The sequence below is a fragment of the Grampus griseus genome (assembly GCF_964374135.1).
Source record: "Grampus griseus genome assembly, chromosome: 12".
NCBI lineage: Eukaryota > Metazoa > Chordata > Mammalia > Artiodactyla > Delphinidae > Grampus > Grampus griseus.
This window is the reverse complement of record NC_139006.1, coordinates 66,333,693-66,477,871: the sequence shown is the minus strand read 5'-3', so window position 1 is coordinate 66,477,871 and position 144,179 is coordinate 66,333,693. Positions and strand designations below refer to the sequence as shown.

Genomic DNA, 144,179 nt, shown 5'->3' with positions numbered 1-144,179 from the left:
TTAAAAATCTTCCAACAAACAAAAGCCCAGTACCAGATGGCTTCACAGGCGAATTCTATCAAACATTTAGAGAAGAGCTAACACCGATCCTTCTCAAACTCTTCCAAAATATAGCAGAGGGAGGAACACTCCCAAACTCATTCTACAAGGCCACCATCACTCTGATACCAAAACCAGACAAGGATGTCACAAAGAAAGAAAACTATAGGCCAATATCACTGCTGAACATAGATGCAAAAATCCTCATCAAAATACTAGCAAACAGAATCCAACAGCACATTAAAAGGATCATACACCATGATCAAGTGGGGTTTATTCCAGGAATGCAAGGATTCTTCAATATACACAAATCAATCAACATAATACACCATATTAACAAACTGAAGGAGAAAAACAATATGATCATCTCAATAGATGCAGTGAAAGCTTTTGACAAAATTCAACACCCATTTATGATAACAACCCTGCAGAAAGTAGGCATAGAGGGAACTTTCCTCAACATAATAAAGGCCATATATGACAAACCCACAGCCAACATCGTCCTCAATGGTGAAAAACTGAAAGCATTTCCACTAAGATCAGGAAAAAGACAAGGTTGCCCACTCTCACCACTCTTATTCAACATAGTTTTGGAAGTTTTAGCCACAGAAGTCAGAGAAGAAAAGGAAATAAAAGGAATCCAAATCAGAAAAGAAGAAGTAAAGCTGTCACTGTTTGCAGATGACATGATACTATACATAGAGAATTCTAAAGATGCTACCAGAAAACTACTAGAGCTAATCAATGAATTTGGTAAAGTAGCAGGACACAAAATTAATGCACAGAAATCTCTGGCATTCCTATACACTAATGATGAAAAATCTGAAAGTGAAATCAAGAAAACACTCCCATTTACCATTGCAACAAAAAGAATAAAATATCTAGGAATAAACCTACCTAAGGAGACAAAAGACCTGTATGCAGAAAATTATAAGACATGGATGAAAGAAATTAAAGATGATACAAATAGATGGAGAGATATACCACGTTCTTGGATTGGAAAAATCAACATTGTGAAAATGACTCTACTACTAAAAGCAATCTACAGATTCAATGCAATCCCTATCAAACTACCACTGGCATTTTTCACAGGACTATAACAAAAAATTTCACAATTTGTATGGAAACACAAAAGACCCCGAATAGCCAAAGCAATCTTGAGAACGAAAAACGGAGCTGGAGGAATCAGGCTCCCTGACTTCAGACTATACTACAAAACTACAGTAATCAAGACAGTATGGTACTGGCACAAACACAGAAAGATAGATCAATGGAACAGGATAGAAAGCCCAGAGATAAACCCAACGCACATATGGTCACCTTATCTTTGATAAAGGAAGCAGGGGTGTACAGTGGAGAAAAGACAGCCTCTTCAATAAGTGGTGCTGGGAAAACTGGACAGGTACATATAGAAGTATGAGATTAGATCACTCCCTAACACCATACACAAAAATAAGCTCAAAATGGATTAAAGACCTAAACGTAAGGCCAGAAACTATCAAACTCTTAGGAAAACATAGGCAGAACACTCTATGGCATAAATCACAGCAAGATCCTTTTTGACCCACCTCCTAGAGAAATAAAAACAAAAATAAACAAATGGGACCTAATGAATCTTCAAAGCTTTTGCACAGCAAAGGAAACCATAAATAAGACCAAAAGACAACCCTCAGAATGGAAGAAAATATTTGCAAGTGAAGCAACTGACAAAGGATTAATCTCCAAAATTTATAAGCAGCTCATGCAGCTCAATAACAAAAAAACAAACAACCCAATCCAAAAATGGGCAGAAGACCTAAATAGACATTTCTCCAAAGAAGATATACAGATTGCCAACAAACACATGAAAGAATGCTCAACATCATTAATCATTAGAAAAATGCAAATCAAAACTACAGTGAGGTATCACCTCACACCAGACAGAATGGCCATCATCTAAAAATCTAGAAACAATAAATGCTGGAGAGGGTGTGGAGAAAAGGGAACACTCTTGCACTGCTGGTGGGAATGTGAACTGGTACAGCCACTATGGAGAACAGTATGGAGGTTCCTTAAAAAACTACAAATAGAATTACCATATGACCCAGCAATCCCACTACTGGGCATATACCCTGAGAAAACCATAATTCAAAAAGAGTCATGTACCAAAACGTTCATTGCAGCTCTATTTACAATAGCCCGGAGATGGAAACAATCTAAATGTCTATCATCAGATGAATGGATAAAGAAGATGTGGCACATATATACAATGGAATATTACTCAGCCATAAAAAGAAACGAAATTGAGTTATTTGTAGTGAGGTGGAGGGACCTAGAGTCTGTCATACAGAGTGAAGTAAGTCAGAAAGAGAAAGACAAATACCATATGCTAACACATATATATGGAATTTAAGAAAAAAAAATGTCATGAAGAACCTAGGGGTAAGAGAGGAATAAAGACAGAGACCTACTAGAGAATGGACTTGAGGATATGGGGAGAGGGAAGGGTAAGCTGTGACAAAGCGAGAGAGATGCATGGACATATATACACTACCAAACGTAAGGTAGATAGCTAGTGGGAAGCAGCTCCATAGCACAGGGAGATTAGCTCAGTGCTTTGTGACCGCCTGGAGGGGTGGGATAGGGAGGGTGGGAGGGAGGGAGACGCAAGAGGGAAGAGATATGGGAACATATGTATATGTATAACTGATTCACTTTGTTATAAAGCAGAAACTAACACACCATTGTAAAGCAATTATACTCCAATAAAGATGTAAAAAAAAAAAAAGAAATTGCCTTCCACTGTTTGTTTATATTTGATAATTCAAATATGTAAGTAAATATTATTTCCTTTCCAATCTGTGTATCTTTTATCTCTTCTTCTTGCTTTATTCCTCTAGTTAAAACTCCTAGTACTATTGTCAAATAAGAGTGGTAAGAGTGAACATCTTTGCCTTGTTCTTGATTTTAGGGGAAAAGTATTCAGTCTTTTACTATTAATTATGATAGTAAAGGCTTTTTGTAGATTTTATCAAGGTGAGGAAGTTCCCCTTTATTCTTCATTTTCTGAGAGTTTTTATCATGAATGGGTATGGGATTTTGTGACATGTTTTGTGTCACATGTTTCTGAGAGTTTTTATCATGAATGGGTATGGGATTTTGTGACATGTTTCTCTGCATCAATTGATAGGATAATATTATTTTTCTTTAGACTGTTGATATGGTAGATTATATTGATTGGCTTTTTAAGATATAATTAGCATACAATATAATTTACACATTTAAAGTATATAATTCCATGGTTTGTAATACATTTACAAAGTTTCAAACCATCACCATTAATCCCAGAACATTTTAATTACTCCAAAAATAATTCCATACTCTTCAACACTCACTCTCTTTCTCCTCACTCCCTAGTCCCTGGCAGCCACTAATCTGCTTTGTGATTTTTTGTATTTGCCTATTCTGAATATTTATATAAATAGAATTATACAATATGTGGCCTTTTGTGACTTACTTCTTTAAATTAACATAACGTTTTCAAGGTTCATCTGTGTTGTAGCATATCTCAGTACTTCATTCTTTTTATGGCTGAATAATATTCCATTATATGGATATACCACATTTTGTTTATCCATCCATCAGTTGAGAATATTTGGGTTGTCTCCACTATTTGGCCATTGTAAATAATGCTGCAATGAAGATTCCTGTCCAAGGTTTTGTGTGAACATATGTTTACCACTGATGGACTATTAAATACTAGAACAGCCTTAAATATATAAAAGAAATGCCACTTGGTGGTGGTGTATGATTCTTATTATGTGTTGCTAGATTTGATTTGATTATATTTTGTTGAGATTTTTGTGTCTATGTTCATGAGAGATTTTGTCTGTAGGTTTGTTTTCTTTGTATTGTCTTTGTCTGGTTTTAGCATCTTTACTGACCTCATAAAATGATTGCAAAGTATTCCCTCCTCTTCTATTTTCTGGAGGACACTGTATAACACTGGTCTTAAACTCCTCTTTAAATATTTAGTAGAATTCACCAGTGAATCCATCAGGTCCTGGAGATTTCCTTTTCAGGAGCTTTTCCTTATCTTTTCACGAGTTCAATTTTCTTAATCATTATGGGACTATTAAGATTGTCTTGGTTGAATTTTGATAGTTTGTGGGTTTTGAGGAATTGGCCCACTTCTTCCAAGTTGTCAAATTTATGAATGTAAAATTGTTTGTAGTATTCTCCTTTTATCCTTTTAATTGCTGCAGGATCTGTAGTGCTATACTCTCTGTTTCATTGCTGATATTGGTGATTTGTGTCTTCTCTCATATTTGTCACTCTTGTTAAAGATTTATCAATGTTATTGATTTGTTTTAGAAGAATCAGTTTCTTGCATTGATTTTCTCTACTGTTTTCCTATTTTCAATGTAACTGATTTCTGCTATTTATTAGTTCCTTCCTTCTGCTTTTTTGGGTTTATTTTGCACTTCTTTTTTTTTTTCTTTAAGATAGGAACTTAGATTATTGATTTGAGACCTTTCCTCTTTTCTCTCTTTTTTTTTTTAACATTTTTATAATGTTTTTATTTATTTATTTATTTATTTTTATTTGGTCATGCCGGGTCTTAGTTGCAGCAGTTGGGCTCCTTAGTTGCAGCTCGTGGGCTCCTTAGATGCAGCTTTTCAGCTCCTTAGTTGAGGCTTTTGGGCTCCTTTTAGTTGCAGCAGTCAGGCTCCTTAGTTGTGGCTTATGGGTTCCTTAGTTGTGACTCACAGGCTCCTTAGTTGCAGCTCGGCAGCTTCTTAGTTGAGGCTTGGAGGCTCCTTAGTTGCGGCTCGCTGGCTCCTCAGTTGTGGCATGCGAACTCTTAGTTGTGGCATGCATGTGGGATCTAGTTCCAAGGCCAGGGATCGAAACTGGGCCCCCTGCATTGGGAGCGCAGAGTCTTAACCACTGCACCACCTCTTTTCTAATATAAACATTTAGTGCCATAAATTACTCTGTCAGCTTTGCTTTAGCTGTGTCCCACAAATTTTGGTATGTTGTATTTTCATTTTCATTCAGTTCAATGTATTTTTTTATTTCCCTTGAGACTTCCTCATTGACCTCATGAATTTTTTTTCTTTCCTTTTTTTTGGCCATGCCCCACAGCATGTGAGATCTTAGTTCCCTGATCAGGGATCAAACCAACACCCCCCACATTAGAAGCGCAGAGTCTTAACCACTGGACCACCAGGGAAGTCCCAACCCATGAATTATTTAGAAGTGTATAATTTCCAGGTATTTAGATACTTTCTTGTTTTATTTCTGCTATTGATTTCTAGTTTGATTCTATTATTGTCAGAGAGCATACTGTATATGATTTCAATTCTTCTAGATCTACTTACAGCCTAGGTGTACGTATGTGAATGCTGCATGGGCACTTGAAAACAATATGTATTGTGCTGTTGTATGCAGCAATCTATAAATATCAATTAGATCCTGTTGGCTGACGCTGTTACTCTGTCCCTCTATGTTTTTGCTGATTTTCTAACAGCTAACAGCTCCATCAATTGCTGGAAAGGGATGTTGAAGGCCCCAACTACAATTGCGAATTTGTCTATTTCTCCTTTCAGCTTTATCAGGTTTTTTGGTTTTGTTTATTCATTTGTTTTCCATGTATTTTGAAGCTGTGCTGTTTAGTACACACACATTTAGGATTGCTATTTCACCTTGGTGGATTGACAATAAATACTATCAGGCTCTACGCTACAAATTGGGAGAGTCCCAGGCAGTCTGTGATCAGAGCAAATAAGTAGTACAAACTACATATCATAAATGTGTAAAACATTTATATGTTTTTGTGTATTTTTTTTCCTAAGTTAGAATTAGTTTTAGGGTCACAGCAAAACTGAGCAAAAAGTACAAAGAGTTCCATACATGCCCTGGCTTCAAATGACATAGCCTCCCCACCATCAACAACCTGTACCAGAATGTACATTTGTTACAATCCACAGCCTACATTGATACACATTAACACCCAAAGCCAACAGTTCATGATAGTCTTCTTTCTTGGTACTGGGTATTTTATGAGTTTTGCCAAAAGTATTATGACATGTATCCATCATTATAATTGCATACAGAATAGTTTCACTGCCTTGAAAATCCTCAGTGCACCACCTTTTATCCCCCCTTCCCCCTTAACCACTGATCATTTTACTTTTTCTTTACAAACCAGAGGTTTGTTTTTGGTTTTTTTTTTGCAGTACGCGGGCCTCTCACTGTTGTGGCCTCTCCCGTTGCCGAGCACAGGCTCCGGACGCACAGCCTCAGCGGCCATGGCTCACGGGCCCAGCTGCTCCGTGGCATGTGGGATCTTCCCGGACCGGGGCACGAACCCGTGTCCCGTGCATCGGCAGGTGGACCCTCAACCACTGCGCCACCAGGGAAGCCCCAAACCAGAGGTTTTTAACCCAGCATTTTTTTTTAATTTTTATTTTATATTGGAGTACAGTTGATTAACAATGGTGTGTTAGTTACAGGTGTACACCAAAGTGATTCAGTTATACCCATACAAGTAGCCATTCTTTTTCAGATTCTTTTCCCATTTAGGTTATTACAAAATATTGAGCCAAATTCCCTGTTAACCCAGCATTTTATATTAGTTAAGATATGTTAACTGCTGTAACAAATGTACACAAAAATATATAATACTTCAAACTCAATAAAAATATGTTTTTCTTTCACATAAAGTCTGATAAAACACCTATATCTAATTGGAGGGCACCTTTCTTCCATGTGGTGATGCACCTTTCATCTTGTGGCTCTGCCATTTTTAACATGTGGTCATCATACTCATCTACATCACAGATGGGAAAAGAATGTGGAAGATAATGTGTGAGGGATTTTTCAGGTCTAGATCTGTAATTGGTATACACTTGGTAAAACTCAGTCTATGGCTGCTCGCAACTGCAATAGTGGCCAGGAAATATAGTCTGGCTGTGTGCTCAGGAAGAAGAGGAAGTGAGTTAGTGAACATCTAGCCAGTCTGAGTCAGAGGTTTATGGAACCCAGAAAGATCCGTGGATAGACTTCTAAAGGGAGCTGTTTAAGCATTCAGAAGATATATACAAAATGTTGCCTTCGTGTGCATTTTCCTGGGGAGAGGGAGGGAAGGACTAGCCCTGATTGTACTGATTAGGAAAATATGTTGAAAGAAGTCAACTTTTTAAGCTGGGGCCTTAAAACAGGTAGAGATGGGGAGGGTAGGGATAAAAGGTGAGAGCAACCTGGGCAGAAAAATAGCACAAGAAAAGGCCCAAATATGGGAGACTACAATGCATGTTTGAAAAATGGTCAAAAGCTCAGACCAGCTGAAGTATTAAGTTTATTTGGAAGAATATTGAATTAGTCAGTAAGTACATACTGGCCTCTCTTAACCTGCCAGGGACTATGTAGGTACTGTCTTCACTGGAATGAAAATAGAAGAGAGACAATTAAACAAGGTATGTAGCTTGTGGCTAGGGACATGCAGGATGCAATTGGCTCCTACTACAAGGCCACGTAACCTTACCTAGAAGGTTAGGGAGGACATCCTAGAGGAAGTGATACATAAACTGAGCTCTGAAAGACAAGTAGGAGTTAGCTTAGCTAAGCTAAGAGTGGGCAAAGGAGAGCCATATTCCAAGCCTAGAGGCAGAATAGGAGTATGTAGAATACATGAATGGCTCCTAGAATGTCTCTATGGCTGAGGCCAAGAATGCAAGAGGAAGAATGGCATGAAATGAGGTTAAAGAGGTAAACGGCCCAGATGTAGAAGACCTTCTAAGTGATGTTAAGAAACTGGGATGTTACCCTAAGGACAACAACAAAGGTTTCAAGCAGGGAAGTGGGTGGAGTAAATTTGAATTAAAATCATTCCAGCTGCAGCATGGAAAATGAATTGGAGGAAAGCAAGGCTGGATGTAAGAATATTGTTTGGGGGACTACTGTAATAGATCATGGTCTAAATGATAGTGGCCTAGACCATGGTAATAGTGGTAAAAATGGACAAAGACAGATGGATTTGACAGTTGAGAGGTATGAGTCACAGGATTTGGCCTTGACTGGCTATGGAGGTTGAAGGAAAAGTCAAGAATGGCCACCAGGCTCAAGGCCAGAGGAACTGAATAGATAGTGGTGCTATCTAATACTAAGCTAAAAAGCATTTTAACTGAGATTTCGGTTTGGGAAGTTGAGGTTGAATTTTAATTGCCAAGTGGAGACATCCGTAGAACAGTGGATTTCTGGGTCTGGCGCTCATTGGAGAGATCAGGAATGACAATATAGGTCTGGAACTTGTCAACAAGGTAGCAGAAATCTTAGGAAAGGATAGGATGTTTAGGTGGAGAGTACAGAGTAAGCAGAAAGCAGGCCCAAGACAAATCCTAGATAAATAACCCAAGAGTGATAGGAACACTAAGCGGGCGAAGGAGACTGAGGCAGGACTATGGAATAGGAAAGAAAGCAGAAGGAAGGCAAAGGAAGACAGTGCTCTGAGGAGCAGTCATTAGTGTCAGTCCTGCCATGGAAAGGCTAAGCGGAATAAGTATAAAAAGTGCTCATTGGATACAAGGACGAGATGAAGATAATTTCAGTGACGCGGCAAGAGCCCGCAGGCGCTCTGCAGTGTGCAGCAAAGGAGAGCAGGCAGCTGTTGGAGAAGTTGATTTGGCGTAGAGAAGAGTGGCCCCAAGAGGTGGATGTAGCATCAAGGAAGAGTTCCTATTTGTTAATATAGGAGAGATTTGAGTGTGTTTATGTAACAGTTTCGAGCACTTGGAAGAATGTCCCAGAGTGTGGAAGGCCTGGAATTCCAGGTAGGAAACTTTATTCCTAGACAACTGGGAGCCATTGCAAGCAGGAGGATGACATGTTCATTGAGGAAGACTTATGGAGCTGGGTATTGCTGTTCCCAAGGGACATTCTACCATAAAGAAATCCATCCTGCCTTAAAACAAAGCAGATGTTTCTTTTGGGGTTCTAGGTGAGGGTGTCAGCCAAATCTTTCACCATGCTTTTGTGGCTGTCTTTACAGCATTGCTTCAAAGTTAGTATCTAATTTTCCCGGTTTTCTTACTAGGACAAACATCTTTGTTAATGTCCGTTTAGGTTGCAAGTGGTCCAACCTTAATATCATTACAGTTCCAGTTTTAAACTAGCCTTAAGGCTAGTTTAGCAGTCAGCCTGCTAGTTGTTAAAATGTAGCCACTTCCGTAGTTTCCTTTTTGTCCTAAGATCTTCAAAGCAACTGTTCTACAGCAGTGTTATCAACCTATGTCATAACAGCATAGGAATGAAAGAGAAAACTAATGCAGGTGCAAATTAATATGCTGTGTGGTTGGGGGAGGGTGAAGGGGATTACTGTGTTTAATGGATTTAAATGAAAGAATCCCAGTCATATATTTAGAGCAAAAGAAAATCTTAAATTTGCTTCATAAGCAAGATTTAATACAAGACAATAAATTTAGACCCAAACGAGAAGGTCTTCAAGCTTCAATAACTCCTAGGTTGTTCATAAATCACAGTATTGATCAAATCTAAATTAATGCATGAATGTATACATTTGTGTATGGGAACTTATGAAACCTCATTTACTATATGAGAATGAAGCAGAAAGCAATTTTTATATTATGAACACATAAATTAAACCACTTGGCATTTTAAAAAATCTTAGCCAAATGGACCTTATCTACAGGAATCTATTCTTTACATCTCTCCCTCTCAAAAGGAAAATGTATGGGGAACTATCACTCCTGCTACAGCTTTTGCTTTGAGTCCTTGGGAAGAGAACATAAGACCAGGGGTGAGCATTAAATGACAACTCATGAAAAGAGGTAGAGAAAGGAACATCTGAGTTTCATTTGTAATTCTGCTATGCATTTCCTCCTGACAAAAATATCCTGGGAGTGCCGCTTTGTGTTTTAGTTTACTTTCTCCCTTGAAATGAGATTTGCTTTGCTAGAGAAATCTACCCTTCAAATAATGATTATTGTTTAAACAGAAATATCAGACGGCAAGCATATTTGCATATTATATAAGTAAATGTCTAGTTATACAAGCTATTCACTGGTAAATATAAAAAAAAATCAGTACCTTTATTAAGCTGCCATGAAACATTATGTCCTTGGGGTATATCACGAAAGGGATGTAGATATAGTAAATCAGTGAAAATTGTACCTAATTGGGAAGGTAGGGGAAAAAAAGATCACTTTTCAGTAAATAGCAAGATTACTCCTGTAAACCCCAAAACTCACACCCTGGATCAGTGTTCTCAACTCTGGGTGAGCTTCAGAACAGCCTGTGTAGTTCTCTAAAAACATGTCCAGGTTCCCACTCTAGATCCAGTTAATCCCAACATCCAGGGTTTGCTTCTTCCTGCTCTGCATTTACCATTTTTAAAAGCTCTTCTTGACTTTGTTGTACAGCCAGGGTTGAAATCACTGCTCCAGAGGCTACTGCTACAAATGAGTTGTTAGAGAAGCAACATACAGGGTTATAGAAGGACTAGGGAAACAGTGGAGTAACAGGAAAGGTTAATGTTAGCTAAAATTCTCTATGCCTTTGGAAGGGTGGATAAACTGAAGTAGAATTGTGCACATGGCCATAGGGGCACAAAACTGAGAAATAGAAGGCATAGTTTCAGCCTTCTCTTGGACTCTCTCAGGGTGTCTTTGTAACACCCTAGACAATTTAGAAAAGTCGGTGCTCATTCAAGCTCACACATAAGAAACGATTTTGAGGGAGAAAGATATAATAAATCCAAAATAGAAAGGATCTCAATTTATAATTCAAAAATCAAGGTCTAGAGCTACTAGTAGTACTTGAAACATGGCTAATGTGAGGCGAACATACATTGAGATATCCTAGTGTAAAATACACACCATTTTCAAAGACTTAGCGCGAAAAAACTATAAAATATATCAATAATTTTATATCGATTGCATGTTGAAATGATAATGTTTAATATACAGAGCTCAGTATATTTATTAAAACTGTTTCCTCTTACTTTTTATAATGGGGACACTAGAAACCTTAAAATTACATTATGTTGTTCACATTCTACCTCTGTAAGACAACGCAGGTGATTAAGACTAACCTGGGGAGACCACCTGGTACTAAAGGGGCGGAGGTAAAGGGGAGCGGGGTGGGGCGGGCGGACGGTCAGAGCCTAAGGTGAAGTAAGGTAATAAGATTTGTTTTTAACACGCCATTTAAAAATAAACCCCTATAAAAGGTAGCCACTGTGTGGGATCACCCGGACAATACTGTGGGAAGAACGTCTTGGAGGAGGAAAAGATTATTTAATTTCCTTGAAAAGCCCCGAAGAACTCAAGTCCAGCATTTAAGGTTCCTGATGTAACCAACCGGCCTCGTATTGGAAGCCGGGCCAGCTGGGCGTGGGAGGGCCCTGCCCGGCGGGAGGAGCATTCCGGAGCGGTGCAGGGAAGGCCCAGGAGCCACGCGGCTCAGGAAACCACCCCCGCGGCTGGATAGGAGAACACTTCACTGGCCCCTCCTTTGATGACTCTCCCTAGGCCCTTACCCTGCAAGTGGGAAATCACTTCTTCAACAACGCCCTCTGGGCCCATGCCTACGCCACGCTCCAAGGCCGCTCTCACTGTGGGCTAAAAGACCCCACCCAGGTGGGCCAGAGGGATGCGGGGAACCGAGAAAACCCAGATGCCTGCTTCGACTGCACGCGCCTGCGCGAAAACCCCTACTGGCTCCTAGTTTCAGCCTCTGCTGCCTTGCCTTCGTCCCGCCTCCCTTTCCCCGCCTCCACCTGGTACGTCACAAAGAGTGACGTGTAAAGCGAACAACCACAGTCCCTCTCCTCGACAGCCAGTAGGGAAAGGGGAGGGAGGAGTGGGGGGAGGGCAGAGGACGGAAGGAGAAGGCTTGGCGGGGCTGGCTCATCTCGGTCACCCAATCAGAGCTCTGGGGAGGGGCGGGGCGGGGCACGAGAAGAGGGTGGGGGTGGGGCTAGGTCTAGGAGTTAGAAGGCTGCGGGGAGGAGAGGGCGGGCTCCCAGCAATTAAAAGCGGCCAATCAGGGCGTGCCGGCTTCATTCGGAGAGCGGCGTGGGGCGTCGCTGCCGCCGCCGCGCGCGCCGGGGGCTGGCTGAGGCCATGAAACAAAAGAAACCCTGAGAGGGGAGCCGCTGCCACCTCCACCAGCCCGCCCCGCTGCCGTCCCCACCCACCCACCTAGTTACCTACCTCTGCCACCTTCCCCTGCTCCTCCACCCCGCCCTCTCCGGTCTCCGGGCGGCCCTGGCGCTGCTCGGCCCGGGTCGCCAGCCCCGCCGCCTCCCCAGAGGAAAGGTGTTTGCGCGCTGAGCAGGGCCGGAGCCCTGTCCGCCATGGGGCTCGCCGCCTGCCGCGCCTGACCCGGCCGCCGCCGCCGCCGCCGCCGCCGCCATTGACAGCGCGCCGCCGCGATGCCGAGCGGCAGCTCCGCGGCCCTGGCCCTGGCGGCGGCCCCGGCTCCCCTGCCGCAGCCGCCCCCGCCGCCCCCGCCGCCGCCGCTGCCACCGCCCGCGGGTGGCCCGGAGCTCGAGGGGGACGGGCTCCTGCTGAGGGAGCGCCTGGCCGCGCTAGGCCTCGACGACCCCAGCCCGGCAGAGTCCGGCGCCCCGGCGCTCCGGGCTGCGGCGGCGCAGGGCCAGGCCCGGCGGGCGGCGGGGCTGTCTCCGGAGGAGCGGACTCCTTCTGGCCGGCCCGGGGTCTCGGAGGCGGCCGAGCTGGAGCTGGAGGAGGACGAAGAGGAGGGGGAGGAAGCGGAGCTGGACGGAGACCTGCTGGAGGAGGAGGAGCTGGAGGAGGCAGAGGAAGAGGACCGGCCGTCTCTGCTGCTGCTGTCGCCGCCAGCGGCCGCCGCCTCTCAGACCCAGCCGATCCCGGGCGGGTCCCTGGGGTCGGTCCTGCTGCCCGCCGCCGGCTTCGATGCCCGGGAGGCGGCCGCGGCGGCGGGGGTGCTATACGGAGGGGACGATGCCCAGGGCATGATGGCGGCGATGCTGTCCCACGCCTACGGCCCAGGCGGCTGCGGGGCGGCGGCGGCCGCCCTGAACGGGGAGCAGGCGGCCTTGCTCCGGAGGAAGAGCGTCAACACCACCGAGTGCGTCCCGGTGCCCAGCTCCGAGCATGTCGCCGAGATTGTCGGTCGCCAGGGTGAGTGCGGGTGTGGGGGGTGTCCAGCTGGGCTTGGCCCCCGGGCGTGGGTGGGGAGACGAAAGAAAGGAGCTTGGGGCAGAAAAGGCGAACCCGGAGAGTCCTCCAGGTCCACCGGGAAGGGGTCTGGGAGGAGCTGAGGGTCGACGAGATGAGAAGATGGGTCACCTTGCGAATACCCCACGGTGTTCCTCTCATCTTGCGTGATAAAAGGAGCTAAGTTTCTCGGGCCACCCTATCCGGCGGTGTTCACTTTACTCGGGCTGTATTCCTGGAACACCCAGCTGGCGTGGCACCAAAAACCTCAGTGAGGTGGTAAAAGGTCGGGTCGGTTGTGGATTCGGTGTTGTGCATGGAAAGCTTTGAGATTGCAAGTTTGCGCAGCCGACCGTCTTTGTAAAAGCGCTCAGCTTGCCTTAGGATGGCTTGTTGGGAAGAAGAAATGGAGGCTTGTAGAAAGAGCTCGTTCGAGAGGGACGGGGATGTTCAAGTGGTCGTTCTTACCGCCCGCCCCTTCGCTGTTCAAAAACTTAGGTTTTTTGCTAACTCTCTGTTGATCTTACTGTATTCGTTTCGATACAGTTTAACTCTCGAAAAGGCACATTGGGTACCTTTTAGAGCACTTTAGGGTGCACGATGAAGAAAAATTGGACAGTAAAGTAATTGAGTTAAGGAACTTCATGCGTTTATACAGTTTTCAGTAAATTCTCTTCACTTGCCAGCACACCAGTACTGCAGACAGACTCCTCCCACATTGCTCAGACAAAGGACCTAGGTCTCAGATTCCAGGAGTAGATTTGTGGAGGTGGGGGAAGGGATGCCCAGAGTACCTCTGTATCCGACATTTTTAGGGAAGGTCTTATGCTCTTTAGCGTAGCTCTTTTCCCCTTTATTGAAGGAGTAAATACTACCTGCCGCTGCCTTATTACAGTATGATTTAACCTGGTTGATGCATGTCTTTCTCCTGTTAGGTTGAGAGCATTGTCGGGGTCAAATAAAGAGAAGTGATGGCGCTGCTGCTTAAATGATCTCATCTTTCCCAAGTGGTCTAGAGTACATAAATAAGAGGTCTGTCGAAATGGTGGTTTCAAGTATCAGAGTTGGCTCATCTCTTACCTCTAGGATTTTAATAAGAAAAATCCATCTGAAGTCTGGTTAGAGGAAATAGCGTATTTCAGACTGCCTGGTGACTGGTACTTAAAGGCAGTGTTCAAAGCTGATGCCCTTCAATTAAGAGTTTATTTCCGTAGTTTGGTAGATAAATTTTGCATGCCTTTTTTTGTTTTTTGGTTTGTTTGTGTTGTTTCGTTTTTGCAATACTGAAGATACTAATCCAGGAAAGAACTGTTTCACCTCACATAGAATAAAATTATAACATCTCAAATTATAGACTCAGAATGAGTTGGTTATTCGGATAACAACATCGGGGAATTGCTATGTATCAGGTTTGTATTTTGCCAGGCCTTGAGTTTATGGCAGTTGGGAATGTGAGGTTAATTCAGACTAACTCGGCTGCCCTTAAGAAGCTAACAGTCTAATAAACAGTGGAATGGCGCTAATCTAATCTGTAGTTAATGGCATTAACTATAGTGTGTGACAAAGTGGTACGTATAAGAACATCAACCCTGGAGGGCCTTGGAGAACGGATAGGACTTTAACAAATGGAGATGGAAGAAAGAATGAGGGACAGTGTGAGGAAAGGTGTGGAGAAATAATCTCTAGGTATGGTTGGAAAGTTGCTGCTGGGGGGGAGGGGAAGTTTTTTTTTTGATACTTAGGGTCTGATACTTAGGAGAGTGGTGAAAAGGGGCTGGGAAAGTGTCTGTTCAGGCCCTACTACAGTGACACTTCCTCAGCACAAGTTGCTTCAGTGTGCTTATGGTGACAGTTTAGGATAATGAAGGAAAAGAACACTTACAGAACAGTTTTACTAGGGGACAAGATACTGATACCTTTTGTATATTTAGTTTAATACAAATTTTTGTCTTCTGTATTATACCCTTTAAAGCATGATTAAATGTTCCTTAATTATGCAGACTGTTACCTTTATGCAGATCCATTATTTAAAAGTAAACTGAATTCATCCCAAGTTTGTATTTTTTACCAAGTTATAGCAATGAAATGGTCTTTAGTTTTTCTTTTTTAGGGCCGAGCTTACTGGTTAATAAGGAAATGTGAATCTATTTATGTCTTAGAGCATGGAGACAAATTGCTGACTATTCCTTTTACGCTTAATATTTTCCCAGAGTTGACAGCACTGTTAAAAGTATGTCATCATCCTCTATCTTATCTTAAGAACAAAAAGTCTTATCCTTTTCCTGTTCTGAACCATTCAACTAGTGGATCATTGACTCCCTTTGCCACGAACACCTCTCAGCAGCACCATGATAAAACCTGTAAAGTTATTGTCGCACTCCTGCAGGCAACTTCTAATGTTTGCGTCCTTTTACAGTGTGATAATTTCCCCTTTCCTTAAGTGAATAAACAGGGCAAATCATTTAGTTTACTTTTTGCTTTGAATGAACAAAATTTTCCTCCTTAAGAATTATTCCTTCCTGCCATTTTATTCATTACCTGAAGTCATAATTTTCTGTTTGACATCTCTTAATTGGTTTTGGAAATAATTATGTCACAGATGGAGACATCTGTGACCAGCTCTGAAGCAAAGAGTAGGACAAATTGAATTCTGAGTCATATAGACTAGCAACTCATGTAGATGGCCTCTGGCTCCATTGTCTTTCAGAAAAACAAACCGCTGCTTTTGATTGTGATGAAAGTTTGCAGAGCGTTGACCTCATATTTATACTCCCCAGCAGCATATGGTCATTTGTGAATGTTCAATTGGCCCCCTTTTTTAAGTGTGCATCTCATTTTGAAACCAACAACACTGTACAACAAAGCCAGGAACTGAAAAGAGGCTAAAGACTTGTAATCCAAGGTTTTATATTACTGTTTAAGATTAATGTACTTCTTCAACTATTTTCATTAGTTATTTACTTGATGGTCTATGTGTGTTCTCTAGCCTCCTAGTCAAGAAGGGCTATTTCTGGCTTTTTTTAATTGTATACTGTCAAAAAACATTTAAACTAATACTCTCAGTATCTGGATATTTATGAATAATACATATGCTGATATACTGTACATTATAAAACATGTAAACAATTTTAAAAGGAAGAGGTAAAGATGGAAATTGGAGTGTTTTGATTTTTTTTTTTTCTGCACTCCAGTGAATTTTCTTGCACCCTACTTTGGCTATCACTGAGCTAGACCTTCTTAGAAATTTTTTTCTTCTTTATTGAGCTGCTCTCTTTCCACTGATCCCCAGTGATTGTGTATATTGTCACTTTTTAAACAGTTAATATGTTACATTGCTTGAAGTTGTCTTAAATACACCCTTGTGAAAAAATTTTCCCAGTTTCCTAGGGTGGAACCACTCTTCCAAGTTCTAAAAAGAGAAAGCTTGGTCTTGTACATAAATTCCCTGTTTAAGAAAAAATATACATTTCATGAGGAGAAATAGTTTCAGAATAATGCTAAAGCCCGGTGTCTCTTTTGTGGAAGAGGGGGGATTGTTGGCATTCTCTCTGCCAGTTCCTATATTACATGCCATTTAACTCTGCTAGGTGTTTATCCCCATTTTAGACATAGAAACTGAGGTGCTGATAGGTATCTTGCTCAGATAGTGGAACTTGGGGTTAGACCAGTTTGTTTGCTAGTAAAGATAAAGTTCTCATTCTACATTGCTGCCTCAGTATTGAAGCATCTTGCTCAGAAAGGCTAGTAATATTTTGGGTTAATTTCTGCCCTAATCATGGGTTGGGGTACTGTATTTCTAATATGCACAACTTAAAATATCACTGTCCAAATTAATTTACTTAATAAAATTTTGGTGTCTACTACACAGAAGGCACAGGTCATTCTAACATTCTAGTTCTAATGTGTCTAACTAGAAATTCACTCTCATTTATAATTCAGAAAGTTAATTTGTGTGTATATATATGCTAGCTTTAAAAATTAAATGTTGTCATTATTCTAGGCTTTAAAATCTAAATAATAGTTTGTATTAGCTCTGGGACCATTGGGGAAGGTTCGATTATTATAATTGTTTTGCAAATGGGTGGGGAATCTACTGCCTTTTCTTCCTGCCTTACTCAGCTAATGAACTATTTGATTCACTAGGGAGGAAATGGAAAATAAAGTGGTAATTCAAGGGTGTATTTTCTGCCCCCTGTTAGAAATGCCAGTGGCCAAAATGATCCAGGGAATCAAGTATTTGAGAACTATTAATCTGTTAGAGATTTCCATTGAGGAAAATTTCCAACAATGTCTGTGGGTTGGAATTCTAGATAGTTCTTACATTTTAAGTTTTCAAGGAAAGGTGGAATTTAGTTATAAGACAGTGCTTAATATTTTATGGATTTGGTTTTGAATGAATTTAATATTTGTACAGATTGAAGAATTTATTGCTTTTGTCTTAAACTGAATACAAAAATGTTTTAGAATGTATGTTTTAATATAAAAATATTTGTTGCAAATTGTCCCAATTTGCCTTTAACAGTCTCTGCTCAGCTGTGATATATTGGAAAGAGCCAGCAATCAGAAATTAAAATTCCTAAATTCTGATTACTCTGTGCCAGTAACTCACTTTGTGGTCTTGGACAAATCACTTAAACTTCCTAGGCTTCAGATTCTTCTTCAGCTGGGTATAATCATGTCTACAACACCTCTGGGGACTATGAATTGTACACAAATAAATTGACATATATGAAACTGTAAGTGATAAGCACATACTACTTGTGTTAAGTTAAATCTGAAATTAATTCGAACCACTCTGTTAATCTCGTTCACCTTTCCTCAGCTTGAGCAGACAGTTTTCACACATTACTATATTCGTCTAAGGTGATAGAACTAGAATGAACTGATGTCTAAATGCCTGTTAGGCAAATGGCACCTCTATCCAGATAGGCTTAAATGATGCTGTGATAACAAAGAACCCCAGCATCTCAGTATTGAAACAACAGTGGTTTATTTCTTATTCACAGGGACTGTGCTCATTTTAGTCATTCAGAGTCTTAGACCAGTGAAGCAGCCACCATCTCAAGTGTTAGCTGGTCTTCCCCTGTGCCAGAAGGATGAGAGACAGTGGCACAGCACACCCTGGTCTTTAAATGTTAAACCCAGAAGTACTAATGATCACATCCACTCATATTTCATTAATCAGAGCAAGTCATCTGGACACACCTAACTTCAAGTGGGCGAGTAATTACATTACAATCATGTGCCTACAGGAGAGAGCCAAAATATTCATGATGTTTACCACAGTATTATTTTAAAATCTATGGGATTGTGACAATTTTTTAAATGTAATTTATGCCCTATAGGATTTGTAATTTAAACTCAAAATGAAAAAATTATAGATAAAAGTGGTCATAACGGGAATAAAGACACAGACCTACTAGAGAATGAACTTGAGGATATGGGGAGGGGGAAGGGTAAGCTGTGACAAAGTGAGAGAGTGGCATGGACATATATACACTACCAAACGTAAAATAGATAGCTAGTGGGAAGCAGCCGCATAGCACAGGGAGATCAGCTCGGTGCTTTGTGACCACCTAGAGGGGTGGGAGGGAGAGAGATGCAAGAGGGAAGAGATATGGGAACATATGTATATGTATAACTGATTCACTTTGTTATAAAGCAGAAACTAACACACCATTGTAAAGCAATTATACTCCAATAAAGATGTTAAAAAAAAAAGTGGCCATAAGATACTAAATAGGAAAGTGTATTCGCAGTTTAAAAACTCCTTTAGGGACTTTCCTGGCAGTCCAGTGGTTAAGACTGCAGGGGGCAAGATTCGATCCCTGGTCGATCAGGGAGCTAAGATCCCACATGCTGCGCAGCGCAGGCAAAAAGAAAAAAAAAACTCCTTTAGGAAACTCCAAACAGATTATGGATAATCTGTTTTAAAATCCCATTGATCTTCAGGTGATTCTAAAGTGATATATTTATTAAACTGCATCTTAATCCTTCTCAAATGGCTTATATACCATAATGCATATTTACTTTTAACTTTTTCCCCGTACTACCATTAGGTACCATATAGACATTTATAAGGATTACATCTGATATTTAAGCTTTTAAAATGATATTCTAATACTAGTGATACCAAGCCAAACTATGCTAAATTGAATATGCACAGCATAATGTTATTTGAATACTTTGAGGCTTTATTCCATGACTGATTTTGAGAATTTTAAGTTACGCTGCATAATTATAGCACCTCTTTCATGCCAGTGTTCGAGATTTAAGAACAATTCGTGTGGGCATGGTTTGTTGCCTGTGTCCAGTAAGCAAAAACTGCAGTTCATTGTGTGCAGGGGAGCCTGATTTGACCACAAGTAAAGTGGTATCCTGAAATAATGAGACTAGGCCTTAAAATAATAAAATTTTTTCATGAGCTGCAGATGTAGTTGAAGGTAAGCATAAAGTAGTTTCATCTTAAACGTAGTTAGAGGAGAGTGGGGAGGTAATAGTTCCAAACTACTAGAAGGTTACCAGTGTAAAATGTTTGCCCTTTGGGCTGACCTTTTTATTACTGTCCCCCTTTCTATACCACTCTCCCCTCCCCTTTGGCTTATCTTCTACCTTTCCAGCAGTACCTGCAGGAAAGGACATTGAACTTGGAGTTAGGAGACTTGTTAGAGAGCTGGCTTTACCATGGACAAATCGCTTAACCTCACTGAGTCTCGGTTTCCTCTGCTGGGGGGAAGCTAGTCCATCCAGCTGTTCTTCCCAGCCCTCCCCCACCCGCTCTCCGTTGTGAGGATCAGGTATGAGAAGATGTCATTAGTACAGATTCACTGTACAGTGGAAAGTATAAAGGTAATAAATTATATATGAGGCAGGGTGAAGTTTATAATTTTTTTTACTGCTAGATTTGTACGCTGAGCAAATGCTAGTTGAAACCAAAAATTGTCATTTTAGTAAGTTTTTCATAGGACATATATACCACTAGTTAGTGATATATATTATATTTTTTAAAGTTTACAGTGTCTTAAAATTTTATTTAAAATCAGCACTTTTGAAATGTATTTCCTGGTAAAGACCTAAGCTAGTCTATAGTCTGGAAGAGAATCATTTACGAATGAATCTGATTCCATTATATGATTCCCATACAGAGGTAATTCTCAGCTTTCTATTAACATCCTCCAAAGGGCATGAATGTAATTTTAAAATCCCCAGTTAGGAAAAGTGTTCTGCCTTTCATCTCTAATTTACACCCTCTTCTGGGTGTCACAGCTTTTGTGAAAGGCCAAATATGAGCCCTTCTTTTGTTAAGTATGTCGATCCTCTTGTCTAAACTACGTGAAAAAGGAGGGGGTTTTTAAATTTAGTTTAACCTCTGTTTTTAAAAATACCTTTATGTATGCAGGGAATTCTCCACTTCTAAGAATCAAGTAGGAAAATAAGTCAGGTTGAGAGAATGGTGTATTTAGGGAATTGGGAATTTTAGGAATCATTAGTTTATAACTTTGGGCAATTCTCAGCTTCAGTTTTCTTCACATATGAGATTGAACTAGATTATCTCTTGTAGCTCTTATATTCTTATTTTTTTCCAAAAAGAGTTCCTAAAATCATGTAAAAGTAAACCAGGTTTCAAATTACCAATTAGATTGACTTCAACATATCTCCTCCCAGTTTTGTAAAGTTTATAATACCTTAACATGCTTTTCACAATCTAAATATAAGTTTTATCTTCAGGATTTAAATTTTTTTAATGTTTTTAAACTTTCAATAGAAAATTGATTCATCTGATTTAAAAAAAATAACAACAAACATTTAAATGTGTCAGGTAGTATATCATCTCATTTGATCCATTCTTATTTCCACCATACAGATAAGGAAACAGATCTATGGGGATACAAATAACTTACTCAGGGTCTCAAGCTAATAGAATTAGAGACTTGAACACTCCGACTCAGTAAGTGGTAGAACAAGCAGACAAAGCAGCGAGGATATAAGAGGCTTGAACACCACCAGTAGCCAACAGTATAAGAAAAGAAAATGACAGATCAATATCTGTACTTGAACACATGTAGACACCAAATCAGTTTGGTACAAGTCAGTGAGGGCAGAACTGAATCTCAGTCATCTTAATGTCAGTTAAAGTACCTGAAACATAGCAGATACTTGCTGTTTATTTTATTGAACTGAATAGTTGGATTAGAAACTTGCCATTTTATTATTTATCATTTTAGTTTTCATGTTGTGGCGTTTTCTTCCCTCTTGCCTTTACTTGAGGAGCCAGTCAACCTAAAGTTGTTTGGATCTGTTTGTTTTAGATGCTACTTGATTTAGGGCATTAGATGTCCATATGAATACTGGTAATCAAAACTAAGATCACATAAATGAAGCCGTTTGAAGTGTTGACATAGTGATGTCTAAAGTGAAACAGTATTCTTAACAGAAAATTTCAGAAAATTTTGACTAGAGCTACAAGAAGGGCCCGTGAACCCAGGAAAGGAAAGCTGTTTCTATATTGTGCGTTTAGGAATCCATTGCATTGCTAATCTAAACAATTTATTTAAATGTTGGATTAAGTTGTGTGCATAAGAAACACTCTCTTACTGGGATTTAGCTGATGTTCATCAGTCTGTGAAGCTCTTAATACTGAAAAATTGAGTCCTTGTAAAATTATAGGTGTTTTGAATAGTCTTGTCTAGACTCTTCCAAGAGGAAAGGGATCTTATTTATATATAAAATCATTAAAGAATATGATCCCCTCATTAATTCTAATATATCATGAAATGTACATATAAAATAACATGTTTCTCTAATGCTTTTAGAGAAAAATAGTATGGAGTAGTGAGAGGAGTATGGAATTATTAAGGCAACTTGTGTTTGAGATCTGACTTTCCAGCTGGGAGATGTCTCTAAGCTCTTTCAGTTTAGTTCTTTCCTATCCCTATCCTTCCTAAAGCTATTAAGCCAATCATTACTCTGTTATGATTAAATGAAAATATAGGAGAGTTTGGAAAACTGAAAAGTGCTACGAATTTTACTATTTCAAAGCCAAGCCTATTGGCTCAGTTTACTCATGAAATACTTGAAATGGTGGGGGGGAGGGGGGTTAGGTAGCCTAAAAAAGCTGTCCTTTACTGAACACAGGCATTGTAATAAGTATTTTTAATACATTATTTCATTTAGTCCTTGCAACAACCAAATGAGAGAAGTAACTTTAATTATAGTTCCTCACCCATGCAGGGAGAGATGGAGGTTTGGTGGCCTGTTAGAGCTCCCAAAGATGGTTTGTGATGGTCTGTTCAAAGTCTTATGTTCCCAGGTATAATTCAACCTACTTTTCTTGAGGAAAGGAAGAATAGATGTACGCATGTGGGATATGGTAGTATCTGATTTCCCAAGTGCTTTTTAGACTTCAGAAGTGATTTTGTATTTCCTAGGAGAAAAGGGACTAGGTCAAAAGATAAAAGCATTGGAAAGGAGCTAGAGGTTGAATGACCTAACATTAAAACCACAAGCAAACTCTGGTGGTAGATTAGAACCCAGTCCTGCAGATAATCAGGTTTTTTTCCTTACATTATTTCCTTTAAACTAGACCTCGGAATAGTATTAGTAAGTGGTAGCTGTGATAAAGTCATATCTATATTTGTATTATTCTTGAGTTCATAGAGCCTTTCACACACACAGTCTTCATCTTTTCCAAATGACTGTGTTTATTACTCAGAAGAGTTTGTTACTCAGAATATTTGGGGGGGGGGCGGGGAGGGGAAGTACTAGGAGGGTTTTCCAGGTTATTTAGGGAAATATCTGGGTAGAGATAAGGAAGAATAAGGCATGTTTAGGAGATGATAAAATCTGGGAGAAGGTAAGTCATGGCCACTTAATTAGGAGATGGATGGGGTGGGAGCTGGGGGTAATTTAAATATCAAGCCCAGAGTTCTAATTTTCTTGAAGGTAAAAAGAACTACTCAAGGAGTTTCACTCCCCCTCTTCATTGTTATTAAAGTGTGTTTCTGTATGTGTGTGTATACTGATTTCCCTTTTAAAATAAAACCTCTTGGAGAGAATTTCTGAAGAAAGATATACCCCAAGGATGACCCAAAGTGAAAATACTCGCAGTTTTGGTGTGTGTTTATAAGGGTTTTAGCTTTCTTAATCACCTTATATTTGTAGCTGATTGATGAAATGAATGGGAAATACAGTGAATTTAATTTCTGGAAAACAAAATCCTCTGTCGAAAATCTGCAACACTTCACATAACCTTTGGGACTTCTTTAAAAAAAAACAAAAGTTCTTTGCACCTACAAGATAGACTTTAAACTCCCTTGCCTCATGTTAAAGACTGAATCATCCCCCATCTGACCTGCTCTCCTGCCATTCTACCCTCCAGTCACTTAAAGCTCCCACAACACTGAGCCAGGTGTGGCCATCTTGTGCTCTTGATTCCTGCTTTGGCACTTGCAGTTCCCTCTACTTTGCTTCCCACCTGGCAGAACTACTTTCTTCAAGCTTAAGTTCAAATGCCTTTGAAGTCTTCTTTCATTTTCTGTAAGCAACAAAGCCCTCTCCTTTTCTGTGCTCCCACTGCTTTGTATGCCTGTTTTCATTAAAGCAGTTATCTTATATCAGTATTATCTTATATATCAGTATTATATCCATATTGTTCTCATTACTGAGCTCCTTTCCTTTCTATACTGTGAGCTCCTTGAGAGCAGAAATTATGGTAGTTCCTGTATATCACCTGGAATTAGCACCAGCACCTTTATAGGGAACTTAATATTTGAATGGGTAAGTTTAAGCATCAGGCTTGTGAATGTTTTGGGCCAAAGAAGGAGTGGTTTAGCTAGGAACACCTAGCTAAATCCCTTAGGACAAGTGGAGGCCAGGTTTTACTTGTGCATCTCTTACCAAATCACTTATGTCTCAACATAAACACCCTGTCTTTGTCAGCACCCTGGCTTATCTATTTCTTTTCTACCTATTTTGATTTTTATCAATAGTTTATCCCTTCACACTACTCCAGTGCCTGTGATCCCCAGACTTTTCTTGTATTTATATCTAGCTACTTATATCTGGCGACTGCCCTGGACATTGGGTCTCTCTTCTTGGGTTAGGGTTTAAATTTTTTCTGAACCAAATACTTTCCTTTGTTCAAAAGCCAGGGACCTGGAAGAATGGAGGAAATAATTGGAGAAAGGGAAAAATGGTAATGCAGTAGGCAGAATAAACCCCCTTTCCCTGAAGATGCCTACACCCTACATCCCTGGAAACTCTGAATATGTATATGGAGTATGGACCTTGAGATGGAGAGGTTGTCTGAGATCATCTGGGTGGGCCCAGTGTAAACACAGGAGTCCTTAAAAGCAGAAGAACTTTCCCATCTGGGTCAGATACAAGAAGAGGAGAGATCTTAAATATGAGAAGGATTCAACCTCCATTGCTGGTTCTGAAGATGGAGAGACAGGGCCACAAGCCATGTCGGTGGCCTCTAGAAGCTGGGAATGGCCTTCAGCAGACAGTCGGCAAGAAAGCAGGGAGCTCAGTCCTATGATGGTAAGCAACTAAATTCTGCCAATAACCTGAATGAGCAAGGAAATAGATTCTTCCCTGGAGCTTCCAGAAACACAGCCCTGCAAACACGTTGATTTTAGCCCTGTTGAGACCCATGTCAGACTTCTGACCTACAGAATTGTAAACTAAAAAATTTGTGACATTGAAGCCACTATGTGGGGTAACACTAAAAAACTAAAGCAGGTAATAAGCAAAATTAAAGGACAGGGCTTCCCGGTGGCGCAGTGGTTGGGAGTCCGCCTGCCGATGCAGGGGACACGGGTTTGTGCCCCGGTCGGGAAAGATCCCACATGCCGCGGAGCGGCTGGGCCCGTGAGCCATGGCCGCTGAGCCTGCGCGTCCGGGTGCTCCGCAACGGGAGAGGCCACAACAGTGAGAGGCCCGCATACCACAAAAAAAAAAAAAAAAAAGGACAGAACAAGATTTCTGGATTGAGGCCTCCATTTTCCTTCTAGCTCTCAGCTCCTACAGGCCACCTGTAGTTCCTTGCCACGAGGTCTCCATGGGCAGATCAAGCACAGATAGTCTGCTTGCTTCCGGGCTAGCCAGAGCACAGCTGACTACTTCTGAAGCCAGCTGGAGAAAACTCTTTTAAAGGACTCGTGATTAGGTCAGGGCCACCCATGTAATCTGGATAATCTTCCTATTTTAAGGTGAATTAATTTGGACTGGAATCATATCTACATTACAGACTGTAATTCTACATCTGGTTCTTCTAAGTATGTCATTCCACGTGTTTCATGGAATTAAAAAGTGGCCTTAAAGATCTAGTCTAGTGCTTTTAAGCTTTTCTGACTGTGACCCGTCCCCCCACACCCCCCCCACCCCTTGCAAAGGAACATTTTATGTTGCAGCCCATTGTACACATATTTACTGAAACATTTGGAACCTATTCAATTGATATGGCAAACCATGGTTTCATCAACACTGAAGATATCATTTCAATTCCATTTCTTCAACTCCTCTCCCAGCAACAGAGGACCTCTCCCTCTTAACTGCTCAGGCAGCTGGTGGAAGAGGCTCTCTTTACCCGGGAGAAGCAAGACCCAATCTTTGCTACTCTACCAGGGAGTGAGAGGACCAGAATTCTGGCTGCAGCTGAAGAGTTTTAAGGTGAAGCACAGTCCCAGCCACAGTGATAGAGAAAGGGGAAATGGGTTCCTACAGGAGGGAGGTAAGTTGGAGACTTTCTTTTGGGAGAATTTACTTCCAAATCAAAATAAAATTGCAGCTATGCAAGTCATTAGTGCTATTCTAGTTCTTAATCTCTACGCAGTCTGGTATAGAGCTTGCCATATGTCGGATTTTATTTGTAGCTGTAAGAAAACAATTATTAGTCCTTACTTCTTGGACTTATTCAGCTTCGAGGTTATGAAATCGTTTACTCTGCTGTTCATAAATTTTTTTTAAATCTCAGAACTAGCCAAAAGTCTGATTGATATGCTTAGTGTAATAAAACGTATCATTTCTTCATAACTAATTTAAATTTTTTTCTAATTTAATATTTCTTTGGAAAAAAAACTAATGCATTTGTATGGTTCAAATTTTGTAAGAAATAAAAGTGTACAAGGAAAATTGTCACCCTCCTACCCTGTCTCCCTAAGTCAACCAGTTTTATGACAGCAGAGTATTCCCTTATATAGCTATACCAGCCTCACACTAATACAAACAGTAATATAATGCAAAGATCATTTGCTCCTGTGCAAGTATTCCTACAGACTCAATTCTATGAGTGGGATTGTAGGGGCAAAAGGATACTTGACTTGTAATATTGATGGATATTGCAAACTGCCCTTGAGGAGTTTATACTCTCAGCAGCTAAATATGAGGGTTTTTTTTTCCCATTCTTACTAGCACTGTTTATTTGTTTTTGATATTTGACAGTCTTATAGATGGAAAATGATACCTCAGTTCACATGAAAATGGGAATTTTCATGTTTGGAGCCATTTATATATTTCCTTTTCTGTGAGCTATTTCTTTCACCTATTTTTTCTGTTGGGTTTTGGTGTTTTGATATATAAGGGTAGGTATATGGGTACCTGTGTAAGAGAGAAATTAGCCATTTGTGATGTGAGTTGTAAATAATTTTTTTACGTTGTATTTGGTGAGTTTTGCCATGCAGCAATTTTTTTTAAAGTGCAGTCTAATTTTTCAGTACCTTTATGGCTTATGAGTTTTGTGACACTCTGAGATTATAAACTTTTCAATGGTTTTTAAAAATACCATTGCACTTTCAAATAGAAACTCAATCTAAAATACTCCAAAAAGCTTTTTTACCATCTCTACCTGCAAAATAGTAAAACAAATTGGTTTTTTCTCCTTAGTCTGTGCCATCTGTTTAGAGCTCTGCCTATTCAAATTGTCCCAAACTTTATAACGTGTATATATATTCTAGAAACCATGTGGTGGTTGTTGGGAGCTCAGAATATGCATGTTCTCATAGAAACAATAATGTGATTGATGAGGTTTCCTATGGGTTTCCTGATCTGAGTTAAGGCTACTGTGTTAAAACTGTCTTATAAAATTTAGGAGCGAAAAGAAATACTTCTGTTTCTCTTGGCAGTGGCGTATAAGGGATTGGCTTTGCTATCTTTCTGTTCCCTCTTTCCCCTGATGTGCAAAACCTAAGCACATGACCCTTTTGGGCAGGGTAGGCCTATCTTACGGCCCTATCTGAGAGATGGTCCACACTCCAACCATCTGTCTTCTCTGTCTTCCTAATGAGCCATGTATTAAACATCTATTTATTTGTACCATCCATAGGCCCAATAGTGTCTGTGTACCTTTAGGCATATTTTCTTAGTTAATATACCTACTAGGTATTAAAGTATTCTACTAAGGTGCACCTGACAGTTGCTTATAGTCTCAGAAGCATTTAGAGAAGTTTCTTAATGCAGCTTTCTAATGTTCACTACAGTAAGGGTTGAGAGGGGCCAACCCTAGACTCTCAAGCTAACTCTCCCTTTGTCCTTAATAGAAGTGTCCCAGTGTTTTTCTGCAAGATGATCAGGACCCTCTTTGTTAGAAATGTGTGATTCTAGCAGACTGCCTTCTTGTTGAGTTGTAGCTCAGAGAAGAAACTCATGTGTCCAGGTAATGATATTAACTCCCGTGCGTGTGTAGTATGAAGAATTAGGCGTTCATTCCACCCTTTCAGACTTTCTTAGGCATCTCTCCATCAGTCACGTATTGGCCAATGGAAAATGATTGCAGTTCTCAACCTCAAGCAGCACCTACTGTGCTGACTGAGGGAGTTTCCTAGAGATTTAGCCTGTATAAATGATAAGTAGACGTAGAAGTTTTATTGTTCTGATCTTCCAGTTCACTTTCTTTTGTGGAGCAAAAGCAGATATATTTTCCTATGCTCAGAAGTTACACTATCAAATTAACCTTGTAGTTCATTGTCGATATAAACTTACAGCAGCACTCTATAATAAAAACTTTCATGTTTTACAGTAGTGTAAATTAGACTGATTGCACTCGGCCCTTCTTACCTCCTCCAGTTAATGCACTAAGTGCTTTCTTTGCAATTTTGCTTTTAGCTACACCACCCATCCACCCCCACCCCCTAGTCTTGAATATAACCTTCAGGTTAGAGAAAACCTGACTCTGAAAGTGTTTTCATGATAGGTACCTAAGATCCAGCAGTGAGAAAGTGGCCGTTTCTAAGTTCTACAATTTGTTGGAAGGAGAAACAGGATCTTCATTTGTGGTTCAGATCCAAAAGTTCAGTGCTAGGTTGAGTGAAGTTGTTATTGAATAACATATTCAGTAGCTTCATAGCATAAAGTTAGCATAATCAACTCCCTTCAACAGGGTTGGACTAGCATTATGGGGCCAGAATATGAAAGGCCGGGAAAGCGCAACAAAAATGCTTAGATGCAAAGCAATGTGTATAAGAAGGGCCCAGTGTTCTTATATAGAAAAATGATCTTTGTTTCAACAAATGTTATATGGCCACCCTGTGGCATATACTTATAGCCAACCACCCAGTGCTTTGAGAATGCTTAGGGAGCGCACACAAACCAGTCCTGAGGGAGAGGAAGCTCCATAGAGGATGAGGCATCTAAACTAAAATCTGAAGGGCTACCAGGAGTTAAGCAGAGCTGGTAGTAAAGGGGCAAGAATAAAGGAACATTCTGATCATGGAAGCAAGGGAGCATGCATAGGAGCTTAATATGGTGGAAGCACACCCACAGAGTTTAAGAAGTGAGGAGGGGGAAAGGAGAGGAGTACAGAGATAAGGCTAGAGAGAAGTAATCAGGTACCAGGTACAGAGGAACTTTGTGTGTGCCATACTATTGACTTTATCCTTATGGTAAACAGAAGCCATTAAAGCACTTTATGCAAAGAAGTGAGTATGTGATAGGTGCTTTGTTTAGAAGGCATCATCTGCCTAAAGTGACTATAGAGAATGGATGGGAGTGAGGCAAGAATGGAGGCAAGGAGATCTATTTGGTCGGGGGTGGAGGGTACTTCTGGCAAGCTTCACGTTAAGACCTTTGAAAAGTATAACCCCAGAGTTTTATGCCTTAGTTGTATATTTGACATCTTTGTTACCGTTCGAAACCCTCTAATCTTATGCAGTTGGCACTGGTAATGGGCGATTACTCCAAAAAGTAATCATGGGTAGTTATGCATAGGTGTCTTAGATATTTTACTTATTTAACTTAAACATACTCAGGATTTAGGGCCAAAGCCTTTTATTTGAGAATGGGGCTGCCAACCAGCATAGTCCTTTGATAAAACCACATTCAATGACCATATTGCATACAATTTCCAATATGTTTCTTTTGAATTTAGCAAAGTTATTCTGTGTTAGTTTTTTTACCCCAGGATTTTACAGTTGTCTCACCCATAGTTCAACAACATCTTTTTTTTTTTCTTTAAGGTACTCGTCTTTATTGAAATTTTAAAAAATAATCAATTTTCATACAAGTTCAGCATCTTCTCACATTTATATGTTACTGCTTTATGTAATTGTTAATTTAGTTAATGCATGAGTGCAGCTAGTATAAACAGATTGGAATCAAAACAACTGATTCTTAGTGAAGCCTGAAATCCAACTGATGGAACAGAAAAGAGATGATGTACTAGCCTTGAGCATTTTGCCATTGTCATCAGTTGAGTTTTACAGAGGAAAGAGTAATGTTAAGGTAAAATAATAAGACAGTTAAATGGATGTCAGTTGAAGAGTTTTTATCGCAGTATAGTTGTGTGGAATTTGAAGTTCTGGGAAGAGCAAAAAGACTATATAGATTATGAAGTCAGACTAGGTTTAACTCTGGCTCTGCCTCTTACTTGCTGTGTGAACTTGGACATGTTATACAATTTTTCTGTGGTTTATATTCCTTAGGAATAAAAGGAGTATAATAGTCTCATCCTTAGGGTTGTTATGTAGATTAAATAAGATGATAGATGTTAAATGTCTCACATGTACATTAATGGTTTTTCTTTGCCACCAACACCCTGCACGGTAGTAAACTATTAGTGTTCTGAAAGTCAGACCCATTTATAGTGTAGCTGGCCTATTTCATGCATCATTTGCAATGACTGATAACAAGAGGAAGAGACGATAAGCCTGACCTCTGAGTTAAAGACCTCCAATAGAGGTGTCACCTCCTCCCTGAGAATGAGAGATCACCAGGAAAGTATGCCTCAGGATCTAGGAATTAGGAAGGCTTTATCATCATCTAGTGATAAGTTTTTGTGATAAAGAAAAAACTCTAAAACTTAAAGAGGGAAGAAAAACTGCCCAGACGCAGACTTTTAGCTTGAAAGGAGCTTTCTGTGATTTGTCTTTATCAATATTATTGAAGCAGATGTTGATACTTACGAAATATTTCTTTCTAACAGGTTGTAAAATTAAAGCGCTGAGAGCCAAGACGAACACGTATATCAAGACACCTGTTCGTGGTGAAGAGCCCATTTTTGTTGTCACTGGACGGAAAGAAGATGTTGCCATGGCCAAAAGAGAAATCCTCTCAGCTGCAGAGCACTTCTCCATGATTCGTGCATCTCGAAACAAAAATGGCCCTGCCCTGGGAGGGTTGTCGTGCAGTCCTAATCTGCCTGGTCAGACCACCGTTCAAGTCAGGGTCCCCTATCGTGTGGTAGGATTAGTTGTTGGACCCAAAGGAGCAACAATTAAAAGAATTCAGCAGCAGACCCACACATACATAGTAACTCCAAGCAGAGATAAGGAGCCCGTCTTTGAAGTGACAGGGATGCCCGAGAATGTTGACCGAGCACGAGAAGAAATAGAAATGCATATTGCCATGCGTACAGGAAACTACATTGAGCTCAATGAAGAGAATGATTTCCATTACAACGGTACTGATGTAAGCTTTGAAGGTGGCACGCTCGGCTCTGCGTGGCTCTCCTCCAATCCAGTTCCTCCTAGCCGTGCCAGAATGATCTCCAATTATCGAAATGATAGTTCCAGTTCTCTGGGAAGTGGTTCCACAGATTCCTACTTTGGAAGCAATAGGCTGGCAGACTTTAGTCCAACAAGCCCTTTTAGCACAGGAAACTTTTGGTTTGGAGATACACTACCTTCTGTAGGCTCAGAAGATCTTGCGGTTGATTCTCCTGCCTTTGACTCTTTACCAACATCCGCTCAAACTATCTGGACTCCGTTTGAACCAGTTAACCCGCTCTCTGGCTTTGGGAGTGATCCTCCTGCTAACATGAAGACTCAGCGCAGAGGAAGTCAGCCGTCTACTCCTCGTCTGTCTCCTACATTTCCGGAGAGCATTGAACACCCACTTGCTCGGAGGGTTAGGAGCGACCCACCTAGTACAGGCAGCCATGTTGGCCTTCCAATATACATCCCTGCTTTTTCTAATGGTACCAATAGTTACTCCTCTTCCAATGGTGGTTCCACCTCTAGCTCACCACCAGAATCAAGACGAAAGCACGACTGTGTGATTTGCTTTGAGAATGAAGTTATTGCTGCCCTAGTTCCATGTGGACACAACCTCTTCTGCATGGAATGTGCCAACAAGATCTGTGAAAAGAGAACGCCATCATGTCCAGTTTGCCAGACAGCTGTTACTCAGGCAATCCAAATTCACTCTTAACTATATATATATATACATAAATACTATATCTCTATATGGACTCATAAAGGCATGGGTATAATGGTACCCCCAGTAAACTTCCTAATGAATTCTTATGACTGTTATCAGGCTTTATTGGGATTAGGCTAAAGTTGTTAGTAAACTTATAAAAGGCTGCTGTGGTAACACTAAACCTAAGTGGTCTCTTGTCTATTAGTTTGGTTTGAATTATTAATACTATCCTGTAGACTCAGAGACATAGCTTGTGTAAGAATTGCTAAAGCTGACGTTCAACTCGTGGCTGAGTGAAGATAATCATAGGTTGTGTGAACCTATGAGAAAAGCGTATACGTCTAAGATTTCAAAACGATGGGTCCCAAAGCCTAACCACATTAAGAGTTTATGGAGGGTACTTGGCATTACAGATGATTCAGACACTTCCAGTGCTGCCTTCTTTACACTGCCAGTTTTCACAAAATAGGTTTGTTTGTTTTTTATTTCACAACAACTTATGCCTAATTCTGCAGGATTGCAAGTAACTTTCTAATGCATTGTGATGACTTACTGGTAATGATAGGGGCTGATGGCGCTTTACTCGATCACTGGTTATAATTTGGGACAAAAACTGCTACATTGACCTTCATCTCGCCCAGAGTGCTCACGGCTGGTATGATCAGTGGATCAGGAATGCATTTGTGTCGATTGTGAATTCATACCCATTGCCTCCCTTGGTGAGTGTGGAAACGGCCACCTGGGTTTTTCCATTTCAGGAAGGGCTTTGGGATGCACCTATATTGGCTAATAATTGAGGATACGAACATTCCATTCATTAGTCTGATCAAGCTATTGATTAATTTTTAGACTATAGATCAAAATGTGAAACATTTTATGTTCAATCCATATTCGTCTTGCACATTATAAATATATTTTTATTTTTTAGTAATTTAGGGGAGGGGGGAGGGAGAGAGGGATAATAACACCCTTAGCATAATTCACAAAAGCAGCTGTGATGACCTCCAATCAGTTTACTTCATTTCAAAACTTATTTCCAATCAAAAGGAAAGATTTCTTTAAGATACACTTTTTACATTTCACCTGTGGATGTCTGTGACTTCATCCTCAGTATGTTCCCAAACCTGTGCTGGCATTGAACGGACAGAACATTATACTGGTGGGGTTTTCTACTAATTATTTTTTGAAGCGTTATTTTCCCAACACAAAGAGCTTTTTTTCTCAGTATAACAAAAATTGAAATCCTATGTGTATTGAATAGTAAATAGACAAAATTTTATTTTTTATTTCCACTTGAAGAGTTACATTTCGTATAAAAGTTTACAAATAACGGTTTTTATTTTGATTTTTTCAGTATAAAAAATTGCCTTGATGGCATATTATGATGTAATGCTGATTGCTTGTAGGATAGTTATATGTCAGTATTGAAACCTAATCTTTAGCTGCCGTCTTGTAGATACAAACGAATGTTCACCAAGCATGTATTTTGTATTTTGTTGCATTGTACACTGCAACTAATAAGCCAAGGAATCGACATATATTAGGTGCGTGTACTGTTTCTAAAAACCACAAACTAAGAATGATAAATTATCAATATAGTTTAGTATTTGCTAATTTTACTACACTCTTTTGTTATGTATATGTAGGGAAGTCATAGGGATTATAAATTCAATTTGAGTAAAGTTTAAAACCATATATTTTATGATAAAGGGCCTTTAACTTAAGATGGCCAAAGCACTGATATTATATATTTGCTGTAAAGAGAATTATAAGAGTTTTATTTTTCTGATATTAAAAGTTACTTAATAAAGACTTGTTTCCATTAACTTGAATGTATTCTCCTTGGTGTTTTTCATGTGATCATTAGTTTAGACTGGGAGACTGCTGTTTGCCAGAATTGAAAATTTCCTTTTACAGTGTTTCCCCTCCTCAGCCAGTGACCCTGTTGCTTATGCTCCTATCCGAATTTAGCTTTTTTCTTTAAATAAGTGTCACATTAGGTAAAACTAGAGATTTGGCTAGTGTCAGATTGTATAGTTAGTTGCATGTTTATATAGTTGACCACAAATAACCACTATTAACCTAATTGTAAATAAAATAGTGAATGATTTATACATATTAATGTTAACTAAAATCCTGAACCCAACTTAGACTTTACTGTTTCAATCCTTTGTTACAGATTTTTGTCTTTCTATCACTAAAACTATAAAACTAATGTTTTTCTAATATGAAGGTACAAGTTTTTAATTTTTAGTTCCTAAGTACCTTCGGAAAGGTTTTGCGGTTGATAAAAATATTACTCCGTTAATGAAATTGACTTGATGCTGACTGGAATAAATTGTTGCCGTTTGTTAAAAAGCAAGAATAAAGGCAGTTCTAGATTATTTTAATAAAACCAAAATTCTGTTCTTAATACTTAGAGGTGTTAGCCACAGGAAGTCTTTTCATCATAAGTTTTGGACAAATTCTCAGGCTGTGCTAGACGACTCTGGAATATATAGATTTGATGGGCAGGATCGTTGCCCTGTAGAATCATTTTACTAGTTTTAGGATTAGCCTTCAGAAGTTTGAAAGTTAAATTATTTGAGTGTGTTTTAGTATTTATACAATTCCAGCATAGATTGAATGAACGGTGAATATGAATTTAACCTTTACCTAATATAAGGTCAGAATCTTTGAGGGGACCTTGAAAAACAATCTACTTTGGAGGCTTTCCTTGCCAGAAGAAGCCAAAACTTTGTCTGAAAGTAATGTTAGCAAAACTGATAAGCACTTATCCAAGGTCTCCGTCTGAATCTGCCTTTCCTCACATGCCCACATTCATTTTCTTGTTTAAGGACATACTGTGGGAGAGGCTCCAGGAACCCCATGGACCTGTGTTACCAGGGAGTTGCTGCACCACACTGGATAATCTGCAGTGTGGATAATCCAGAATTGGACAGGCCTATTGAGAAGAACTTGACATTCCATTCACACAAACTTGGAGGCTAGATGCTAAACTGAAAACATTTGGATCAGCTAGCAGCTTAGTTACTATAATGATACGTGATTCTTTCTGTACAGGATTTTATCAAAAGAATCCCCTTGCAAAGTAGGTTTTTAGCAAGAGTGAAAAAGGCTAGAATAATTAGGTTTAGAAAATAGATACAGAATATTGCTCAGCCATAAAAAGGAACAAAATTGTGCCATTTGCAGAGACGTGGATGGACCTAGAGACTGTCATACAGAATGAAGTAAAGTCAGAAAAAGAAAAATATCATATTAATGCCTATATGTGGAATCTAGAACAATGGTATAGATGAACTTACTTGCAAAGGAGAAATAGAGACAGAGAGAACAAACGTATGGATACCAAGGGGTGAAGGGGGGGTGGGATAGATTGGGATTGACATATATACACTACTGTGTATAAAACAGATAACTAATGAGAACCGACTGTATAGCACAGGGAACTCTACTCACTGCTCTGTAGCGACCTAAATGGAAAGGAAATCCAAGGAAGAGGGAACGTATGTATACGTGTAGCTGATTCACTTTGCTGTACAGCAGAAACTAACACGTTATAAAGCAACTATCCTCCGATGTAAAAAAAAAAAAAAAAGGTACAGGAATGTTATTATACTTCAGATTATTCTTACCAGTGGATGTGTTAGCATAAAAACAAGACACTGGTTCTCACTCTGCTACCAACCTCCCCTCCCTTAAATTTCTGCTTTTCTCATTCCAAAACTTTTTATAAATAATGCAGGTTAGGAATATTTATAATACAGGCATACCTCGGAAATGTGAGTTCAGTTCAAGACCACCACATATAAGTTATGTTTACACTGTACTGTTGTCTGTTAAGTGTGCAATAGCATTGTGTCAAAGAAACAATGTACATACCTTAATTTTAAAATACTTCATTGCTAAAAAATGCTAATCATCATCTGAGCCTTCAGTGGGTCCTAATCTTTTTGCTGGTGCTGGAGGGTCTTGCCTCTGTTGATGGCTGCTGACTGATCAAGGTGGTGGTTACTGAAGATTGGGGCAGCTGTGGCAATTTCTTAAAATAACAGAGTTTGCCACATCAATTGACTCTTCCTTTCAGGCAAGATTTCTCTGTAGCGTGCAATGCTGTATGATAGCATTTTACCCACAGTAGGACTTCATTCAGATTTGGAGTCAGTCCTCTCAAACCCCATGCTGCTTTATCAACTAAGTTTATGTCATATTCTAAATCCTTTGTTGTCATTTCAGCAGTCTTCACAACATCTTCACCAGGAGTAGATTCCATCTCAGGAGACCTTTTTATTTGCTCATCCGTAAGAAGCAACTGCAACATTACAGTTTTATCATGAGATGGCAGCCATTCAGTCACATCTTCAGGCTCCACTTCTAATTCTACCTCTCTTGCTCTTTCCACCACGTCTGCAGGTACTTCCTCCGCTAAAGTCTTGAACCCCTCAGAGTCATCCGTGAGGGTTGGAATCAACTTCTCCCAGACTCTTGTTAATGTTGGTATTTTGACCTCTTCCCATGAATCATGAATGTTTTTAATGGCATCTAGAACCCTTTCCAGGTTTTCAATCGACTTTGCCCAGATCCATCAGAGGAACCACTATCCATGGCAGCTATAGCCTTAACAAAATGTTTATTAAAACATAAGACTTGAAAGTTGAAACTACTTGATCCATGGGCTGCAGAAAGAATGTTGTGTTAAACTCATTATACATCTCCATCAGAGCTCCTGGGTGACCAAGTGCATTGTCAATGAGCAGTAATATTTTGAAAGGAATCTTTTTTTTTTTTTTTTTCCTGAGCTGTAGATCTCAATGGTGGGCTTAAAATATTCAGTAAACCATGCTGTAAATAGATGTGCTACCATCCAAGCTCTGTTCTGTTTAAAGAGCACAGGCAGAATAGATTTAGCATAATTCTTAAGGGCCCTAGGATTTTTGGAATGGTAAATGAGCATTGCTTTCAACTTAAGGTCACTGGCTGCCATTAGCCCCTAGCAAGAGAGTCAGCTTGTCCTTTGAAACTTTGAGGCCAGGCATTGACTTCTCTTTAGCTATGAAAGTCCTAGATGACATCTTCCAATATAGGGCTGTTTCATCTACATTGAAAATCTGTGTTTAATATAGCCACCCACATTCGTTACCTCAGCTAGATCTTCTGGATAATCTGCTGCAGCTTCTACATCAGCACTTGCTGCTTCGCCTTGCACTTTGATGTTATGGAGACAGCTTCTTCCCTTAAACCTCATGGACCAACCTCTGCTAGCTTCAAACTTTTCTTCTGCTGCTTCCTCGCCTCTCTCAGCCTTCATAGAATTGAAGAGAGTTAGGGCCTTGCTCTGGATTAGGCTTTGGCTTAAGGGAATGTTGTGGCTGGTTGGATTTCCTTCAAGAACTCTTCCCTCGAATTCACAACTTGGCTAACTGGCACAAGAGAACCAGCTTTCGGCCTGTTTCTGCTTTTGACATGCCTTCCTCACTAAATGGCATTTCTAGCTTTTGATTTCAAGTGAGAGACATGTGACTTCCTTTCACTTGAACACTTAGAGGTTATTAATTGGTCCAATTTCAAAATTGTTGTGTCTCAGGGAATAGGGAGGCCCAAGGAGTGGGAGAGATGGGAGAACAGCCCATTGGTGGAGCGGTCAGAACACACAACATTTATGAATTTAAGTTTGCCATCATATATGGGCGTGGCTCATGGCACCCCAAAACAATTACAACAGTAACATCAAGGATCACAGATCACTATAACAAAATAATGAAAAAGTTACAAGTACTGCGAGAACTACCAAAATGTGACACACAAAGTAAGCAAATTCTATTGGAAAAATTGCACTGATAGACTTGTTCCATGCAGGGTTGCCACCAACCCTGAATTTGTAAAAGTGTGCAATAAAGCAAAGCGCAGTAAAACAAGGTATGCCTGATATATTGTGAGCATCTTTTCCAGGTCAGTATACTTCCACAGTATGATTTAGTGGTTGCAGTAATAATCTGCTTTATGGCTCTTCCATACCTTAGCCATTTTCTATTAGTGGTTAAGTAACTGTAGGCAGTGGAGCATTGATGGAATAGGGAAGGACATTGAGAAACGTAATAAGGAGATTCCATTTAATAAAGATTAAGAAGAGCTGTTCTCTTTAAGCTGCCATACCTTCCGACTTGAGTGTCTGAGTAATTATTCCTAGTGTCTTCAGCTGACCATGTGAAATAATTGAAAGTTATGAATGTTAAATTTTCTTGCCATCTGGGGATTTTCTATGCTGTATCCATATTCATGTTTATCTGGTTTTATAAGTATCATTTGTACAGCAGTGCAAGACAGCTTCCACAGGGAGAAGTGGTTAGATATCTTAAACAGAAAATAGAGTTCAGTGATCAGAGACGGGGATTGGAAGGCAAAAGAGGAAAACAGCTGAAGAGAAACCACATTTCTAGGCCCTCGGGGTGTTTTTTAGAGGGCTTGTGGGAAATGGCGATGTTTGTCACCTGACACCTAAATGAGTTCCTGCTGCCTTTGTGTTTAAAATGATAAATCTTCAATCTTTGTAAGAGCGTATGGAAAAATACCCTTTTAAGTGTGAAAGTCTTAGGAAGGAGCTACAACATTCAACTGAATGCACAACAATAAAAAACTGAAAAGAATTAGCTTAATAATAAGAAGCTTGCTCATTTAAGAAGAAAGTAAATTAACATAATAAATCAAGTATACTTCAATAAAATAAATTTTTAAAAAAAGAACAGTCAGTGAAGGCCAAGATTATATAAATCTGTTTAATGCCTACCAGCAACATCTCAATGTTCACCTAAAGCCTCTAGCAGTGTCATGCATAATTTACTGCATATATTAATTTTGAACACCAAGATGGGAAAAATCAGTCCCACCAACTTAAAGCCTGTATAAAACCTCAAAATATAGAGATGACCTATGCCAGAGACAGTCAGATGGAGTTCTGTTAAAGTGGAATGTTCTTGGATAAGTCAACAATAGTTAGCCTCTATTCAAAATGAAAATTGGAGGGGTTTTTTAAAATGTGATCCTGGAACTATAAGAATGTAATGATTATTTAAAATGAAATTAATTATACGTATTTCTCTATTTTAAAGCACCGAGGTTCATATCTATTCCGTGACATTACAGTGGAATTTTTTACACGATCTGGTGCTGCAAATTCAAGGAAATTACCAAGGCATTTTAACAAGAGACTTGAATGGGGTAGTGGTTTCAAGTCTACCTGAGTCATAGGTGTGAAATGCTAAACTATGGAAATTAGGCATTGTACTTTAAAGATAAATCTAAAACTAGAAAGATAAGATTTCCACAAGGAATGCGGGAATACTTGATAGCTTATGGATTTCGCTAATGCTAAATATTTGTAAGTTACCTAGATTGAAAGTCTCTGACGTTCACTATTAGATGACAATTTTTTTTTTTTTTTGCGGTACGCAGGCCTCTCACTGTTGCGGCCTCTCCCGTTGCGGAGCACAGGCTCCGGACGCACAGGCTCAGCGGCCATGGCTCACGGGCCCAGCCGCTCCGCGTCATGTGGGATCTTCCCGGACCGGGGCACGAACCCGTGTCCCCTGCATTGGCAGGCGGACTCCCAACCACTACGCCACCAGGGAAGCCCTAGGTGACAATTTTTAAAACATTGATGTGTTAATAAGAAATAGCCAAACCTACTACTATTAAGAAATTGTTATTGGAATTTTTCGTAAAGTAAGATTTTCTGAAAGTAAGACCACAGAGGAAAACTGGAGAGATGGGCTAGTGCATTTCTTCCACATTGGTGGAGGCTACAACAAGAACTTGTTGGACATTTTAAGAATTGTACATGTGTAAAAGTAATTGCGTGGGTTTCTCTTAAAGGTACTTTCTTAAAACAGTCTGTGCTACCTCCGTTAAGGACGTTTTTTTCCCCTCTATCGATAAGAACCAAGAATGGACTGTGAATTAGTCCTTGGTTGTCTTTGGACTAAGTAGCAACCTTCCTTTGTTTTCTGTACATTGCTGAATTTGAACTTCTTGGAAACTGCATATTTATTGTCACCCAATGATATTGTTGAGGATGTTTCTTTTTAATTCTGGTAGTTCCAGTTATCTAGAGGCTGGACATATCTTCCTAAGTTTGTCTTTTCATTGCACAGATGAAGGTTCTCAGAATTCATATTCTGAGAGCCACCATCTCATTGGAAATTAAAAGAACAAACTCTAAACATGTCTAATTTTCCTGGCCTGTTCCCAGTGGCTTTTCTTGAGCAACATGAAAACCACTGAGATCTTATTCTCATGTGCTTGTGGTGAGGACTCTTGCCTCAGGATCATACTTTATGATTTTTTCTCTTCCCAAGCAAGTGATGCCTAGTACTTTTTGGAAAATATACCCTCATATCAAAGATTCTATTTGTGGTCAAGGATTACAGAAATGGTTCCTTTACTTTTACCTTCTTTACTAGTAGACAAGTCTTTCTAAATGTTCTATTCCATTTCCTCAACCTTTTCAGTAACCTCCCTTAAACTCCCGCCCCTAGCTTTTTTAACTTTCCCCAGGAATAGCAGCATTCTCTGTGATCCCTTCCACCGTACCACCATTTGGGCACCTGTAGGTAAACCCTTCCAGGTAAATCATGGACTCAGCTGGACTCCAAGTCTCTCTCTGAGGTCTTTAAACCCACTTAAAGCACTGAAGGGAATTGGGTGCCACCTTTTAGAGCACATCTGATTTTCAGTCGTTTCCCATGCTTTCCTGGTCATTTGGAAACTGCTCCTGGGCTAGGCCGACAAAAGCTTATTTTCTAGCTTTGGACTCTATTTCAGTTCAAGTTCCCTTATTTTCTGGTTTCAGCAAAGGGCATCTAATGCCATGCTTTGCAGATTATGTTCTTTGACTATCATTTTCCTTATCTGTAAATGGAAATGATTACCTACATGAAATTCAAGTAAGAAACTAAGACCTAGAGATACTGTGAAATAATTTGCCCTCCTTGGCAGCCTCCCTCTTGTTCTGACTTTTTGTAAACCCAGCGTGACCCTGAAAGAAAATGTTGAGGTGCTGCTGAGAGCAACGTGAAGTAAAAGTAAAAAGCCTTCGGATTTCAGAGCTCTACCTTCAGTCGGGTGACCCAGTTTGTACCAAGTGAACTCAGGCAAGTAAGCTTATTTAATCTTTACCACAGCCCTACAGGTGTAGGGACTATTACCTCCATTTTGCAGAGAAAAAAAAAAAAAAAGCTGAGGCTTAAGAGTCCAAGCAGCTGGCTTAAGTAAAGATAAAAATCCCCAAATCTGAAGCATTTTCAGGAGGATTTCGTGCAAAATGTTTCATGAGTCGCTGACAACTGTGGTGTGAGCATTTTTCATTTAACGCAGTGGTCCTCTAATTCCTGGGCATGCCAATCAAAAGATTTCAGCAGCATTTCCTAATATAATAGTTCATTTTTATTCTCGAACTGTCATGACCATGAAGGAATTGGGCTAGATTAAGGCACCATGTCTTCTTTCAAAATTGATTTGTGGACTCAAATTGGGCACCAAAGTGCTCTGACCAGCAAATGGAACGTCAGAGTTGGCTGAAACTGTGGTTGAACCAGGAGTTTTACTTAGGTTTTTAATTTCTTCTTTGAGACCAAGCATGAGCAGATATTGGCCCAGCCAGACTACCGTTGACTTTTTGAGGAATTAGTCTTTCCAGAATCATGGAAACTTTCCTCTACTTGTAGTCTCTTAGTATGTAATTTGCTTTATCCTAGAAAGAAAATAAAAAATGGGAGACAGGCCTCATCTATTTTATTACTATGTGATGCCCTTTCTTTTTCCTGGACCACATTTCAGCCCCCAGCTGCTTTCCCGTTCTGACCCTCTAATTTCTATTGCTTTTTCGCATCTTACCAAAAAAACTATTTAAATCAGTCCACTGACCTTATGAGTCTTAACTCTGAATCCAGTTTCTGTAACTTAACCCTGTGAGTGATAACTGCTAAAGGTATCCTAATTGAGAAGAGGGTTGCTCTTCCAGGGATGTGTGCAGGAAATTTCATTTGCTGCCAGATCCCAGACCTGGGGATCCCATTTGCGTCTCCACCTCCCCTCGTCTGAGTGGGCTCACCTCAGCTTCTCCCTTTACATCAGGGACTTTCAGCCTCAGCACTGTTGACATTTGGGGCTGAATAACCGGCGGGGGGTGGGGGGGCACTGTCCTGTGCATTGTCTCTGTGCTCCGCCTACCAGACACAGTTGTACACATACACACACACACACATATTTGTGACAATCCAAAATGCCTTGACACATTGCCAATTGTACCCTGGGGGGCAAAATTGCCTGTGATTGAGAACCACTGCTTTTTTTTTAATAACATTTTTTTTATTCAAACAAAGTCACAAAAATTATAATCATCCTCATCAGTTCACTCAGTCCCATGTAATTAATTTTTTTGTCATCTTGATCTTTTGTTAGCACTTTTATGAATTCATCAGTTTTCCATTAGAGTTCTGAAAATGCTTATTCATTCAGTTCAGCAGTATAGTCAGTTACCAGAAACCTGTACTTGTCAGAGTCTTTTCCATGAATTCCTTGAAGATGAAACCCTTTTACAGGAACATTTTTGCAAAAGCATCAGAGTACACCCAGAACTGTCTGTAAAGGACAAAAGACTTAAAAATGACCACGGTTAAAGATTTGATGAATGTTCATAATAATGCAATTGACAAGGAAATTTAGTTATTTCTGAGATATACATTTTAAAGTAATAACTAGAATTATGACTTATAACATTATACCAGAACATATAAGATTTTTAGGAATTTCATGTAATGTCTGAAACATTTATATTAACTTATTTCCATACAAATAACCCAAAGAAACTTTAGTATTAGTTTTTTGGAGAACCACTGCTTTTGTAAAAATATTTTAATTTTACTGTAGTATAGTTGATTTACAATGTGTTAGTTTCAGGTGTACAACAAAGTGAGAACCACCGCTTTAGAAGAACATTTGAGTTTATTAGATAAACATTAGACCAAGCCCTCACTTAGCCAGTCGACTTGAGCAAGTTGGACATACTAGACATTCTATGGGCAAGTGACAGAAAAACACTTTTAAATGGCTGAAATAACCGTCTATGAGTACTCGAGTTAAGCATGCTACTAAATGTTTTACCTACAGTCGCATTTAATACTTAAACCTCTGGGGGAGAAGTAGCACCCCGTCTCACAGGTAAGAAGCCCACCTCGGATGAATGAACTTGCCGAGGTCACACAGTGAGGGGCAGAACTGGCATTCAGCCCAGTTGGTGGGATTCTGACACCTACGTTCTTCACCCCTGCTCTGTACTGATTCCTTGCCCACCGGTAGCTTACATTCTAACTGAGACGCCACAGTCAGTATTCCTGAGCCTCAGGCCTCCTTCTTAAAAAGCTGTCTCTCGGGGCTTCCCTGGTGGCGCAGTGGTTGAGAGTCCGCCTGCCGATGCAGGGGACGCGGGTTCGTGCCCCAGTCCGGGAGGATCCCACATGCCGCAGAGCGGCTGGGCCCGTGAGCCATGGCCGCTGAGCCTGCGCGTCCAGAGCCTGTGCTCTGCGGCAGGAGAGGCCACAACAGTGAGAGGCCCGCATACCACGGGAAAAAAAAAAAAAAAAAAAGCTGTCTCTCACACTTTCCAGGTCCTCTAGAGGTCTCTCTGCTGCCAGGCCCCAGAACACTCTTCTCCAAGGACAGGCTTTATAGCTATCCAGGCCCTCCCTCTACTGCACTTGCCACCAAGGACACACTGTCCATAAACCTGGCAGCTCCATCAAGTTGCCTCAGAATCTGTCTGGTGAAAGATACTATGTTGTTTGTGGAACAAGCAATGAAGAAGTAAGCTGCCTAAGAATCCATGTTCCGGGTGCCAAGAATTTCTCTGAAGACTTAGGACATCTGCAGCCCTCTGGGAAGTGTCATTTTTCTGTGGTTTTCCCATCTGACCCCGGTTCCATGAAGGAAGCCTCACGTGCAGGCCTCAGGAGGGGTTGGAGGATGCTGTCTTACCTTTACAGGGCTTTGAGAGACATCCTTAGATGCATTTGCTCCCCATCATCAAAAGATGGAAAAAGCCACCTAAGTGTGAGACCTTGTTCCTCTGGCAGATCTGCACCCAGCCTCTTGGGCGCGCTGTGCAGTGCCGAGGTCATCTGGAGCTAACGCTGAGACATCTTCATGCTCTAGGGCATGATATTAACACTGGTTTGATCCAGCAAAGAAAGCTCCCCAATAGATTTGTTACTGTATCACTTAGACCTTGAAGAAATCACTAGCTCATCTACGAAGAGACCAGAAACCATCGATGAGGGAGTGCCTTCCAGACCTTTCCACCTAAGAGCGAACACCCTTGAGCTGGCGCTGCTAATTCTACCTGAACATGAGAGTTGCCTGGGAGCCTTTTTAGACGCACTGGTGCTGGGCCTCACCCTTGAGGTCCTGATTCAGCTGGTGAGGATGGGCCAGGCGAGGCTGTGTGGAGGAGGTGAGGATGAGGGCATTACACTCTCCCAAGCTGGCCTTGTTAAGCCGCAATCCCGAAATTTCTTTGAAGCCTTGTGGTTAATCTTTTAAAAAAAAAAAAAAAAATTTGTTTATTTGGCTGTGCCGGGTCTTAGTTGCGGCATGTGGGATCTAGCTCCCTGACCAGGGATCAGACCCAGGCCCCCGGCACTGGGAGCGCGGCGTCTTACCCACTGGACCCCCAGGGAAGTCCCTTTGTGTTTACTCTTGATCCATGAAAAATCTGCATTTTCCAAACATCCATATAGGATATTAAAATACCTTAAATTAGGGCTTCCCTGGTGGCGCAGTGGTTGAGAGTCCGCCTGCCGATGCAGGGGACACGGGTTCGTGCCCTGGTTCGGGAAGATCCCACATGCCGCGGAGCGGCTGGGCCCGTGAGCCATGGCCGCTGAGCCTGCACGTCCGGAGCCTGTGCTCCGCAACGGGAGGGGCCACAGCAGTGAGAGCCCCGTGTACCGCAAAAAAAAAAAAAAAAAACCTTAAATTACTAAACTTCCCCCATACACTTCCAAGAGTAAAATCGATGAGCCTGGAAGCTATTTATCACATATCACATACTTTCATTTGAGGCAGGTGGCATCCAGGTCTTTGAGACCCCTTCAACGCGCTCACTGTCTGCGAAGCTGTGTCATGAGAGAGATTTACAGCTGTTGGCCACCTTCCTTGGGCTTCTGGGAACCCCTTCCTCATTTGAAAGTGCCTGGACTTCCCCCCGGCTAGGTTCTTGAGGGCTTCATAGGCTGCACAGGTAAAAGAGGAACAAGAAGTTCTGCTTGAGTAACAAACATCATATTTTGACCAGGAAAGATGACACAAATGGGGGAAACCTTGACAGCACAGCCGGGGATGCTGAGGCCGGAACCAGGGAGAGAGGCCTCTTGCTCTCAGAGTCCGCACACCCGGGGGCTTCTGATGCCTCACTTAAATGCCTCACTTTCTTTCCAATAATATAAGAACGAGTTCCTTATATTTTTATCTTTGACCCTTCTGCCAGTCCCAGAGGCAGGGCAGTGACCCCGTTTTGCAGAGGAGGGGGAAATGGGACTCAGCAAGGCTTCCAGAACTGGAAACCAGGAGGCTCTGAGGCGAGGGCAACGCTCGGGGAAGCTGAGCCCAGGCTGCCCATTTGGTTGGAACAACCTCCCACGGTGCCGACCCGAAGCCTTCCTTCCCTCAGTTTGCAGCATCTAAAGCTGGCTGGCTGGGTTCACAGCCAGCTTTAATTATCGTAAAACAGAGTCCCTGGGTGGGAAATATTTTATTCATAAAAAGTACCTCTCTATTCCACGGCGTTCATAGCAAGCAGACTCTCCTGGACATCTGTGCATCCATTATTCCATGTCACCAAGCATGTGCGGGCCCTGCAGGGAGAGGTGGGTCACACACGGCGTCCTGTCGCCTGCAGGGCGCCCTTGGCAGGTACGAGCAGCGTGGGGCCTCTCTTAGGGTGGACTCCATCCTACACCACTGCCCTCCCAGCATCCCCAGAGACACCCTGTGTTTTCACATCCTGGAGGCCTTACAAGGGCCTGGAGGGGACCCCCATCCTGCCTAGGACGCGGCAGGACGGGCCTGAGGACGGCCCTGTTCAGGGTTGCGAGGGGGGCTCGGCAGAGTCCTCAGCTCCCAAAACGAAGCCGGGCAGGGGGCTGGCCACGTGGAGGTATCAGCACACAGGGAGCCCAGCCAGCCTGCGCAAACCCTGAGGGAGTCCAGAGTGGGATCCGTGTGCCATTTCACAAAAGGGGGAGGTGACGAGGAGAGAAAAAACTGAGACTCACCAGGCAGAGACGTCAGAGAAAAAGATGACCTTTGGCCCAGCAGTCCAGATACTTGACTGGAGGGTCAAATAAAGAGAGCAGCTAGGTTCCATCGGGTTTCTGGCCCGGGCTGGGGCTTCTGGTGAGGGCAGGGGGATGACTGGTCTCACCTGCAGCCCATTCTGCCTGGGCCCATTGGACCTGTCCAGGCAGAGGGATGAGGCTTGCGAGGGTGGCAGCTGAAAACCCTGGGCCAGGATGAATCCTCAGGAAAAGTGCTTCCACTCCCTTCCCTTGCCCACGCCCCTCCCACTAACATGTGTCAGCTGGGCCCAGCTACTGGCCTGGGGAAAAAAGACAGAAAACAGGTTCTGTCCTGCTAGCCAGGTCTTCCCCTCCCACTCAGATCTCCCCTAGAGTTTAGGAAACAGGACTTCAGTGCATTCTTCTAATGCTGGCTAAATTCCTTCCTCTGGGCAGCCAAGGGCACAAACAAGAAAAGGAGTAGGAAGGGTTTAATATAGCACACAACTGGCCAACTTGCACTGCCAACATAGGCTATTACACACCAAAAAATCCAGGTGGTGCAATTTGTTGCAACTGTCTTTGGCACGGACTCGGGTGTGGTGCGTATTTGTAAGAGCACACATGTTCCCTGGGTGGAACGGAAATAAACCCGGTGCAAATTCTGCTGCAGGCGCTGGGACCATTGCAGGGTATGGTTGCAATTCAGACTGCAGCGCGCTTTGGTGTCCAAGTAAAATGTGGTTTTCATCCACTCCTGGCCTCATGCCCCCTCAGGTGATGTGTAGTCATCGGGTGCTGTTGGAATCAGCTGTTTCTAGGAACCGGAACCTTAGACGGCCATAAAAGGAAGCCACTTCCTGGGGCTGTTCTTCAAGGCATGTTGGACGGATTCTGGAGATGGCTGTCACAGGCCAGTCTCCTGACTGCAAATAAACACTTTACTGGAGACCCACATCCCTCATGCACAGTCTCTCCTGAGACTTTCGAGAGGGCCAATGTCATGAATTCAGAGCACTTATTTACAAAGGACGTTTTTAATCACTTAATTAGTTACTATGTCTGTTACAACAAGAGAACAGTGAGCCATCTTGGATGAGGGTGCTGGACCATCCACTAGATTCACTCAGTAGCAAGTGAGTAACGCAGATCTGTGCCCCTACGAAATGGAAAATACACCCGTCAAGAACCTTCTGGGAATGGCTAAAATGCCAATTGTACAAATGCCAAGGATCTATAATAGTCTTGTCCTCAAACCAAGGGTCTTGATTTGGGCTGAGAACAGAGTGGCTACACCGGCAGACACCTTCTTTTCCCTTGCCTTGGAAGGAAGAAATGTACCTTCTAGGGAGGCACTGGAATCGGCCGATCTTTGTGTTGGAGTGATGCTTTGGGTATCAAAACACTTCACAGCTATTACCTTCCTGTTTGAGGTCAAGAAGGCAGATCTTGGATGGATGAGAAAAGCACCAGGACGTGAAAAGACTTTTTGCTCAAAATCACATAATTATTAGTTAGCTGAAGTTGGGATTAGAAACTCCAGTCTTCAACATCCTGCTTCCTCTGCCTCTGCCTCTTTGTTACCTGGCTCTATTCCACCACCACCCCCACACTCGACACCCTCCCCTGGATAGTTCAGTCAAAGAAAGCCACCTATCCTAGATAGATGCCTAAATTCCACCATTAGAGCTTCATCTCTTTTGCTTAAGACATGAGTGTGAATTAAAGTGCAAATGCTCCCGGGAGCATTTGTGGCGGGAGAGGCCACAACGGTGAGAGGCACGCGTACCGCAAAAAAAAAAAAAAAAAAAAAAGTAGAGCCAGACCCTTGCTCTAAGGTGTCCCCAGTCAGGGCTGTGCTTGGTGGGTCAAGGCTCTGCAGAAAGGAGGAGCGGGGGCGGAAAGAGTGAGCAAGCGACCACCTAGTGCCCCAGGCAGTGAGTGGGGAATGCAGACAGGTCGCCGCTGTCTGCAGTCTGGCCATTGCAGTCTCGGCACCGTCCCTTGGGCCCGTCTAGAAGGGGGCAGCTGCCCACCGGGCTGACAGAGCAGCCTCTGCATCTGGATCACCGCTGGAGCCACTGGGACCTCATGAGAACTGTGACTTTAATGCCGGTGTTTGCTGGCCAGTGAGGGGGAGGTGACTGTTCCCCTTTCTGGCGCACAGTTACACCGATATTCAGATTTTTCTTCTCCCCACATCCATCTGTAGGCTCCATGCCCCACCATGAGGAGGCTGAAAGGTCAGATTGCTCCATGCTGCTGTTACCTTTGAGGGCTTTTGTTATTGCTTTGTTGTTCTTTAAATATAAAAGCCCAACGGAGGAGGAGATCGCTGCTATGGGCTGACACTTTGATCTGCCATGTGGTAGACATGGGGTATATGCTGCTGTCATCCTGAAAGCGCTTCCTCTTACCGTCTCATTTGGTTCTCCTGAGTGGAGTGAATAAGGAGATATAATTATCACCATTTTACAGATGGAAAAACTAGGCTCAGAGCACTAAACTGACTTTCCCCAGGCAGAGCAGGGGAGCAGGGTTTGCATCCAGGTCTGAGTCCAAAACCCTGACTAGGTTTCCAGGCTGACTCCAGGAGGGATGTGTGCAGACCAGCAGCCTCTCACCCCCACCCAGAGCAAGGAAGAGACTGGACCAGCCCCTCCAGCCTCGGCCTCCCTCTGTCTCACTTGGGCCCTTAGGCCTGGCAACCCCTCTGTGGCTCTTCCGCTCTTTGCCTGGGGGTGGAAATAGGCTTCCATCTACCTACAGTGCCCACTATGTACTCCGTCCTCACCCCACCCAGCAGTGCAGTCTCCATGGAGACCCACGGGAGCCCCAAGGCCCTACTGCATGAATAGCCCTTCCAGAGAAGCTTTTATCACCATTTCTTCTTATATGTTTATTAGTTTATTGTCCAACATGCAATCGGCACTCGGATATTTATTTGTGCGTGGATGAGTGAATGAGTTAATGCCTCTTACCTTCAGATGCCCCCAGGAACACCAGGATAGGGTTCTCTGTGATTACCTCTCAGTGGAATGGCCCACAGGGGTTTTCTGGAATTTAGTCACATTGGGTCAGCACATGATAAGGATACAAGGGAGCAGCCAATTTCCGGCACTTCACACACATTCGCTTCATCCTCGTGACCATCTGCACTGAGCACCCTCATCACCCCATTTCACGGATCAGGGAACTGAGGCTCAGTGCAGGGCCCAAGGATCTGGACCCAGGTCCCCCTGGCTGTCTCCACACCGGTCCCTTCTGGGCACCAAGTTGTAGGTAAAGGAGGCTCCTTAATTCACCCTAAACCTCGGGCCCCTTGAGGAAGAGGGCTAGAGAAGGAAGGAGCCCGGGGCTACCATTTCCCCCACCAGGGCAGCACCAGCCCAGGTGCACCGGGGGCTGGGAAGGAGCCCAGGGCAGCCTGTTCCCTTCTCCCTGTAGGCTGCATGCTTGGGGCTGGAATCTTAATACTTTTCACTGGCAGCCAATGTAGGCAGGTGCGGAAAAGCGATAGTACAGTGGACCTTCCCTCAGAAGCACACAGCCTGTATGTACGTGGATGTGACTGGGGTCCAATATAAGACACTGACTCTTTATGGCCCAGCCTGTGCTAGAAATCCTGCCATTGAAACTGCATCCCTTGATGTGTTACTGCTTCCGGATTTCAAGCATCCCCTAGAAAAATAGGTGTGAAAAAAAAAAGCTGGATGTGACTATGTGTGGGAGGGAGCCTCGGGGCAGAGGGAGCAGGCTTGCCAGCAGATGTGGGTGCTGGATTCAGCCTCCAGCCCCTGCCCTTAATGCTGAGGGGGTGGAGGGGACAGAGGAGCAGCGTGCGGCCTGCCCCCCCCCCCGCCCCCCGGCGCTCCCAGCTCCCTTCTCGAATCTCCCCTGCACTGGCCACAGCTTCCTCCACCCTCCCTCTCCCAGCACCCTCCTAGCCGCTCAGCTCCTGCCACGGCCCCCCTCCTGTCGCAGGTCAGCTCAGCCCCTCCACCCTCACGGACCCACCGCTTCACTGACCCGGCAGCAAGAGCCTTCACCCAGCAAGACACACCCTTCTTAGAAGACAGCAGGAGAAGGAGAAATCGTAAGACTTTTTTGGTCCTGTTGCACCTATATTATCTTCTGGAAGACTTGAGGTCAAAAGCTAGTGTGTGGCCACGCAGGCAATCCATCAGATCTCTCAGCCATCAGAGCCTGAGCTACCCACTCCCGTGTCCTCAGGGCAAAGCCAGTAGACAGGCTACAGGGCCCCGCTTCCCGCTCCCCGCTCCCCGCTCCCCACCCCCCGCCCCAGGCAGCCAGGCGGTCCTGAGTGCTGTTTCCAGATCCTCCCTTTCTAGAGGTGCTTGCGAAACCTCAGGCAAAGGAATCCACCGCTGAGGGCGACGTCAGGGCAGCGTGGCAGGCTGGGGGTGTCACTGGCGTTCAGGGGGACACTTGTCTTCACTGCGAGGAAGGTGACATGGCAGAGCTGGGCCTCACTCACCTTCAGAGTGCGTTCCCTCAGGCTGTGGTCATTTTTACAGTCCAGAGCCTCCCCAGACCAGCAGCATCACCTTGGAACCTGCAAATTCTCACATCCCATCTCAGACCTCCTGAGCCAGACCCCCTGGGGTGGACCCAGCGCCCTGTGTGTTTACCAGCCGCCCGTGATTCTGAGGCTCGTGAAGTCTGAGGTCAGCCATCCTCGAGCTTCTGTGCGACCCACGCTTCCCCGGGGGCCAAAAAGCTGTTCACACTTCCACACAAGTTCTGATGATCTTGTTTTATCTAGGTACTATTATCATATTATGTACAAAAAATCATATTATGTACAAAGTAAAGCATCCAAAAAAGAAGATTCTGAAGGACAAGATAAAGATGAAATTAAGAATATTTTTGAATGTCTTCTTGTTCTCTCATGGCACCGTATCCCTGGAGGCAACATTCACCATGAATGACTAAGGATGTAAAGTCGTGTAGGTTTCTGGACAATTTCAATTCTGACCAACTCTTTGTCAGATCTGCTTAAGGCACATGGCTGACAGCGAGCTCCTACCAGGGCTCGGGGAAGGGCCAGCTGTGCCACCTGGGGCCGCTCACCGTGATTTCCATGTTAGTGTCAGCTCCGGTCCAAGGTTCCTTTCAACGATTTTTTTTTTTTGCGGTACGCCGGCCTCTCACCGCTGTGGCCTCTCCCGCTGCGGAGCACAGGCTCCGGAGGCACAGGCTCAGCGGCCATGGCTCACGGGCCCAGCCGCTCCGCGGCATGTGGGATCCTCCCGGACCGGGGCATGAACCCGCGTCCCCTGCCTCGGCAGGCGGACCCTCAACCACTGCGCCACCAGGGAAGCCCCTCAACGATGTTTTATAGCCACTTGCCCTTCTCGCGAGAGTTCGTTTACCCCAAAAGAGGTAACAGAATCTCTCAGTTCCCCTCAGTGGGCACATGTAAATTACAATGTGCGAAGATATCCCCTCCCCCCTCCACAATCCTCCTCCCTCCCCCAGGGGCCCCTTCCCACCCCCCCCGGCGCCCCCGCCCATGGGACAATCCAGGAGGCCAGAGTCCGTGGGCACTCAGCCTTAATAATGTTGCACAGCTTTCTCTTTCATTTTTGAAGTAAACCATTAATCTCGATAGATGGACTATTATTTTCTCTTCTCAACCCCATGGATCATCTTCCACACCCTCTGGGGGTGCACGCACCCCACTTTGGAGACCCCAGACTGAACACAGCGCCCCTCCACTTCCCCTAAAGCCCCTAAAGAGGCGTCATCGGTCAAGAGGGCCTGCCAGGAGCTGCCCAGGCCAAGGGAAGGTCGGGCAGGGTGGCCTCACGGTCCCTCCGGGAGCAGCTCCCTGTTACTACCCTAGACCCAGGAGTCTCCCCAGGGCCAGCCCGGCAGGACCCACTGCTGGACAGCGCCAGCCTGGGCAGCCACCACTTTCCCGGGGGACAGGCCCAGCTGACAGCCCAAAGCATGGGAGATACGAGGGAGGGGTGGCTGCCTCCCCCTGGCCTCATTGTGGCATTTCTGAAATCTTGTTTCCTGTCACCATTCGGAGGCAGGTGTTTCTGTTTTTAGATCCGTCTCCAGTTGCTATTCCAGTCGTGTGAGTGACTAGTTTTTTCCTCGGGGTGGGGGAGCAAACAACCTGGCAGGGTCAGTTGTGCGGCAGAGGCCCCTCCCAGAGACCTGGGGACATTCCAGGGACGGCTGGGGGCCCAGTGGAGCAGGAGCCCATTTCAGGGCAGTTAAAGAGCCATTTGTGTTTTGGTTGAATTGCAGATGTGCAGCACACCTGGCTCTACCCAGGAAAGGTGAAACAGAAACAAGCCGGCCCTGTGCCTTAGGGGGAACCTGGGCCCACAGGGCATGAGAGTAGCTGGAGACAATAGTGAGAGAGCTTCTCACACGACATCCAGAACCTCAAACCCAGGAATTTAAAAACTGGGGTCTGCAAACACCCCGAGAAGCACCTGTCCCATTCAGGAGGTCCGTGACCCCCCATGAGAATTTTAACTTCCATTTGAATGAAAATCTTAAAAATTAATGTAAACATGTTCCATATCACATGAAAGATCATCTCATATCTAAGTGTTTATGGAGATTTCAGAGCCAAATAGTATTTGTAAAAAGAATGGAGGAGAAGCTTTCATTCATGAACATCACGGGGTCCTATACAAGGGAAAGGTGTGCGGTTTCTCCAGTCGGGGTAGGACAGGGAGGAACCTGGTCATCACACCACTCGGGTGGTGTCACCAAGCACAACATTCAGTGTTTGGGTTCAGAAAAGTACCATGAGTTCCCATTAAAGTAAGTGAGCTAAGTGGAGTTTCAGCGACATCATAGGGATTTTCTGTATTTCAGTTGTACACTGGCTTGGGTTTTAGAGTCATGTAAGAGCTATTAAGGATACAGAGTTTAAATAATTTTGTGTCCAGACTTATTTAAGTAATATTATAAGTAAAATCATTTAAAGCAGCCCTGGGGGGCATAAGACTTTTGGTTTCCTTTGTTTAAAATAGGTTTGTACATGACTCAGATTTAAAAATCACCACTTGGGTGTTTGAATCAGATATCCAGAATTACCTTGAATGAGGGTTTATGCTGGGAGAATTACAGAACAGCCTCTTAGGGTTTAGGACCAACCAAGAGAACCAGCCTGTGGGAGGTATGTTATCACTTGTATGTTTTCTGGGAGCTGAGTTTAAGCAGGGGCTGTTTATTACCAGCGTCATTACTCAGGCCTGAAATCTTAGTTTCTAGTGCTTTGTGGTCAATGAGTAAAAAGTGAATTTCATGTATGTGTTGTTGCCTAATGAAGCACATGAGATGCAATTTGAACACTCATGATCTCCCAAGAGCAGCTGCAGGCAGGTGTGGTCATCGCCCGAGGGTGAAGCCGGCGCCTCGCCTCCTCCCCGGGGACTGAAGCTTCAAGGGCTCATCCGCCTGCCCCGCCCACTGCTGGGTTGAGGGTCACTGGGTCAGGTCTGGGTTGTCATGGTCAGGGGGCAAGGGCCACAGCTTTGTCCAGGCCATTCTCAGGCTTCCCAAGAGCCCCAGCGTCCACAAGAGCAAAACAAAAAACGCAGCGGTGCATGAGGGTGTAGAGTCCAAAACAGTAGTTTGTGAACGAGCCCACGAGGCAGCTAAGTGTCACTGCCCCTGCGGTGAGAGGACTCCGGGAGCAAGTCCAGCCAACGGTCCTGCTTGTACTCCCTGTATAGCCAGGAACTCAGGTGCCCTGTCCCCTGGGGACAGAAACCCCAGAAATCTGGGCTCTTGGCCTCTGAGACGGGAACCTGCTAGAATCTCCTCACTGGGAAGGGGCTGGTTGGTAAAGGAGGATGAAATAAGCCTGGCAAACAGACCCAGACACAAATAGAGGGAACGAAGCCTGATTCATCTGGACCAGGTGTGGGGGGGGTGTTTCCCAGGAGGACAGAGGTTCTCACCATCACCTTCCCATCAACCAAGAGAGGGTTTGACCCCAAGTGTACTCGTTTGCTAGGGCTGCCATATCAAAGTACCACAGACTGGGGGCTTAAACAACAGGACTTCTTTTTCTCACAGTCCTGGAGGCTGGAAGTCCAAGATCAAGGTGTCGGCAGGTTTGGTTCTCCTGAGGCCCCTCTCCTTGGCTTGCAGGTGGCCGTCTGCTTGTGTGTCCTCACACAGCCTTTCCTCTGTGCATTTGCATCTCTGGTGTCTCTCCCTCTTCTTATAAGGACACCAGTCCCATTGGATTAGGGACCACCCATATGACCTCATTTACTTATTACTTCTTTAAAGGCTCTATCTCCAAATACAGTCACATTCTGAGGTATCAGGGGTTACGGCTTCGATATATGAATTTTAGAGGGACACCATTCAATTCATAACACCAAGAAAATGGCCTTGTGTGAGGTGTGGAGTCAGACCTGAGCTGTGCCCTTGCCAGTGAGGGTCATGAAGAGCCCCCACCTGCAATGGCAGCTTCATTCACAGTCACAGGAGGATGATGCATTAGCTCCAGGAATGGCCTGTCTCTCACTCTTCCTTGGCCCCTAGCAAGGATGGACTGATTCTGACCCTTGATTCTGACCCAGGTCTTTGAACATGCACTGAGCACTTGCTGTATCCATCTTTGTGAAAGTGGAACGGAGTCTATTTTCATACTGACCTATAGACGTCGGGGAGACCCCTATGGCACCGGGCCCTGGGCACTGATCCCAAATCTGCTCAGGACAGCACAGGCCACCTCAGGTGCCCTGTTGGATTGTGTTCATTCAGGCAGATAAGAAATATGTGCAGCTCCTAGGACTGGCTGACACACACCTCCGCCCCGGAACAGCATCACCGGCTGGGTCTGTGAACCACCCTTCCCAGACACCACAGGTGCTAAAGAGCTCTGGGATTTAGACTGCCCTATTAGCAGCAATACTTGCCCCTATACCTGCTCAGTGAATCTTCTTCAAGTAGAGTATAGCTAATACTCCACTGCCATTAATGACAGAATAGGTAAATCAGACCAATTGTTTCACCAAGGACAACTAGCAAAGCTGGACTAAATATAAAAATCACTGAAGGAAGAGCTAACATAAGAGTGAAAAATTACTGGGCCAAGACCTCATGGAGAGCAGAAACTCAGGTAGGTAAGGCAGGTGTCCAGAGCCTGGGTGCATTTGCTGAGCCACAGAGAGCAGCTGAGAGACTGAGCATAGCTTTTCAAAGCTTACATGCTGCAGGGCAAGGATCCACAAAAATAGCTTATATATCAGAAATGGAATAAATGGAATTAAGGTTTTTGTAAGGTACTCATATTGTCTAAGAAGAGGTAAAAGTACTAATTTCTTTTAGAATTTGGTAACTCAAAAAAATTGTAATCTCTAAGTTTGACCACTAAAAATCATATTTTTAAAAAAAGGATAACTACCAAACTAAGAAAGGAAAAAAAATGAAATAATTTTAAAAGAACTAAAGAAGGCAAGAAAGAAAAAGGAAACATAGACTAATTGGGGCAAATAGAGAGCAAATAATAACATTTAAGTCCAAGTGAATCAGTAATTATATTAAATGTAAATGGACTAAATCCTCCAATTAAAAGATAGTCTGACTTGATAAAAACAAAACCTAGCTATAAGTTGCGTATAAGAAGCACACCTAAAGTAAAAAGATACAGAAACGTTAAAAGTTAAGTATTGAAAAAGATATGGCAATCAAAAATCTAAAGAAAGTCAGAGTAACCATATTAATATTAGAAAAAATAGATTTAAAATTGAGAAACTTGGGCTTCCCTGGTGGCGCAGTGGTTGAGAGTCTGCCTGCCGATGCAGGGGACGTGGGTTCGTGCCCCGGTCCAGGAAGATCCCACATGCCGTGGAGCAGCTAGGCCCGTGAGCCATGGCCGCTGAGCCTGCGCGTCCAGAGCCTGTGCTCCACAACGGGAGAGGCCACAGCAGCGAGAGGCCCGCGTACTGCAAAAAAAAAAAGAAAGAAAAAAATTGAGAAACTTTACTGGAAGTGGTGTTTCATAATAATGAAAAGATCAATTCACCACAAATATCTAGCAAATCTAAATTTGTATGTGCATGATAAAATAGCCTCGAAATGTAGAGAGCAAAATGTTGACAGGTAAAAGAAAAAATAGGCAAATCCTAAACTATAGCTATAGTTAGGAGGTAGTGACATATTTCTCCCAGAAATTTGGAGAAAACAAACAAAAAGTCTGAAAGGAATGAAAAGGATACACCACTTAATTGACCTTAAATAACCAATACGAAGACATATTCTAGTAAAATAGAATTTACTAGACTTTTACGGACTTTAAAAATAAAAAGGAGAAAATAAAGCGGGAGTATAATATGTATTAACTATGTGCTCCATAAAAGAAGGGGAGGAGGTAGAATGGGGTGAGAATATACACACAAAGTCATCTTTTTAACTGTCTTCATTAACCAAATTTTGACAGTAGTGTTCCATTTCCCAGCGCTTCAGGGAGAAATGTCTGGGACAAGAATTGTACATGATGAGCCTGGAGTATTTTGTCATACGAGATGGAAAAGAAGCTACAAAGGCTCAGGAGTCAAGTAGAGCTCCAACCAGCCAAATAGGGGACAATGTCCTCGTCAGCAAGTTGGCAAAGGAAGCTTTTGAGGCTTGCACGGAAGCTCTTGGTCATCAGGAAAGCTTTACAGACCTCTGCGTTAGGAGAGCCAAGTTTCAGAGCAGGCTGGTGGGAGGCAAGGGAGGGGGCAGAGACCGAGGAGACATAGCAAAGGCGGAGAAAAAAGGCAAAAGAACCCACAGGAGAACTCCAAGAAACCGGACAGGAGCAGGCAGGGCTTCCCACCTCTCAAAAGGGGACTTCTTACTGCCCTGGGCTCCTGTTGGCCATGCGGGGACAAGATGGTCTTGTGGCTGGCAAGTCACGCCCTTGCCCCACTCCACCCACCTCTCCACTTAGACCTTCCTCCGCCTTTAAGGAAGGAGGCCGCAATGAATTCTATATCCCTGGGATGGATCTAAGTACTCCACGAAAATTCCAGTTTAATTAGTCCTAAGTCATCATCCAGCCTGGCATTGTCTGCCTTTATTGAAATCTGGACCCAGAAGCCTGCTCATCCAGACGAATGCTTGCACAGTCTGATGAGTGCAGTTCTAATGCTGCCCTCATTTTCCAAGGTGACTGACAATAAAGGATTTTGTTTACTCATCAGCAAGAAGACCTGGGAAGAGAAAGGGAAGGGGTATGTGCTTGACAAGAAAGCACAGAGGAACTGGGCTTGAGAGAAATCCTTAAGACACACAGGGTGGTTGTACAAAATCCCATCAGTTTAACACCTCTTTTCCCTTTCCTTTTTTTGGGGGGGAAATCTGATTTTGAATTTGTGGTTTGATCCCGGCTGAGCTGCCAGGCAGTAGATCTGGCCACCATAGGCTTTGCTTCCTAATCTCTCCAGCGGGTCTGAAAGGCCTGCTGCTGTATTATGGAGAGAGAAGCAGGATGGTGTCAGGAAAGCACTTTGTAAACTCAAAAGCGTTAGATGTTCTTAGCTCACGTCTCTGATGGCCTCTGCAGGGCCGCCGGAGGAAGGATTTGCTAAGCAAACAAAGGGTGTGGCCACCTAGGCTGGGCAAAGGGAAGGGTTGGCCCAGAAAACCATTCTCTCGCACTTTGAAAGAAACATTTGACCTCATCGCAAGTTATTCTTAATCAGTTCTTCTCCCAGGTAACCCAAGAACCCCTGCTTGGCAGGACCCACATGTCACCAGGCAGGTATTGGAACGTCCCATAAGAAACATAATGCTGCTGGACTCTTCCAGGACATCAGCTGGGAGCCCCACCCCAGAGCCTTCCCTGGCAGCCGGGACTTTTTGGTTTGTCTGCGTAATGAGTCCGGTTTCCTGATGCTCCCCGGGGCGGGGGGGGGCGGGGATCCCACAGTGGTGGCCTTCCCTGTGTGTCCTTGGGCAAGTCACTCAGCAGAAACCTCTGGGAGCTCCTGTTTGTCATCTGCACAGCAGGGAAATGAAAATCCCCTCCTCACAGCATTGCTGTGCAGATGAAGTAATTCGCACAAGCATTGGACAGTGCCTAACACTCAGGAAGTCTTTACAAAGTATTAGCTATTACACTCAGGAACAAAAGTCAAACGCGCAGAGGCGGAGAGGCCCACGGAGGCCCCAGGTGTGGGTTTCAGGGACAGAGGCTCCAAATGGAGACAGCTTGACGCACCAGGCTGCTCACTTTACGCATATTTAGACATTTACATACATTTAGACGTTTTACCACGTGTCCCACAGCACTTCAGCCGACCCCCAGCCATGGCCTCCCTGCCCCAGGCATGATCCAGTGTTTGAGCTTATTTATGGGAGACCATGAGTTCATTTCAAAATGTCAAATGCTCCTTGGTGACTAATGGTCCCTGCTGTGCTCAGTATCTTCACAGAGGTTGTCCTCCTGTGCCCCAAGGGCCTCTGCGCTTCAGGAACATCCATCTGGGCGTCTGTCATAAGGAGCTACTATGTCATAAAACCACCCAACAAAGTCGGGGAGCCCAGGCCCTGCTGGGGCGAGCACTGGGGGGTCTCAGCCAGAAAGAACATCCCCAGGAATGTGAAAAGGCAATGGTTGGAGGATGAGAACCTATAAATTCAACCACCCAGAAAAAACAACCAGTGCATCGGACAAGTGGGTCTCATGGGATGTACCCAGAAAGCAGTTTTATTATTTTACAATTTTTGCCCACAATTTTTACCCACTGAAACCTGCTCTGATCCTACCCATAAATGACTCTCCAGTAGCTTCTGTGCCTGGCCTATTCACTCCCAATTTCAAAAAGTCCTCTGGTCACCGTTTAAAACTTTGTATGATGGAAATTTTCACACACCACCAAAAATATAGAAAATGGTATCATGAACCCCCAGGTACCCAGTCACCCAGCTTCAACAATTATCAACAGTCCTGCTTGTTTCGGTATTTCCCATTCCTTCCCCATCCCTCCCCCAGGCAACACACACACTTTGTCTTTGCTGGAGTGTTTACAGAAAATCCTCTAATTACTTTCAGAAACAAAAATAGCCTTAGTTCAGGAATGAGTCCCCAGCCCAGTGGAACAATCTAGGACTTCCAAACTTCAAATTCAAGCTCACTCTCCTACCCAGGGCTGCTGCAGGCTGGGAGCCTGCCTTTGGAAAGGAAGCATGGTGGGAGTCTTCTCTGTTCCCCACCTCAAGTTTCTTCTACTCACAGCTGCCTCTGGCTCTTTCAGGGTTGGCAGTGGTGGGTAAGGCCCGCTTTACCAGCGGGACATGTTCCCGCTGGCTCTCAAGGCTAGAGGTGGTGGTCAGCTAAACGTCCTGATGGAGTGAGCCCTCCATCTCTCCTCTGCAGGGCTTGCCTACCTGGAACTGGCCCCAGAGCTGATGGACAGAAGGTGGAAACAGAGAGCTTCCTGTGTCAGAGAGTAGTGCTTGCTGGGTAAACTGAATGTGGTGAGTCTGTCCGTCACTGTGAAGACGTTTTTTCATTGGGAAGAAAAGTCTGGTGGGAGGAGGGGAAGATAGTCACTGTTTCACCCAGTCCCTTAGGTGACCTGGCATCTCGCTTGGGAATGTGGGAATAGTTGGCAGTTCTTGCCTTGGAGCTTCACTGTCCAACACGGCAGCCACTGGCCACGTGTGGCTACCAAGCACATGAGATGTACCGTAAGTGTGAAACTGGCTCTCCAAGACTTGGTATGAAAAATAATGTAAAATATTTTAAGTTTTCTAGGGACTTCCCTGGTGACGCAATGGTTAAGAATCTGCCTCCCAATGCAGGGGACGTGGGTTGGATCCCTGGTCCGGAAACTAGATCCCACGTGCGTGCTGCAACTAAGAGTTCACGAGCCACAACTAAGGAGCACACGAGCCGTACGCAACTAAGACCTGGAGCAACCAAAATAAATAAATAAAATAAATAAAATATTTTTAAAAAACTGTTCTATATTGATTACACGTTGAACTGATAATATTTTTATACTGCATTAAATAAAATGTATTATTAAAATTAATTTCAACTCTTTCTTTTTAATTTTTTAATGTGGCTATCAGAAAGTTTAAAATTATATACGGGGTTCGCATCACATTTCCATTGGGCGGTGCTGCCTTAAGGACTTGGCTAAAACCATGAGTGAAATTGTTGCATTTTAATCCGATGGTATGAAAACTCCTTCTCCTCCCCCACCCCCTCCAAAAAACTGGTCCTAAAACCAACAGAAGTTTGATCTGGATGTGTGTCTAGCTGGACTCCTTCATCTTACAGATGATGAAACTGAGGCCTAGAGAGAAGTGACAGGCCTGGCTCGAGGTCACCAAGTGTCACTGCAGAGCACATGAGCCGTTTCAAGTTGCTCCTGCAGAACAGTGGGAAAGATGGGCACCAGACTCCCAGAAAATCTTTCATGCACGCATGCCTCAAAATGCAGCATGTCCTAAGTCAGAGAAAGAAAAATAGTTTGATATCACTTATATGTGGAATCTAAAAATACAACAAACTAGTGAATATAACAGAAAAGAAGCAGACTCACAGATATAGAGAACAAACTAGTGGTTTACCAGCAGGGAGATGGAAGTGGGGGAGGGGTAATATAGGGGTTGGAGATTAAGAGGTACAAACTATTAGGTATAAAATAAGCTATAAGGATGTATTGCACAACACAGGGAACATAGCCAATATTTTATAATAACTATAAATGGAGTATAACCTTTAAAAATTGTGAGTCACTATATTGTACACCTGTAACTTATATAATATTGTACAGCAGCTACAACAAAAAAATAAATTAAAAGGTCATAATAAATAAATAAAATGCAGTGTTTCAGTGTCTCGTAGCTGAATGACAGCTCAAAGTGGGGCGGGCGAGGCTGCAGACCTTTACCTGCTGCCGGTGGAGGTGGCTGGGTGCCCGCCAGCAGACAGCACAGGGCCTGAAGAGGTCTGGGTCTGAGGTCAACGAACTGGCGGCCTGAGGCCTAAATCTGGCCCTCAGACCTGTTTTGACTGGCCTGCGATGTTTGACAATTTTTTTTAATCATTTGCCAACATTCCAACTTTAGGGAGCATCAAGAGAAATCTGGGTTCCAACTTATCCTAAAAAATTAGATCTGGTGACACTGGGCTTGCTGGCCAGTGGAAGGCGGCCATTTTACACATTTTCCAGGAGAAACCAGAGGCGCCACCCACTGAGTAGGGAGCTGGCTCCAGGGTGTCCTGTGGTCTGGGGCTTCTTTCCAGCTCGCCTACATTCCAGGGCCAAGTCACCAGGATTTGTTGGCCGGGGCTGTAGGTGCTTCCGTCCCAAGGACAGGTAAAGTACCCCTGGGGGGCAAACTTCTATACAGTCAGCCTCCCGAGGGCTCTTCCCAAGAGGCACATCCAGGTACAGGAAGGAGAAAGACACAGCCATGCTGAGGGCAGGAAACCACAGAAAGGGCCATCACCGCTGGCATTTCTGCTGCTTTTCCCGACATCAGCTCATCCTCCCTCCATCCCTGATGGCATCCTACCCTTGCGTTCTGGAGCCCAGTCCTATCTCCCAGGGTATGGGGCTGGCCACACCCAGACTCCCCCAGCTTTCAGAACGTCGTCCAGACAAGGCCTGCCCTGTGGGGTTGGCACCCTGACCGGAACGGGGCAGCCCCGGGGCCAGGGGTGCCTCTCAGCTCCCCGAATGAAGGGCTTGGAAGTCCTCACTCGTCCCAGGAGACCCATGGATTGGGATTGTCTCCTGTAGCCAAATGGACAGGCAGGAGAGGGCAGGCTGCCCCAGTAGGGGAGGAGAAGGGAGGGAAGTGGGTTCTAGTTATAATTAAGGCTGCTTGTATGGTTCAAAATTATTTACTTTGGGGGCGGGGGCAAGACAGTAAGTGACAAGTGCACAGCAGGTAGATGCCCCAGCAGCTGGCAGAAGCCCATTTCCTTCTGTCCCCAAACCTGATGAACCAATACGGAAACAGATACTTGCCCAGCCGCCTGGACGGGGGAGCATTGCTTGCCAGGCAAAGGCTGTGAGTCCTTCATTTCACTAGGAAATGAGGGGGGGAGAAAGATGGGGAGTGGAGGAGGGTGGCCTGACCTCTGCCAACCAGGTGGTCCTCTAAGTGCAGGATCCCAGTTTGCTTGCTATGTTGGCAGTCATGGCATTTACACTTCTGTTTGCTTCTTGGGTTTTTCCCCTTTGTTTGTTTAGGGAAAAAGTCTCATGCAGGGATTCAGAAAGATTGCTAAGTGAAGAAAGGAGCAGAAACAATGCAGTTAGTACTCTACTTTTACAGTAAAGAAAAGTAAGAGTATTACTGAGACTTGCTTGGATTTACATCAGGAAAATATGGAAGGAAACACAAGAAGCAAACAGAAGTGGTTGCTAGGGGACAAGGAGAAAAAATACATCTCAAAGCATACATTTAAAAAATAAAATGAAATCTAGGGACTTCCCTGGTGGACCAGTGGTTAAGAATCTGCCTGCCAATGCTGGGACATGGGTTCGAGCCCTGGTCTGGGGAGATCCCACATGCCGAGGAGCAACTAAGCCTGTGCGCCACAACTACTGAGCCTGCGCTCCAGAGACCGCGAACCACAACTACTGAAGTCCGTACTCCGCAACAAGAGAAGTCACTGCAAAGAGAAGCCTGCGCACCGCAGCGAAGAGTAGCCCCCACTCACCACAACTAGAGAAAGCCCGCACACAGCAACCAAGACCCAACGCAGCCAAAAAATAAATAATTTTAAAATATATAAAATAAAATAAAATCTAAAATAAAAACACCACAAACAACTTCCTAAAGAGTTTAAAATGCAGATGAAGGACACGTACCCTTAATTCTACTGCCATCAAAGCACAGATGCATTCATTTGTGCCTATTTTCTTCCTGATTTAGCCACATGCTTTTATGTTTTACATATGGATACAATCACAGGGCACATAAAATTGTCTCCTAATTGTTTCACTGTACATCATCAGTGTTTTCCAGGTTGCCAGGTAGGATTCATTTGGGCTGAATACAGAAAATTCCATCACTTTTCTTGCTTCTAAAGACCTACCAGGGTCTTTATTTCTAAAGCTCACCATGTTGATTAGCTCTGAATCTCCTCACTCAGCACAATGATGGCTGCAGCTGGGGTCGATGCGAGTGCAAAACGGAGACTTTCTTCTCCCAGGACACAGGCAGAAAAACACAGCCCAGACCCACGCCTCCCCAACAAGGCAACTATGATTCTTCATTGACCTAACACGACCAGCGACCCCAGGAAGGCTTTTATTTCCTCTCAGAGTTAAGAGTTCTTTAAGATTTGTTTACTCTCTATTTTGAAACAATTATAGACTCACAGGAAGTTGCAAAAATAGGACAGAGAAGTCCCAGGTACTCTTCACCCAGTTCCCCACAATGGTGACATCTACCATAGGAGATCAAATATGTCAAAGCCAGGAAATTGACACTGAGACAATATGTATGCAGTGCGATGCCATTCACCACGTGGACAGGTTCCTGTAACCAACACCCCCTTCAAGATAACCATGCCAGCACCACAAAGGTTTCCCTTGTGCTGCTCCCACCCCACTCTCATTCCTAACCCCGGGCAAACAGGAATCTCTTCTCCATCTCCCTAATTTTGTCATTCAAGAATGTTGTATAAATGGAATCATACAGTGTGTAATATTTGAGACTGGCTTTTGGGGGACTATTCCAAATAAACTGTTATGAACACTCGTGTACGTGTTTGTGTGTGGACATAAGCTTTCATTTCTCTGGGATAAATGTGACATTTCCAGGTCATAGGCTAAAAGCTTAGTTTTTTATTTTTCTTTTTTTTTTGCGGTACGCGGGCCTCTCACGGTTGTGGCCTCTCCCGTTGCGGAGCACAGGCTCCGGACACGCAGGCTCAGCGGCCATGGCTCACAGGCCCAGCCGCTCCGCGGCCTGTGGGATCTTCCCAGACCGGGGCACGAACCCATGTCCCCTGCATCGGCTGGCGGACTCTCAACCACTGTGCCACCAGGGAAGCCCTAAAAGCTTAGTTTTTTAAGGAACTGCCAAACCGTTTTCAGAGTATCTGCACCATTTTACATTCCCATCAATAAGGGATGAGAGATCCAGTTTTTCCATGTCCTCGCCAGCATGCGGCTTTGAGCATCTCACAAGCGTGGGCCAATCAGAACCCCTCCCGGATGTCAGTAGGTGATGTTGAGAGAGGCAAGTTCTTTATGGGGTTGCTAGTTGTAAGTCGTATTCATTACGTGTTTTTAAATTTTCTGTATTTCTGATGCTTTGACATCTGGGGGCTTGCTGACCCTGATGAGACTGCCCCTCCCAGGGCTAGCCAGTTCCTAGAGATGGTAAACCAGTGGGCCTTTCATATGCAAACTAACCAGTCAGAGCCCACACCCCCCAACCGCCTCCTTCGTTGGCTCTTACATTTCGGGGGCCACGCTCTCCCTCCCCTAATCACCCCAGGGACAGGTGTGAGACATCCAGGGGCAGCCCCTCTACCTCAGAGCCCGTTGAAATTATTCAAACTAGCCAGTCCTGCTTACCCTGCTCACCCGTTCCTTCCCACAAGCACTGTACAAGCTCTTGCCCACGTTTGTTTTGCTGCTGGGCCCTCTGCCTCCTGACCCACCATGATGCTTCCCCGTGTGGCCCTGCACGGTGAGCCCAGTCCTCTTGGAAACTGTGAGAAACAAAGTATCTTTTCAATGGCAGTTGTCTCCTGATCATGGGAAGGCAATTGTCTGCCTTCCCGTATCTAATAATAAACCCTACATTTTAAAACTTGAGGACAATGTGCATTTAGAGTTGCAGGTGGTCCCCCTTACCCACCACGAGGAGAGCCCACCTGAGGATGAAACCCACCTACAGAAACACAAAGGCAAGACAGTGTCCTGATAGGATCATTTCAGGCCCCAGATCCACCTGTGCCTCAAAGGCACCCCAGACTTCCTAGTCCATGAGCAGTTACCTCTTTTTGCTTTTTCCTAAACTATTTTGAGTTGGATTGCCCATCCCAAGCACCCTGACTGATGCACAGACAGGCCATGGCGACCCTGCGAGGTGCTGTGCTTCAGCAAGACCCAGACCCCCAAGAGCGCTGCGGAAGCAGTCTGACAACTCAGCAAAGAAGGAGCTGGTGATGGGCACAAGTCTGGAGCATGTGTGAGGGGCTATGGGGAGAGCAGCTCTCTAGGCTCAAATTTCTCACCTGTAAAAGAAATGGCTTGGGCTTCCCTGGTGGCGCAGTGGTTGAGAGTCCGCCTGCCGATGCAGGGGACGCGGGTTCGTGCCCTGGTCCGGGGGGATCCTGCATGCCACGGAGCTGCTGGGCCCGTGAGCCATGGCCGCTGGGCCTGCACGTCCGGAGCCTGTACCCTGCAACGGGAGAGGCTGCAGCAGTGAGAGGCCCACGTACCGCCAAAAAATAATAATAATAAATGGCTAGACTAGGTGTCCCTATGGACCCCTTCAGCCCTCACTCATGTTCCCCAATTCTCTAAGTTTTCATTTCAAAGGAAAAATAACACTAGCTAGCGCTCACCACCAGTCAGGCACTATGCTGAGTGATGCATACACGCGAATTCATTTCATCCTTGTAACAGCCCTCCGAAGGGTGTGATTCTACAGATAAGGAAAGTGAGGCACAGATGGACGAAGACCAAGCTTGTAAATGCAAGAGCTAGGATGAGACCCGAGCCGTCTGGCTGCAGAGTTCTCGCTGAAGAGCACTCCTGAGCCCCTCGAGCTCCCCACACCCACGCTTCCCTCTGCTGGAAATTCTCCCCTTTCTGACCTGAATTCTTAGTCTCAGTCTCTTTCTTCAGTTCTTTTTAGTCTTTTTCTTCCCAGACTTAATCATCTGACTTTTTAGACTCCCCTCCAAAGTATTAGCTGCTGTTACTTTAAAATTTTCTTTTCTCTCTAAATTACTTCCCACATTGCCCCTCATGTAATCCCATAGAGCTGAGGTCCTTCCTTCTGGGACCAGCTCAGGCAAAGGCCTGCAGCAGTGGGGAATGGCACATCACAAGAGTGTTTCCGAGGCCAAGCAAAGGCCCTGGGGCAGCGGGGCTGTTAGGGGGCAGAATCTGAAATCCTGCTGGAGACACCACCACTGAAGAATCGGGGGCCTGGGTTGCCTCTGTCTCCCGTTTGTGAAGTCTCACCATGGGTGTTCTTTTCATCTTCTCAATGTCCAATAATACAGTTTTCATTCCCCACCATTACCACCACCACTATTTATAGATGAGGAAACTTGCCCTAATATTTTAGCTGATAAACAGTGAGATATGTACAAGTGGGTCTGACTTCAAAGCTCTTGTCCTTTCTACTACATTATTAAATAAACTTTATAAAACACTACCCAGGGCTTCCCTGGTGGCGCAGTGGTTGAGAGTCCACCTGCCGATGCAGGGGACACGGGTTCGTGCCCCAGTCTGGGAAGATCCCACATGCCGCGGAGTGGCTGGGCCTGTGAGCCATGGCCGCTGAGCCTGCGTGTCTGGAGCCTGTGCTCCGCAACGGGAGAGGCCACAACAGTGAGAGGCCCGCGTACCGCAAAAACAAACAAACAAATAAAAAACACCACCCAGTGCTTGACACTGCATTGTTTATGGCTAGCATGGGGGGCAGGGACTGGGCCCAAACAAGGGCAGCTTCTTTCTTTGGGAAGAAGTTGAAGTCAACACATGGTGGGTGAGAACCACACCAGGAGGCTGAGTACAGACCGCAACCCTTAGAGCAGCAGCATGAGACAGGATACTCGTGCCCTGGAGTTGGCAATCGTACTGGGGGGCCAGGCTCTTCTGTAACAATAGCCTTGAATGCCCCTTCCTCCTACTATGGGGGTACATCATTCTCAAGGACAAATGGACTGAACAGCTATTTGCTGACCCAAAAAGGTGGTGTGAGGACTCTTGTGACAGTGCTCCCACAGCCATGGTGGTGGTTTGAGCTCCAACTGCAAAGGCAGCTCTGAAACAGGGCCAGCACCCTCCTCCAGCGGCCCCAGGGATCCCCCCACCCACACACTGGAAAGTATCTGATGAGCTCATTCATCCTGGGGCATTAGACGCCCTCCCTGGGGGAACCAGGGCTCTGGGCCTGGAAGGAACTTACTGGGAGGCAGGGCTTGTCTCAGCACCGGGAAGAATTTTCTATGTTCAGAGGGGGGCAAAATTGGGACCTAGCCTTGTGCCACGTCCTCTTCTCTCTGGTGATGGAGTTTCTGACACCGTTAGCAGTCCTGGGACTGCTTCAAGCCACTGCTTACCTGCCCCTCCAGTTCCACCTCTGCCCGACATCGCCTGTGCCACGTGGTTCACATGCCACAAATGCCCACACAGTCCTCTGTTTAGTGGCCTCTCAATGGGCCATCAGTCGGGAAGGTGACTCAATGATTGTCCCCTCCAGCTTCATGTCACCCTGCCTCTTGCCCACACCGAGAGGTTCTCACACTTAGGGCAAAACTGGTATTTCCCTCACCAGGCTGGGAACACATCCCTTCCAAGGCTGACCTTCAAGGGACTTTGCTAAGGCGGCAGCCTTGACTGCCCTTCCCACCAGGGGGCGCCTTAAGAGAAAAATTCACGGGCAGCTCCTTTAGCAGCCGTTTCTCCTCTAGGTTCTTCAGCAATTTTTCTTTAACGCAATTGTCCCGCGGCAGCGCATCCAGAAAACACATTTTTCTGGTCTCACCCCTACACTTTTCCACTTACCATGAATTGGCTGCTATTTCAGTAAAATAATTGATGACTAACCTGGTGGGTTACTTTCCTTCAAAAGCGGTGAATTTTCAGGAAACTGAGACCCTGAGAGATTTAAGATCTCTATGCCTCACTTTCCTCATCTGTGAAACAGTGATAATATTCCCTCGGAAAATGTTTGTGAGGATTAAATGAGTAACTACAGTTAACGAGTTCAGAACGGTGCCTGGCACATAGTAAGTGCTGACTCAGTGTTAGCTTTTGCTATTATTACTGTTGTTGTTATGTTCGTGCCTCCGGGGCCTGGCCCTAGAACTTCCTCTTTGGACTGTGGCTCCCCGGGCTCAGGCCGGGGACGGGGGGGGGGGTGTTCCCCCAACCTTTCAGTAACGGGAGCACTTTGGGGGCCTGATGGGTACCAAGCATCCTTCCGACGCTTTGAGCGCCAAGCCATTTGCATCAAGGGGGAGGCTTCCATTCAGGTCCAGGAAGGGAAGGAGCTCAGGATGCCGGCCGACCTTCAGCCTCAGACCCCAGATTCTGAGCAAACGAGGGCCTGGCTTAGTTCCTCCGCAAGATCGAGGCTCTTTGTGGACGAAAACGACAGCCGTCCTAGGCTGTCTCCCGGAGTCCTTGCGACATCGAATTAAAGAACCCTAATACCCGAAATATAGGGACAGGACCACCGGTGTTAGTCCGGTTCCCGGCTCCGCCCTCGGGCTTGGGTACCAGGCGAGCGGCTCGGAGCTGGAACGGGCGCGTCCTCCTCGCAGGCCGGCGACTCACCTGGGAGGAGCCGGGAGGAGAGGGGCGGAGGGGAGGCGGCACCGAGGAGGGCGCTGCGCGGGGCGTTGGCGACCCCTAGCGGTCATCGTGGGAAGCGGAAAGCCCGAGTGCACCTCCCGACCCCTCGCCCTGGGCCCCCGCAGCTTCCCGCGGCTTCGCCCCGCGTCGGCCCCGCCTTCCCCGGGGCCCCACGACCCGCTCCCTCCGCCCCTCCCAGGATCCCAGTGGCCTGCAGGCCCGGACTCGCCACACCCTGGACTGCAGTCCGCTTCCCCCCCATGCCTATACCCGGCTACCGGTCGGCCTCCGGACACCCCAGAGGTGACAGGGCGTGCCTGGGGGAGGGCGGGAGTCCCCAGGTGCCTAATGAGGACCCCCAACAGCCCGCCTTCCCCGGGCACGTTGATAGGCCCGTACATTTCAATGGTGAGGGGGCAGCCCCCAAACACACCAGTTTTCCATTACGGCTCTGATGATAATCATAACGATGATGATGATGATGATGATGATGGTGATGATGATGATGGTGATGATGGTGATGGTGATGGTGATGATGATGATGGTGAAGATGATGGTGATGACGATGAAGATGATGATGATGGTGATGATTGTGATGATGGTGATGATGGTGAAGATGATGATAATGGTGATGATGATGGTGAAGATGATGGCTGCTAAGCTCTATCAACCCCTTCCTGGCAGCAGGCACATTGTTAAGTACTTCACATACATTTTTCTCAATTTATCCTCACATCAAACCTAAGACCTTAAGTATGCCTGTCAGTGCTTTACAGATAAAGAGACTGAAGCTTAAAGAAGTTAGAGAAGTTGCCGAAAGTGCAACAATGAGTAACCACGGGCGGGTCTGATGATGCCGAGACACTCGAACCACTGTCTCCCCGGTCTCCAGGTGTCGGCCAGTCACGGGTGCACAGGGTGCTGCTGCAGTAGTGTTTTCACCCTCGGTGGTAGATTTTGCACGTCACCACCCTCCTTCTGAGTGCTCCTATTTGCCGATCATCAATGTACCAAGGAAATGAGCCTCCCGAGCTCCAGGAGATGATCAGCAGGCCCCCCAGCCCTAACCCTGTCCTGGCAGAATCGCAGACATGCTCTCATCCCACCGCGTCTGCCTCTCAGCCTTTGTCCTCCAGACTCAGGCTCTGGTTCTCAGAAGGTCCCTCTAGGGACACTGCAACATGGCCTGGGCTGGCCTCAAACTAACTTCTCCATGGAGAATCCAACCTGCCAGGGCAGGAAGGCACCACCTCCCACTCGTCCTGTGCTGCCACCATCTCACCCCTCCGAGAGCCGCCCGAGGCCTCCAGCACAGGCCAGTTCAGTGGGCGTGCCTTACCTGTTTCAAAAATCAAGGAATGAATGTTGTGTTAATTTCCTAGAGCTGCTGTAACAAAGCGCCACAAACCAGATGGCTTAAAACAGCAGAAACTGGGCTTCCCTGGTGGCGCAGTGGTTGAGAGTCCCCCTGCCGATGCAGGGGACATGGGTTCGTGCCCCAGTCCAGGAAGATCCCACATGCCGTGGAGTGGCTGGGCCCGTGAGCCATGGCCGCTGAGCCTGCGCGTCCGGAGCCTATGCTCCGCAACGGGAAGGCCACAGCAGTGAGAGGCCCACGTACCGCAAAAAAAAAACCAACAAAAAAACCCAGCAGAAACTTACTCTCTCACAGTTCTGGGGGCCGCAAGTCCAAAATCAAGGTGTGGGCCCTGCCGTGCTCCCAAGTAAGAGGAGCCTTCCTTGCCTCTTCCAGTTTCGGGTGGTGGCTGGCAATCTTAGCCTTCCTTGGCTGGTAGATGCATCACTCCAGTCTCTGCCTCCGACTTCACATGGTCCCACCCAAAGCCCCTATTTCCAAATAAGGTCATGTTCACAGGTACCAGGGATTAGAACTTCAATATATCTTTTTGGAAGACACAATCCAACCTAAAACAACCGTTAAGGGCAATTTGCTTGTGGTCTGGTTTTCAATTTAAACTGAAGCTCCCGGGGCTTGGTTTGTCACAGCAAGCAAAAGGTTGGCAGCGTTTATGAGGTGCTGCCTTACACGCTGCAAAGATGTACTCGTTTCACCCCTGGTTCCTTTCCTTTTTTTTTTTTTTTTTCTTTTTTTTGCGGTACACGGGCCTCTCACCGCTGTGGCCTCTCCCGTTGCGGAGCACAGGCTCCGGACACGCAGGCTCAGCGGCCATGGCTCATGGGCCCAGCCGCTCTGCAGTACGTGGGATCCTCCCAGACCGGGGCACGAACCCTCGTCCCCTAAATCGGCAGGCGGACCCTCAACCACTGCGCCACCAGGGAAGCCCCCCCTTTCCCTTTTTATTAGTCCATCAGTGGTGCTTTTGTTGTCACAGTACGACTGTGTTTACTCCAGGCTTAAGTGCCTCTGTTTCTCTTTCATGTTAGGTGTTAAAATGGAATATTAACTTGGAATATAGCCTCTCCCTCCCTGGCAGTGGCAAGAAGCATTCCAATGTCAAAATAGGTCAGGCTGACCTCGCGTACTCACTGAAGTCCAGACTCCTCTGCCTGGTCCTTAAGCCTCATCACAGTCCAGCTCCAGCTCACCTTTCCTGGGGCTGCCTCTCAGTTCACACACTCAAGGGGTGCCTGCCTTTCCCAGAAATGCCCCTCGGGCTTTTGTAATCCTTGAGTAGGGAAGACTTTCCTAAGCAAAACATAAAACACAGAAAGCTGTAAAGGAAGTTTCTGAGAAATTTAACTACATCAATTCAAAACTTCAATTAGACATTGGGACCAATAACACAACTAAAAGCAAGAATCAGCCTGGAAGAAATCATTTACACATACATAACAGGCAAAGGATAAATATCCAGGTCCAGATATATAAAATCTTATACTAATAAATTTAAAATTACAATTCACCGAAAAAATAAACAAGCCATAAACATATGAAAAGCTTCTAAACTTACTAATAATCAGGAAAACGCAAAATAAAATAATAGTAATACATCACCCTTAACCCAGTGTGACTGACACAATTTGTAAGTTGATAATATCCAAAGTGGGCAAAGGTGAGGGAACTCTAATACTCATTTGTTGGGACTGCAAAATGATAAGGCCTTCTGGGGGACAATTTAAAATTTTAAACTGGGAATTCCCTGGCAGTCCAGTAGTTAGAACTCTGCACTTCCACTGCTGGGGGCCCAGGTTCAATCCGTGGTCAGGGAACTAATATCCCACAAGCGCGTGGTGCAGGCAAAAAATAAAATAAAATTTTAAATGGGCAAACTCTTTAATCCAACAATTCTACTTCTAAATATCTATCCTAGAGAAATATTCAAAAAGCCCTGTGAAAGACATTTACTGTAGCATTTTCATAATATTCTGAAAAGTCAGATATCCATATTAGAACAGTGGTTAGATAAATTGTGGGATATCCACACTATGGAATGTTGCAGCTGTTATATTAAAACAAGGCAGGTCTATATAAACTAACATAAAAAGATGTGCACATATCACTGGATGAGAACAGAAAGTTGCAAAATACTAACATATATTTTCAATTTTTCTGAGACACATATTTTATCACATTTCAACATCTCTGAAAATCGGAAGTCACCTTATAATCAGTGACATGTGAAGTGCTATTGGCCCACTGCCTATATTCCCTGAGTATACGTGAACCCTCAAAATGTCACAAACCCTTAAAGGGCGATTTGGTGAAGAAACATGAATGCTGTCTGTTGCCTGGAAACTTTGTTAACTTCTTGTCAGACGAAGAAAGTGCATCAAAACTTGCAGAATGCATGTTAACAACTTAGAGGAAACTCCCTGAGACGATAGTGAAGTGGTCTTTTAAGAAATGCTGCATCACAAGGCTCTCGATGGTGTAAAGAGGACACAGTATATAAAAACAGTCATGGGCAATTCAGGGTCAGAAGGGATTCGGAAGAGTCAGATTCTAAACATTCAGTAATTTTAGCAAACAACTAAACCAACTTATTTTATTTATATTTTCCATTTATTGGATGGACATGAGCTATGATACCAGAAAAACTTTGTGTAAACATCTAAATAAATTCTTCCAATAAATGTAAAATAAAAATTACAAAGTGAAAAGAAAACACGGTAAATTACTATTTTTGTTTAGATGTACAGATAGTTCAAAGAGTTCCCATACAGTCCACACCCAGTTTCCCTTGCTATTAACATCTTATATTATAATGGTACATTTGTTGCAATTAATGAAATGATATTGATACATTAATATTACTAAGTCCATACTTTATTCAGATTTCTTTAGATTTTCCCTAGTGTCCCTTTTCTGTCCCAGGAGCCCACCCAGGATCCCACATTCTATTTACTCATAATGTATTCTTAGGCTCCTCTTGGTTGTGACTGTTTCTCAGACTTTCCTTGTTTTTGATGACCTTGACAGTTTTGCAGAGTACTGGTATTTTGTAGAATGTGCCTCAGTTGGGATTTCTGATGTTTTTCTCATGATGAGACTGGGAAGAAGATCAAAGACGTAAAGTACCATTTTCATCACATTATGTCAAGGGCACAGAGTATCAACATGATTTTATCACTGTTTACATGAACCTTGATCACCGGGCTGTGGTAAAATTTGTCAGGTTTCTCTACTGTAAAGTTAATTAATTTTTTACAAAGATGTCAAAATAATTTAATGGGTGAAACAGAAAGACTTTTCAATAAATGGTGCTTGGACAATTGGATATTCTAATAGGGAAAAACCTTGACCCTTCCCTTACAGCACACATAAAGATCAACTTGAAATGTATCACATACCTAAATGTAAAAACTAAAACTATAAAACTTCTACAAGAAAAGAGAAAATCTTCATGATTATGAGGTAGGCAAAGAATTCTTAGGACACAAATAACATAAACAATAAATGAAAAACAATAACTTTGATGTAATCAAAATTTTGAACTGCTCTTTGAAAGACGCTATTAAGAACATGAAAAGGCGAGTTGCAGGTTGGGAGAAAATAGTCACCATACATATATCTGATATAGATCTTTCTACAGAATATATTTTAAAATCTTACAGTTCAATCAGAAGGCAAACAATCTGATTTTTTAAATGGCAAAAGATTTAAACAGACTCACAGAAAAATATATAAATGGACAATAAGTACATGAAAAAATGCTCAGCATCATTAGTCATCAAGGAAATGCAAACTAAAACCACAATGAGAGACCACTACATACTCACTAGCATGGGTTAAATTAAAAAGACTCACAATACCAAGTGTTGGTGAGGATGTGGGGAACTAAAATTTTCACACTTTTCTAGTAGGAAAGTAAAATGATGTCAACACTTTGAAAAAGAGTTTGGTACTTTCTTTCTTTTTTTTTTTTTTTTGCGGTATGCGGGCCTCTCACTGCTGTGCCCTCTCCCGTTGCGGAGCACAGGCTCCGGACGCGCAGGCTCAGCGGCCATGGCTCACGGGCCCAGCCGGTCCGCGGCATGTGGGATCTTCCCGGACCGGGGCACGAACCCGTGTTCCCTGCATCGGCAGGCGGACTCTCAACCACTGCGCCACCAGGGAAGCCCTGGTACTTTCTTAAAATATGTGCATACAGGCAAGAAGTTTCACTCTTAGGTGTTTACTCAAGAGAAATAAAAACAGATATCCATCCAAAAACTTGAACATTAATGTTCATAGCAGCCTGAGGCATAATAGGGAAAACCTAAAACAACCTTGACGTTTTGCCAAGATATTAGGTTTCTGACATTCTGAAATGCCTCCAGGTGTGCTGGTCCAATAAAGAACCAATTAAATTGAAAACCAGAAATAGTGATAAATGCATGAACCCTCTGTTGCTCTGTGGCTCATTCCTGGGCAAGATTTTAGCAGAGTCATGCCCCAGTCACAAGGTGGGAACAACCTACTGATTACATATGATGGTACCGTTCTAGGCACTATAGAGCACACAAAGCAGTGGAAGTCATGGTCCCTGCCTTAGCCTCTGAGCTCTCTAGTCTTAAGGAATTCCCGCCTGTCAGGCAGAGCCCACCTCCCGTTATAAAAGGAGAACCTGCCAAATACTTGCTCTCCCAGCCTCTCCTGCAGCCAAGACGTGGACCCGATGATCTAGGCTCTCCAATGATGTGTTCTTGACTCAGACTTCACTTGGTAGGCTACCGACAAAAGACCTGGGGACGGTGCAGAATCCGTGCTGGCAAGGGTGGCTGGAACTGCAGAGGCAGTTCCCTCTAGGATCCAGAGGCAGTAACGACATCAGGCCAGCATAGGCAGTGAAGTCAAAGCTCGCTGCTGTTTCAGGGCCCAGCAGACAAGTTCTGCAATGTGACACAGGCAGTGCCTGGCTCTGTGGATTCCAGGCCCACATCTCCTGCTCTAGTTAGGATTCTAATTACCAAGCTGGATCCTTTTAACAAATTCCCTTTCCGCTTAAATTAACCAGAGCTGGTTTCTTTGCTTACTAGATAAACCAGGTCCTTAAGGAATTCACACTCTAGACAAGATGCTTACATAGATTCCCTGAAACAAGAGGGAACAAAGAAGATAGTATTACACAAGTGTTAAATGGGGTAGAATAAACTAGAGGCTCAGAGCGAGAGGGATTGCTCAGTGATTGAGGGATTTTCAGAAGAGAGGCTTAGCATGGAAGAGCCATCATAAAGGTAGGAAGTGAGGGGTGCCCTGCCCCATAGCCACAGGGCTGTGAGACCTGCAGGCCCCGGGACACTCTGTTTCCCAGGATTGCTCACGGTCTGGAGGAACATATCAGAGCATCCCTTTCTCTTCAGAGCCAGAGCCTCCGGGCAGCACCGTGATGAGCTGCGGTGGACTTGGAGGACAGCTTCTCAGGGCTCACTCCCCAAGCAGTTCTAGAGTGTCCTGAAGAACCTGCTGATAACATCATTCAGAGAGAACAGCCCCAGAGGAGCAAGTTCTAGTTCCTGGAGATCAGCCTCGAATGAAAGCAGCACAGAACTGAGAGGGATGCAGCTTATCCCAGCTTATCCCTTATCCCTTATGATTGGCAGTCCACCAATCAACACATCTCACTGAGCACCTAAAACATACAGCTGAGGGCTAGATTTTGTGTGTGGAACACGAAGTGTAAAGTGTGAGAACCCGGTGTGGCTGGAGAGACCTCCGGCTCACCTGAGGACAGTCCCCTCTAGCAAACGGGAGGTCTGAAGGGATGCTGCACAGCCAAGATGGGCTTCCTCGGGCTGTGTCCTATGGGAACACCAGAGGGGACGGCAGCAGTCGCAGGGGTCCCGGCCCTGCCCTCGTCCTGTTTCTGTGACCCGAGCTGCCTGAGATGGCAGCTGTGGCAGCTGGCTGTGTGCCATGGCAATCCTGCAAGTTTTGCCTCAACTAAAGTTTTCCCCAAGGTCCCAGCAGCCCTGGGCACCCAACCTCATATGAGATTTGTAAAAGGTTGTTCCTGACACAACTGTGCTAGTTCTGAATGTGGGGAGTGAGTCTGTGGGTGTTCATTTTCTCATTATACTCCATGTATCTTGTATATTATATTCATTCCTTTTCATTGATTGAATAGTACATGGTACTACTTTAATTTACTTAAAAGTTTTACTGCCAAGAACTATAGCAAATGGGGATGTTTGCAAAGTTCTAAGGTGTCTTGGGAAGCACACAACTAATAAGCACTGGACAGTGTGCCGTGGACCGTGCACGGGTGGCAGTCCTGACTTCCGGTTTGAGGATGGGTTAGATGCCATACCAGGCTGCTCTGATTCCAAGCTGATAATGCCAGCTGTCACTGCTGCCAGGACCAGTGGGATGGATTCCATTCCTCCTGGAACCCTTGCATCCCGGTCCCGTCAGCTAGCTGTGTGGCTGCCTGACCTATTCTAAATCCCATCCTGCATATTCTGTTAAGCGTCTTTGTGAGGGGTGACTTCAGCTTTGCCCACTTCTCTAGGGTTTTCACCAGCAACTCACTACAGTGTCATATCCCCCTCCCCCTACCTTCACCTTCTGATTCCAAGTAATCCTCAAGAATCCTATCGCTAACAGTGAAAAGATGTCCATGGATGACACTAGCAGTGGGGTCAGGCCTCGTTCACACTGGAGCAGTAAAACAGGCCACCTCCAGAAAAGTAACTAATTAATGGAACTAAAAGGTTATCTGATGTGACTGACCATAATAAAAGGAATTTCATCGTTCTTTTGCAAAGTTGGAGGCTAAAGTAAGAGACACATAGACTAAGCAAATGTGCACATTAAAATACTGAGGCAATTAATTTCCAGGAAAAAAGCAAAAGCCAAAAATAAATTATCCAAGAAAGAAAATACGCACCAAGTGTCTCAGCTATGAATACTGAATTAATCAAAGTTATGACTTAATTCTATCAGTGAATGGGAAATAATGGTGGTAGTGATAGTGTGAGAGCGCCAAATCCTCATTTTTCAGAGTAGGAAGTCAGTGGATGTCTAAAAAAATTTTTTTTAAACCAAGAAATGGCAACGCAAGTATGCGATTTAGAAAGATGGAGGTAAACCCAGAAAAAGAGCTAAGAAACAGGAATGGGAGTAGAGAGGGGTGAGGGTTAGGGTTAGGGTTCGAGAAAGAGAGACCTGTCTTTCATTGTAAGCCTCATAGTATGACTTTTTTTAAGATTAAACTTTTGATTTTGAGAAACTTATAGAGTCACATGCAGTTGTAAGAAATGATACAGAGGGCTTCCCTGGTGGCGCAGTGGTTGAGAGTCCGCCTGCTGATGCAGGGGACACGGGTTCGTGTCCCGGTCCGGGAAGATCCCACATGCTGCGGAGCGGCTGGGCCTGTGAGCCATGGCCGCTGAGCCTGCGCGTCCGGAGCCTGTGCTCCGCAACGGGAGAGGCCACAACAGTGAGAGGCCCGTGTACTGCAAAAAAAAAAAAAAAGAAATGATACGGAGATTCCTCAGCAGTAACATCTTGCTAAATTATAGAGCATTCCACACCGGGTTATCCACATTAATACAGTTGACCCTTGAACAACACAGGTTAACCTGCGCTGGTCCACTTACATGCAGTTGATTGAATGCACAGGTGCAGAACTTGTGGGGACAGTAAAGTGATACACAAATTTTCCACTGCTAAAGGGTCGGCACCCCTTGCCCCCCGGGTTGTCCAAGGTCAACTGTACAGTCAAGATGCACATTTCCATCACTACAAGGATCCCTCTGTTACCTTTCTGCTGTATACCCACTGACCTCCAACCTTGGCCTCTAGCAACCACTAATCTGCTCTTCATTTCTGTACTTTTGTCATTTCAAGAATGTTCTATAATTGGAATAATTTGTAATTTGGAGGAATTGTCTTCTTTTACTCAGCAGCATACTCTGGAGATCCATCTAGATGTGCATGTATCGTTTTTTCCTTTTTATTCCTGAGTAGTATTCCATGGTGTAGATGTATCACAGTTTGTTTAACCATTTGTCTCTTGAAGAACATCTGGGTTGTTTCCAGTTTTCAGCTATTACAAGTAACGCTGCTATAAACATTCAGGTACAGTTTTTTTGTGTGAACATGACTTTTCAGTTCTCTGGGATAAATGCCCAGGAGTGCAGTTGGAATTTGTGATTAGTTGCATGTTCGGTTTTTTAAAGAGAAACTGCCCAAGTGTTTTCCAGAGCGGTTGTAACATTTTACATCCCCACCAGCAATGTATGTGTGGTCCACTTTCTCTGCATCCCCGTTAGCATATGATGTACTTTTATTTTACCCATTACAGGTGTATAACGATATCTCATTGTGGTTTTAATTTGCATTTCTCTAATGGCTGGTGATGTTGAGTACCTTTTCATGTACTTATATGCCACCTTATATCCTCTTCAGTGAAATGTCTCATTTCTTATGCCCATTTTCTAATGGTATTATTTGTTTTTTTTATTACTGAGTTTTGAGAATTCTTTATATATTCTAGATATTGTCATTTCATTCTCTTAATAAGGTCTTTCACAGAGCAAATATTTTCAATCTTGACAGAATCCAATTTATCAAATTTTCCATTTATGGATTTTGATTTTGGTGTCAAGTCTAAGAACTTCTTGCTTAATCCTAGATCCCAAAGATTTTTTTCTAAAAGTTTTATAACTTTAGGTTTTACATGTTAAGTCTGTGATTCATTTTTAGTTAATTTACATATAAAGTATAAAATTTGGGTCAAGGTCCGTTTCCTTGTCTATGTGTGTCCAGCTTCTCCATCACCATTTGGTGAAAAAACTATCATTTCTCCATTGAATTGCTTTTGCACCTTTGTTAAAAGTCAGTTGTGCATATTTCTGTGGGTCTACTTCTGGGTTCTCTATTCCATCTTACTGATTTGTGTGTCTGTTCCTCCAATACCACAGTCTCCACTACAGTAATCAATATACAGTAATTATATATATATATATATATATATATATGCACACACACACATTCAGTATACACACACACATACACTATATTTATAATGTCTTGAATTTGAGTAAACTAACTCTTCCTACTTTATTCTTTTATCAAAATTGTCTTACCTTCTGGTTTGCCTTTCCATGTGCATTTTAGAATAATCTTACCTATATCTACGAGAAAAAATCTTGCTGGGATTTTGACAGGAACTGCATTAAACCTGTATATCAATCTAGGGAGAATTGACATATTTACTCTATTGAGTGTTCCAATCCATGAACACACAGCATGTTCCTCCATTTAGACGTTTTTCAATTTATTTCATCAGCATTTGTAGTTTTCAGCATACAAGTCCTATACATGTTTTGTTAGATTACACCTTTCTTTTTCAAGTGATTGTAAACAGTATTGTATTTTAATTTCAGCATCCACATGGTCATTGCTTATGATAAAACTACCGTTGACTTTTGTACGTAAATCTAGTATTCAGTGACCTCAGTAGACTCACTTATTAGTTCTAGTTTTTAAATACATTCCTTGGGAATTTCTACGTAGACAATCATGTCATCTACAAATAGGGATTGTTTTACTTCTTCCTTCCCAATCTGTATGCCTTTTATTTCCTTTTCTTGCTTTATTACACTGGCTAAAACTTTCAGCACTGTGCTGAATAAGAGTTGTGAGAGTAGACATCCTTGATTTGTTCCCAATCCTAGGTGGAAAGCATTTAGTTTCTCACCATTTAGTATTATGTTAGCTGTAGGTTTTTTTGTAGATGTGCTTTATTAAAATGAGGAATTTCCCCTCTGTTCCTATTTTCTGAGTTTTTATCATGAATGGGTGTAGGATGTTGAGATATTTTTCTTCTTTAGCCTGATAATGTGGTAGTTAGATTGATTTTCAAATACTGAACCAGGCTGGCATTCCTAAAATAAACTCCATTTGGTCATGGTGTATAATTTTTTGTATGTTGCTGAATTCTATTTGCTAATATTTTGTTAAGGATTTTTGCATATATATTCATGAGGGATATTGGTCTGGTTTTTTTTTTGGTATCATCTTCGTCTGGTTTTGTATCAGGGTAATACTAGCTTCATAAAATGAATGGGGAAGCATTCTCTTCTATTTTCTGGATAATATTGTGTAATTGGTATTAACTCTTCTTTGGTAGAATCTTCAGTGAAACCATCTGGGGACTGGAGATTTCTTTTCAGGGATTTTAAAATTATTTCCATTTCCTTAATAACTATAAGGCTATTAAATAATCGATTTCATGTTGGGTGAGTTCTGGTAATTTGTGTTTTTCAACAAATTGGTCAATTTCATCTAAGTTGTCAAATTTATGTGTGTAAAGTTATCTGTAGTATTCCCTTCTTATCCTTTTGATGTCTATAGTGGCTGTAGTGATATCCCATTTTATTCCCCATATTGGTAATTTGTGTCTTGTCTTTTTCTGTCAGTCTTGGTAGCGGTTTGTTGATATTACTGATCTTTCCAAAGAACCTGTTCTTTGTTTCATTGATTTTCTCTGTTGGTTTTGTTTCAATTGTACTGATTTCTGCTCCAAATTTATTTCCTTCCTTCTGCTTGCTTTGGGTTTTTCTAAGTGTTTGAAGTGGAAGCTTTAAAGTACTGATTTGAGATTTTTTTTCTTTTTCTCTAATGTTTGCATTTAGTGCTATAAATTTCCCTTTCAGCGTTGCTTTAACTGAATCCCACAGATGTTGATGTTTTCATTTCTCATTCAGTTCAGTGTATTTTTTAAAAATTTCCCTTGAGACTTCCTCTTTAACCCATGGTTTAGAAATATACTGTTTAGTTTCTAAGTGCTTGGAGATTTTCCTGTTATCTCTCTATTACTGATTTCTTGTTTGATTCCACTGTGGTTGGAGAACACTTTATATGATTTCAATTCTTTTAAATTCATTAAGTTTTGAGTCTATCTTAGTATATGTTCTGTTTGCACTTGAAAAGCACAGTATTTTGCTGTTTTTGGATGACTTGTTCTATAAATGTCAGTTAGATCATATTGGTTGATGGTGGTGTTGAGTTCTTCTATATCCTTGATGATTTTAACTATTCTATCAACTGTTTAAAAAGCTATGTTGAAGTCCCCAACTATGGTTGTGGATATATTTCTCCATTCAATTCTATCATTTTTTGCTTCCCATTTTTTGCTCTGTTGCTTGGTGTATACACACTTAGGATTAACTGTGTCTTGACGAATTAACTCTTTATCATTACATACTGTCCCTCTCTATCTCTGGCATTTTTCTTTGCTCTTAAATCTACTTTATCTGATACTAACATAGCCAATCTTGCTTTTCTTTGACTGTTTACCAAATATATATTTTCCTATAAACCTTTTTCTTTCAGATTGCCTATATTGTTATATTTGAAGTTTCTTGTAGACAGTATATAGTTGGGTCATGTTTCTTAATACAGTCTACCAATATCTGTCTTTTAATTAGTATATTTAAACCATTTACATTTAATATAATCATTAATATGTTAGATAGTAAGTCTGACATTTTAAAAAACATTTTCTCTTTGTTCTGTTTTTTTGCTTGTTTTCTTTTCTGCCCTGCCTCATTGTGAGTTACTGAACATGTTTTAGAATTCCATTTTGATTTATCTATAGTATTTCTGAGTTTATCTCTTTGGTTAGCTTTTTCATAGTTTTAAATATTTACTCTGTATACGTTTAGAATCACCTTAGGTAGTGTTGCAATTTTTGCTTCAACTAGCAAACATAATTTAGAAAACTCAAGATGAGATTTATGTATTAACACATATTTTTGCTTACCATATATATTATTTTGCTTACCATATTTTTAATTTCTTCTTGATATTACCTTTCTTCTTTTATCATTTCCTTTCTGTTTAGAGAAACTCCTTTAAGCATCATTCTTTTAGGGTAGGTCTGCTGGTGACAAATTCCCTGAACGCATCCTGTCCATCTGTCTGGCCCAAAAGGACTACATCAAAATAAAGAAGTAGATGCCATCCCCAAAGTAGGGCCAGAACTAAAAGAATTGTTCTTTTAGAACAGAAGGGGCTGAGGGTAAAGGGCACTACAATTTATCACAGTGAGAAGACAGGGTGAGAAGGGTTTGAAGAGGAGTTGGGACTTTTCAGGTTGTCATTTGTGGGAGCTGTGATAAGGCAGGAGATGGAATAAAGCACAAAGAATCAAGGGTCAAAAGCAGAGGGCAGAGAGAGATGAAGAATACACAAAACTGCCCTTACTCCTGAAGAGTTCCACAAAGGAATGCTTTTTGTGTTTCGTTTTTTTCCCCTCAACAGCATGCCAATCAACAACCCTCTCCAAGTTCAGCTTAAAATACTGTAAATTTTAGGTCAGGCGAGAATGAGTCTCTCGGCCTGATAAATGTCTCTGGAACGCACATCAGCAAGACCAGAAAGAAAATTCTGATTTGGTCGTGATTTTTTTTTTTTTTTTTTACAAGCCATTGCCAAAGAAAAACCTTACCTGACCACCCCCTGCCCCACACTGACCCCTCATTTCATAAAGGAGGCAGCTAGGGGGGAATAGCTTTCTTTATCCTTAGATGGGCAATGATAGGGTCAGTCTCCAATTTCCAATTTCTGTCTCTCCTTTAAGCATCTTGGTTCTCGTAATTCCCTAGTACCCACCTCTTCAACCACCATCATTCCACTCTCTCCTTTTAGAAATGAGATAAGAATGGGGACTGTTCTCCCATGGTCATATTTGAAATGCTGTAGTTCCCATTTCAATTGTCACAAAGCAATGAAGGAAAATGTCCTCAAGTCTGAGAATTCGCTACGTGATTAGAAATTCTTTCTAGATCTAAAACATCCACAGGCTTTAAGAAAAAGAATGAGCACATAATGATTTAATTGGCTTTCTCTTTTAATCAAAAACATACTTTGTTACAGAGTTCTCAGGAAAGGTTCAACTATTTTTTAGCCACAGACTTCAACCAGGCAAAAGTATACAAAAAGCCACAAAGGAACTACCAGCCTTAGCTAACCAGTTTTCCCAAAAGCAGAGGTTAAATGTGGCTCTTCTGTGAGTTTTGGCATAGCTGCATTCCTCTGACTTCAGAGAAGGAGACAGAGTTGGGAAGTACTATCACCAAATCTGTTCCCAACCCCTAGTCACCTCCTCCAAATGGTTCTGCAGCTCACCAGGTTTTCATCATCCAGGAGCTTTCACACTTTTCCCTTAAATCACATGTCCAAGGCATCGGCCAGAACCCAACTTGGAAGAAGTTTGCTGACTCTATGTTTGGCCTTTTAACCAATCCAAGCCCATGAGTCCTTCTATCAATGACAAGCAGCCACAGCAACAGCAGCTGGTTTCATTCCTTCCTTTCCAGCTACCACAGAGCTGGCCTCTACCAGGACTCCCCAATCCCCTACCCTTGACCCACCCCCCAAGGAAGGTTCTCAAGGTCCTTGAAAAAGCCAAGTCCATTAATTATACTCATCCAAGGATAGGCTGGAAGAGAACTCTGAAAGGAATGCTCCAGCCAAAAGTCTTCTAATCAAAATGGACCTAAAAAGAGCCAAAAATAAAGTGAATAATCATCCACTGGTATTAATTTCTTGAGTCATATAAACCATTTTAATTGACACAGTTCAAGGGAATTTCCCTGTTTTCAGAATAGAAGAGTTAAGAAACCAAAGACCCAAAGCAATGACCTCTAATAACCATTAGGCATTTACAGTAAGTTTTCAATCCATTTTAAAGAAAAAATTACCAGCACACAGTACTTAAGAGGATGGTGTCACACACATACCAACCCAAAAGGTAGAATATCATGACTCCAAAAAAAGCCTTAATACACCTTGAATAGAGATGATGGGAAAATAAGATAAAGGCTTTTCTCCATTTTTTTTTTTTTAAGTATTTATTGCAGCCCCCAAGGCGGTGCTAGGCCTTTGGTTGAATTTAAGTTTTAAGGACATATTATGTAACTTCTTGTCCACAGAACAGTAATAAAATATCAAGCCTAGTCTCATTTGAATAATGTGGAAATAAGTAAAAAGCCCCCTCAGACAGCAGACCAAAGGTAAGGAAGAAATCAAAAACTGCTGCAAGGTAGGCAAGGTCACTTAAACTTCAGAGCTGGAAGAACTCATCTAGTCCAACTCCCTCATTTTACAGATGAGGCAACTGAGGCCCAAAGAAGGTAAATGACTTGCCCAAGGTCATACATCAAATTAGTGGCAGAGCACAAACTAGAGAGTGCAACTGTCTGGCCCCAGCCCAGAGCCACTACTAGTTTCAGGTTGAACAAGAACACTAGTTCTGAGACCTATTGAGAAAGCATCTGAAATAAGCTGAAAATTATCCGCATCAATAGAGAGAAATGATTGTCTTCACTAGAGTTTTCTCCTTAGTTCTTCCTACATTTAAAAAAAAAAAAAAAGATGATGAAAGGAAAAGAAAAAAAGGTTCATTCACTCATTCAAGTCTGATGTTAAAATCCCTGAAAACATCAGCAATCACTTTAGCTACTCCTTGGGGCAGGATATCAGACCCTCAATTCTCATAAAGGCACCTAAAGGTCAAAAATATCTGTAGAGGAGGAAGGCCAGAAGATAGGACTCAAAAAGGGGACACCAAAACAAAACAAAATGACCCCCTCATTTTCCAAGGTTTTTATTTTTTTTGCTGTTCTTTTTCTTTTTGCTGGTGTCCTCTAGGTAATGGTATTGCCTCTGGCTATTGATGCTAACTTAGTAACCAACCCTTGTAACCCCAGTATTTGTTTGAGCAGCATTCAAGTGGAAGCAACTAAACCTTTCAAAGGGGAAAATTATGAATATGACTCATTTCTCTCTATCTGAACTACCTGAAACTCAGCAAGAATCAGGAAGCACACTAAGCAGTCAAACTGATATCAAATGCCAAAGCAGTGAAGTTCTTTTCAATACTTTACAGGAAACTTCCTTGGGTCCTGTCCCAGTTTGCCCTGGTGTTTTAAAGAAAGTTCTAATAAGTATGGTTATCTGGCTTCCTTGCCCAGTCGGGAAAATGAATCAGAAAGGGAAGAAGGAACTAAGGGGAGGTATACTAGTAACACACAGGAAGTGGTTGCTGTCATTAAAGGGGCGGGGGGAGTATACCAAAACAAACATTCCAAACCATAGGAGTCTGCGACCATTTAGTGCAGGTAAAACAGTCCCACATGTCTTAGCAGCCTCTAAAGTCTACAAGACAGGAGGCACAAAAGAAACACTGTATCTACTATGTTCTCTAATATACATATCAAATAACTCCACCCAAAAAAATGGCCAAAGTAAAAAAAGTTTTACTGTTTAAATAAGGCAAGTTTGGATTATGCAGAAAATTCCATTCCACAGTGATACCAGATAAATAAGATAAACAACCTAGCAACACTGGGACAAGTGCTTACAGACAAGGCTGGGCCTGAGGATGCTATGAATAAGGCCACTAACTTTTTACATCCTTCCTGATATATCTTAGGAGAAAAGAAATTATCTAGTTGTGAGGAAAAAATAGAAAGGTTGCACACAAGATTCTCATACCCCATCTTCAATAATCTTGCAAAGGAGGACTTAGGTGATTATTTACAGATAGCTATCCGCAACAATGGGTTCTGCCTTTAGGAAGGAAAAAAAAAAAGCATTTTTTCTATCTGCTAGTCTTAGCCAAACCCCATCCACAAAAGAGTTGTTAACTGACTTTACATACAGGTAATTGCTTTCATATACTCATTTACCCCAGTAACCTAAAATTCACCATTTTCCCAATCTGCTATTATTAAATGCCAGCAAAATGACTCAATGATGGAGGGAGCAACCTATAGAAACTATCAACAAAAAGGATTATTCTGCCTTACTGAGAATAAAACTTCTTCTTCCAAAAGGCTCTCAAAGAGGTTCTGAACTAATCTGATTTTGCATAATAGCTAGTAACTACTAACTAGTTACCACCAAACCAGGAATCGAAATACTTCACCATATATTCTTTAACATCCACATATACTTAAGGAGCACCATGGAACATGTAAAATTTCCCTTCTTCAGATGGGCATGGTCAAAAAGACAACTGCAATAAACTTTCGAAATAAGATATTTATCATCTGGAAGACAGGACATTTTATTTTGCCTTCAATGTTCTATTACAAATACCCCCTCTCTACACTACACCCTTCCACACGAAAGTGGATTTTTAACTTTGAAATACAACACAGCTCATATGTGTTCATTTTATTTGGGTATTCTGAGTAGGTTATCCCTAAGCCAGGTCACTCAACCTGTAAACCTACAATGTTTACAGGAGGAATGGGACAGGCAACCTATTTGCCTATTAGGTCAATACAAACGAGCCATGCTTCTAGAAAAACAAGGTTATACGGCAGTGATTTATTATCATTATCTTTGTATACCAGGGGTAGTATACTATAAAAAATGACAGACTATATCCCACAAAAGAATCTACTCCCTGGAAAATAAAGGCAACACCATTTTGGATTTAAGGATTTCCCTTTGATAATGCACTGAAAGGCACTAGACAAAAGTGGAATGGGCCTCATACTGGATTGATTATAAAGGTACAAACCTGGTTCATCTCTCTCTCAGCTTCCACTGAAATTCAATATTCTGAGAGTCTCTGAGATATGAACTAGCTAGAGAAAACACACCCAGAACCATATACTCAGAGCAATCAGATTCCAAGAACTGTGGACACTATTCTACTCTTAAAATAGCCATAAAATCTTAAACACTGTGATTCTTTTAGTCTTACTCATCAAAGATGACTACCTCTAAGAAACGTAAATACTGTTCAACAACTATAAGCCCTCAGAAATAACTGATTATAACATACTAGATGTTTTCTCAAAAGCATGTGACTGAACCTAGGCACAAGTATAAAGCAATTAATAACTAGAAGTACTTCTATGTACTTGTCGTATTTTTATGGCTCTTTGCAAAAGGAAACCAAAGTGGGTGGCTTGGCCTGAAAGACAGACTACTTAGCAAATATTTTCCACAATACTTTCCCTAGATGATTAAACATGTAAACCTTCTTTAAAGTAGAATAGGAGGCAATGGATTATATCATAGCATGCTTGTGGTTCTAATCTAACATCCTCGATTTTTAAAATCTGTTATTCTAAAACTCTCTCCCCTCTTGCTCCTATTCTTCATTCACAATAAAACAGACCTAAGTAAAAAATTTCTAGAGAATGAAGATACCTTTTAAAAAATCTGCCAATAAAACGTAAAATCACCAAACTTTACAGATTAAGATTAGGTCTTTAACAGAAGTATCTGTAAGTACTCAAGAGTATAAATGAGTTGGTAGAAATGTTATTTTAAAAAACAAAATACAAGTAGCTTGGATCAAGATATGTTTAAATCACAGCAATAAGCAAACTCAGTGGTTTCTAGGATGGTCTTACTAAGAAGACCTAAGCAAAGAAGTAGAAGATTTGTTGATTTAAGTTGATATAAGGATGACTATCATGCATTAAGTGTTTCTCATGTCTCAAACTTGTAACACACCTGAAATAATCTTATTACACTTAGAAAGGCCCTCCATGAAGAAAGCAAAAACATCTGAAAGATAATCCTTGATTTATTTCACACTATTTATCCTGTAGACAACCTACTTATCTTATAGACAATCAGGCCTAGTTTTGCTACAGTAAAATAAAAGTTAAAAAAATAACCAACCCTATACTTGATACATAATGTCCATAGGGAAGTCCTGGTAGAGTGGGAGAAAAAAACCAAAGCTGCCCAATAGTACTGGCTGTTTGCCTGTCACTTAGTAGAAGGTGTCTCGCCACTAAGGTTGGACTCAAAAGTGCAAAAGAAAAAAAACTTAAAAATCAAACCTAGAATTCAACTTTGCATGTTGAGATTCAGTTTTATTTATGCTACTAGCTAAGTAAAAAGCATACATATTTTATCTGTGGTACAGTCAATACATTTGCAACTTTTCTACTTAAATTCTCTATACAAAGTCACTGCCAATTGATATGATCATTGATGGCAAAGGGCTTAGAATAACCAAAAGGTATAAAAAAGTTTGCAGTCTTGCCCCAAGATACAAAAACTGAATTTTAAACAATGTCATAACATACATGACTTAAACAGTATACGAAAAAAAAGTCACACATCAAATCAAGTACAAAAATATCCAAACTACCTATTATGAACGGTAATGTTTCCCTTATTCTGCACTGTATTTAACACAGAATTTAGCAATTCCCAAAATATTCATTATTTAGTTTAAGCACTGCCACCTTTGCAGAATGGTTAAGATATTAGATGGAGTGACACTGCTTTTAGTGTTTTTAAAAATACAAAACCTTTCCCTATGTTAATGAAGGAAAGAAATTCCTCCTCTAGGCTTCTTAGTAACCAACCCTGTGCCTAGAAATATAGAATACATCTACTGTTTAACAGGGCTAAAGTAGATTTCATGATAAATAGTTATCCAACAAAGATAACAAATGTAATTTTAAATGATATTCCTTTGGTAATTTTAAGGAATTCTCAATATACAGAGATTAGTGTTTTGCCTTGGCAAAAGAAAATTGAAGTCGCAAGACAATCTGAATTGAAATCATCTTCACTAGTTTAACTTGAAAAAAACATTTGCATAAAAGGTTATAATACATTACTATCTTCTTTTTTAAACACAGAGTAAAGTTGCTCTTGGTAAAATTAACTCACCCGCATGGCACAATATTTTGGAGTAAAGTATGTTCAACAATAACAACTCACACACAAGATAATATAGGTGAATTAACTTTGAGAACTTCTCTGCCTTTAAAATCAGCAATATTGAATTTATTCTGTAGAATAACACACATATCAATGTTCTGCATATAAAAGGCTCTAAAACATTTTAAAGGGCTAAATTTTCCAGCATTGGAATGATTCCTTCATACATAACTGGTGAAGATTTAATAAGAATGTGTTTTTCCTGATCTTCAAGCTCTGAGCCATGCCTGAAAAGTTCTAAATAGGAAAAAAAAAATTGTTTTAATCCAGTTTCTGTCTGCTAGGAGCAAGGCAGCAAACACATTTTTCAACCCCTTATGAAAAGATAAAGCAGAACAAAAGTGAAATATATCTTCAGATTATAAACAGGATTGCATTTTATAGTCCACCATCCTGATAATGTTAAGGGCCCCAACATTAAGTTAAAAGACCTCAGTCTAAAGGCTGTGGGTCGGCAATAGGCATGGTGTGAAGTACTTCATCTAAGAGCTGGAGGGCCCGGTGTAAGTGAATCTCAATCCAGCAAGGTGTTTCCTTGATGCTCTGTCTTGGGTAATCAGGCCCCCAGCCTTTCACAAAACTCATCCTGAGTATGCATAAACGACGAAGGTCATCAACACCGATTCCAGCAGCAGCTGACAAACCTAACAGAAAAGATTTAGATGACGTCAGAGGGACAGCTGATCTCTTCCCATCCTCCCTAAATCTTACATTAATAAGGTGATTAGCTTTCTTTACTTCATTCTCCCCAGCATATAACTTCTCTGTCAAGGTGCCAAAAAGTAAGTGCAGATCTATACTTTATCAACAGGGACTGAAAACTTTTGGTAAAGACCACCTACATTCCACATGGGTCTTCTAGCTACCATCAATTATGAATTACCACAATCCACCAACACCCCACCTGTTTTTCTCTTTAGAAGTGGAGGTGAAGGAATAAAAAACAACTTGTTTTTAAGAGGTAGTGCATGTCTACAGGTTGGTTCTAAGAACCTTACTGTCTGTCTAAACAGTCTAGTTCAGAGTAAGACATGACTAATAATGAGACAGTTAACAGTCCTGGTTCCACTAAGACTTCTTGGATGACCCAGATGATGTCTGTCTCTCAGTTTCACAATGTAACAGAGATAATACGTAATTACTCAACAGGGAGCAGTAGATGAGAATGAAAAATTTAATAATAGATCTGGATTCTTTAGTAGAAGCATGTTTATAACATCAAAACTAGCAAATCAATGGTTTAGATGCCCAAATCTTTTAAAAAATAAAATTTTCTAAATGAGTATGCCTTATCTACCTCTAAATTGTAAACTCCTGAACATAAGTCACAACGGAGACTCTGCATCTAATTTTCCAGAACATACAGTCATATAGTCAATCTGCATTCATCAATATTACAATGAAACTAATGGGAGGAATTTGTTATGTACTGTAGAGAAACCTGCAGGGCCACTGCAGTTTTCTTAGCCAGTGTGATTTGCTTACCACACTGAAGAGGTTAAGAACAGGGGTTGAATGAATCACTAGTTATGCCTTCAGACGTGGAAGATGGGTGCCACGTGTTTCCATCATAAAAGTCTATAGTCAGGAGTTTAACTCTGCAGTAAAAAATTCCCCATCAGTGTGAAACCTGGCACACAGTTCAATTTTACCCTAAAATTAAAAAAAAGTCTACAAGTTACCAAAATACCACCCTCACTTAGTTTTCTCTCCATGCTTAGCATACTTAAGAAAAAACTGGAGAGGTGCCTAACTCTGAAACTGAAATATGCTTTCCTTCTAGAATAAAGCAAAGCATGTTGGTGATCTCAACCCACCCTGGCTGGTGAGGCAAGAATTAAAAGCATCAGCAAAAAAAAGGGGAGACTGATCAATATAATATAATAACCCCCTTTCTCCTTTATCCCATACTCCCTTTTTTGATACAAAAAGAATGAACACAGGGTCCTAGACAAAGGGCAACTATTACAGAATAACAGTTTTCTTTTTTTTGTTTACAAATTCAAAAATGTTATCCCAGTAAAAAGAACTTTAATTTCTATTATTGCTTAAATTAACTAATCAACTGAGTCAATCAAGATAAAACGCCAACTATTGCACTTTAAAAAAAAAAAAATCAAAAGTATACTTACTGATAGCTGGGGCTATTCCACCTACTGATCCGGGGCCAGGGATGTTTCCTGCCACGGCTGCTGCCTGGGCAGCTGCTGCAGCTTGTGCAGTAGCTGCCTGTTGTTGCATCTGACGATGACACTGACGCAAATCAAAGACCTTAAAAAAAAGTATAAGTCTCATGCCATGAGTCCAGCAGAAAATATTCCATACATCAAAAACCAATGCATAAAACTCATAGCTTAATTCAGCTCTCAGAATTAAAGAATTCAAAATTTTAATTTTTTATGTATATGTAGTTCTTAGGAAAGGTGGCTTGAAGCTCACCAAGAGGCACATTTCACTATGAGGACAGCTTTGGCTGCCACAGCTCTCTGTATCCTTTATCTAGAGTTCAGTGTGGGGCAGCCATTATTGTCCTTGTGAAAAACCACACCACTGTGTAAAATGAACAGTTAAGAAATCATCCCTCCCTTTCATAACCAAATTGCTGAGAGTTTTCTTTAGGCTGAATCGATGGCCTAGATCATATGGCCAACTTCTTTTCTTTATCATTCTATTTGGAGGAGTGAATAAAAGGCACTGTCACTATATAAGAAAACAACTACATTTCTCAGAGATGCACACTTTAATCCATAGGAGCAAAATAACATGATATTTAGGACTTGTTTTAAAATACTTTAGAAACAGAGGAAAAAGAATAGATCAAGTAAATGTAAAATCTTAACAACTACTGAATCTCAGTGATAGATACATGGGATTTCATTAACTAGTTTCTCATTACTTTCTGTATGCTCGTGATAAAAAAAAAAATGCTTAGCTTTGAATCCTATCACTGATACCTGCTACCTACATGGGTTAAATTTCTTAACCTCTCTGAGGCCTCAATTTTCTTATCTATAAAATGGGAATGCTAAGTGTACATGCTTTTTTATAAGGTTGTTATAAACTTGGCATAGTATACAGTAAGCTGTCAATAAATGTTACTTATTATATTTTATTTTAGTTTTGGCCTCCCATGTAGCCATTGACCTTTCAGGATAAGTTAAGGAGTTCATAAGTAATTTCAATGTTCTTTATCAGCCATGCCAAGGGCTGGCATTTTTTAAAGCACTGGAAGATTACACAAGCAGAGTGATCATCTTAGAAGTTGCAAGAAAGGAAAACAAGGACAGAGTAGAAGCAAGACTGCTCAATGCACTTTTTTTATATCATTTTAATTTCTGAACCATGTGACTATATTCCTTTGTCAAGAGTAAATTACGTTAAAAAAAATCCTTCTAGTATGCACAAAACCCAAATATAAGCAAGCATAATTATCCCTGACAATAAAAGAAATCAAAGAACGCATAACATAGTACTTTATCAGATAAACAACAGGTTTGAAACCCAAACCATTAGTTTTCAGATGCCTGAAAAATTCTGACTGTCTTTAGCCATGGTATTTACATGAAACATAAGAGCATACAACAACAATAAACAAGAGAACCCTCTCCAAACAGCAAACCACATTCCTATTTACTTATTTCTCTACTCAATGCCAATCTTCCAGCATCAATGACGGACAAAACTTAAGACTATCCCATTCTCTGAAGAGTTAGAAATTTGTCACAAATAGATGTATTTATTACCTGACCAAACTATCAGTCCTAAAAGGCTTCAGAACAGAAAGCATGACAAAGTCAGGTCTGGAAATCAGAAATCCCACAATGCCCAGAACAAAACCCACTGTTTTTTCAAGATTCCCAAGAGTCCATTAGATTCTGAAATTTTCCACTGGGCTCTCTGACCTCTTAGAAGGCATCACCTAGCACAGTACAAAGTGGGACTCAAATATTTGAAATGCCAAATAGCTCTACCACCACTTCTTTTTAAAGAAAGAAACTAACAAATCTTATTTTTTAGAGCAGTTTTAGGCTCAAGATAAAACTGGGTAAAAAGTAAAGTGAGCTCTGCCTCCCTACTCAATCACAGCCTCCCCCACCGTCAACGCCCCGCACCACAGTGGTGCCCCTGCTACATCGATGAACCTACCCTGACACACCGTTATCACTCCAAATCACAAGCTACATTAGGGTAACTCTTGGTTTTATAATTCTATGGGTTTAGACAAATGTATAACGACACGTATCCAACGTTGTAGTGCCATACAGAGTACTTTCACTACCCTAAAAATCCTCTGCGCACTGCCTATGAGTTCTTCCCTCCTCTCTATCCCTGGAAACCACTCATCTTCTTACCGTCTCCATAGTTTTACCTTTTCCAGAATGTCACAGAGTTGGAGTCATACAACATGTATGTAGCCTTTTCAGATTGGCTTCTTTCACTTAGTAATATGCATTTTAGGTTCCTCCATGTCTCTTCATGACTTAATAGCTCATTTCTTTTTAGTGCTGAATAACATTCCACTCTGTGGATGTACCACAGTTTATTTACCCATTCACCTACTGAAGGACATGTTGGTTGTTTCTAAGTTTTTGGCAGCTGTGAATAAAGCTGCTGTAAACATCCGTGTGTAGGTTTTCGTGTGGACATACATTTTCAAATCATTTGGGTGGATATTAAGGAGTGTGACTGATGGATCATATGGTTAGAATACATTTAGCTATGTAAGAAACTACCAAACTGTCTTCCAAAGTAGCTGTACCATTTTGCATTTCCACCAGTAATGAATGAGAGTTCCTGTTGCTCCACATCCTGGCCAGCATTTGGTTTTGTCAGTGTTTTGGATCTTAGCCATTCTACTAGTATGTAGTGGTATCTCACTGTTATTTTAATTCACAATTCCCTAATGACATGAACTTGAACATCTATTCACATGCTTACTTGCTATCAATGTATCCTCTTCACTGAAGCATCTATTCAGGTCTTTTGCCCATTTTTTAATCAGGTTGTTCTCTTACTGTTAAGTTTTAAGTGTTTTCTATATTTTCGATAACAGTCCTTTATCAGATGTGTCTTTTGCAAATATATTCTCCCACTCTGTGGCTAATCATCTCATTCTCTTGACACTGTCCTTCGTAGAGCAGCCATTTTTAATTTTAATGAAGTCCAGCCTATCAACTGTTTCTTTCATGGATCCTGTATTTGATGTTGTATCTAAAAAGTCATTGCCATACCCAAGGTCATCTCCTATGTTATCCTCTAAGAGGTTTATGTTTCACATTTAGGTCTTTACAACCACTTAAAAAAAATTTTTTTTAACCATCATTAACCTAGTATGGCCCGGGAGGAGGGAATACAGCTTACTTATAAATTCCCAGGGTTCAATATGTTCTCAACATATCCCCACCTCCACCATGAGTTATTAAAAATAACCAAGAGATATTCACACATAGGTTCTTTACAATATGTTATAAACAATCATAATTACGACTGTCTTAATCTAAATCTATGCTAACACCAGGAGCACATATTAACCACAGAGATGAAATTTTAAAACTTTTATCTGCAGATGTAGTAAAAACGATTCATTAAGCACCTCAGCAAACCTTCTTTCCACATGGGTTATTTATGTAATTACAGCACCCACACCAAAAGACATATTATTGGCTATACTGCTAACTAAAACTCAGGCTGCCTCCCCACTGTATACTCTGTCTATACCATAATAGGTTTCATCTGTTATACTGGATAGTAAAATTAAGGCTTTCATTGAAATGCAACCATCTTCCTTTCAAAATTTGACTGAGTTGTTGATAAAAACAATTCAAAGTAACCAAAGGTTTTAAATATTCTTTTTGGCTCAGATCCAAAACAAATTTCATCACCACCCCTGGGCTAATCAACAATTTACCTCTGATTTCATTTATTTAAACACATTTCCTGTGGTTACTCTCATATAAGTTTATTACAAACTTATTATTTAACAAAGGTGAGTGTCTTCAGGATATTCCCTTTCAACCAGGAGTCAAATTTTGGCATTCTTCTTTATAAGGCTCAATTACAGTACTCTGTTTAAATCAACACCAAGAAATAGTAATCCAGAAAGAGAAACAGATAATTGTGTTGGTGGTATACCGGGCATCTGAATATAAGACTGCTTTAAGGACTTGCTAAGTAATCTGACCTGGAGGTAAGAATCATGATATATAGTAACTGGGAATAAATTTAAGTGGGATCATAATAACCTTCAACCTAGTCCAGCTGTGGTTTAGAAACACAGCCTGCCCCCTGCCCCTAACATATGTGTTCAAAAACAAACCTGACTCATCATCATAAGAGAAATGCATATCAAAAACCACCACAATGAGATACCACTTCACACCCTCTAGGATGGCTAAAATCAAAAAGACAGATAGCAACAAGTATTCATGAGACTGTAGAGAAATCAGAAACTTCATATACTGCTGCTGTAAATATAAAATGCTACAGCCACTTTGGAAAACAGTTTGGCAGTCCCTTAAAAAGTTACACAGAGTTATTTTATGATCCAGCAATTCCACTCCTTGGTATATGCAAGAGAAATGAAGACGTATGTTTACACAAAAATCTGTACATGAATGTTCATAGTGGTATTATTCATAATATAGCCAAAAAGTAGAAACTCATATGTCCATCAACTGATGAATGGATAAACAAAATGTGGTATATGAAATATCATTCAGCCCTAAAAGGAATGAAGTACAGATATATGCTACATGGATGAAGCTTGAAAACATTATGCTTAGTGAAAGAAGTCACAAAAGACCACATTATATGATTCCATTTATAAAAACTGTTCAGAGTAGGCAAATCTATAGAGAGAAAAAGTAGGTTAGTGGTTGTCTAGAGCTGGCGGAAATGGGTTGTTGGGAGGTAACAGCTAAAGAGTACAAGGTTTCTTTCTGGGGTGAAGAAAATGTTCTAAAATTGATTGTGGTGATGGTTGCACAACTCTGTGAATATACTAAAAATCACTCAATTGTACTCTTTTAATGGGTGAATTATATGGTATGTGAATTATCTCAGTATCTCAAAAAAACTCTTAAAAAACCTGAGTGTCTACTGCTTAAGCAACAAAAACAAAACAGATCTCACTTTTGAAAGCAAAAGAGCAATGCCACTTAAACAGAATTCAAACATTTGCTCCATTTAAAGCTTGTAAAATGCCATTTTGTTACATCAGATTTTCATAAATATAAGGTGACTGCTATATCATAAGAGAAGCAGGAAAAAAAAATCAACATCTTAGGAGAAAAAAAAATACAATTTAGTCCTAGCTTCTTGGTTTATAAAATGAAAGAATGGTTCTTTAAACCTATGTTTTCCTCATTTTAACTAAAAAGAAAAAAATGTGTTTGTGTGTATGTATGTGTATTGGGGGTAGGGATGGATTCCCCCATGTGGACTCCCCAATGTAAGGGCACTCCTTCCAAGGGTTCATGTATCTGTATGCAATTCACCCCAGTAACATGATCTCTGGTGAAAATCTACCTGACAACCTAAACTTTAGTTACTGCGGCCCAAAAAATTAGTAAATGAAGAAAAGGCCAATGGTTAGATTTAGGATAAACTTGCATCTCTTTCTGGCTAATGAGAAGACTCTTCTGAAGAACAATATACTTAGTAAACAGAAATAACTATTTTTAAATCTTAGTTAATATAACAAAAATGGGATTTTTTTACTCCACTAAAATGTACCACAAGAGAGTTATTTATTGTTCAAGGCAAAAGTCTGAGATTGCTATAAAAATCTATCCATGACAGTGGTTTATCAAGTGATGACACGTCTCATACCTGGGTGGCTTTTCAAGGACCATTTGTACCAAAATAGAGATCCTACATTATTTGACAATCCTAGAAATTAATTATACAAGATTCCACATTTTTTAAGCTTAAATGTTTTAAATACTACCTCATATCCGTTAAGTTCATAACTACTGTCTGGCACAAAGTATATATTCAACACTGTAGTCCTCTGTCCATTCACTTCTAATTGCACAAGTAATCCAGAGACTTGTAGTCAAGATGGATGCATAGTTATGCATAATCACCTTTGCTCTCTGCTCCAAACATATACAAAGGCTAGAAAAACTATTAAAAATAGATATCTTCCAAGCCAATCATAAAATTCATGTGGAAATCCAAGGGGCTGGCAATAGCCAAAATAATCCTGAAAAATTACAAAGTTGGAGAGCTCGCACTCCCCAATTTCAAAACTTCCTACAAAGCTATAGCAATCAAGAAAGGGTAGTACTGTCACAAGGATAGATATATACAGCAACGAAATAGAATTGATGGCCCAGAAAAAAACCCTTTATCACTTAAGGTCAATTGAGTTTTCAACAGGGTGTCAAGATAATTCAATAAGGGAAAGAACAGTCTTTTGAACAAATGGTTGCTGGAACAACTGGTGCTCATACAAAAGAACAATCCTTTCCCTACACCATACACAAAAATTCACTCAAAATGGATCATAGACCTAAATGTAAGACCTAAAAGTATAAAACACTTAGAAGAAAACATAGGCATAAATCTTCATGACCTTGCCTTAGGCAATGGTTTCTTAGATATGACACCAAAAGCACAAGCAACCAAAGAATAGATAGACTATACTAAATTTTAAAACTTTTGTGCTGCAAATCATTATCATGCAAAAAGTGAAAGACGAGCCAAAGAATGGAAGAAGATATTTGCAAATCATGTATTTGATAAAGGACTGATACCCAGAATATATAAAGAACGCTTATAACAATAATAAAAAGACTAAAAAATCCAATTAAAAAATGGGAAAAGATCTGAACAGACATTTCTCCAAAGAAGATACACAAATGGCCAATAAATACACAAAAAGAAGTTCAACATTATTAGCCATTAAGGAAATGCAAATCAAAACCACAATGAGGCAGATACCACTTCATATCCACTAGGATGGCTAAAATAAAAAAGGCAGATAATAACAAGTGTTGGTGAGAATATAGAGAAACAGAAACCCTCCATATATATTGCTGGTGGAAATGTAAAACAGCACTACCATTCTGGAGAACAGTCTGGCAGTCCCTCAAAAAGTCAGACATAGAGTTATCTTATGATCCAGCAACTCCACTCCTAGGCATATATCCAAGAAAATGAAAAAAATACATCTACCTAAAAACTTATACATGACTATTCATAGCAGCATTATTCATAATAGCCAAAAAGCAGACACAACTCATGTCCATTAACTTATGATGGATAAACAAAATCCACAGTGGAGAGCAAGGACGAAAGACAGAAGGTACTTGGGGTACCAGCACCAAACAGGTGTAGAGGACAGGAATTTGACTTCTCAGAGTGATATGGAATGAGAAAACAGGCTCTCCAAGGGCTACAACTGGGCACCTGCCCATAAATCAAGTGCTGGTAAAACAGTTTGACAGTTAATTCAGAAATGCAATTAGGAATAAAATTCTTGTCCATGGCATAGGTAAGCATCAGAGAAATCTATGCAACAGGAAATTAGGCCCTGAGCATACCTGGGGATTGGAACTCAATTTCCTCAAGGGACAAAAATTCCTCTACCTTCTAAATATAAGAATTGGTCCTGAGATGTGGATCCCAGGGTGCCAGACTAAGGCAAAACTGCCCTACAGGGAGAAGCCATGACAGGAAGGAAAAAATAAAAAATAAAATCTCTTGAGAAAAACTTGCCAACAAATATTAAACAGACTACAAAGCATACGAGGAAACACAGCACCACTTAAAAATAGTAAAGCACAAATAAGCAAAATTCCTTGTGGAAAAATTAGAAAACACAAATAAAGATAATTCTATTTGTGTGCTAAGCAATTTCCTAGGACTAAGTGATGAGGCAGAGTTAATTCCACTAACTTACAATAGCTAATCTTAAACATGCTGAGGATGACGGTGAAAAATCTGAAATTAGAAATATATTTAGGGTATCTAATTACCATCTTCCACTTTCAAAAACAGTGTATGTTATAAATTAAAATTAAAATAGGTTGAATATGTAATAATTAATGAAAAATACCTCAGGCTTAATATGCAAAATAATAGTAAATAAAACTATTTAATGCACAAAATAACTAACCTTAAAAAAAGTGGTACTGAAGAATTTTTCATTTCTCAGTTCTTAATGTGAAAAGCTATACTTTTAGAATTCCCTTCCATAAAATCCTAAAGGTTGGCTAAGATGCAATTTCAGAGTCTGAGTTTTACATATTTTATATCAAAGGAAATTTGGAGGTTTCACTCAGTATTTTCAAGAGCCTGTGTATTACCCTAAAACATTTAACAAATTTGCTAATAAAACAATAGGGCATGAATGCATCCACAAAACTAAATAACCAATCATATCAATAAAAGTGCCCAGGAAATGTGTTTTATATACAAACATAATTTCTTATTTAATACATAAAGAGACATTTTTACACTCCTCCCACCTCCATCTCAATTCTTTAAACAACAAACAGAGCTTTCCAAGTCTAAAATATTTGAGTAAAATTGCAACTAACCTTTATATATGCACTTGGGTAGATCTTATGAACAGCGTCTCCAGGTGCACGCCCAGCTTCTCTGTCCAAGTAGTAGCTCTGTACAAAGACTGCGTGGTCACTAAGGCACCTGACCCAAACATCACCTTCACCTTTACATTCCAACTGCACACCTTTGCCTATGTGCAACCTTAGGAAGAAAAAGTGAATCACATTTCATTTTGATAAGTATTTAAAAATAAATTTTAGTTCAGATTATATAGCATACCCAATACTGAAAAATTTTAAAGAATAAAGGACATTATATAACACCATAACCAAAAGATAGCCACTGTTAACATTTCTGTATGTTTATTTTTTTTAGTATCCTATTCATATGTAATAATGATGAACATTCACATAATGCTTATTATGTGTCAGGAACATTCAATATAAATTCTCACTTAACCTTCACAATTCAATTTAAATTAATTTAAAAATTCAGTTAATCACATGAGCCAAATTTTAACTGCTCAACAGCTACGTGTGGCTAGAAGTTACTATACTGGACAGCACAGATATAAACCATTTCCTTCATCACAGAAAATTCTATTAGACAGCACTGGCTTAGAGAGTAGATAATTTGCCAAAATCACACAGCTAGGGATAGAGCCAAGATTATGTGCTTATGCACACACACATTTCCTTAAAGAGTTGAGATCACACAGTACCTAAAATTGTGTATGTTTTCCTGTAATATTTCATCTTAAGTATTTACATTTGATTATGTAAACTTTTTATATTTTAATGACTGCATAAAAATGAAAGTGTATTAAAATTTACTTAACCATTTACCTTTTATTATCAGTCTTCCATTATAAATAACACCTGTGGAAACATGTCTTCATTTTATGTTATTTCCTCTCAGTAAATTTGGAGAAATACCATACAATCAGAGGAAATAAAAACTAGTTTTCAAACCGGGTTCCAAAAGGTCTAGTTACGATTCAAAACACAGAAACCTCACTGACTTTTAAAAAACACGGTATTTTATCATCTTTTAAATAACAAACATCTACAATTCAAATGAAATGCTTACAAATTCTGAATTTTCAAGACGATCTTTATTCTTTTATATTCGAAAACATAATTTACATTGAAAGATATCTCTGAATAAAAGACAATGTACTATGTTCAATTTTTAAAATTAACTATCTAACTATACAATCAATACCTTGCTCTCTCAATGGCTTCTGTCCTGTGGACATTGGAGAGTTGACCCAAGCAAAAGCGATCTCCTCCAGAAGGGTCTACATAACCATCAACAGTAACAACAGGACAGCTTGAAGGAACCTTAAACGTCTCTCCTACTTGAACATCCATTTCAAAGTAAGCAATGGAACACCAATACTCAGGAGCTATAGGAGATAAATGGGAGAGAACAGCCAATCATGTGAGAAAGATTTAAGGCTTTCACTTTCACTCCATATGACAAAGCTTTTCTTAAAGGGTGAAGGAAAGAGAGAGCACACAAAAGAATTTATAATGCATTATAAAGTACGCACTGCCATGACTTCTACTTTTCAGCTTAGTATCTTACATTCTTGAAACTTAAAGTCATTTTTAAAATCTGGAATTTGGTTCTTACCTGAAAGTACCCAATCAACAGGGAATTTAAAAAACGGAAATTAGAAACAAATTTTTTTACCATGATGTTTCATCTAACTGCACATAATATTTTCTACGTAGTTTGAACTTTTATTTTTTTTTAAAGCACACTGATTCTAATACATATTTCAGAGAAGTGTTCTTGAATAACATCAATCTATGGTATATATTTATAGATCCCTAAATGAGAGAGAGGGCATAACCAAGCCAGACATCACAGACAAGAGTCAAGGTTAATTACACTCCAACTACACAGTTTCTGTGAGCAGGATTTTTCAGTTGTCTCTTGGATGAAAGGTCATTTGTCCCATCTGTATTTTTAGTGAAGTCCATTCATGTTAACTACTATAATTTTTTTAAATTGTTTTTTTACATAGCAGGTTCTTATTAGTCATCCATTTTATATACATCAGTGTCGACATGTCAATCCCAATCTCCCAATTCATCACACTGCTTTTCCCCCCACCGCTTTCCCCCCTTGGTGTCCATACGTCTGTTCTCTACATCTGCGTCTCAATTTCTGCCCTGCTAACTGGTTCATCTGTACCATTTTTCTAGGTTCCACATATATGCGTTAATATACAATATTTGTTTTTCTCTTTCTGACTTACTTCAGTCTGTATGAGAGTCTCTAGATCCATCCACGTTTCTACAAATGACCCAATTTGTTCCTTTTTATGGCTGAGCAATATTCCATTGTATATATATACCACATCTTCTTTATCCATTTGTCTGTCGATGGGCATTTAGGTTGCTTCCGTGTCCTGGCTATTGTAGATAGTGCTGCAATGAACATTGGGGTGCATGTGTCTTTTTGAATTATGGTTTTCTCTGGGTATATGCCCAGTAGTGGGATTGCTAGGTCATATGGTAGTTCTATTTTTAGTTTTTTAAGGAACCTCCACACTCTTCTCCCTAGTGGCTGTATCAATTTACATTCCCACCAACAGTGCAAGAGGGTTCCCTTTTCTCCACATCCCCTCCAGCATTTATTGTTTGTAGATTTTCTGATGATGCCCATTCTAACTGGTGTGAGGTGATACTTCATTGTAGTTTTGATTTGCATTTCTCTAATAATTAGTGATGCTGAGCAGCTTTTCATGTGCTTCGTGGCCATCTGTATGTCTTCTTTGGAGAAATGTCTATTTAGTTTTTCTGCCCATTTTTGGATTGGGTTGTTTTCTTTTAATATTGAGCTGCATGAGCTGTTTATATATTTTGGAGATTAATCCTTTGTCCATTGATTCATTTGCAAATATTTTCTCCCATTCTGAGGGTTGTCTTTTGGTCTTCTTTGTAGTTTCCTTTGCTGTGCAAACAGTTTTAAGTTACATTAGGTCCCAATTGTTTATTTTTGTTTTTATTTCCATTACTGTAGGAGGTGGACCAAAAAAGCATCTTGCTGTGATTTACATCAGAGTGTTCTTCCTATGTTTTCCTCTAAGAGATTTATAGTGTCTGGTCTTACATTTAGGTCTCTAATCCATTTTGAGTTTATTTTTGTGTATGGTGTCAGCGAGTGTTCTAATTTCATTCTTTTACATGTAGTTGTCCAGTTTTCCCAGCACCACTTATTGAAGAGACTGTCTTTTCTCCATTGTATATCCTTGCCTCCTTTGTCATAGATTAGTTGAGCATAGGTGCATGGGTTTATCTCTGGGCTTTCTATCTTGTTCCATTGATCTATGTTTCTGTTTTTGTGCCAGTACCATAATGTCTTGATTACTGTAGCTTTGTAGTATAGCCCAAAGTCAGGGAGTCTGATTCCTCCAGCTCTGTTTTTTTTCCCTCAAGAGTCCTTTGGCTATTCGGGGTCTTTTGTGATTCCATAAAAATTCTAAGATTTTTTGTTCTAGTTCTGCAAAATATGACATTGGTAATTTGATAGGGATTGCACTGAATCTGTAGATTGCTTTGGGTTGTAGAGTCATTTTCACAATATTGATTCTGCCAATCCAAGAACATGGTGTATCTCTCCATCTGTTGGTATCATCTTTAATTTCTTTCATCAGTGTTTTATAGTTTTCTGTATACAGGTCTTTTGTCTCTCTAGGTAGGTTTATTCCTAGGTATTTTATTCTTTTTGTTGCAATGGTAAATGGGAGTGTTTCTTTAATTTCTCTTTCAGATTTGTCATCATCAGTGTATAGGAATGCAAGAGATTTCTGTACATTAATTTTGTATCCTGCAACTTTACCAAATTCATTGATTAGCTCTAGTAGTTTTCTGGTAGCATCTTTAGGATTCTCTATGTATAGTATCATATCATCTTCAAACAGTGATAGTTTTACTTCTTTTCCAATCTGTATTCCTTTTACTTCTCTTTCTTCTCTGATTGCGGTGGCTAGGACTTCCAAAATTATGTTGAATAACAGTGGTGAGAGTGGACATCCTTGTCTTGTTCCTAATCTTAGAGGAAATGCATTCACTTTTTCACCACTGAGAATGTTTGTTGTGGGTTTGTCATATATGGCCTTTATTTTGTTGAGGTAGGTTCCCTCTATGCCCACTTTCTGGAGAGTTTTTATCATAAATAGGTGATGAATTTTGTCAAAAGCTTTTTCTGCATCTACTGAGATGATCATATGGTTTTTATTCTTCAATTTGTTAATATAGTGTTATCACATTGATTTGCATATATTGAAGAATCCTTGAATGCCTGGGATAAATCCCACTTGATCATGGTGTATTATCCTTTTAATGTGTTGTTGGATTCTGTTTGCTAGTATTTTCTTGAGGATGTTTGCATCTATATTCATCAGTGATATTGGTCTATAACTTTCTTTTTTTTGTAGTATCTTTGTCTGGTTTTGGTATCAGGGTGATGGTGGCCTCATAGAATGAGTTTGGGGCTGTTCCTTCCTCTGCAATTTTTTGGAAGAGTTTGAGAAGGATGGGTGTTAGCTCTTCTCAAAATGTCTGATAGAATTCACCTGTGAAGCCATCTGGTCCTGGACTTCTGTTTGTTGGGAGATTTTTAATCACAGTTTCAATTTCATTGCTTGTGATTGGTCTGTTCATATTTTCTATTTCTTCCTGTCTTGGAAGGTTATACCTTTCTAAGAGTTTGTCCATTTCTTCCAGGTTGTCCATTTTATTAGCAGAGTTGCTTGTAGCAGTCTCTTAGGATGCTTTGTATTTCTGCGGTGTCTGTTGTAACTTCTCCTTTTTCATTTCTAATTTTATTGATTTGAGTCCACTCCCTCTTCTTCTTGATGAGCCTGGCTAATGGTTTATCTATTTTGTTTATCTTCTCAAAGAACCAGCTTTGTGCTTTATTGATTTTTTTTTTTTTTTTTTTTTTTGCGATATGTGGGCCTCTCACTGTTGTGGCCTCTCCCATTGTGGAGCACAGGCTCCGGAGGCGCAGGCTCAGCAGCCATGGCTCACAGGCCTAGCCGCTCCACGGCATGTGGGATCTTCCCGGACCAGGGCACGAACCCGTGTCCCCTGCATCGGCAGGCGGACTCTCAACCACTGCGCCACCAGGGAAGCCCTGCTTTATTGATTTTTGCTACTGTTTTCTTTGTTTCTACTTCATTTATTTCTGCTCTGATCTTTATGATTTCTTTCCTTCTACTAACTTTGGGTTTTGTTTGTTCTTCTTTCTCTAGTTCCTTTAGGTGTAAGGTTAGATTGTTTATTTGAGACTTTTGTTGTTTCTTGAGGTAGGATTGTATTGCTATAAACTTCCCTCTTAGAACTGCTTTTGCAGCATCCCATAGGTTTTGGATCGTCGTGTTTTCATTGTCATTTGTCTCTAGGTATTTTTTGATTTTCTCTTTGATTTCTTCAGTGATCTCTTGGTTATTTAGTAACGTATGGTTTAGCCTCCACGTGTTTGTGTTTTTTACGTTTTTTTCCCTGTAACTGATTTCTAATCTCATAGCGTTGTGGTCAGAAAAGATGCTTGATATGATTTCAATTTTCTTAAATTTACTGAGGCTTGATTTGTGACCCAAGATGTGATCTATCCTGGAGAACTTTCTGTGTGCACCTGAGAAGAAACCATAATCTGCTGTTTTGGGATGGAATGTTCTATAAATATCAATTAAATCTATCTAGTCTATTGTGTCATTTAAGGCTTGAGTTTCCTTATTAATTTTCTGTTTGGATGATCTGTCCATTGGTGTAAGTGAGGTGTTAAAGTCCCCCACTATTATTGTGTTACTGTCGATTTCCTCTTTTAGAGCTGTTAGCAGTTGCCTTATGTATTGAGGTGTTCCTATGTTGGGTGCATATATAATTGTTATATCTTCTTCTTGGATTGACCCCTTGATCATTCTGCAGTATCCTTCCTTGTCTCTTGTAACCTTCTGTACTTTAAAGTCCATTTTATCTGATATGAGTATTGCTACTCCAGCTTTCTTTTGATTTCCATTTGCATGGAATATCTTTTTCCATTCCCTCACTTTCAGTCTGTATGTGTCCCTAGGTCTTAAGTGGGTCTTTTGTAGACAGCATATATATGGGTCTTGTTTTTGTATCCATTCTGCGAGCCTGTGTCTTTTGGTTGGAGCATTTAATCCATTCACGTTTAAGGTAATTATAGATATGTATGTTCCTAATACCATTTTCTTAATTGTTTTGGGTTTGTTTTTGTAGGTTGTTTTCTTCTCTTGTGTTTCCCACTTAGAGAAGTTCCTTTAGCATTTGTTGTAGAGCTGGTTTGGTGGTGCTGAATTCTCTTAGCTTTTGCTTGTCTGTAAAGCCTTTGATTTCTCCATAGCTTTTGCTTGTCTGTAAAGCTTCTGATTTCTCCATCAAATCTGAATGAGATCCTTGCCGGCTAGTGTAATCTTGGTTGTAGGTTCTTCCCTTTCATCACTTTAAATATGTCATGCCACTCCCTTCTAGCTTGTAGAGTTTCTGCTGAGAAATCAGCTGTTAATCTTATGGGAGTCCCCTTGTATGTTATTTGTCGTTTTTCCCTTGCTGCTTTCAATAATTTTTCTTTGTCTTTAAATTTTGCCAATTTGATTACTATGTGTCTTGGTGTGTTTCTCCTTGGATTTATCCTGTATGGGACTCTCTGCGGTTCCTGGACTTGGGTGGCTATTTCCTTTCCCATGTTAGGGAAGTTTTCGACTACAATCTCTTCAAATATTTTCTCGGGTCCTTTCTCTCTCTCTTCTCCTTCTGGGACCCCTATAATGCGAATGTTGTTGCATTTAATATTGTCCTAGAGGTCTCTTAGGCTGCCTTCATTTCTTTTCATTTTTTTTTTTTTTTAAATTCTGCTCTGCAGCCATAAATTCCACGATTCTGTCTTCCAGGTCACTTATCTGTTCTTCTGCCTCAGTTATTCTGCTATTGATTCCTTCTAGTGTTATTTTTCATTTCAGTTACTGTATTGTTCACCTCTGTTTGTTTGTTCTTTAATTCTTCTAGGTCTTTGTTAAACATTTCTTACATCTTCTCAATCTTTGCCTCCATTCTTTTTCTGAGGTCCTGGATCATCTTCACTATCATCATTCTGAATTCCTTTTCTGGAAGGTTGCCTAACTCAACTTCATTTAGTTGTTTTTCTGGGGTTTTATCTTGTTCCTTCATCTGGTACATAGATGAGATGAAAAGGCAGAGGGCTGTCTTTCTGTGAATGTGGTTTTAATTCCACAGGCTGCAGGATTGTAGTTCTTCTTGCTTCTGCTGTCTTCCCTCGCTAAAACTGGTTTTTAAACCTCTTTATTGGAGTATAATTGCTTTACAATGGTGTGTTAGTTTCTGCTGTATAGCAAAGTGAATCAGCTATACATATACATACATCCCCATATCTCCTCCCTCTTGTGTCTCCCTCCTACTCTCCCTATCCCACCCCTCTAGGTGGTCACAAAGCACCGAGCTGATCTCCCTGTACTACGCAGCTGCTTCCCACTAGCTATTTTACATTTGGTAGTGTACATATGTCCATGCTACTCTCTCACTTCGTCTCAGCTTACCCTTCCCCCTCCCCGTGTCCTCAAGTCCATTCTCTATGTCTGTGTCTTTATTCCTGTCCTGCCCCTAGGTTCTTGAGAACCATTTTTTTTTTTGATTCCATATATATGTGTTAGCATACGGTATTTGTTTTTCTCTTTCTGACTTACTTCACTCTGTATGACAGTCTCTAGGTCCATTCACCTCACTACAAATAACTCAAACTACTACAATTTTAACTCTGAAAATGTGTTGAATGTATTCATTTGAACTTCAATAAATGATTTTAAATAATTGGGCAAAAGAGAGCCACTACTAGGTTTGGTTTGCAAATATCGTTGATCAAGTATTTCTAATTTTTGTTTGAATACAGTTATTACATAGAGCCTACATACATGCAAATTATTTGATTTTCCTTTTTTAAATAACAGGTATTTATGGGGTACATAAGAATCACTGTAGGCACACACAGCAGTAAACAAGGCAGCTATTGTCCTATTTTCATGGAGGTGCAGAGGCAGACAAGTAATCAAATAAATGAACAAGGTAACTCAGGTAATGATAAACACGGTGAAGAAAATAAAACAAGGTATGGGACAGAAGATGAGTGGAAAGGTACTTCAGACTAGACCAGGGGCACATCCTATCTGAAAGAGTCAGACCTGAAAGACCATGTATCCATGTGGAGACTGTGAATGAACAGCTCAAGAGGAAAGCAAATGCAAAAGCCCTAGAGCAGAAAGGGGTCTGACATAAGGGGGGAATAAAGGCCAGTGCCATTTATTAGAGATTGAAAGTTTTCTATGATAAACCAATTATTCATCTGCATCTCACGGTGCCATTTATGAACTCTGGCTGACCTAGAATTTTCAACAATATAAAAAGATACTCAGAATGACAAAAAAAATACATTTCTTCAAACCTCCCAAAAGATGTTAAAATGAAGTATGATTAATGCTTAAAATATATTAAAAACAAAAATCCTGTAAAGTCTATGTATCTAATTGCTTTTCAAAATGTTGTCAAGGAAAAAAGTACTTTCCAATGAAGTATTAATAAAAGAGACCACATGAAAACTAGGTGATTCAAAAACTTAATAATTCAAATGTTTTGCCATACAGAACGACCAACTAACCACAAACATTCCTTTAAATATTTTTATTATCATGAGAACATGAAAACTAGCGATATACTGAAGTGCCTTCTTAAAAAGCTAGTTTCGAAATATTTATGAAGCTGTTCCTTATAGTAAAATTCTTTATTAAAGGCATCACATTATGCTATGGACAAGAAGCTTCAGCCAACATAACAGGCAGGTATACTGGTTGAAGCTAAAACTAAAGAGGTTGTTTAAGACAAGATAACAATTACCCAATGTTTTGGCAGCAATAAACAGTAACAGCACTTTAATAAGGTCTTTAACAATCAGCCCAAACAGTCAATTTTGTTACAAATAATATCCTGAAGTCACGAATGTTTTCAACGCTGGTTAAAAAAATGAGATCCAAGTACATGCATTTCCTAGTTCATACTGAAGAATACTATTTACAAGTAAAGTTCCATGGCAAGCAATCTTTTTTCCAAGAGAGTCAATTGAGGGGGAAAAGGGGACCTGTATAATCTCCATGTTTAAATAAGAAAAATAACTTTTATCATTATAAATTGCAACATCTGCAACTACACTTAAACATTATGTTATTATTTCCAGTCACCAAAGGGGTTTTTGTTTGCCTAATATTTCAGACAGCATACAACAATGGTGGTTACATAAAGCTGCATTTGGCAAGCTCTGAGTATAAAAGGAAAGTGACATCAGAGTTGCACCACGGACCAGGGATGAAAAATGACCGTCTAATTAAAAGGATTATTAAGGCCCAGGAAAGCAGGAGGAAGGGGGTTACTATCTGTGAGGAGAGACAGGGCTAGAGGTAACCTAATAGGTAATCCAGAGAAGTTAGTGGTGCTGGGATACAAAATACCATGTGAAAACCTTTTCTAAAGGTTTAGAAATGGTTCTAAAGGTTTAGAGTCCACTCTAAATTTGTTATAAAACGAGGAGGGAACATTCTTATTTTTAAAACAGGAGAAGGTAACAGGAAACACTCATTAAGCCTTTCTAGATCTCTCTGTGCTCTTTCGCTCCAAGGACCAAATGCCACATAAGTGACAAGTCTACAGCCTCTCAAAACTAGTATCAACAGCAAGACAGAATTTACTCATTTCCAAGAGAGCTTTCTTAACGTCCCAACTCACTTGAAAGGGAGTGGGATTGTTATGTGCTTGCTGATGTTGCTATTTTTAGTTTCCTGTTCCTTAAGTTAGTGAGGTTGAACTGGTCCCATGAAGTCTATGGGCTGCTTGCTCATCACTGACCAGAGGAAAGGTTTTGAAAGACGAGTTAAGAACATGAATTTTTTTTAATATAAAAACTCAGCTAAATATTTTTTGTAATGAGAAAACGTATTACAAAGCACAGCTTTACCAAAAAATTGTTATTCAATTATAATAGAAAGTGTAAGTCTCCAAGGCATTATCTTTAATTTCTGAAACAAGAGTCATTCAAGAAAAAGTTAGAAATTTGCTTGAAGCACCTAAATGACTCATTATGAATTATTCCTTTTATTATTTATATCTGAATGAGATGTCCTATGAGAATCTTTCATGAAAATATAAAGGTACTCTCTTAAATGGTAGTTAGTTCCAAAGTACTAGAACACAACCTGAATTTGAAAATCTGTGAATTCTGTATTCATTTATCAGTGACCAAAACAATCTCAAAGACGCTGAGGAAACTCTTCGCTTTAATTTGCAATCAATATTTAATTTAATGAATATATCTCAGCTTTACAAAAAAGCAAAAGAGTGTTAGTCCATAAAAAGAAATGATTAAAAATGAAATGATTAACTTTTTCCAAAAATATTTTTCAACTTAGTTATCAAAGCCTAGAAATCACCAAGTATATGTCCTGTCTGAAATCTTTTATACCAAGGTAAAGACCAATACTAACTTTTTTTCACTTTCAACAATTTATATTACTTATATTTCCTAAGACATACATGCAATTATATTCAAAAACACTTTATCAAAACAGATATACTATATATTATTGATGATTTTTAATTATTAAAAATATTTTACGTATTCAGATATGCACATTTCCCATCTATACAGTCCTAAATCAGTGGTAGAATATTTTAGCATTTCTTAATCAAACCTTAAAGGGCTGCATTAACCATACACCTAATACAAAATATTTTTACTTTGGTTTCCTTTTCTATTTGTTCATGAAACAAGGATAGCAGATCTTGTAAACTACTAGCTAGGATTTACAAAGCACTAGATAACAGGGGACACAAGGGATTAGGGAATGCTTCTTCACAACTGTGGTGTGACTTTAAAAAGAGGTCACCACACTTAAGAGGGTAGGGGTGTGAGGTATGGGCATCAAGATGGCACCAATGATTCTCACCTCCTGACATTCACATTTTTGTATAGTCCCCTCTCTACAAAATAGGATCTTACAAAAATGAAGATGTGATTTATGAGGTTAAGTCTTAAAAGACCCCGAGGTTCTGTCTTGCTTTCTCTTGATCCCTCAACTTTGGAGGAAGCAAGTTGCCATGTGAAGACACTCAAGAAACTCTGCAGAGAGGTCCATGCAGAAAGGAACTGGAGCTTCCTGCCCACAATACTACTAACTTGCCAGATAGGTGCTAAGCCACCCTGAAAGTGAATTCTCCAACCCCAGAAAAGCTTTCAGATGGTAGCAGCCTGAGCCAACAACTTGACTGCAAGCTCAAGAGACTATGAGCCAGAGCAAACAACAGACAACTAATACAGAGTATATAACATATCTGGCAGAGAACACCATGCGCAAAAAAAGTACAGAGGGATGATATAGTCAAGCAAGCTTGGGTAAGCAGTTCAGGATGGTTAAAGTATGAAGAGATGAACCTAGAGAAGTATGCAGGGTCCCGGATCAGAGATTCTTTTCTGCCCAGCTAAGGAATTTGGACTTTATCCTATAGGCTAAGCAATAAGTAGGGAAGTCAGTGCAAGTTCTTCAACAGAGAAATAACATAACTAGATTCAAATTTTAAAAGAAATACTGAGTAGCAGTAGAGATTAAATGGTAGGGAGGAGGGCACTATGACTGGAAGCTGTCCCATTAGGAGGCCAGTCAGCATATTCTCTTACCAGTGCAAGAGGAGAAATGAAGAACAGCTGTGAGGTAGAACTCTTCTGGGGCCCATCCATATTCACAGTCAGAGAGTTCACAGCCAGCTGGGCTCCAACAAGCTGACTCCATTAATGGTACAGGCGCAGAGCTGACCCCTCCCGCAACCACGTGGACAAAGACCTTTCAGTATCATCCTCGCCATTAAGTCACTTCCCGTTCTACTCAAAAACAGAGGCTTTAATGCCAGTGCAGGGTCCTACAGATGCATATCCTCAAAACTAGTGAATGCTATTCCCTAACCACCAGGAGCTGTTAGGCCTCAACATGAGTTCTACCATGAGAATGAAGTAAATCCATCAAGAGGCCAAAGCAACTGCTGAATCCAAAACGGAGTCCAAATAACTAGCTAAATGCCACCATTCCCAACCCCACTCCACTATTCATCCATGGTAGATCTTTTTTCAGAGCCCTGATTATCCCTACTCCTGTGGACCACCTTCTGCCAAGCCATATGAACACTGAGAACCACACCCCCCAATTTGCCAGGGGTCACTACTGATTGTCAATGATGCTGCCTTGAAGCCAGCAAAATTCTCATTCTTAAGACTCCAGATTTCCCCCTTTTATCACAATATGCTTATTAACATGAATTAAGATTCTGATACAATGATTTTATTTATATAATTTCAAAAAGCAGTAAAACCAAACTACTGGATTGTTTAGGGATGCATTCATCATTTTCAAAGAGCAAAAAAATTAAATCCATAAAAAGCAGGATAGTGGTTATCTCTGCAGGAGGAGATGAAAAGTTTTTGACTGAGACAAAATGCATGGGGAGGGAAAATTTCTGAGGGTGCTGCAATGTTTTAATTTTCAGTCTGGGTGTTGGTTACACACGTGTTGGCTTTAATGTTATTCATCAGACTGTATGTATACTGGTTTTATGTACGTTCTGTTTATTACATTTCTTAATAAAAATGTTTATAGAAAGGCAAGACCCCTTGACCCACAAAAAATGTTTAAAATCACAAAAATATGCAAATAACATACAGAAAATCCACTTAAGAGGATAATTTAACTAGTAATATGTATGATTAAAAAATATGTTTAAAAATGTAAACATGTAACTAGTAAATATGTATCGTTAAAAAATATTTCTGTCCCACCAGCAGCATTTTTCTCCTTATCAAAACAAATATTTGCCTCCTAAATCAGTAAAAGTTAATTGAAGTATCACATCTACTGCTGGTGAGCATGATAAAACTGGTTCTCATACTCTGATGTGATCACTAAAGCAATGTGGCCTTTTGATCCAGAAATTCTTCAAATTCCCGAAACTGAAATATGAGAAGAATTATAAGCATAAAGGTCTTACCCTCAATGTTATTTTTCTTTAACAGCTAGAAGAAAAGTTAGAACCAACATAAATAATAAATAGCAGAACACTGTTTAAGAAAATTATTTATCTATTTGAGGAACTATATGTTACTCTTTAAATTGACCATTATGGTTACTGTAGTTATATTTTTTAAAAATCTTCAACGGAAATATATACTGAAATATTTATGTATCAAATGATTATATAGTATTTCCATCAAAATAATAGGTAAGGATATGAAAAGTAGGTGAGGGTATAAATGAAACAAGATTGGCCATTAGTTGATAATAGCTGAAACTGAGGAATGAGTACAATTTTCTATACTTGTATTTGGTACATGTTGAAATTCTCCATAATAAAATTTTTGTAAAACTAGGGGGAAAATTAAGGTGATGAACTGAAATTATATAGCTGCATCTTTCTAAGCTAAGAAAAACAGATAGGATAGGATGGAGGGAAGAAAAGCAAATCAAAATCCACTGTTTATGTTAAGAAGCCTTCAATATTTTCTTTTATTTCCAAACTTTCTGTTTTATTACTTCTATAGTTTACTTAGCTATTTCATCTAATCTTTTGAACATAATTTAGTGCAAATAGTTTCTAAATTGCAGTTAACCAGAGATTCCTGAATCTATCTTCTAAGACAGATACGGTGAATTATTTTTCTGTTCACCATCTACTTCAGATTCTTCCTGGCTTTTTAAGCTACAGTTTTACAGCTGTTCTATTTTGAAACCTAGTTTCTTCTACTGCATATTTATGTATTACATGCATCTTAAAACCGGTATTTTGGTACTTTATATTTTAGCCGAAAATGCAGTTCTTGTCTTTTCTTTCAGAGACAGTTAAAAAAAACCAAATATGGACAGTTTATGTGTGCTTATATTGGTTACTCATAAACTGTTGATTAACTAATGCCATAATGAGTATTGTACTTATCTGAAAAGTTAAGTTACTCTGCAGTTATATTAAAATCTCTCTGTGTGTACGTGTTTCAATTGCCATAAAGAAAAGCTAAATGTAGGGAATTAATTTTGAAATACACTTACCAGGATGGTTAGAAATGGGAGGCTGGAATGCAAGCTCATTGTGAACTGGCGGCCCTAAAGAAAAGACAATAAAAATCCCATTTTCATTTATTAAAAGTTTTCCAATGCTGAAACTTTTAATAAACCTTAAATATAACTATCATACCTTAGGAATTGTTTAGATCGAGCTTATGCAATGTCTAAGAATGTAAAAGCTTAGTTTACTTTATAATTATAATAAGAAAGTACTCTTGAATTACTTTTGTAGCTATTTAATAGCCAACATTTTAGAGCTGTATACCAACTGTTAAACAATTTACAATAGTTGTACATGCAAAATTTAATGTAATTATAAATTATCCATGTAATACAGTACAATTCATAATGTAATATATAATAATAATTCAAATTGTGAGGTCCATTTTAAAACAAGTGTTTATCGTTTATTAAATTAAGAATATTTACAAAATGGCACAGTAGCTAACATAACTGAGAGATTATTATGTGTTAAGACATTGTGCTAAACACCTCACATGAATTATTACATTTACTTCTTACAACATCCCTGAGACAGATACTACTATTACTACCCTTAAGTCTTAGGGAGGTTAAATAATTTGCCAGTGGTCACACAGCCAGTTAAGGGTCCAAACTCAGCACCCGTAACAACTATGCTGGCCCAGGCAGCCATTAAAAACTACATTCTCTTAAGACATGGAAAAATAGTAACGTAACTGTAAAAAAGCAGGGTACAACAACATAGTCACAGTCTGATTTCCTTCTCCCCCCAAATTTATATATATACCCGACTATATGACTGGAAGGAAAAATGTGACAAAATATTAGAAGTAGATATCTCTGGGTAGTAGGATTCTGGATAATTTTTATTTTCTTATTTACTCCTCTGTGTATTTTCCAAGTTTTCTTTGGTATTATTAATCTTATAATGGAGGAAAAGGGATTTAATATATATGAAAGATTTATACTCTTGATTTTACTAGGCCAAATGAACAATGTTCCTGTTCTGCCTGAAACTACAAGCTATGGTTATCAGTAGGGTATCCCTCCCAATCAAGCCTGCACAGAGTAGAGGAATGACAGATTCAACATCTGAGTGTCTATGGTATGCTGAACTCTGTGGTGAGAGAAACCTTGAGATCTTGACACTCAAGGAGTTTCAATACACTTAGGGTGGATATACAGATACACATGAGATCTAACAACATACACAAAACAAACAAACAAATGAATGGCAATCAATGTGGTGTTAATGAAATATCAGCAACAAAGAAATAAAAGTATTCTGTAAATATCAATCCTCTAAAACAAAGGTATGATAACATAACTATGAAAAATAAAACTGTTTACCAAAAATACTGAAAAGCACTAATCATTTAATGAAACCAAATTTTAAGATGACTAAAAGATGTAAAAACATTTTTAAAAAAATAGAAAGAAAACAAAGTTCTCAAAAAGAAAAGGCCCTTACAACAAAAACAAGAGCTTACAGTAATGTCCGGGATGGGGCGGCATAGGCGGGTGGTGCTGAAGATGGCCGTTTTGATGGTGAGGCAAATTAGGTGTGTATGGTGCAGTTCTACTTCCAGTCCAGGTGGTAGTGCTGTCTAAAAATTAAGGCCCACATGGATTAATTTGCTTTTATAAACTCTGCCTATTTTTTCTCAACTACTTAGAAGATTTTAAAAAGCATATACATACTATGATGGTAAGTAGCTGGCTGACCAGTAAATCCATTCTGCTGCTGTCCTGGCTGAGGCCCTGAAGCTATCTGCAACAATCCTTCACTATGGCTGCCTGCCAGTATACTGGCAGGCTGACCTAGAGGAACAAGAAGACATTAATATGGTACATTTATAGAGGCAATCCTATGGTTTTATACAGTAAATGAAGGATCAATTATATCTGATGGTCACAATTACAAAGATGAGCAAAAAGCAGAATTCACCCATGGCCTATATAATAAAAAAACCCTAGAGTCATCTATAAAGGCAAACCTTAACTTGAAGAAGTTCAAAATTATTCTATCTTTAAGTAATATCTAGCTAATTTTATTGGCCCATTTCTTCACAAATATTCTTCAAATGCCAGCAAAACCCCACTATAGGTCTAGCCTATCATAATAACTTCTTCAGAAGCACACTAGCTCACTCCCAGCCACTCCATCTAGCTCTGGACCCTTCTGACTAGGACTCCAAAAGTCCAGGCTCAAGAAAATGTTGGAAAGTTCATTATTATCAGCACTGGTACTGGTAATGGCAGAATGCTAGAGGGTGATCAAAGAAAAGGAGAGCAGGCAAATATTTTAAATGGAATGTGATGGGTAAGGTGAGAAGGTTAAAAAAAAAAAAAAAGGTAAGCTCCACTGTCCAATCAACACAGCATCTGCTAGTTAAAACAAAACAAAACAAAAAATCAGTCTATTTTGAAATTTTTTCATGTGCTTTTAAAAATCAAGAATTGCCTCTAAGAACACTACCATACTCCTGGATTCACAAGAAATTAGTTGCTCTCTCTGTATGTAATATACCAGGAGAACTATTCTATTCAAAACCATTCTAAGAAATTGCTTACATTTTTAAGGCTTTATTTTTTGTACAGAAAAAGCTTAATTTCTTCAAGCAAGAATTAATTAAGTCAACTGTGCATCTCACTTGGAAAGCAATGAAATTCCATAATTGTTATTTGTTACTGTCATTACCTCAATCTTTTCTCATCTATGTGGGAGTATAATCAGATAGAAGAGAGTAAATGACACCATTGCTCGAATATGCAATGAACAGCTCAAAGTATGAAGAAAAAGGAACATCTTTCTCCTCTCTACAACTCACATTTCCTTAAGGCTAAGATTATAAAATTGAAAGCTAAAGAGACTACTTCAATACTCTCTATTTTTTTAAAGAGGATGTTTTCAGCTACCTCCCATCCTATTCATCCCCCTCAAATTTTTCCATCTTTAAAGTTAATTAAATTTTTACTCTTGCTTTTTAACGACTGTACGTGGTGCATACTCTTAGCTATCTTACAAAAACTGTCACTTGCAGAAGAAATTAAATTATTTTAATTTACTACAGATATTTAGAAAGAAACCCTGAAGATACTCAGGTACCAAATGAACATAAAGCCCACTGCAGTTATCTGTACTGAGTATTTCCATTACACAATTCCAAGTACATAAAATGAAATTAAACAACTAAATCAGCTCACATAGTCTTCCAATTCCCCTATTTTAGTCCAATTTCTTTTCTTTCTTCTAATTTTATCAATACACTTTTTGAGATCTAAGGAACCATTCTGCAACAAATTCTAAAACTTATGGTAATCATTACTCATTGCGAAAATATATCCAAAAAACACCAAGACAAAATTATCCACATTTCATTCATATCACTTTATTTGAATAGGACTCAGTCCCAGGGAACGTAACAGTTAAAATGAAGTCACTTTAGCAAGCATCAACAAAGGCATGCAAATTCAACCTCCAGGTAGTATCAACAGAGGTTAAGTGGCACTAATCTATGCTCAAGTGGCTGTAACGTACCTTCTTTTATTCTCCTTCCCTACCCACTCTGTTTGTCAACTATATTCCCAAATTAGTGAATAAAGAGTAGACAGATAACAGAAGCACCAAGTGGTTAAAGATTCAGGTTCCCAAGTTTGTGTTTAACCTATATGGCCCACTTGGAATATGCTGTCTATAGTGAGACTGTCATCTCATGTAGCAAATCCAAAAGATATTGTGTGAAGAGGTAAAATGAATTAAAGAGGGGGAAATTTGGTATACTTTATTTGAAACTCAATTGTAGAAATCAGTCCTACAGAAATCAGTCCTTTGATCTTATTCCAAAGATCAACTTTCTATGTTGAATCTGATCTGATATTAAACAGAATAATGCTTCCTTTGATAGCAACTAACAAGTATCAGTCCAGATCTATCAACAATTCACTGCTGATGTGGGCTTAGATACAATCTCCTTAGCAAGCAGGTACAAATAATACAATACAAATGGGAAGACCCTGTTCTGTGATTAATTTAAAAACAAAAAGAAGGCCACTCAACTTGCCAAGTTGAAAACTGTCCAACCTTTGGTGGCTATGAAAATAAGGTCATTATTTCCTTGACCAGGCCCCAAGAAAATCTGGACCTAATAGCACTCTGCCTCCATGACATGGCAGAGAAGGTGAGCACCTCTTTAATGGGAAGAATCTTTTGAAAACAGACTTGTTAGAAAAAAAATAAAGTTAGATACACAGAATTTAGCTTTATTTCAAAGTTGACTAAAATACTTAACATCTATCTTGAGGGTTATATGTTTGTTACTAACAAATTTGTCAAGATTCCTTTTTCTAAGTTTGCACAACTGGAGACTGAGATGACTATTATAAAGTAATATTCTGCCAGATACAGCAAAATAAAAATACTGATTAGAGGAAAGCTTGCAATTCCATTAACAAAGATTTTTATAAACCTCTTGGTTCAAAACTACTTGTTGGTAACTTAAATATTTCTCTAAAATAGATCTGAAAGCTTAAGAGACTTCTTACTTCTGCGTGTAATAAAGTACAAATTACACCATTAATTTAAATCATTACTTAAATTCCAAGTGACTATACATCAACATAAGAACATTTAAATAAATTACAAACACCATTTTTTTCCAGGACAACTCAAAAACCTACTTAATGCTTGTTTACCTATGAAAGATACTCTGTTGGAGGTTTCCTCCAAGTGGTTACCTATAAATATTTAATGGTTAGGAAAATTCATCTTGCTGACTACATCTGACTCTACAACTCACTTGTGGAAGCCACAGGAATGTTGGGAAAGTTGGTGGTGCTGGTAGCGTTAGACTCAGATGGGGCTAAGAGAGCTGGGGTGCTGTAGGTCTCCGTCGATGCACGATTACTTGGTGGATGCTGGATGGTTTGAATTGAATGCCCTTCAGTGGATAATGATGGCTGTCCCTCAAAGTCATGAACATATTCATCCTTCACCAACATACTAGGTGGAGCTATACAGAAAAGCAAACATAGTTTAAAATCTTATAAGCTTCTATTCCCAGAAAAAAAAAATCTTATAACTAATATAACAACACCTTAAATCAACTATAGTGTGTATCAGTCTAACTCAGAATTTTCTAGTACTATTTTTAAAGCATACTATTCTATCAGCAAAAGCTATTTATTTAGAGGTAGTGGCATCAGATCAATCTGACTGACTCCTTGAAATCTGAAGGTAGACCATATTCCAACAACCTCCAGCAATAGTCCTAAAGAGGTATTTTTAGTTTCTTGATTAATAATCTAAAAGTAATCATCACCTTAAATACATAGAATAAAGTAGACAAAAAATCAAGTGGCTGGGGAAAATATTTACCTAGTTAAGACGACCAAATTGAGATCAAGTAATTACTTTTTTTAATCTTTTTGCTAATTTCACGGTGTAAAAATATGAGTGGGATCTGACAGCTATCCAATTCCAGATCTAGAATTACTGTTTAGTAACATATTCTTTGAAAGTGAAGTATACTGAATGTCCCCTAAAAGATCAGAATGAGCAGAAAAATCCCAAATGGTAAGTCAAACTGAAATTTCCTTCTAGAAACCCAATCCAAATAATGATGTTTGATAAAAATGTAGTGTGAAAAAACTCGATAAACAACATCTTTCACCTACGTGGTTACACCTTAATAGCAAAGCTAGGCTCTAGCTGATATAACACCTTTTCTTGAACAAACCAGGGAATAATTAGTTGGCTTTGTTGTGAGGAAAAAAAGGAAAATTGAAGCTGCACTTACAATAATCAATGCTTCTCTTGCCCAGAACCTCCCCATTTCTTTTTAGGCTACAGTTTTGGGGTTTGCTTTTTATCTTTAGCAAACAACGCTTTACTGCATCTGAACTAACACTACCCTAGAATTTTATAATCCGTTGAACTCTAACACTAGGTTCTTTTCTTAGAGCAGTTAACAGTCCACAAAAAGACATTCTCTTTTCCATTGAGAATCAGCATATAATGCTCCTTATCTTTCTCTATGTTAATCTTTGAAAAAATCCATTACACATAAATACTAACTAGTTACACAGCTACTTTTTTATTAAACTGAGAATATTTCAAAGAGGTAATAATAATCTATTGTTCAGACTTCCACATACAATCTCTTAAAGGGCTTTCTCATGCATCAAAAGTAATGAAGACGCTGATATTTTTAAGACCCATAAATCCCACTACAAAGAGTTTCTCTTTAGAAAATTCTATGGAAACAAAGAGATAACCAAAAGGAGCTTAACATATCATTATATGTCAGTAAAAAAAGTGGATCTAACCACTCACCACTAATGTTGGCCAAATTATAAAAATGCAAAGAAAAAATCATTTGAGACATAAAGCGGGTATGACTGTATTTATTCAGTTTCTTAAAAATCATACTCTTCAACAAAGTCCTATGATTTTCTGCACATAGATCCTGACATCTCTATTAAATTCTTGGAAATTTTAGGGTTCTTTGCTGTTTATAGCGACTGGGATCTTTTGACCAAGATATTGGTATTGCTAGTACATAAGGAGAAAGTTACTCATTTGAGGATATAGCTGGTCAACTTGATACTCATTATTTCTGCTTTTCAGTTGACACTTTGGCTTAATGGGCAATCATAACAACTGAATTCTGGGCATTCCCTGGTGGTCCAGTGGTTAGGACTCGGTGCTTTCACTGCTGTGGCCCGGGTTCAATCAATCCCTGGTCGGGAACTAAGATCCCACAAGCCACATGACGCAGCACACCCCTCAAAAAAAAAAGAAAGAAAGATTTGAAAATAACAACTGAATTCTGCTTTTAAACAGTTATGCCTCATAACTTTTTCTTGCCTAATATGTTGGTTAAACCTTCCCAAGTGTAAGTTTGGGACTTCTACCAGTCTACAGGTCTCTTTAATCAAATAACTTAAAACATAAGTTTCTTAGGTAAAACTGGGTATCAACAAGGATAGATGTCTGCAATATACTTTTGCCAAGAGAAAAAAGGTAGGTTATAAAACACTACTGTACACTATGATCATACTCATGTTTAAAAAATCCTATAAGTGAAAAAGCAAGGTCCAGTACAGTGCACAATACGCTTTTTGTGTAAGAAAGAAGGGAAATAATACATGTATTTTTGCACAAAGAAACCCTGGAAGGAAACACCAGAAACTAAAAAAAGTGATTACCTGAGGTAGGGGGGAATGGGGACAGGGGTGGGAGCACTTCTTTTCACTGTATACCTTTTTATAGTATTTTGATTTATGGACCATGTATTGCCTATTCAAAAAAATAAGATTGAAAAAAACATATAGTATATATTTTTAAAGTCCAGGAAACAGACACCAAACTGTTAAGTATTTCTCTTTATGGACTAGCATTCAACAAATTAATTCACTGAAAAAATATTTATTGAGCACCTATGTTCCAGGTACTGTTCTAGCACTTGGGATACAACAGTAAACAAAAGAAAGATCACTGCCCTCACAGAGCTTACAGTCTTTTATGATATTTTTCTATTGTTTAAATATCTAATAGTGAGCACACATTACTCCAGCCCCTCCTAGCTGTCTAATCTTGGGCAAGTTCCTTGACCTCTCCAGGCACCAGTCTCTACATCTGATAAAATGTAAATAATGCCATCTACCATGTAGGAGTATTATGAGAATGATGAGACAATATTTGTAAATTATTTTGACACAAAATAAATACTTAGAAAGTGTTAGCTATTATGATTTAACCATACCCTTAGAGCGGACATACCTGTATATAGAGATTGTAAAATGTTCTGTGAGGAGTAAAGAACACATAGCAGACAGAAAAGCTGAAGACACTGAGCTCATCCTAGGTCTCTGTTCTTTATTACCACCAGCAAGCAGGTCACAGCTTGTCTGATGGTACTGTCACTGTCTTATTTACCTTTTCTTTCCTCCACTAGACTATGAGCTCCCTCAAGGGGAAAAAGCATACCTTATTTATCTTATCGTCCCTGGAACCTAACACAGTACCAGGCAATACATGCTCATTAAATATTTGTTAAAATCAACACACAAGTCAATGTGGTCATGGAAAGTTTCACGAGAGAGATGAGACAGGCTGGAAATGATTACCACCAAGATCCCAACTCAAAAGTGAAGGAATTTGCTTAACTTTTAACTACCTGGCCTTATATTATTTCTTTGTCCAAATCTAAAAGGCCCTGTGAGAAACACCTGTTGTTTTCTAAGGAAAGAAGTCACTGAAGCCAGCCTTTACATAGCCACCACTAGGGGGATCCATAAGGCTGAATATAGGGCTAGAGCAACTAAAAGGGGCTATCAACCCACACAAGCCCATCAATAACAGGTACTCCTAACAGCAGTATTTTCGGACAGGAAGCAGTGTAATGAGTCTTCAGAATCAGATCTCCTCACAACCACGCCCCTAGGAAGATTCTGATATAGTTATCACTACAGCTGCCCAACCCCTAACACCCACTGAGCTAAAAGCTTTCATTCTCCAAAAACACAGATGAAGAATGGTGAAAATCTGAAGGGTGTTTACTTTCAAAAAGAGGTGATATGATATCAACGTCTGTGTGGTGAAGAGACTGGGTTTTACCCAATCAATCTTAAAGCTACCCTTCTCAGACCACCACAACAGCTTCCCTTATCAGCCCACTGTTCTCAGAAACCAACTAACCCTTAACAAGTATGAAAAGGCACTAGAGTCTTCCTTTATTATTACTGACATGGAAGAGAAGTGGAGAATAAAAACAAGTAGACTTCCATGCTCTTCCTAAATTTTAATGTCAGATATTTCTGGCCCATCTCTTAAGATTCTGCAACAAAAGAGGTGCTGAGCCACTAATTTGCCTTCAAAACAATGGCACACCTTACTAAGATGACAGTGGCTCTTTTATCAGAATTTCTCTGCAAATTAATTAGTTCTTACAGAAATTTCAGTTCATTAACATGTTCCAAGAAACAGAGCTAAAGTTTTAAGAGACCTCTGTTCTCAAATATTACACACAAAAAACACCTCCCATATGTTACATTTCCCCACCTCAAAACACTCTTTCCTTTTAAAAATAGAATTAGAACATCTGTGATTGGCAGATACTTTAAAGTAGCCTTGTTTTAGTTACTCAAAATGTAACAAGACAAAAAAATTAATATAGTACACAGTTTTAAGTCCTTCATAAAATTACCATTCATAAAAATAAGTTAGGCTGAAATGAAGAAAAATGACAATTTTGGTGTTTTTAAACTATATTACACATGATTCTAAATTATCAGAGGTTATTTATATCCATTTAAATTAAAATAAATACTTTGAAGATTTTCAAAACAATAAAAAAATAAACTGGCTCTGTGAGATTTTCTTCCAAAATAGCCAGTTTTTACCAATTCAAAATCTATTCTTCTTTTGTATGTTTTATGTTCCCCTATCATATTTTTTAGACTACTTTCGGTCATAAACAGCAGTTCAAAGCCAAAGAGCCAACAGCCTATTTAAATCCAGTTTTAAATGCTGATGAATGCCCCCCCCAAAATCTACATTTCCAAAGCAGTAAGTTTTTTTCTTGTCAATGTTACCAGCGCCCACACAAACTAGTTCTGGGTCAATAAAGAATAAAGAGGATGGGGTAAAAGAAAAGAGAAAGTTACAAGAAACGAATTACCTACCATTACTCTGCAGTGTTAATCCTGAGAGATCTTAAATTTTTAAAGGGGAAAAGAAAATAAAACATTAATCATTAGCATGAAAATAGTTTCCATTATATTTAAAATAACATAACGTAAATTTAAGCCAGGGATTCAAAAATTCCATGAACAATTTCAATTCAAGAATAGTAGTATAAATGCTATCTAACAATGCATAAATGCTTTCCATCTTATTTTTCAAAAACAATGTTCTAAGTGGACAAAATATCAACTATGCATACTTAGTTTTAGCAGTCAAAATACAAGTTTGTTCTGAATTCAAATTTAAATATTTGTATTTCATTAAAAATGTCTGATTCTTTAACCTTAGTTGAAGTCCTGGGCTATCTCCAAATCTGTAATTTAACTGAGAAAAATTAAAACACTATTGAGATCCTTTCCCTTTGTGCTTCTAAGCATAAAAGCAAAGTCTACTTACCAATTCCAGGTGATACAACTCGTTCATAGTGATATGGATTCACACAGACACTATCACATTTTAAGTCAAATGCATACTGACAATATTTAACATGTTTTAATTCGTTTTTGTGAAGATCAGGCCACCTCCAGAGACGGGCATAGATCACATGAGGAAATCCTTTCCGACCAGCCACCTAAGAAAAATAAATGAACATTTATTGAGCATCAGTTATACAGCACATGTTATACAAGGCACTTTATATGTTCTCATTTAATCCTTACAGTCCTACAGAGTCAGTATTATAATCCCCATTTCTTAAATGAGAAAAACTAAAGCTCAAAATAACTTACTTGGCTGTGGTCACAAAGCAATAAACTTAGGTATGATTTCAAGGCTTATGCTCAGGTTTTAAAAATGCAAAAAAAAGTACGAGTTTGAAGAAGAAACCGTGCCTAAAATCTAGAAATAAAAATTTAAAATCTAACAATATAAGCTTTCTATATGTTTCTTTAAAACTATTAAATACAGGAGGTGTATTATGTAGTTCTGTATGAAAAATCTGATCAGTGAAAATAAAAGGTAAAGAAAATTTGTAAATGTAAGTTTTTAACCCCGCAAGTGTTAAAAGTATGCTTGAATTCTTTTGGATTGTTTTTCATATGAAAAGTACCAAACATACAATATCAGATTTCTAAATTATAAAAGAACTGAGTATAACTCAGTTTTTTAAATGTGCATATAATACCAAAAAAAAAAAAGGATGAATACCAAGTTACTAAAGATGTGGCTTTTCTTCTGATTTTTATTTTTATTTTCCAAATTTTCTACACAGAACATTTTTTTTAGTCAAAACATTTAAAAACTTTTAAGCTATATCTCTGTTGTATGAAAGATACATTCTTCCATATATTCCCATAATATGTACTGGTACAGGATGTACTATGATATCTAAAGAGACAGAGCAAGCATTAGATTTCCCATAGTAACTTAAGAGGAAAAAAGAATTTGTAAAAATCTGCCACTACCGAAGATACAGAAAAGCCTCTAGAACAAGACTAACCTGAAGCCTTCCATCCAATGTTCTCTGTATGGTAACACATTTGCTAGGGTGAGCTCCATTTGTAGTTATAGCTGTTATTAAAGAATCCAATTCATCTTTTTTCTCCTTCAGTTTCTTTACCAAACTTTCAATTGCTCTTTTTGCAAATGTTTCACTCTCTCCACCTTGTCTATGGCACATCAAACTATGTACAATGCTCAGACAGGCATCATTACTTGTTGGTGTATTCGTAATAGACATATTGTCCATTTGTTAGTTATTTCTTTTAAATCAAATATGTTTCCAATTTCCGGAGCAATTTTGATCTTTTGGAGGCAGTGAAAAACAACGGCTAACGTTGCAATGAAAATTATTAGACATGTGGTATTCAGGATAACCTAAAAAAAAAAAAAGAGAGCGAGAGAGAGACAGATATTAGAACACATTTCACAAACTAGATTCAATTTCTTGGGAAAAGATGGAATTGCTCCAGTTAAGTCAAAGACTGAATGGACGTAATTAAAATGTGGTGCTTAGCATTTTAAATGACTTAATTAAAATGTTGCTGTTTTTGACATTCCCAAAATGTTAAAGTTAGGCCTTCTCATTATTATAGAAGTATGTTCAATCAAGTCTTGTCGACTGTACTACACCCTAAAGTAAAATCTTAACACAACTTCTTAAAAAGATTACTTATGAAGACCAGCACTTTAAAATATTCTTGATCAACAACTAGCTAAACCTAAAAGTCTATCACTACACATGAAAAATTCACCATCACCTGGTACCAAATACTGTTTATCAGTTAACAACACACAACTTTGTTATAAGAGACCACTGACAACAATAAAAAGATGAATAATTTTTAAATGGGCAAAGGATTCTAATACTCATTTCCCCAAAGAAGAATGGCCAATAAGCACATGAAAGGTACTCAGTATCATTAGTCATTACTGAATTGCAAATCGAAACTACAAAGAGATACCACTTCACATCCACTAGGTTGGATAAATCAAAAGAATAGACAAAAAAACTACTGGCGAGGGACTTCCCTAGTGGTCCAGTGGTTAAGAATCCGTCTTGCAATGCAGGGGACACCAGTTCAATCCCTGGTCGGGGAACTAAGATCCCACATGCTGCAGGGCAACTAAGCGTGCACGCCACAACTAGAGAGCTCAAGTGCCACAACTATAGAGACCACACGCTCTGGAGCCCGCGTCACAGCTAGAGAGAAGCCTGCACGCCACAACGAAAAGCCCACTCACTGCAATGAAAGATCCCGCGTGCCGCAACTAAGACCCAACACAGCCAATAAATAAATATTTTTTTTAAAAAAAAGTATTGGCCAGAAAGTGGAGAAAATGGAACCCTCATATGTTGCTGGTGGGACTGCAAAATGGTACAGCCATCTTGGAAAGTAGTCTGACAATTCCTCGAAATGTTAAACACGGAGTTACCATATAACCCAGCAATCCCACCCTTAGTAATTCCATCCAAAATTACCAGAAACCTATGTTCACAGCAGTATCTTATAATAGCCATAAATATAATCCAAATGCCCCTCAACTGACGGATGTATAAATGAGTATGTCTATACAATGCAATATTATCCAGTCATAAAAATGAATGAAGTACTGATATTTGCTTCAACATGGATGAATCTGGAAAACATGTTAGGTGAAAGAAGCCAGTCACAAAAGGCCACATGTTGTATAATCCCATTTATATAAAATATTCAGAACAGGCAAATGACCAAAACAAAAAGTAGATTAGTGGTTGCCAAAGGCTGGTGGGGGGGGAGGAGGAGTGACTGCTAATGGGTATGGAGTTTCTTTTGGGAGTGATGAAAATGTTCTAAAATGGATGGTTGTACAACTCTGTCACTATAGTGAAAACCATCAAATCATACACTCTAAAAGAGTGAATTTTATAGTATGTGAATTATATATCAATAAAGTTATTATTTTTAAAAAAGAGAGACCACTAAATTCCTCAAAAGATTTTACCCATAAAAGCAATAGGGTAAATTATTTTCAAAAAAATTAAAATATAGAAAATGAATATTAATTAAAAATCCATTCAACATTCATAACACAAACTAACTTATCTAACCTCAAAATCTCACATGGAATAAGAAAAGGCCATCAGCCTAAGAATAAGTGAGATAAAGCAGGAGTGGAGGCTGTACTTATGCCAGGTTGTTTTTCATTTGTTTGTTGATGGTGTTGCATTCCATGCTTATTTTGCTTTTATTTTCTTCGGCTATTTACTTGAATTTTAAAAGCCTACCCTCCACGACCAAATTAATAAAACTAACTCATCAGTCCCTACCAAAACCTGTTCCTCTTCTGACGACCTTTACTTGTACAGCTTAAACTCCACTCAATTACCCAGCGTTGGAAAGCTTGGTAAATCATCTTTGACCTACCTCTTTCTTTGACTACCCCCTACATTCTCTCACAAAGTTACATGATTCTTTATCTTAGTCATTTCTATCAATTTCTATTCTACCAGACACTGCTGTAGTTTTGGGCTTCCTTTAAATTTATATCACTTGCTATTTAACACGTGTTCCCCTCTATTGTTACCTGTTTTACATAAACGCCTGCCCTAGGCAGAGAAAAAGCAGTTTTTCTTATACCTTTGAATACTTAACCACTTGCCCACATGCTGAGGGTACACTTTCCAGATAACCAAAGATTACCTGCCTGGTAGGTTTTGGAGTTAGAGATCTGGATTAGAATCCTAGCTCTCACACTAAGTAGTGGGACAAATTAAGTTACTTAAATTCTCTCTGAACATGGATTAAAAGGAGAGCGTACAAAGTGAAAAATCTATATTAATGTTTAGTAAAAAGCAGCTACTCTCTGAATACTAAAATGTTTAATTGTTTTAAAAAGAGATTTTCCTAAAACACATTATGTATTTTTCTGCATTTTCTCCTATTAAAATTTGTCAAAGAAAATTTGACAAAAAAATCAATGCAGGGGGCCTGGGTTCGATCCCTGGTCAGGGGAACTAGATCCCACATGCCACAACTAAAAAAGATCCCGGATGCCACAACTAAGACCCGGCACAGCCAAATAAATAAATAAAGTGAATAGCTGCTACTCACTTCCGGCAGAAGTGGCATTTGAGCTGCCACATCTTCAATGCCTATTTATATGTCAAAAATAAGTATTGGCAACACACCTGTAGGGAAAGGGAAGGAAGGAAGGAGAAAGAGCAACCACTGTGTATGCCAAACCAAACACACCTTCAACTCACATCTGGCCCAAGAGAATCACCAGTTTGAAATCTCAGAATGCCAACCTCAAAATTATAATTTCTAGACTTCAAAAGCTTTCAGGGACAGGGACTGTACTCGTCTTAGTCATCATTATATGCCCAATTCCTAGGACATATAACCGTTTCTTATTGTTAAATGAATGCATTTCTGCATGTGCTTTCAGATTCATGCTCAGGCTATTTCTTTTGCCTAAAATATCCAGTCCTATTTTATCTACTTGGTGAAGTCCTAGCCATTCTTCAAAGTGCAGCTTAAATGTCTCAATTTCTCCAAGAGTTTCCCCTAACACAGTCTCCTCTCCCCACAATCCTGAAGGAGAATTACTTCCCTGGTGTGTTTACTATGTACCCTAGTATATTACCTGATGCCTCCATCAAATTAAAAACACACCCCAATTACAACACATTATATTATAGTTGTTTGATTATGTATTTGTTTCACACCCTGTTGCCGTAAGTTTAGAAGAAAACAGCAACACCTTCCCATCTTAAAAAATCCTAGTACAGTACACAGTTCCTTTCATATACCAGGCAAATGATTGCAAGTTGACTACAGCTTTTTTATTTGGTGTCATTTCCTTGCAACAAATTTTGAAGAATGCAAATGCTTATGTCGTTGAAATCATTTTCTGATATTATATTCCAAAAGATTTGTTCCAATTTATAATGTAATTAAAGTGTTTGTAACTATTTCATCACAATCTCCCTGTTGGATGTTATCATCTCTAAAATTTAAGCTATTTTTGGCCCTAACAGTTTCTCAGAAACTGTTTTAATTGCACATTTCTTTGAACACTAGTGGAAATATTCCTATGACCACAAGTGCCTGAAACATAATTTAAAAGTTCCTTGCAATAAAAAAAAAAAAGTTCCTTGTATAAAAAATAATACCCGCAGGGGTATATAGGTGTTGTTCTACATTAAATAGCTCTAGATTATAATTTTGTAAAGAGTGGTATGGAATGATAGTAGACAAGGGCACTGGACTGGTATAAACAAAATTATATATTCTAATCAAAGCTCTAGCAGCATGATTAGGCAAGTTAACCTCTCTTTCAATTCTCTTATCTATAAAATGGAAACAATATCTGCCTTGCCAAGTTTATAGACTGGCTATGGTGATCAAATGCAACAGGATATAAAAACAATCTGGGGACCATAAATTGGCCAATTCAGCAAACACTGTATCCGCTAGGAGCAAAGCACTACAGATAAAAAAAACAAGTAGCACATAATCAGAAAGTGGTTCTCAACTCTATCCAGCAGCCCTCCCCAACCTTTTTGGCACCAGGGACCGGTTTCGTGGAAAACAATTTTTCCATGCACGGGGGAGGGGAGGGAAAGGTTCAGGCTGTAATGCGAGCGATGGAGAGGCGATGGAGAGCGGCAGATGAAGCTACCCACCCTCACCTGCCACTTACCTCCTGCTGTGCGGCCCAGGGGGTTGGGGACCCCTGCTTTTGAGAATACCCCCTTTTTTTTTTTTTTTTTTTGCGGTGCGCGGGCCTCTCACTGTTGTGGCCCCTCCCGTTGCAGAGCACAGGCTCCGGACGCGCAGGCTCAGCGGCCATGGCTCACGGGCCCAGCCGCTCCGTGGCATGCGGGATCTTCCCAGACCGGGGCACGAACCCGCGTCCCCTGAATCGGCAGGTGGACTCTCAACCACTGCGCCACCAGGGAAGCCCCACCCCATTTTTATAACAAATAATTTATATCACCCCATTAGCTCTCCGGAAACAAAGTTCTAACCTATTTACGCTTTTTAAAAATTTTAACAATGCCCTAATTATAATATAAAGGGGGAAAAGATTAGTATATAATGAAGTGTGTATTTCAATAAAAATGCTCAGGCATATCAACAAAATCAGAAAGTATAATAAAGAGGTTGGATGCCTGAACTGATACAGTAAATCACCATAAACATGACAACTACAAATTCAGACCTTCCAAGACAGGTGTGTTGTTTTGGCACAATGGCATTGCAGTTGGTGAGGTGGATTTTCCAAAATAGTTAACTGTCAATAAAGTTCCAAACAAAAAAACTTCAATTAAACTGAATTAATGGGATTGACATGTACACACTACTATACATATATAAAATAGATAACTAATAAGAACCTACTGTATAGCACAGAAAACTCTATTCAGTACTCTGTAATGACCTATATGGGAAAAGAATCTAAAAAAGAGTGGATATATGTATAACTGATTCACTTTGCTGTACAGTAGAAACTAATACAACATTGTAAATCACCTATACTCCAATAAAAATTAATTTAAAAAACAAACAGGGCTTCCCTGGTGGTGCAGTGGTTGAGAGTCCGCCTGCCGATGCAGGGGACACGGGTTCGTGCCCCGGTCCGGGAAGATCCCACATGCCGCGGAGCGGCTGGGCCCGTGAGCCATGGCCGCTGGGCCTGCGCGTCTGCGTCCTGCGTCCGGAGCCTGTGCTCTGCAACGGGAGGGGCCACAACAGTGAGAGGCCCGCGTACCACAAAAAAAATAAAAAATAAAAAAATAATAATAATTTTAAAAAAATTTAAAAAAAAAGAGATGAATTAAGAGAAGCTTAATTTCCAAAAACTGAATATATATTAACATGGAGTTAGGTTCTAGGCTAATTATACGTTTTCCTCCTACATGAATATTCTGGGCATTTAAAAGTGTTGTGGTATGCAAAAAATTCTTCACAGTCTCCCACGTGCAGGATGGCATCCCTAGCCGCCCCCCCCCACCCCGCACCAAAGCCCCTCCCAGTAACTTCCACAACATCTCTTAAAGAGGCAGTACTTACTCCACTGAGAACCACTGATCCAGACGATCCAACATATCATTACACTAAGTAACAGATGCCTAAAAGAGGTAGGAATTAAAGTGATCTGGAAATAGGAATGCATGGAAAATCCACAGGTAAGCTAAGTCTTAGCATGATGTAACAGTCAGGCTAAGCTAGTCTATGTCACAGTGACAACCAACTCCCAAATATCAGTAGCCTAAAACAAAGGTTTGTTTTCTGCATAAACTATATGTCAATCACAGATACATGCCCATAACAGCACTGTCCATCACTGCTCATTGTCATCTCTCATGGATTAGGCTAACAAAGTCTCCATTTCTACATATGTCCTTAAATGGCAGGGGAAAAGATAGGTAACTCATGCACTGGCTTTTAAACGTTGACTATCACTTCTGTTCACAATGGATGGACCAAGTCACACGGCCATGCCAGTGGTTCTCAACCAGGGCAACTCTGTCCCTCCAGGGACATTTGGCAATGTCTAGAGACTATGCTGACTGCCACAACTGGAAGGGGGAGGTGGAAGGCAGAGCAGTACGCTGGTATCTAGTGGGTGGAGGCCAAGGCCGCTGCTAAACATCCTACAACATACAGGACAGCCCCTCCAACAAAGGATGATCTGGCCCCAAATGTCACTAGTGCCCAAGCTGAGAACCCAGGACCATGCCTAATTTCAAGGTGGGGGAGGGACACAGAGAAGTAAATATTAACCATATGCCAGAAGAGAGCCATCAGAATATGGACGGGAGAGTACTTACAACTACCACATGTGAATAAGAATTTGCCAGGCTGAAGGAAAATCATAGGAAAAAGCAGAGGGACAAGAGTGCAGATGTTTTGTCTAGAGCAGGTTTCTGGTAGAGAGGGGGAGGAATAACAGCATTAGATCTGTATTAGAAAGAAAACTATAGTGAGAGCATGGAGAAGAGCTTTGCAAAGAGGAACAGAAGACCAGTCAAGAAACAGTGATCAGAAGAGTGACAGGGCCTAGATTAGGGGCATGGGCAATGGAAACAAAAGGGGAACCAGTAAGACGTTTCTAGGTAGAACAGACTAGATTTTTTAGCCAACTAAGTATAAGGAGTAAAAAGAAGAGAGTCAAAAGATGGCCTATTTCCTAGATAGGTTAACAGAATGATAAAGAAAGAAGAAAAGATTTAAAAGAGATTAAGTAACAAATTCAGCTTTAAATATGCTGAGTTTGAAGAGCTCATTAGAGAAGTTAAGGTTACTTGAAAGTCTCCAACACACAGGTATTAGATAAAATCGCTATAATAGAACAAGCCATCCCACAGCGATGGGGTAACGGGAGGCAGGAAGTCAGCAAAAGGAACAGAGGTTTGTTCTTATATCTACCTATTTTGTGTTTTGTCTCTAGCCTTGCTGTTAAACATAAGCTGTCACCTGAAGTTGACCATAGGTCTAAAAGCAACTCCATGGACTACAAAGCCAAAATAATTAAAATACTCTCTAAAATTAAAAAGGCTGAGTACTGACCTGAGAGGCTCTCACGGAAATTCATAAACTTTAATGAATGTTGACATTTTTTTATTTCTTGGATGTATGTTTACTTTTGGATTATTGACTACACTATGTGAAAAAAACAGGTATATTTTCTAGAAGTTATAGATACTTTGGTCAAGGATCAAATATGGGAATATTTGGGCCTCCCTGGTGGCGCAGTGGTTGAGAGTCTGCCTGCCGATGCAGGGGCCACGGGTTCGTGCCCCGGTCAGGGAGGATCCCACATGCCGCGGAGCAGCTAGGCCCGTAAGCCATGGCCGCTGAGCCTGCGTGTCTGGAGCCTGTGCTCCGCAACCGGAGAGGCCACAGCAGTGAGAGGCCCGTGTACCGCAAAAAAAAAAAAAAGAAAAAGGGAATATTTGAGAGTGCTTAACAAGGAAGGAAAAAAAAAAAAAGCCTGGCCTGGTGAAGAGTATCACTAGAAAGAAATTCCAAGCATAGGCTTACAAGCTGGGGAAGGGGGCAGGGGTCGGTGCACAGGATTAGTTCAACTGCGTGCAGTACAAGTTACAGCCTAGATTGAGCTTTGTCAAAATAAGTGCAATTGGAGGAGAACTTCCAAGAGCATAAAGAATTACATGTGCAGGTATTAATGATTATAAAGATCTGAGATGGGAATAACACAATCAAAGAAACAAAAAGAACTTTTTTTGTGTGGTAACTTTTAAGATGAACTACAGGGACAAATTTAGAGATGTGCTTCTTGTTTACCCATTGGGATTAGATTTAAATGTCATACTGGTACAGCAATTTCACCTTAAATAATCTTATTTAAAAATTAATATTTTTTCTGAATGAATAAATTAAAGGTTGTTAAAAGAAGAATCAACAAAGTCCTCTAGTTGACATCTGTTTTTTGTCTGCCAGCATATAATTCCCCTTCTATAACAGTACTCTGATTTCCCAATCTGGACAGGTGGGACAATCCCAATCCTGACTAACCAGAGCTACCTCTTAGGTACATTAGCTGTTTCAAAGATGGGAGAGGACCCAAGTCAGGCTAATAACACAGCTCCAGGACTTTTGTTGGAACTACAGAGGGTGGGGGGCGGGGAGCTCTTTGCTGGGCTTGAACTTGAAGCTGAGAGTAGTTAGTCTGGCACCTATCTGAGACATAAACTAACAGAAAGCAAAGCAAAGCCAAGAGATAGAATCCTGATGATACTGGCTTCTTGTGACCCTGGATCCAGCACTCTGAGGCCAGCTCTGATTCCAGACGAAGCCAGTGAATTCCCTTTTTACTTAACTTGATAGAATCCTGATGATACTGGCTTCTTGTGACGCTGGATCCAGCACTCTGAGGCCAGCTCTGATTCCAGACGAAGCCAATGAATTCCCTTTTTACTTAACTTGACTGCTACATATTTCCCAGTACATAACTGAACAAAAATTGAGCTAATCAAGGGCCTACGGTATAGCACAAGGAACTACACTCAACATTATGTAATAACCTATAAGGGGAAAATAATCTGAAAAAGAATATATATATTATCTATATATCTCATCCATATATTCATATCTGAATCACTGTGCTGCACACCTAAAACTAACATGACATTGTAAATCAACCATATACTTCAATTTTTAAAAAACTGAGTTAATATTCTCAGAAACAGCAGCAATATAATACAAACCACATATATAAACAATGGAACCAACCCATAATCTTCTCAATAATACAGATAATGAGTTACTTTAAAATAGCAGTTGCTGGAGGGGTGGGATAGCGAGGGTGGGAGGGAGGGAGACACAAGAGGGAAAAGATATGGGAACATATGTATAACTGATTCACTTTGTTATAAAGCAGAAAGTAACACACCATTGTAAAGCAATTATACTCCAATAAAGATGCAAAAAAATAAATAAAAAATAAAGATGATACAAACAGATGGAGAGATATACCATATTCTTGGAATGGAAGAATCAACGTAGTGAAAATGACTGTACTACTCAAAGCAATCTATAGATTCAATGCAATCCCTATCAAACTACCACTGACATTTTTCACAGAACTAGAAGAAACAAATTCACAATTTGTATGGAAACACAAGAGACCCCAAATAGCCAAAGCAATGTTGAAAAAGAAAAATGGAGCTGGAGGAGTCAGGCTCCCTGGCTTCAGACTATACTACAAAGCTACAGTAATCAAGACAGTATGGTACTGGCACAAAAAACAGAAATATAGATCAATGGAACAGGATAGAAAGCCCCAAGATAAACCCACACACATATGGTCACCTTGTCTTTGATAAAGGAGGAAAGAATATACAGTGGAGAAAAGACAGCCTCTTCAATAAGTGGTGCTGGAAAAACTGGACAGCTACATGTAAAAAAATGAAATTAGAACACTCCTTTACACCATACACAAAAATAAACTCAAAATGGATTAAAGACCTAATTGTAAGGCCAGACACTATAAAACTCTTAGAGGAAAACATAGGCAGGACACTCTATGACATAAATCACAGCAAGATCCTTTCTGACCCACCTCCTAGAGAAATGGAAATAAAAACAAAAATAAACAAATGGGAACTGATGAAACCTAAAAGCTTTTTCACAACAAAGGAAACCATAAACAAGAGGAAAAGACAACCCTCAGAATGGGAGAAAATATTTGCAAATGAAGCAACTGACAAAGGATTAATCTGCAAAATTTACACGCAGCTCATGTAGCTCAATATCAAAGAAACAAACAACCCAATCCAAAAATGGGCAGAAGACCTAAATAGACATTTCTCCAAAGAAGATATAGAGATTGCCAACGAACACATGAAAGGATGCTCAACATCACTAATCATTAGAGAAATGCAAATCAAAACTACAACGTGGTATCACCTCACACCAGTCAGAATGGCCGTCAACAAAAAATCTACAAACAATAAATGCTGGAGAGGGTGTGGAGAAATGGGAACCCTCTTGCACTGTTGCTGGGAATGTAAATTGATACAGCCACTATGGAAAACAGTATGGAGGTTCCTTAAAAACTAACAGTAGAACTACCATATGACCCAGCAATCTCACTACTGGGTATATACCCTGAGAAAATCATAATTCAAAAAGTGTCATGTACCACAGTGTTCACTGCAGCTCTATTTACAATAGCCAGGACATGGAAGCAACCTAAGGGTCCATCAACAGATGAATGGATAAATAAGATATGGCACATATATACAATGGAATATTACTCAGCCATAAAAAGAAACGAAATTGAGTTATTCATAGTGAGGTGGAGGGACCTAGAGTCTGTCATACAGAGTGAAGTAAGTCAGAAAGAGAAAAACCAATACCATATGCTAACACATATATATGGAATCTAAAAAACCAAAAAAAAAAATAGTCATGAAGAATCTAAGGGCAGGATGGGAATAAAGATGCAGACCTACTAGAGAATGGACTTGAGGATATGGGGAGGGGGAAGGGTAAGCTGTGACAAAGTGAGAGAGTGGCATGGACATATACACTACCAAGTGTAAAACAGATAGCTAGTGGGAAGCAGCCGCATAGCACAGGGAGATCAGCTCGGTGTTTTGTGACCCCCTAGACGGGTTGGATAGGGAGGGTGGGTGGGAGAGACGCAGAGGGAAGAGATATGGGGATATATGTATATGTATAACTGATTCGCTTTGTTATAAAGCAGAAACTAACACACCATTGTAAAGCAATTATACTCCAATAAAGATATTAAAAATAACAATAATAAATAAATAATAAATAAAATAAAATAGCAGTTGCCAAACTCTCTGGTCTCCAGTCCACTTACCTACATTCTTAATGATTGAGAATTCCAAATAACCTTTGTTTATATGAGTTACATCTATTAATATTTATCATATCACAAATTAAAACAAATGTTTATTTACTCTATTAAATTAATTTTAAATAATAAACCCATTACATATTAATAAATTTTATGAAAAATAACTATTTTCTAAAACAAATTAAAAAGTCAGTATTCAGGGGCTTCCCTGGTGGCACAGTGGTTAAGAATCCGCCTGCCAATGCGGGGGACAGGGTTCAAGCCCTGGTCCGGGAAGATCCCACATGCCATGGAGCAACTACGCCTGTGCACCACAACTACTGAGCCTGCGCTCTAGAGCCCGTGAGTCACAACTACTGAGCCCACGTGAGCCACAACTACTGAGCTCACGTGCCACAACTACTGAAGCCCGCGCACCTAGAGCCCGTGCTCTGCAACAGGAGAGGCCACCGCAGTGAGAAGCCCGCGCACCACAACGAAGAGTAGCTCCCGCTCACCGCAACTAGAGAAAGCCCGCGCACAGCAGTAAAGACCCAACGCAGCCAAAAATAAAATAAATAAAAATTTTTAAAAAGTCAGTATTCAGAGTGACACTGTTTTCCATTTTTGCAAATTTCTTTAACGTCCAGCTTAAGATAAGCCAGCTGAATTCTCATATCTGCTTCTGCATCCAATCATTGTGATATGTTGTTTTGGTTAGCGCTTATGAAGAAAATATGCCTCACACAGATAACTGGAAAAGAAAAGACTATTTTAATGGCCCTTTTAGATAATGATGGATATTCTTCTTTCATTCAACACCAAAATGCAACAAATGGCAATTCCTAAAGGTTAGCTGCAATGTGGAATCTGAAACTGTATCAGTGAACTTCTTGGCTCTGCTATATAAAAATCCATTGGTCCATATTGTGCTTTGAATGGATCTCCTACCCATGCATGATTTGTAACATCATGCATTGGTCATCTGGAAAAACACTGGTTCAATGATTTATACGGACCTTCCCAATGTTGATACATTTCCTTACACAATATATTTTTAAAAATCACATTGCTAAATCTCATCACCAATCTCATCAGAAAAATCTTTAAGTACTGGGAAGCTGGCAAGCCCATGGTGGCAGATACTAGTTTTCCAAAAATCTAATTTTCACTTGAAAGATCATATTTTTATCATTGGCAACAAATAGTTATTTTCCTTGAGTGGCAGGCTCACTTCACTTATTTTCAAGGAAATGTCTGCCAAACATCCAAGTCTAAGTAACTACAGTTTACCTATCAGTCATTCTTTTAAGTAAAAATAAAAAAGCAGATAGTTTAGCGTGCAGCTCAATCACACAAGTGCTTTTCCTAGAGATGAACCTTGTACGCTGATTGCAGAAGAACTTTATGCACACTTCCATTTAATCACACCGAATACTGAAAAGACATGCACACCAGGGTAGATATTTTAAAAATTAAAACTTTTTACTGCTTCACCAAGGATATTCTTAAGTGAAACTGGCATTTTTTCTTTTTTTTTTTTTTGCGGTACGCGGGCCTCTCACCGTCGCGGCCTCTCCCGCCGCAGAGCACAGGCTCTGGACACGCAGGCTCAGCGGCCATGGCTCATGGGCCTAGCCGCTCCGCGGCATGTGGGATCTCCCCGGACTGGGGCACGAACCCGCGTGCCCCGCATCGGCAGGCGGACCCTCAACCACTGCGCCACCAGGGAAGCCCCTGAAACTGGCATTTTTTCAAATGCTTAACGTGTGTTTGGTGCCACTGCCTTGACTCAAGATAAAGTGCCAGCAGTTTACCCACCACTGCTTCCCTACCATCAGTGCAAATGTCAACACAGTACAAGGGCACATAATGTCTCAATTTTATTATGTGAATAATTTTGATTTCATGAACCCCTAGAAGATAAAGGGCATGGGGACCCCCAAGAGTCCGTGGACCACACTTTGGAAAATACCGTTTTAAAAGATTGTGAAGTAGGATGAATTTTAATAACTGAAAAATACATTTCATAAAACCTTCTGAATGAAGGAGACTATCAAGTCATCTAGCTTATTCTTTCAAAAGGGGCTGTATCAGACTTCCCCCTGCAGTAGGCTCAGGCCTACTAAATATATATTGAGTGGGGCCCTACCTTTAAAAAGCACCCTGGGAGTCTGAGTTGTTGTCAGTTTTACAAAGCACTGACGTAGTCTATGCTACTCCACATGCTTCACTTTACAAATTACCAAAAAGATAGTGAAACAAATTGCAATGTCAAGAATATATGAAACTAATTTAAAAGATTAATTACATAGAAGTTATGCCATTTTTCTTACTATTAGCCAGCTGCTTAATTTCAACATCTATACACATAAAATTCTTCCTTCAACTAGTTTTGGTAGGAGACCTCTAGGACACAGATGCACCTAGTGTGCTTACGTACAGTAATCCTTTCACCAGATGATTCAATGACTGGCCACATACTGATATCAAATGCTCCAGAATTCACCAGTGAATACCGCTGATAAATAACCTTAATCCAGTCTTAACGTTTAGAAATACATTTTGACTTGAAAAAGACCTGAATTACATACATTAAGATACAAAAATCATACCTTACTACATACCAAAGACAAAATATTCAGTAGAAGTCTTTTTTTTGACATCATAAATAAGATTTGCATTCTAAACATGCAGATTGGGGTTTGATGAACCCCAATGAATTTTAAGTAAATTACTCCAGCGCACCAATGATTGCAAAGTAAAGCTTGTACTGTATCAAAACAAATGAAGCAATAAAGATAAGCACACTAAAATATCCAAAGGCTTTAAAATCAAGAGGTCTTTTTTTTTTTTTTAACAATACAGATTCCCATGCCTCCTGCACTCCATTCTCATCCTGAATCTGTGTGTTTTGGAATGGGACAAAGAATATTTTGTTCTATTTTTTTTAAATAGCTCTTCCAGAGACGCAGATGCAACTACTTGTAGACCAGCACTTATGAACTACTTCAAGTAATACATTGATAAATGGGGAACTGAACATGCCCCTCTAGATGATCTCTAAAGAACTGCTAACTAGTTGGGCTCGTTGAGCAACTGTCTCACAGTGTGTAAGTTAATCTCTGATAGTAAAACCTAAATCAATGCAACTTGCTTCTCAGGAACCAGCAAAGTGACCAGTTAATTGATGCCTAGAAAATGTGATGGTTTCCAAGCAGATTAACCTCTAGGAAGATCAAATTCCCACTGGGAGTTTAGATGCAAAGTTTGGCACCTAAACAAAGTCTTTAGTCTTTAAAAGGAACCCAAATAAGCATTTTAGAATATGTCAAAATATCAACTTCCTATTTGGGATAGCAATGATAAACCAACTTCTCATCAGGAGAGAGATAGCTTCCTATAACTTGCCACCAGACAATTCAAATTAATTGAAAAATGAAGAAAGAGATTCAAAGAGGAGAGAGACAGAGGGACAGATTTGGAAACAAAACAAATGTGGCAATACCTTCAAGGAACCCATTAAGTCAGAAGTGAGATAATTATATCACCCATGTGTATATCACTGTATTAAAGAATAAAGCTGACACAAATGAAACAGCTAAAAAAAAAAAAGAAAGAAGTTACAGGACCCTAATAGCTCAACAATTTCGGAACTCTGATCTGGCTGCACCCCAAGCCATCTGAGTCACAATTTCTGGAGGTGGGTTCCAGCCATCGGTATTTTGTAAAGCTCCCCAAGAGATTTGAAAATGTAGCCGAGGTTGAGAACCACTGCCCTAAACCTTGGGAGTGAAAAAGCAATAAAAAGACGAACCCCACACAGTATTAAGTTTTCCAAACCGCAAACAATTCTCATTTAAAATGTAAATAATGAAGTACAGTCTTTAAGCTTAAAGGTATTTACAATTATCACCAACTTTAAATTAAGATGTAAAAACAGGCACTCTTTACAATCTCTAGTAGCTGTCTGACCTATAATCTGCAGTAGTAAACAATCAAGACTTAAATTATAAGATTCTGATGACCTATCATCTTAGTTTTACATAAGTAAGTACTACCCTAGTTTTTATCCACTGTCATGGTTAAAACAAATTTTCCTGGATGCCAAGTACACCACGTAATAGTGTCAAGGTGACACAACCTAAAATATCTTGTTCCTGAGAAACTGGAATTTAGCCACATTTCCTATCACCAAAATTACACATATTAGGATGAGAAAAAAAAATCCAAAAATTCTAAATCTGACTCATTATTATGCATATGTTTTGGCATATTATGATGCTAATAGTACCATACTAAAAGTTGCTCAAATGAATAATATCTAGACATATTTGTCAACTGTTTGAATTTCTCTTTTTAAAACAATTGAATCTTCATCAACTGTGGAACAAAAAACCCAAAATTTGATAATTTAACAAAGTGGTATTAAATTCTGTGTTATGCTGATCTAACTCCTTTAACTTTAGTGTAGAAAATAATGAAATCAATCAAACTCATTTCAGTCAATTAGTTTTATACATGATTGTCACCTCACCTTTAATCATTACTGAAACAAAACAAAAATTTCTGCCTAACTACACTATCTTCTAGAAGAAAAAAAGGAAATCCAAACATATACAACGAGCAGGGAAACGGCTAACGTGTTTAAAGAACGATTCACTCTAAAATCACTGAATAAAAAAATGAAAAAAAAGTTAGGTATAAGCTAGAAGGCAACACAACAGAACTGAAATAAGTAAAGCTTAAACATAAGAAAAATAATGTATGTTCTCACCAAAAGAGACAAAATTTTAGATGAGACTAAATATGCATTTTAATTGTAATGAGTGAGGTAGATCCTGTAGGGTTAACTGCCCTAGTAGAGGCCTCAGCACTTCACAGCTCAATTAGAATAGTGTCTAATGATGTTACTATAACACCGGCTCAATCAGAAAAAACAGCTTCAAAGCCAGAGAGCTGGAGTGTGACTGGACAGCATAAATTAGTTTAATACTTGCTCTTTAATTTGGGGGGAAAAATCTGAAGGGGAATGCAGAAAAATTAATTCACACACAAATGGTGAAACAGCTCAACTAAAATGTAGCTTAAGAAAGTGAAGTATATAGGTTTTTAGAAATAAGATTTGCTGCTTCCTAGCATAAGTAGAATTGCTTTGAGCAGCAAAGACTTCGGAAAAGGTCAATGATGCATACAAAACTTACTCCGAAAAATTTCAAAGTGACTTTCTCAGCACAAGTTTTCATTAAATCTGAAACGGGTTTGCAGTTTTTTCTACACTCGCTCATATCGAAGAAACTCAGCTAAACATAGAAGTTTCTACTTAGGCACTCCCACTTCAAAAACAAAAAAATTAAGATGCAATACCTCCTTAAAGCAACCTCACCCAAAAACCTGGAAAGCAAAGAAAAAGTCACTTCTATTAATAGACTCACAAAATGTTATATAAATTTTCTCTAGAACAACTTAGTTTTAATTCCAACAACTTATACCTACATAATTCATCACCACCCTTAGACCTAAAGATGCTCCAAATTTTAAACGCTTGGCCTACCTGTATTACACTTGTACTGTAACAAACTCAAAATCATAACATTATGGGAGAAACATTGTAACTAAAAATTCATATTTTAAGATGTTAATTATATCAATCATTTACAACTTGAAATGTCACGTACTAACCATATCAGAACTTTGCAAAAGACAAAATAAATCTTTAGCAGAAAAAGAAAAATTGCACATTAGAACTCCCGAGGCTATATTTCAGCTGAAATATAGTCTAAGAACAACTTAGCAAAGACAACTTATGAAAACTACAATAAAAACTATTCAAGTGCAACGTTCTAAATCTAATTAACACCCGAATAGTCAAACTGCTACTGGGACCAAAAGGATGCTAATTCTTGCAAAACTCAAATGTTGTTAAAAATCAGCCAAGACAACATGCTTTCACAAAGTCAACTGAGGCTAATTAAAATGATTCCCCATTATCTTATACTTATTATTCCTAAATAACTGGCAGTTTCACCTTAAACTACAGTCCAAAAACTAAAGACGTTAAGAAACTAAATTCAAAATAAACTATTTGAAAATAGGCAAATATATTTTTTAATTTTACTAGGGTTTTCGCGGGGCGGGGGGAATAACTATCAATTTTCAATAGGGTTTTTTTTAAACCTCTCTATCCCCCCCCAAAAAAAAAACCGTTCAAGTTAACAAAACACACCAATTTCTTTGAAAATCTTTGAAAATCTAGCTTAAGAAATCGTAACAGCAGTTTGGGGCATGTGATGGAGCCACCGCCCTACACACCCCACACAAATTTCACGCTCAGTACTTGTAGTCCTAGCAATGAGATAAACTATGTCTTTTATTTTTCATTAGGAGTGCGGCGGGCGGGTGTCAGCTGCTAAGAATGTTTCCTGCATACCGCCATCACCCACAATACTCAAAAAATAAGTAAACAAACCAAAGCCAGAAACATAACTGGAATGACTCAACCAGGAAGAGAAAATAAGGGACAAAGAGAAAACAAAAATTTGCTTGAGAAAAGAAATTAAGACAAACCATTTACAACTTTCATTTAGATCTAAGGCAGTACACTCCGACCCGACTCGCTCGGCCAGGAGGGACACTGAAACTACTCAGAACAACAAAGAGCAGCGGCGGCCGCTGCAGGAGTCCCAGTCCGAGTTCAACTTGATTCCGCGACAAACTGCGAAGGGAGTTCGGGGCCGGAGGACCGACCCCGGAGACCGACGGACACGAGGCACCACGGCTCGGTCCGACCCGCGCCGGGGCCGTCGGCCCGTCAGGCGGCCGCGCTGGTTCTCCGGGCCGGCCCGCCGGCCTCCCGCGCGCTACACGCCGCCGCCACCGCCGGGAGCCCGCCCCGGGGCGGGGAAGCCGCGGGCGGGGTGCGCGGGCCCGGTCGGGAGAAGGGAAGGGGACATGGCGCGTTACCTGGGCTCGGGCGACGGCAAGGGGCGTCCGCTCTCCCGCGGCGGTTCGTCCGCGGGGGCGCCGGGCCCGTCCCTCCCCCGGCGGCCCGGAGCGCTCCTCGGCCCCCGCGCTGAGGCGTCCGGGCCAGGCCGCCCCTCCTCGGCGCCGCGCCGCTGCCCGCGCGGGCCGGGCCGCCTCGAGCTCCCGGGCCGCCCCGCGGCAGGGGGCCCCTCTCGCGGGGCGCCCGGCTCCCCGCACCCGCTCCCGCCCCCTGGGCGGCCGTGCAGCCGAGGGGAGGGCGGGAAGGGCCTCCGGAGGAGAGCGGGCGGCCGCGAACGCGGGCTCCGCCACCCGAGCCACTCCGTTACCGCAGCGGCGACGACGACCAGGGCCGTGTTGTTGCTGCCAACTTGTCGAGAGGACACTGAGCATGCGCGCGCAGAGACCACATCCGGGTAATTTCAGGGTTTGGCCCTTTTCCCCCTCAGCTTTCCTTTCTCTTGGCTGCCCCCGCCTCCAGCCGGAGTGACGAGGGTCGTTCTGCGCAGGCGCCCGCGGGGCAGCACAGTCGGCGGGGAGCCCCGAGTCCCAACCTGGGATCGCCCTGGCCGAGGGCACTTCCCGCAAAGGTCGGGGGAAAGGCTGCTTGGAGGGAGTGGTCATCAGACAAATGGGCGTCCCTTTGCCAAAAAGTTCCCAAGCAGCGCGGGAGAACTCGGCGTGTAGTGAGTGTCCAGTAAGTTTATAAATAGCGATCAAAAGGGCCTCGTTTATGAGGACCAGCGTGGGCACAAAAATTAGACTTTAATAGCTTGCTCTGGGGAGAAGGTGGTTGTAGCGGTTTAGTACTTTGGAAAGAGACTAAGATGACTGCAGCCCTGGGTCACTAGATCCAAATGTGTTTAAACTCTTGAGATGCCTTCTTAGGTTGAAAAGGTGCGCAGGCCAATAATGGAACCATAGATTTGAGAGCCTGGACAGGTGTTACGAAAAGTCAGTGGTTCCTGTTGGAAGAGATTTAGTCAGACCTCGGAGTTGGAAGGGACTTTCAAGGTCCTACAAGACACCTGTTAACTAGGTTACCAGCTGGGTGGGGAAAGGTGTAAACTCTGCTCTTGACTTTATACTTCTTTTATTTGAAAATTTTACAGGATGAATGCATTTATTTGATATTT

The 144,179-nt window shown here is 40.7% G+C and overlaps 2 protein-coding genes across 3 annotated transcripts; one reads left to right on the top strand and one right to left on the bottom strand.

The window, feature by feature from the left end:
* Window positions 1–12,475: 12,475 nt before the first annotated feature.
* Window positions 12,476–31,947, top strand: MEX3C (mex-3 RNA binding family member C; the record flags this gene model as incomplete). The annotated part of the gene is made up of 2 exons (XM_082668443.1): window positions 12,476–13,208; window positions 30,661–31,947. 2 exons carry the CDS (start codon window positions 12,476–12,478, stop codon window positions 31,884–31,886), a joined length of 1,959 nt encoding a protein of 652 aa, XP_082524569.1. The 3' UTR covers window positions 31,887–31,947.
* A 55,736-nt stretch (window positions 31,948–87,683) lies between these two features.
* SMAD4 (SMAD family member 4) lies at window positions 87,684–143,123 on the bottom strand. Of its 2 annotated transcripts, XR_014297508.1 has the most exons (13): window positions 143,026–143,123; window positions 124,739–125,115; window positions 123,697–123,871; window positions 123,240–123,269; window positions 118,352–118,564; window positions 115,254–115,373; window positions 115,043–115,159; window positions 113,556–113,609; window positions 100,598–100,781; window positions 99,406–99,574; window positions 90,991–91,129; window positions 90,344–90,456; window positions 89,366–89,502 (listed from the first exon to the last, which is right to left on the bottom strand). XR_014297508.1 is itself a non-coding variant. In XM_082667369.1 (12 exons), exons 2-12 carry the CDS (start codon window positions 124,985–124,987, stop codon window positions 89,291–89,293), a joined length of 1,662 nt encoding a protein of 553 aa, XP_082523495.1. In that variant the 5' UTR covers window positions 124,988–125,115; window positions 143,026–143,123; the 3' UTR covers window positions 87,684–89,290. The 2 variants fall into 2 exon arrangements, 1 of the variants encoding a protein (XP_082523495.1); XM_082667369.1 differs by lacking the exon at window positions 90,344–90,456 and having other exon boundaries at window positions 87,684–89,502.
* Between the last annotated feature and the right edge of the window lie 1,056 nt (window positions 143,124–144,179).

What these genes read in the sequence shown, in the direction of transcription:
- SMAD4 (XM_082667369.1), bottom strand. Translation starts at nt 124,987, where the DNA reads ATGGACAATATGTCTATTACGAATACACCAACAAGTAATGATGCCTGT. An exon ending in AGTTGTATCACCTGGAATTG is followed by an intron (nt 123,270 to 123,696) that starts GTAAGTAGACTT and finishes TAAAAATTTAAG; the next exon opens with ATCTCTCAGGATTAACACTG. An exon ending in GAAGCCATTGAGAGAGCAAG is followed by an intron (nt 99,575 to 100,597) that starts GTATTGATTGTA and finishes TTTCTTCCTAAG; the next exon opens with GTTGCACATAGGCAAAGGTG.